The sequence below is a fragment of the Perca flavescens genome, chromosome 10 (genome assembly GCF_004354835.1).
Source record: "Perca flavescens isolate YP-PL-M2 chromosome 10, PFLA_1.0, whole genome shotgun sequence".
NCBI classification, from domain to species: Eukaryota; Metazoa; Chordata; class Actinopteri; order Perciformes; family Percidae; genus Perca; species Perca flavescens.
In genome coordinates this window covers 17,859,838-17,984,446 of record NC_041340.1, presented here as the reverse complement: position 1 = coordinate 17,984,446, position 124,609 = coordinate 17,859,838, and the positions used below count along the sequence as shown (strand labels likewise).

Here is a 124,609-nt window from a genome sequence, read left to right as displayed (position 1 = left end):
TTATATTCATAATAAGAATTTCACCTTTGTCTTGCGATGTTCAGTATTAAGCACAATCAACCCTAGTTTAATCACTGAATATGTTCAAATCTAAAGTTAAGATTTTGTGTGGATCTGTTTTTCTCTCAGACACACTCACACACAGGAGAAATGCACAAGAAAGGAATCCCATCCCTGAGTGAGTCAGATGTGTCATTTTTTCCAACCAGCGTGATTCGAGATAATTTTGGTGCAACCATCTTCCACCATAGTGTTGAATCAGGGAGGCCATTTTAGTTTGTTCTGTGGTCACATGGAAGTCAGAAAATGGAAATGTTCCCACAACAGTGAAGCGCCCAAGTCCTTGAACACATGACTCACCCATCCTGTGGATCGTGGTGGAAGAGGGCTGTAACTTGAGCAAATAACTTCAACTTGTGCACCCACATCATCGGCAGTTACAACACAGCTGATGGCTAACCCTTCGATTGCTGAAGGAGTGATGTTACAAAAGTCCTTTAATCATGCAATCAAATATGAAATTAATGTTAAGAGAGAACACACACAGTTTTAACCCTTTTGAGGCAAGTCTCCTATGCAACGGATACAATATTAAGTCCATACAATATTCTGGTCCTTATTTGTGTTTAGTAACTTCAGAGTTAAAAAGCTAAAGTTAAGCCAGCCACAAGAACAATACACTGTTTTATGCCAACAGCAACATTTCCTCTTCCAACCCTGCCAACCTTCCTCCCCCCCCTGGTCTTTATTTCTCTCTTGGCTACACACTCACTCTCTTTCTCTGTCCTTTGCTTTTTGGACATTTCTCTATATCCGTGCATGAGGTGGTGGTGGTGGTGGGGGGTTCTTAAAAGCAGTTGCAGCAGTGAGGAGTGCTGGCGAGGAAGGAACACAGAGACATGGTGTATTGTTTCATCACACAAGGACCCTGTGTGGCTGTCAGCTCCCTACAGGGGCTTTAGGCATGGTTTGCATGTGCAGAGCATCTGGTGGTGCAAGACACACATCTGGAAAAGAGTGAGGCGGCCGGTGAGGGGCTTGGAACTGTGAGATGAAGAGCTAACACTAAGGAATCCAACAAAGTTTTCTCTAAAGAAGCTCAATACATTGGAGATGCCATTGCCAAAGAAGTTCGTTTTCTATGGGTTTAGCATTTTGGGGACTCTAGAATGAGTGTTATAATTATAGTAGAATAAGCAGATGTTTTTTTTAAGTTGTAGCTGTGGCCTAAAAGTCCTTAAATATATATTTATTTCCCTTTGGACATGTCCACAGCTCTGCTACAGTGTTTGGCCTTAATGGCCGATACAAGCGTGTGTAAGTATTGTCAGACAGTCGTAGGGGCGTTTCTAGGCAGACAGAAACAACACTCAGCCACCACATATACACAGTCCCACCCTCAGAGTTTTATGGAGTTGTCCTTAGACTCTAGTCTGGGGTTGGGCTTGCAATCCCACTGACACACACACACACACACACTTAACTTGCGCAAAAGGAATTGGGACAGGAAAATGGATCCTTAGTCAGCACATAAGTGTTTCTTCACCTTAAGTGTCCCCTATTTGTCTTTGAGGTAAGAGCCGGGAACAGGTGAATGCTAGCATGGAATTCTAGCAAATTCTTTTGGGGCGTGCCGACCACAATCTCACGGACTAGATGGATCCATACCTCATAAAACCCCATAAAAATCCGAACTATCCCTTTAACCTCGGTTCTGGAGTGAGGGGCGTTTCTTCCCATTGGTGCACATAAAGGGGTGTGAGCTGCACATTTCTCTGTGGAACGTACTGTCTGCACTATGGCAGTAATTTTGTACTGGAATGGAATGAGTGAGGTCAAAGGTGAGTCTTCTGAGGGGAAATAGCTGAAGAAGGAAAGGAGTGACAAGATGATATGATACAGCAACCAAGTAGGCTTTGCTCACAATGCCTGCAAGTAACATCCTTAAACTGAAGTGGGACACCATTGTTTAGAACAGGGATTATTTATTAGTTATTTCTTAGTGGTTTTGCATTGCCCTGCAACAGAGGGTGCCAGTGTGAGAGTGGAGAGGAAAGTGCGTGACACGAAGGACGAGAGAGAGAGAGAGAGAGAGAGAGAGAGAGAGAGAGAGAGAGAGAGAGAGAGAGAGAGAGAGAGAGAGAGAGAGAGAGAGAGAGAGAGAGGTACTGCGAAGGGAAAACAGACAGCCCCTGTGCTTTTGGACATGAAACCCCAGAGTTGCCTGTGGCTCATATTACCAGAATCTGGAGGTGGGACACTGGGAGTGGTGTTGTCAAACTTAAGCAAAACTGTAATACGCACTACCATGACAACCAAGTGTAGAAATATTGATCAATGTCATTAAAGAAAATAAAATAAATAAATATAATAGTAATAATTGATTCCCTTTGTATCTTCCTTCCCCTTCAGCAGTGTGTGTTAACATAATACTGCATTTAAAAGTTAGTCATAATAGCTTTGCAAGCACATTGTGGTTTGGGTGTGTACTGAACCTTCAATTTTCACATCGGCCCCAGGCTATCCAACTGCAACTGTACCTTGTTTTAAAACGAGACTGCAGGTATAGGAACTGAAATCAGCACAGTTTAGAGTAACTTGCGTTGGTTCAAGACATTTAATAAGCTTCTTCTTGCAGTGTTTGGTTAAGAAAGAGGCAGGTTGGGCTTTGATGAGCTTACAGGAGAAATGGGTACCCCAACCGAGCTCGTGAAAGCATAGATTGCCGTTTCATGTATTGACTTGGTGGTTTATGGCTTACAAAGAAAGAGTCAGAGTGTTGGAACATTTGCAGCTATGACTGGAATGTGCAGCCCAGGAAGGTATCTGTTCACATCAGATGGGTGGTGGTGAGCCAAAGGCAGGAGGACCCCCCCTTTATCGCTTTCTTGGATTAATGATTCAAAACAGTTAACAGTGAGTGATTGTCAGACACTGTCTAGAAATTGATCACACAGTGGGCTAATCACACGCAATCTGTCTCCATGAATGTGTCAAATTTATGGAGTTACTTCACTTTACAGGGGCCGATATGTTGAAACAATTGGGCATCAGTAAGTACACCCAAAAGTAAGCTTTCAGTAACTTAATTACTCAGATTGCTCATTGTGACAGCGATGGCAAGACTGAACATGTGAAAGTGTTCCCTGCCTCAGTCTGTTCAGATGATTCAGGATGTGTTGGAAGAAATGGAAGGGGGGAGACCATCTCATCTAAAAAAAAACATTTACAAACAAAATACAGCAAAGTTCCTTACTACGTTACAAACTGCTTTATGGCATGTGATATGTATCCATACACACACACACACACACACACACACACACACACACAGGGCATTGCTATGGAAACAGCCCTGTAAGTACCTGCCCCCTTGCTTATTATGTTGCTATAGCAGCCATCCCAGAATAGTTTCTTTTTTTCTCTCTCCGTCCCTTCCTCGTGTTCGTGACTCACAACTTGCAGTGGAAACCACAATTCAATCTGTCTCTCATTCCCCTTTTTCCCTTTACATTCTTCTTTGTACCAAAGGACCAGCTCGCCTTTCTGAGTCATCAGTGTGTGTTTGTGCGTGTGAGAGCACGCGCTGTGGGGAATTCCAAAATGATTACCAATGATGAGTTACTATGGTGATGGCAAATATCAGGCGGGGTGACCTGTGTGTTGCAAGATAGTGTATCTTAAATACTGCACATTGTCATTGGATGACTGTGATTTCTTTGTACTTAATCTCTCTATGGATACACTTTGCTCTCAGTTGTTACTTAAGGTCAACTTTGTTTTTGTTTGTAGAAGTCTCAGCTTGCTGTCTGCTTACTCACAGGGCTCCAGACGCACAAAATCTCTCATGTACGGCAACATGTTGCATACGAAGCAACAAACGATGCATGTGGTAATTAAGTTTAAGGTGAACTTTTTGAACATAGTCTCTCTGGTTTTGTTTCAGTTCCATGGTTCCTGATTCATTTGCCAAAAAGATGAAGGAAATTCAATTATCTGTGCTAATTAAATTAAATTAAATTAAATTTGATTTAAAAAAACAGGACGAGGCTATTCCTTAAGTTTCACAGCAATTTTACAAGTCAGGAATTTTCCAGTTATATTTAAAGCTTCACTGGTTTCAGTTTGTGAGAGAAATAAAGGATGAAAGGGAAACATTTTTAATTTAGTTCAGACAGTTTGGAAATTGTTACCGGCAAAATAAAATGAAAGAAAGCAGGAGAATGGCCCCTTTAGGCATTATATTATATTATATTATATTACATGATTATAATTACTGATGCATAATCTATATGCAGCATTTTATTGTTGTAGCAGGTTGAGGTGGAGCAAATGTTAAGTACTTAATATGCTGTTAGGTAGTGTAATCATAAATCATCCAGTAGCATTCACTAAATGCTACTGAATTACATGATAACGTTCCACCACTCATAATAAAGAAAATATTTTCCTTCTCCAGGTAGTAATGACCATTATGCAAAAAACTACTTCCTTAGACTATGCAGCTTACTGAACACATTCTGTAAAAAAGTTCCCATTGAGGTTATTCATTTCCAAACAGTAATTCTATGCCTTTTCTTTTTCGTTACCCTATGTTATCGAATTGCATGTGATTATATGGTACTGCATAACATTACATTAAACTTCTGATTATGATAGCATGCACATTTGAGGGGATCAAGGGAAAACAACCTGTAGGGTCAATTATTTGATCTGATCAACATTTCTCAGCAATGCAGACAAGAAATGATAAGACACGACAAGATGATAGTTACAAAAATTCAACTGATGTGTGGAACCCAGTGGGTTTATGTTAAGTATTCACATACATGAAATGTAAGATAACATCAACACAGAAACTGTTTTTTTTTTAGTTAAGCACTCTGAGCTGAGAGAGCCGATGCTGCAGGGGATCATGCATAACTTGCATTCGTCACTATCTTTATACCGGAAATGATGGTTTATTTTTATTTTTATGTTTTCCTGTACATGTGAAAGAGAGATCCTAATCTCAATCAGTCTACCTCTTTAAATAAAGGACTGGAAGTAAAGTGCCATTAAAATAAACAGTCACAAGACCAAGAGTAAACAGCAGTAGAAAGATATGATCAGTGTCACTTTATGCTAATTTATTTTGCAGCCTTTTTGACTCATCTTCAGCAATAGTGCATTCATTCATTTATAAAGAACTAAAGATGAATCTGAAGTAGATTTCCTTTGACATTCTTCGACACTGACAATGCCTCTTTGACAGTGTTTGTGTGTCTGCAGTCGCAATATTCACAATGTTGCATTGTGTAAAAAATCAAGTTAGTATACAAAGAACTCTTCTATCTGCACACAATCCGGTTTGTGTAGTGAGTGCATGCTTTTAACAATAATCTTGACTAAAACCTTTTAAGTTAAATTATATTTTTAAGCAAACACAAATGCAGCAAACAAGATCAGTTTCAGTGAAAGCCGACACTTTGAATAGGTTTGCTGTTTATGTGAATCTTTACTCTGTTTGCTATTACTGCCAATGAAAGTAATACTCTTAATGCAGACACCAGCATTTTGAAAATGTGACACATGCAATTACAGAATTATTGAAATTATTGGTTACACCTCATAGTGCAAAATAAATGTTGTGGTCACCTGTAGTAAACTTTGAGTTACATTATCAAGTGTGTTTGCATTAAAACCCTTCTATTGTATCTCATGTTCTCACAAATTATCTTGATGACTCATACAAATGGGCCTTGAAAAAAGGACACTGTGTGTATTGTCTGAATTTAGGAAAGAATTTCAGTAGATAATTGTGACATTTTGCAAGTTTAATACAAGGATTTTCTCTCTTTTGAATCCATCCTAACCTTTATCAGCTATTTTAAACTATTGAAAATAAAAAAACTATTGAAATGTGTTCAGATCAGTCTCTTGTGTCTGATTAAACCTGCGTTACACAATCAAATGTGCAACTCCCACCCATATGGCTCTTATGCCGATAATGGGCAGTTGGTTGAGGAACTTTGATAGAATTTAAATAATCATTATATCCAGGTGTGGTGTCATTTTTCGTTAATTGTATCACAAGTTACAGTTTTGCTCAGGCCAGTGCTATGTGACTTCCCCTATCCTGCAGGAGACATTAATCATACACACACAGTCACACTTCTACAAACAAGCATATGCACACACACACACACACACACACACACACACACACACACACACACACACACACACACACACACACACACACACACACACACACACACACACACACACACACACACACACACACATACACACACACACATTCAACCGTCCATCCCCATCTAATCCTCTGGTTTTCCTCTCCTCTACAGTCTGAGCTGCCCTGTTTTCATTGTAGTCATGGGCCGTGAGTCATCGAGCCTCTGAGCCAAGCTATTTGCGCTGGTTCACACTGGCTGACACACTGGCTGACACACCTAGCACCAGGAAGCACACCCATTCCCACATATCCTTGTATTCAACTAGAGTGATCTGCGACAAAGCGGTGACAGTCAAAGCGGATTGAGTTTGTAAAAGTGTGTACTTCATGTGCAAAATATTTAGGAGATTGCCCCTTTAGGTTTTTAGTTTTATCTCCATTGCACAATCCACATTTTAGTTGTCTCAAAGCTCATTCTCCAACTCTTCTACTTATCGTTATTTGCTTATCTTGAACGTCAACTCCTGCTGTGGATTGATTTTGATTTAATACAGGTGAATACAGGCGATAAGTAATCAAGGCGTTTATCTGGAGTCACCTCATTAGTGTAAGAATGAGCTTTTAAGTAACAGTGAAAGCACGTAAACATGGTCATTGTGAGTAGTAAAGAACACACAGCAATGACAGTGTTCACTGTGGGGTTGTTATGTGACCTGAAAGACCAAAAAGACTGCAGAAAGGTTGTTGAGCAGCAGTTTGGACAGGCCTCCCGCTGTTTACATGTGCACACATTAGGAGTTGTCTGTCTGGAAGCACTATTTGTTCAAAGATGAAACTGTTCTTCAAAGGCAACAGCAGCCACACCTCAGTGGCAAAAAGCCATCATGCGTAGACCTGAGCAAACAGATGCAGTAGCAGAACACTTTGTGTGAAGAGGATTATGACCCATTAATAGCAAGTAGACATTACAGAACTTAAGCCCTGATTTTTAGACAGTTTTTGGAGCTATGTGAATTGTTCAAAAACGCGGGACGAGAGGCTCGCTGGTGCCTCACAGACACATTCCAGATATCTAGCAAGCAACACATACAATACAATTACAGGTGACCCCTTCCCTTGGTTTCCCTATGGCCTGTGTCTTCTGCTCTCCAAAAACGGACATGCAAAAATCCTGTCTTGCGTATGGTATTACGTCATGTCACTTCTTGCGCGTGCTTTCATAACAAAATATAACAAAACTAGACTAAACTCGGGAATACCTCCTGGTGAAAGATCTAGTATGTGTGCTCACACATACTAGATCTCTCACCAGTTGGTCAGTCAGGTATTGTTAAAACAAGACAGCAAGTTGTGTAGTGTGAACAGTACAGCGAGCTGGAGACTTTAAAAGTCTTATAGTGGGCACTTAGCTTAAGCAACACGGTTGAAAAGTGCTAGAGGTTTTCTTTAAAAAAGACATAATGTGGAGAATATAAATGATCCTTGCAGTCAATAAAATGAGAATAGAATAGAATGTCTTTTAATGTCATTGTATCATTAAAAGTGTACAACAAAATTCATTTTTTTAGAACTTTCTGAGCCCTACAGTAATGTGCTTTAAGTTGGGAGCATTTTACTGTCCTTTAGAATATTTTTTTTTTAAACACTGTTGCAATCCGAAGAGTAAAGCAATACCACACATACAGAGTTCTTTAGGATATCTGCTTATCTTGCACATAGTTGGGATTACTTTTATCTCAGCATGCACACAATTACAGACAAATACACACATGCACGCACACACAAACAGTGGGGCTTCTTTTTGTGGGAGAACTGCACCTTGTTTTTGAGAAAACTAAAGAGCTGTCCTATCTCATGGTGGTGTAAAGTGGTAATATTAAAGTAAGTGTGTGCACCAGCGTCTGTGTCTGTGTGCCACTCCCTGTTCGATCTCTGCAAAGCCACGCAGTAACTTCCTCTGTGTTTGCTCTACGCCTTGCATGTTTCATATTTCACCTCACGGGTGTGAGAGAGAGACGTCAACAAGCATGACATCCCATTTACAAAGCTGGTTGCAGTTGTGAGCGGGTATGTGAAAAGATTATAGAGTTATTAAACTAATTTAAAAAACGGTATTTATAGTTTGATTAAAGAATATATCCACAAATTGAGTCAGCTGTAACACCTAAGCACCACACATTGTGATTGAGAGTGTGTGAAAACTAGCAAGCGAAGTGAGCAGAGAGGTCAGTTAAGGTAATGAATACATGTTTAAAAAGATTGTTCACAGTAATGCATTAACATTACAACTAGTTAGGTGCATGTACCCTAATAGATGCAATATAGCTAGACGTTAGACATAAAGGATAAGTTGTTGAAATATAGCTAAATGGAACTGTAGGCTAATGGATACATGTTAGAAATAGCTAGCTAAAAGTAATGAATCAACTGTTGAACTTGCTACTTAAAAGTAGTGGATAAATGTTTGAAATATAAGTTTGACAGAAATAGTTGAAATAGCTAAATAATGCCTGAATGGTTGAAAAGCAAAAAAGTAATGGATAGATGGTTGAAATAGTTAGCTAAAAATAATTGATCAAATAGCTAGCTAAAAGTAATAGATAAATGCTTGAAATAGTTAGCTAAAAGTAATTGATAAAATAGCTAGCTAAAAGTAATGGATAAATGGTTGAAATAGTTAGCTAAAAGTAATTGATAAAATAGTTAGCTAAAGGTCATGGATAAATTGTCAACGTGTTTACATGTGAATATGTAATGTGTATGCATGTGTATGCATGTGTATATATATATATATATATATATATATATATATATATATATATATATATATATACCTCTCTCTCTCTCTCTCTCTCTCTCTCTATATATATATATATATATATACACACACACACACTTATATCTGTACATAGTATCAACATGTTTATGTTTACCTTGTTCAGCTTTGTTGTCCTTGTTATGTATATTTCTTTGAGAGCAACAAAAAGCTGGAGTCAAATTTCTTGTATGTCCTCATACAAGGAATTTAAAGCTGATTCTGATTCTCTGTGTAGACTGAAGCGTGTGCAGCCACAGTATTGTGAGAGAGGGATACTGAAACATCATTCAGTAGGCTCATGGCTTCGATGTATTCTTAAGATAATTGAAATAACAGTAGGCTGTAAGAGGAACAGTACCTATGATATGACTGTGATGTTTCACTCTCTTCACTTTCAGGTGACACTGGCTACTACAAAATTATGCAGGGGAGAGAGTGTGGTCTTCATAGTGACAATGACTGAGATTACCATTACAATTGCTGTTTTCTGCTTATGAAATGGCAACATAACAAACTATGCTTTTTAAAATGTTTTAAAATCCAAAAAAGAAATAAAGGCCATAAAACATTCCAGTAAGATTTGGTTCAGGGTGGGCACTGTTAAAACAAAAAAACTAGAAAATCCTGTGTTGTAAATACATACTTTGCCTTTTGTATGTAAGTAAAGGACTCTCTCCTTAGTCATTTTTGTTAATGATAACTTTGTGTCAGTTTGTGTGCGGTAGTTTAAATGCTGTAATAACACGTTTATGTCATTGTCTGTGCTATGATACCATGTGGTGTTACTCTGTACTTCATTCTTACTCTAAAATGTGAAACAAAAAAGGATGAATTTTTTAAAGCAGTTTTATTTGTGTTAAAAATACAAGAAGTTAAGAAAAAAAAGATACAGTTGGGTTTGACTGCTGTGCTGATCATTGTGTAAGAATTTACGCAAGGCAGTTAAAGGCTGCCTCTTGTGCATAGATGTCACTTGGGTATAGTGAGGTGCGTCACATGCCTTGAAGAAAATTAAAACAGTCAAAACTTTTTTTATCATTATTACTGGCAACAAAGATGAAGCACAAAATATCTAAAGCTATGCCTTGCTGGAATAATATATGATATGGCTCAAATAATATCTTCTCAGTCACTGCTAGTTGCTTACTTACTGAGAGTAGTTTTGATAAAACCAATTTCCAAAGCACTGACTGCTGCTAAAAGTTTGGTGATAAATGTGAGTTCTTATGGACATTTAATGTAGATATTTTATAATAAATGAACATGTCTTCCCATTTTTTTAAGCAGAAGTTACTTTTTCTGTTGCAAGTCATCGGAGCCCTCTATGTGAAGCAGTGGGTGGTCCCACGGCTGCTGAGAGCCACTCCCTTTCACCGGTCCCCTCCCATGCCTATTGCCCTTCTTCTGCAAACCAGGAGCCCTACCCAGCTCCCTGTCCAACCACTGTGCTCAGCCAAGAGCAGCAGCCACACAGAAAAAAAGTTTAAATCAACTCAGCGCAGAGGAGGGAGGGAGAGACGGGGGAAGAAAACGCCCTGGAAACTTGGTTGGTCGAGTAATAGGAAAAGAGTGACAGAATCCTAACAAACTGCGAAGTTGTGACTGGAAGAAGTGCTTTTCTTGGGCTGGGGAGAAGGGGACAGGACACGTTTTCAAGGATGCTCAAGCTGATCTGAGGCTTCTTGGGCGCTCAGACTGCGCACAGGTAAAGACGCACTTTTTTCTTTTCTCAGATTGAAGTAAATGCTTTTTAAATCTGTGTTTGTAAATTTTGTTGCCAGCTGTGCTTTGCTCCAAATTGAATTGTGCTGTAAAACTAGCAAATCACTTAATAATAACTTGGTTTAAAGTTCAACCAACTTCTTGCAAAATCCAACATATTCCAACAGACACTTAGTAGAAAGTGTGTTTAGACCTAAGTGGTAAGATTACAGTGACTTTGTCCTACTTTATCACATGTTTATCTTCTTTGGTATCCTATGGTTTTTCCTAAAGGGAGGTTTCGCTATAGGGAAGTTTTGTATGAAGAGAAAACATGTATTATTACTTGTGTTTTTAGTAAAGGTGCAACGTGAATACTGATTTAAAATAGTGTAAGACACAAGAAGTGGGTGTGTACCCACAGCCACCACATGAATGCAGAGGACTTGACTGGAGTTGCGCACTTCACTTTTCTTTTAACTGCACACAAAGCTTGCTATCCAAGGTGCATATGAGTGCTGAACCCACTGTTGTAGAAAGAATATAGGGTATCTCCATATGATTTTAGTAGAGAAATAAGAAATACCCAAAATATCTCTACTTTTATTGTGACTATTGTGCAATGTGGATGTCCTTTGAATACACATAATCTCTAGTCTTTTAGATAGCAATGTTTTTACAGCACTGGAATATTCCACACACTAAATGGAAGTTGAATAGAAGAAGCAGTGTAAAGATAAAAGTTTCTGGTTGTTGTGCTGATGTTACTGCTCAGGTGTTTCTCTTAATCTGTTCAATGGCCTTTGCTGAGACTGTGAAGTTTAAAAAGTAGCCTAAAGGTAATTCTCTATGAAAGCTTGCAGCAACAAGCTTGGGTGTGGATTCCTCTCTTTCACCTTCCTCCACCCCCACCTTTTTTTCCCCTCCCTCCCTTCTTGCTTCGCTGTCTCCTCATAGAGGCACACCCTTTATAGCCAAAAAAAAAAAAAAAAAAAAACCCATACATGCTGCAGACGCCCGTCGCAATGTGTCCCTCTTAACACATTCAAAAGGTCCTTCGTGGGGTTTCAGCAAAATTAAAAGTACTGATCATAACTTTTTCTCTGCTTACTCACTGCGTTGTAAGGTGCTGTACAATTATCAGTCATACGGAACAATGAAAATCTCATATTTGGCATTTTTTTTAATGCAGTCTGCTTTTGTGGAATGCGGCAAACACGTCAGAAGGTTCTTCATATGATATAAATCAATTTTTAAACAAGGCATACCTCATTTCCAGCTAGTGTTATGTAAAAGTAGTAGTAGAAAGTTGGCAACTATCACTGCTGCTTTGTACTGAGGCATGTTTGTTTCTTATGACTTTTTTTTTTTTTTTTTTTTTTTTTTTGGACAGAAAGAGATTTCTCTGTCTTTATTTTACCTCGGGTCTCTTAACCTGGGCGCCTGGCCAGGGTGTGCAGGGGGGAAAGCGGGGAGGGATAAGGAGGGAGTAAGACGGGGGAAGAGAGTCAGGGAGTGAGGGGGGATGGGCGGAGTGGGGGTGAGGAGGGGAGTAATGGAATGTAGTGGTTTGGAAAGACAAGCTAATTGAAACCAGGTTTGAGGCATAGAGGAAGGAGCTTAGACTTCACACTTTTAGAGAAAGAGCGAAACGCACTTTATCTGCCCAAAAAGTTGAGAGATACTTATTTTTCTACATGCGTACATATTCAAAGCATAAGCTCTCCAGTTGTGATTCAAACTAGAATCATCACATATAGTCTTGCCTGCATTTGTTATAATTTTTTTGTTTAAGTTGAGGTAAAGGTTGAGGAAAAAGCAGACCAGATGTGATCCTTTGTTGAAAGTCAAATTGCTTGGTGTGGAGTTGCCTGTCATCCACTGCTCCCTCTTGCCACACCCAAAAATCATTTCAGTGTAAGGGAGAGCTGCTGTTTGCTCCGCTCTGCACAGTCTTTTCTACAATGCGCACTTACTCATGTTGGGTGCCTCGCAGTTGTAAATGTCTGGCATTTCTCAAATTGCCCTTGTCAATGTGATTGATTGTGACACAGACTGCTTGAAGAGCCACACGGTGACACAGGGCTAAAAGGTCTTTGGGTAGTAGGTTGTCATTTAAGCAATAATATGTTTAAATAATTCTGTTTTACTTGGTGATAATATGGCACAAAGTACTGTATTATATATATAGGTACAGAATAAGGGTATGGACTGAAAAAAACTGGTTCAAAAACTGGTTCCTGACTGCCTGCAGCTAAAACGTTTGTCAGTTAACAGGGCCTCATCTTGGTCTGGGACTGTTTGTCTAAATACTTGCGCTGTCTACCAATGCAGCAGTACAGAGACTACATTATGTTATCACCTGGCAGACATTTGGAATTCCGAAAAACCTCATTGAAATTTTGAAGAAGCTTTATTGCTCATTTTAGCCGTCATTGGCAGTGCACAGTGCCAGTCATGCTGATTTTGTTTCACTTGCCACCCATGTGACAAACAGCATCTTTACTTGCCTTAAAAAAAGAACATGCGTCATGACTGTTTGGAGTCTCAATCATGTTGAGATATTTTTCACAGAAGCACTCTTGCCATGTTGACTGGCAGTACAGATGAGGTGTTACTCAGCTGTGCCAGTGTGAAACGGAAAGAAACTGGTCTCGAGCACACTTCCTCTTCCATTTCCTCATGGGTTTGTTGGGTGAATGGTTGGAAGGGGTGACAGCAAGGAGAGGCAAAAAGGGGAGGTGGATGTTATGAATAAGCTAAAAGAAGGGAGGGTGGTTGCAACCAAACCATAGCTTATTTTGTTCACACTTGGCATTCATTTTCCAGCAGACACTCTGAAGTCCCACCCTAGGAATTGGTTAAATAAAACAATAGCTAATGTGTAGATGCACAACTGAGGGAAGTTTAGTTTTCATACAGCTGCAAATGAGCAGCTAACTGTAGTGCAAGATTAAAAAAAAAAAAACTCTTTCTAGGCAATCCACCCAACAGCCACTCCCTTCTCATCCATCCACTGCTGGGTTGGAATGTTTCATCATGTTGTCAGTATACCCTGTGGCACACCTATCATTAGCATTGCCTGCCTTGTTGAGAAATAGTGATTTAAGAAATATGATGAGACAGTCATCACAGGTAACACATGGTACCTCTGTAAGTCACACCCATGCACATGCATGCAATTCAGACTTGTTTACTGTAGCTTCAAGCTTGGTGGGGCTTCTGCAATCATGGGATTTAGAAAGGGTGTGAATCATTTTTCTGAGAAGCCGATAACATTCACCACTGCTCTGCCAGACATCTGATATACGAATCCATCCAAAAACACTCAATCTTACATGATGGTTGCCTTACTGAACAGTCTACCTGCCCCCACTAATTGTCTGACCCCCACCCCAACCCCCACTAACACTGTTATGTGCAAGGAATGACATGGAGCACCTGTTACAAAAACTCTATTTGGAATGAGGCTGCCAAAATGTCAGGTCAAAGGGGCTTGGAATGTAAATTTAGAAATACATTCAGCTTTGTTTAGGTTTTCTTTATTTGTCACAAGACACTTAAGAATGGCAATCATCACCATCCAACACTCTATTGCTCTAAACAACTCTGTACTACTCTGGTGTGGTAAATGCTGGTATAAATACATATCCTAACACTGTGCCTATGCTTCAAGCTTTACAGCTAGGGACGTCTTATGACTACATTCTGCTGCTACGGTTGCTATCTAGCCCTCATTTTAACCTTCTTGTCTCCTGCTCCATGAATGGACTTGCATTTGTTCTTGTTCAAACAGCAGCTGTGGAAGACAAGTTGAAGTTGGGCAGTTATATGGCATGGCCTATATAAGGTTGCTATGGATGTCTATAAACCTCACTTGATATCTTCTTGATGTGGTAGAACTGTGTAAACCTTTCTCTCTCTCTGGTGTAGTTATGCCAATTCAAAAGTTGCATCTTCAACTCCGTTATTCTGCAGCTCTGGTTGTCATCATCCTATTTTTTTTACTTTGTCAGTTGCTGAATGTTCCTGGCTCTGAAACTGCATGTAGTCACCAGCCCAGGATCACTTCTCATTTCAGAACTTCAGCTATAGTCACCATGTTTTGTTTCATTTTTGCAAAACATGTTACAGTTGTTTTCTTTTGAATAGCCCAATATTACATACAATGTCTTAGTTGGATGTACAGACCTATAACAGCAACAGTTTGTTATGCAGCCTAAGAAAATAAGGAAAAACTCCCCTGAAAAACTTAGTGCTTAAGGAAAAAATGGAAGAAACCCCTCGAGAGGAATTTGTCTGAGATCCTCCCTCCTTTGAGGTCTGTAATAGAGAAAAATGAGTAGTAATAGGTGCCATCATTTATTCGGTACTTACCGCCTCATCTAGTATAGAAAGTTTAGTTTACTGTCCTTTTGTGAACATGAAGTGTAGAATATAATTTACATGAAAATTAAGACATAGCTGACTCTCAGCAAAAGCCCTGGGGTCTCATTTGTAAAACTGTGCGTAGGATCCTTACTATAAGTGTACGTGCGCCCAAAATTGGCGTACGCCGAAATAATGTCAGATTTATAAAACCGTGCGTAAGCACACCTGTAAGCAATGTTCCCTTTATAAATCACAGGTTGATTACAAGTGTGCGTACGTGGATCAGCCTCTTATCCCGCCCTGTACACGCCCATTTTTAACCATAAATAGTCAATGTAAAGCACCTTGTGAATGCTGATCAGTATGTTAATGACCCTGGCAGTTGTTCTTCGTTACACCGAATCATGCCAAATTATGACGACTGGTGGAAAAAAAAAAAAAAAAAAAACTCTCAGACATTCGGGAATTGCTGCCAATTGAATTATAATTTCGGCCTGTTGTCGCACAGCGTATGGAAACCGGATCTATAGACTACCTTTATTAATAAAATCTCCCAAATCAGCAGGCATTACGGTACTCGGGGACAGCTTTGATATACCAGACGTATATAATAAGATTTAACAGAACTATATATTATATCCAAACAAGCCTTAGTGATGAAGTTGAAGATTATATATAATATTTATTTAAAAAAACACTTAGCTGTCAGACATTTCCCTCTGGAAACAGCCGGTTTCACCCAGAATGGCGAGGACCTGTATTTGGACCGGGATGGCACGGTTCCGGCGCATTGCCCTCTCTACTGGACCCGATTCAGTACATAGATCCAAGACCGCAGCTATATTACTATTACAGCTATATTAGGGAATTTAAATCGGCATATGAGCCAGTCATCGTCATGGTCCCTGGAGTCTCTTTTTCTCCTAATTCTTCCATTCAAGTCCTACTGCACGGTCAGCAGTGCCATCATGCAGCATTACGCACGGGTTCACCGCAGTATTTATATGTTTAGTCTACAACAATTTGTGATTGTTAACACCTTGCTAAAATCACAGCAACAACTAGTGGTATCCCCCACCCCAAGATACAATTTGAAATCGAAAAGTAACAGGCAAACACACTTTTCTTCACGCAGGGTTTGTTATAAACAGTATTACATTTTAGACCGATAACAAGGACATAGAGCGTAACGATTGCGCAAGAGCTTAACGGCTGTATTTACAGACTTTGACATTTGATGATATATGCACAGTTTTAAAAACAGATATTTAGTTATTTACACTTTGTTGTGCAGTTATGTAATGGTAGGGTATTTGATGCTATCCTGTATTCCATGGAGTCGGGCCATCTCCTCCTCCTGCGCTCCGTAGCGGACAATGTGACGGCGAGACGGCGCTGATTAAATATTAAGAATGAGTTTTTATTTAATATTTGAGTATGAGGTGTTTATGGAACAATTAGCACTCAGTACAAGCGCAAATAACACGGCTGGATTTAATCGTCATATGGTGTGAAGACGTGCGTGAGGCATTATTTTGTAATACTTAAACATATTAAGAGTAGCCTAACCCTTATTCCCACATGTACTTTCGGCAGTCTGACTTCAGTTCACCACCTCACCATCTGCGTCGCCAATTCCTATTTTGTCTCCAAAATGTGAGTACGCATGGGTCAGAGTTTGCGTGGAGGACTGCACATTCTCCCGTCAAGTTTGTTTTTTATAAATCACAACCTTTGCGTGGGTTGTGGCGTACGCACGTTTTCAGCCCCGTTTTGTGCGTATGCCACATTAATAAATGAGACCCCTGGTCTTGTTTGTGATCTCGTAAAAGCAAGAAAAGATGAGTTTTCTTCAGTTTTTCCATTTTGTGGGCAACTCCTGCCAAAGTCACAATAGTTTAATCAGCAGCAGGCCAAGTTGGCGTCAGTGGGAAGGCTTTGGTCTTATGCAGGACTTGTGGTTTGGTTTAGGGCTATGTGGACTATGGCGTGCAGAAAATAACCATTTATTTTGACGCACATTCCTTTTATATGTGTCACACATGCATGTCCTATCTGCGTTTTTAAAGAAAGATTGAACCCACACTGGGGCCTGCTGTGTCTCTTTTTGTATTAGTTGGACTTGCTACGTCAAACTACAATGGAGAGAGAGGAACAGGGAGTCTATTCTGTTTTTACAACACGACTGATTTGATCACTGCTCGCCTCCTCTTTTTCCCCCTCTGCACTGAGGCCTTTTTAGTTGTTCATAATCAAATCTTATCACTAACCAGCACCACTGTGCCTGATTCACTTACGATTGAGCTTTAATCATTGTCACACTGCTCCTGTTTTCTGTTCACCAAATTTGGCAATCAAACTGATGGATTGACTACAGCTACTTTATCAGTTTCCAGTGTGCTGTGACCTACTTCAGCACAAACGATCAGTCAAACAGTGTCACCTCAGGGCATAGAAGACACAAGACTTAAGATGGGGTATAAATGCACAACAGTGAGGTGTAGAGTGCTAGGAGTTTGTTGCATCTACTTGGTGCACATGTAGATCCAACTAAATTGATAATGATGATGATGGTGACATGGGTGATGAAAATCAGATGTATTCAGCTGATACAGTGTTGCTTCTCAGCGTTTATTTGAGATAGTGTGTTTCAGAGTGCCTTTAAATGTGCATATATGACTGAATCTGGTGTTCTTGTTTATTTGAGCAGAACCTTGAGGTTGGGGAGTGACTGAAGGAAGGGGGGGCACGGTGCAGGGTGGGCGGCATAGAATGAGGCTGGAGTCAGAGAGAAACAGGACATTTCTTTGGAGTTAGTCACTGTGGGGAGAGGCTGGGCTCCCTTCCAGCTGGCCTGACGGCTCTATCAAGGAATGTATGTGACTGGGGGCCTGGGTGGGGCTATGCATGGAGCTGCTCCCTTTGCAAGCAGAGCACATTGGGAAAGCGACATGATCCGCCTCGTGGACTGTGGCGTGGTAGTCTACTCTTCACATGGCATGTGTTTTTATTTGCTTTCTCCACTGTTGGTGACCACACTTCACCTTACGGTGCATGCCTACGTGTGTGTTTGTGTGTGGGCCACCAAGGTATTGAGAACAGAGGGTGGGGCAACATATTTCTTATCTTTTGAGTCATGTATCTGACGTTATTGCAAATCACATTCCTCTACAAATCTCACAACAATAAGTCATAAGCATCTCTTTCACAGTCAGATATCTCACATACCCTTTATCTCATTTTGTTTTGGGCACAAGTAACCCTGACCCAGGATAATTCAATCTCATATTACCTTTAGACTGATACTTGACAAAAATCTACCTTTGTCATTCATTCAACTCTGTACCTGAATGACTCCCGACATGGCAGTCTGATTAATATGTCTCTGTAACAAGAGTATGGGTTAGAGAGTGTACACAGCTGCTGTTTCCCTACACAAACATAATGACAACCCCGTACTGGCTGGCATTTGTCTCAGCTATGTCCCATCTATTTCAGTATAGGTCCCGTTCAAAAAAGTAACCAAGAACAACACATTCTAAGGCAAAACTTTGACTTTTACAAGCTTTGCACCAATGTTGCTTGGTTTAAGGAGCATGTTTACTCACTTTCTCTATATTGCATTTAGCGTTTAGCATAGGTATTCAAAATCAGACTGTTTAGAAATAGTATCAGAGTCTCACAAACACAGTCATTTGGCATACTTTTCAAAAAGTAATGAGCAATTTAGTTATTGAACATGGGGGGCTGGGGTGGGGGAAGTTAATGATGGTGTTGGAAAGCCTGTCTCAGAAGAGAAAGAATTTTTCTGAGGGACATGTTCCCACTGGTAGATGCCTGTCTGTACACATCAAGTCTAGTTCTGTTTGTACTGGGACTGACAAAGAGAAGGCTTTGTTTCACAATATGCCGGTGGGTTGAAGCAATAATCCTCTCAAAGTCCGGTAAGATTTTGGGCTAGTCACAGCGGGAAAAAGTACGATTGACTTGGTATGCATGATGACAGTTGAAATTAAAATTATCAATACAGTTGCAACATTATTTTATCGATATATTGGTTTGATATGGCTGCACCATTTCTGCTGTTATACTACATTGGTTTTATACTTCACACCTTGGCAGTGCAGTCTTGTCTCACAATCATCACTCAAGCAATTAAACTAGAGCAGAGACATTTTTAAAAGAAACTTTTAAAATTCTTTTGAACTGGATTTGTTTCTTTTTAACTCTCAATTTCAAATTCCATCAAACTTAAAAAAGGATCTAGATAGATATTGTTTTAGTGTCTATCATCTCATCTGCAGAAGTCAGGTCCATACCAAACAAGTAGCTGGATTTATTTACTCAAAGGGAATGTCAGGGTCAATACTGCTACTATTGGTTAGTTAATTATTAAATCCTCTTAAGTCTCTGCTTGGTCATGGGAAGGTCTATTGAGGTACACTTAAATGTCATGAGTAAATCCTGAATGTAACCACAGTATATGTGGCTTTATGTGTCATGTTGGGACTTGCCTTTAAATGCAACAGTGACATGTATGTGAGGAATATGTTTTGTTTTCTGTCAAACATGCGTCTGAAATGTGGGATGTTGTTGCGTAAGAGAGCAGCATGATGAATTCGGGGTAGTCTTCTTTTCTATTACCCATGACTTAGTGTTCTTGTTATTTAAGTAATTTCAAACCATACTATTTAAATCACAATCCGGTTTTTGTTCTTCTGTCAACAGAAGCCAAGTATACAAGAACCACAGCATCAGACTGAAGGCCTTTGCCTTGCTTGAGCAATCCAAGGTAAGTGTCCTTAGACATAATGTAAGAGATTCACACAACACATATGTTACTGGTTAAGTAAAGGAAAAAAAACAAAACTACATTTCTTATCACCCATCACTCCACTCCAAGGCTATCTAGTCAGTGTCACCTTAGAACAGCGTTCTATTATGCGTCCAGACGCCAAACCTCTGTTGGAATTTTTGGTGCAAAGCCTCCTTTGAACCTGGAAGGTCATACAACCGCCATTCAGCTGTAAAAAGCCCACCTTGTGGAAACCTGACACTTTGCTGCTTCTGCTCCCTGTGCCTCCTCTTTGCAGCCCTCTTTCTTCCCCCAGACACCACTTGTTCCACTCAAACCCCTTTCCCCTTCTTATGAAGCAAACCCTGTCAAAAGTCTGTCAAGCTTATACTGTTTTAACTGTTTGTAGTTGGCAGTTGTGGATAATTTATTCCTTGTGGATTAGTGGAGTGGAGGAAAAGCTAGCAGAAGAAGCTTTACCAAACCTCAACTGTATGCAGGCCAATGACTATAAGAGAGGCGTATCTAGGAAAGCTCTGTGGTTGCACTCTAGGTAACAGAAACTTTTGTCTGGCTGGCTGTCCTCACATCCCCCTTGCTCAACACACATACCAGGCCATAATAAAACATGATAGTAAAATGAGCTCCTCTGTTTCCCTTTGCCCCCATGACTCCATGGTTTCCTTTAACTCTTGTTGCAAAAATTTAATATTGTTTGATCTTCAAATATGCTTTTGACGACATCATTAATCAAATTTAAGGACATGTGGCATCCACAATGTCATTCTCAGGCATGTCAGAGAAATGAAAGGGAAAGAATAAAGGACTGGTTGATTCTCATGTTGCCTGTTTGCTTTGAGACTGTCACATACTGCCTGCCAGTCTTATGATCCCAAGAACAGAGCCTTACTTATTTAGCTTCTGTTTACAACACAAGTTATATCTAATCATATGATCTTTGTCAATTTTTATGCTCCTCAATTCTCTATTTCCAAAATAGGTTATGCTATGTTAGATTATATTCTAAGCTTGTCTAAATAGGGGGTTTCTTGACACTGATAAAGAATGAAGACAGAGTGAAGTCTGTAAATATTCAGGATCCCCTCTGCACAGATGTTGTAAGCTGCTGAGGAGTCTCTTAAGTTATAGCCCTATAATTGAATTCCTACTTGGCTGTTTTCTCTCCCCTCTTAACTTATATGCTAACATTCCACTGAGAAGTTTCACAACCATTCCTCTCCCTTTCTCACTTACTATCTTGCTCACTTTCATTTTTTTACTATTTCCTCTTCTCTCCATCTCCCTCCCTCTCTCTAAGTTCCTTCCTTCCTTCCTATATTGCTGCAAGCCTCAGCTCCTCCCTGCCGCTTGCTGCCAAAAATATGTCAAAGTTGTGAGAACAAGGACAGCTCAAATAGTTCACTCTCGATCATGGAGAGCCTCAGAGGTAAAATGTGGTAAAGGAAAAGAAGTTTAAATATGAAAGGTAATTATGTATAAAAATAGATAGATGGAGGGAGAGAGAAAGTAAGAGAGATGTGTCCTAAGGTTATCCCTGTGAGTGAGGAAGAGGAATGAATGAAAAAGATATTTTCTCTCCCACGAAACATGGATTTGTTTTTCAAAAACTTAATCCAGCCAACAATAATGTGTCTTGTGTGAGTGAAAATGCTTCATATTCACTTCCCCCCTCTTATACCGAAGCTGAATAGCTCTATGTAATGTCAACAAGCCCTGAGAAGCATGTGGAAGAGAAAAAAAGTGCAGAAACAAAGATCATGTGAAAAGTTTGTCAGCTATTCTTGTCTGTTTTCATTGACCTAATAAAGAAAGGAGGTACACGTAGATGTGTAAAATGAACTGCATTGTGACCCATGTGGAAAACACAAATTCTTGTTGTGTAGTTCAAATACACACTGGCTGGGATCAGAAGGGCCTGGTTAAGATACTATAACTGGCAGTGTCAATTGTCCTAAGTGGAATTTGATCTACATGAGTAGAATCATGGATAGCTGGATCTTTGGCACTGCAAACTGCATTGTTTGTCCTCTTCATACTCACACATTTCAGCTGTTTGATGCATATAATGTTGCAGTTACTGTAAGGCTTGAGCTCTTGATAGACTAGCTTTAGTTAAATCACACTGACAGAGGCAAAGAGAGTAAGCGAAAGGAGGCAGAAGATCAGGTTGTAGATGCCTGCGAGTGGTTGCCATCACATTTGACATAAACACCATCCCAAACTCTGGTACTATCACAGTCTGTGGCCCTGGCTCTTGTTATTCAGCCCTGAGAGTGTTCAAAAGGCTATTTTAGAGAGTGGGCTTAATACTACCTCAAAGCATTTGTTGCATTTTTCAGTATTTCCAATCACGCAGGACCAGTCTATTTATTGACTTGTGTTAATTGGCGTATTGCTTATTGTGTGGCCTTGGACAGGGTCTAGGGAGAACAGTTTGCAATCCACTTGGCATTCCACAATGTCTGTTTATTAATGCTTTCTCACACACCCTAACATAAAAAAAGATACAATTATATCAGATGACAAACAGGTCTCTGTCTCCCAGAAACACACACACACACACACACACACACACACACACACACCACACCTAGATTTACAGCTTATTGTTTGACGTTACAGTGAACTAGCCAAAACATCAGTGTTGCCTTCTTTTAACCTTGTCATTTGTTTAAAATACTGTATACTTGCAGCCTGGTGTGGAGTGCCAGATGGCTGTTGACCAAGTGATGCTTATTACAGACCCTTTTGAAACAGTTGTTTCTTTATCTCTGCCTCAGGGTCCTCTTGTTCCCAGAAGCTTGTTATCTTGCAGAACAGTGTGGCAGCTTCAGTGAATAGGGAAGGGATGTGTGGCTTACTGGTATAATTATGTTACTTACAGTTGTGCAAAATAGTATGGGAAAAATGTGTTTTTCAGTAATATTAATAAAATTACGTTTTTTTTCAAGCTTCGGTAAATTTGTGTTTCTGATCACATGGAGATCCATCTCTTGAGGCAGTTTCTTATGAGTTTACATTTCTTATCTTGGTATACATATATATTTAAGTGTATGTGAATTAAATGATCACCCAGTTTGCCTTAAATAATGGTCTTGGAGGTTTACTTATCTCATGGTAAAGATAGAGCCAAGACAAGCCAAGTGAAATAGATCACACAAACAAAGGAAGACACATAATTGACACCCCCAAATATGAAGTGCATAGTTCACTATGCAGAAGTTGTATCTTGCCATCCTCTGCACAAGTATGTGATAAGACGCACCAGGAAGTAACATAATTATTCCCTTATTGAAATGACTGGTTGTACAGCTTTGTCAGTATATAATGGTGCAAAATCATTCAGCAAAGAAGTCTTTAATTACTGTCAAATATTGACTGGTTGCTGTTGGTATGATCAAGTCAAATGCTGTAGCATTTGATCAAAACACAGCACACAGAATGACCTTACCTTTTTAAATGAAAATATATACAACCACAATCTGTGATCAGTGTAAAAAATTTAAGTCATTTTGCACAACAGTGTTTGCCAAATGAATGTAATGTAAAAACATGCAAAGCATTGCTGGCTAGGTAGAGATGCATAGCTCAAACAGCTTAAACTAGTGTAATTGGAGGTGTGGTTTGAGATGAGTTTGGTAATAATAAAACAATGTGTTGTCTGTTTCATAGAGCAGAGTGGGTAGGACTAGTCAACATGTTTGAAGAGGCTGGTCTGAGAATTATGTTAACAAACCTTATTATCTTCGTGATGGTTGCAAATGTGTTTACTACAGCACACACAAAGATAGACAGTTATAGAAAAGGTAAGCAGGCCTGTAAACTGGCTTGATATGAGCTGATATAAATATGGTGAATTGTTACATAATCATTTCTTAGTTTACTTGTTTTATGGCCAGCAATATAATGTTGATTGACCACACCCAGTAAGTAACATATGTGCTTTTATGTTACTGAGTAGACCTCATTTGAGTATTTGACTGCTGTTAGTGAATTTGCTTGTGTGTTAAACAGACGGCATGAACCAACATGCTGGTGTATGCGTTACTGTGCACTTCTGCACCCCTGTGTGTGTTTTCATAAAGCAAGGCAGCTTTAACAATCATTGTTCTCTTTATTGACATTGGAGTTGTGGTGTAGGTGCAGGATTGGGCTGCTTTCCTCAGGGCAGGGTGTGGTCTGACTCCAACCAAATTTCCAAAACACAGAACGCCCAGGAGGGAGGAAGGGGGTCGAGGCTGTGTTTTCTGAAAGGGTTTTATCACCATCTAGTGTTCACCATTGGGTCCTACAAACCAGACATACTTACAGAGTGGGGTTGGTAAATGATAAATATAGGGTTTATCCTAAGGGTGAAAGAAGAGCATTTTGTCTGGAATAAAAGACTTTGTGAAAATAAAGTGATGCATTGTTTGTCATGATTTTGTCTTAATGATTATTATTGTCTTTTCTTTATGCAGGAAAACCAAGATAGAGTTTCCAAGACAGCAGGGCTTAAATAGAGTAAAGCAAAAATAAGGTATTTTATAAAGTTAAAGTCACAATAAATCCCTCGTACCTATATATGTCATCCTGTATACCTTGGTGAAATTGCAGACTTCCTTGTATTTTTCTCTCAAACACATTATTTGTATGGTAATGTTTACAGATGGCTAAAGAGGAGGAAACCAGAGAGGTTCTCTTTCCAGATTGGGAGGGTCCAGACAAAACTGGCTTGACCATTGAACAGAGTGGAGGAGAGATCTTTGTTAAGGAAGTAAAAGGAGAGTCACCTGCAGCACGATCTGGAAAAGTATATGAAGGTAGCAAATAATCTTTTTCTCAAATCATAAAGTATGAAGTAATATTGGTCTCACCCACATACTGACTATTATTCTAGTATACTTAACATACTTTGCTGCTGTCTCTTTAAAACTCATAGGTGACCAGATTGTGGGTGCCACTGTCTACTTTGATAACATGAGCTCAGAAGAAACAGCTGAGCTACTGAAGACATTGAACCGCCACAAGGTTGGACTGAAACTACAAAACAAAGGAGACAAATCCCCTTGCTGCTCGCCCTTTAGCACACCATGTCGTTCACCAATCGGCACCCTGACATGGGAAGGGAAGACCCGGTTTGGAGGTTCCAGTCCAGACATCGTCCTTGTAAGTTCTTTTTTTTAAAGCGGTGATAGAATGCAAAACCGATTTTACCTTGTCATAGTTGAATAACAACAGTTCGGTGGGTAAATAGGACATACTGTACATAGAAGCTCAAAATCCCATTGACACCCCTTTACTATGAAAATCTCATATTTTGAAACTGCCGCTGAAAATGGGCGAATCTCAACAAAGCTAGAAGCTGACGTAAGCATCCCAAGACCTGTACCTTTGTCACGCCCATGGATGTATTAAGAGAACGGCCACGCCCCAACATTTACATAGGCTACACAACTGACCTGAGATCAGGTAGTCTTCTGAATCTAGGTCGCGCAGATCTCTGCTATTCCATTACAAAATTCACTTCTGAAACGTTTTTATGCGAGAAATCAACTATGTAAAGCTCAAATATGGGCCGTTTTATGAAAATGTATGGCTAATTGCAAATTTTGTCCGACTGTGTGTCGGAGTTCAGCGGCCGGTGCTGCCTGTGTTGCTGCCTCGCCGCCTGGCCTGCCTTCCTTCACAGACCCCGGCCTGCTGTGAGCTCGATTGAGCTCCGTCACGGCAGGCAGCCCACGGCACTCCATACCCGTGCAAAGTCACTGTTTTTTGGGTGAATGGACTACCAAATGCCGCTGCCTGGACAGAGCTCCAGGGCCTGCAGCTCCCCTTTTCCTGCTAAATGCCCGGTGTGTGTGAGTCAGAGCGCGGTCAGTGAGCTTGTTACGCCAGCAATCTCTTACCACAAGTTCCAGTTAATCTTATAATGTGTGTAATTATAATGTGTTGAGTTATTTAAATAAACGATCAGTGAAATAAACGCCTCTTGTCCGCAAGTCTCATTGATAGAGCCTGCGGCTGGATGGAGCTAGCTCTATCAATGAGAGCTAGCTAGCCTCCTCTTAGAATTCCTCTGAAATTCACAAAAATTTATAAAACTGAAATCAGACACCATTGTTAGCTTTATACGACCTTGGGGTAGAGGTTATATAAGTGGCGTGACGAAATTCAAACTATAAATATACTCTAATTACGCTGAAAATGAAGCTAACTATCCATGATTTGTAGCTACACATAGCTAGGATTGAAGGGACAGTCGCAGCTAACGAAACCCCTAGTGTTCACAAAAAGTTCATTAAATTGAAATCTGACACCATTGTTAGCTTTGTAAGACCTTGGGATAGCTGTGATATAAGTGCCGTGACGAAATTCAAACTGTAAATATAGCTACTATAGTTATGCCGAAAGTGTAGCTAGCTAGCAGTGTTCTTTTCCCATTGTATTGAATGGAACATATAGCTAGCTAGCTGCTCCTCCTAACAAAATGCCTGACGTTCATAAAAATGCCTTACATTGAAAACGGACACAAAGTTAGCTTTGTAAGACTTGGGGTAGCTGTGATATAAGTGCATCCACAAAGGGTGACTTTGCCCTGGGTATGGAGCCCAGCAGGCTGCTGCTTTCTCGTCAGACTGTGTGGAGCTCCTAAAGTCCGACACGTCCTACCAAATTTGCAATTAGCCATCAATTTGTTGACTTCTCGCATAAAAAAGTCTCTGAAGTGAATTTGGTAACGAAACATTGCAGTTTCTGGAATATAAAATTCTGTCGCGTCTCTAATGTGTTTGTATGGGGATTCGCTCAACCAATCAGCGCGCGTCTCTAATGTGTGTGTATGGGGATTCGCTCAACCAATCAGCGCGCAGCTCATCTAAATATTCATGAGCATACCATATTTGGAAGAAAAACTCTTGTTACAAATATGGCCAAAACACAAGGATGCATAATGGCCAATAAAATATCAACCAGGCCATTTTCAGCCCAACCAATGTTACATACCCCATTAGGAGACCATAAGGAACAGTGTGAAATACCCTATATAATCATTCTATCACCCCTTTAAAGTTATTATTATTATTTGATCAGTGATTTGTTTATGGGGAAATTTTTGAAGAAAATACATGTTATAATAATATTTCAATATTGTATGTCTTCCTGTCTTTTTCTATCAACAGAGTGGGGAGGATGAGGACTATAAGAGAATATACAAAAAAAAGATTAAACCAAGGCTGAAGTCTGAAGACCTTGCAGAGGGAGTAGATGTTCGCACAGAGCGGCATAGCAGCACAAGCAGCGATGGCAGCACAATTACTACCATCACCCGCCGCATCACTACCTACACCGTGGATATGCCCGGTGGCATAAGTGAGCAACTTGAACTGTCAGGTCCAGAGTTCAGGGGCCTAAGGCACGAATCTGGAGATGGCTCTCCTCATATCAGAATCTCACATGGCAGCCCTTCAGGTAAAGTGGGAGCAGAAGGGAGTTTTGAGTCAAGCAATGTCTCTTACACTGGGCCCCAAGTTAGCTCCACAGAGACACGCTGGGGCAGTGGGGGAGTTCAGACCACAACAACTACAAGAGAGATAGAAGGTCTCAGATTGAAAGGGCCTAACTTTGGAGTAACAGGAGGTAAAGAACAGAGAGGCTTTGAGATCTCAAGAGGAAGTGGAGAGCAAGGTGATGGAATCATTCAGGTGTCAGGAACAAGCACGACACTAAGAGACAGCACAAACACTGGTAGTAGGCATGTTACAATAGGAGAGTTGGGAGGTGCAGAGATAACCTCAACTGATGAGAACAGAGGGTCAATTAGTCTGTCTTTACCAGGAGAAAGCATGCATATTTTGACTTCATCCATGAAAAAAACACAGGAGGGAAGTGTTGACACCAGTTTAGGGGAAAGGACAAAAGTGAAGGTATCTGAAACTACCATCAGTTCCTCGCAGGAAAAGGGATCAGGCAGTAATGATATTCCGAATGTCATACTTGGTGGATGTTCCATAGGTATTGATACTGAATCGAGAAGTGGCAGGATAGGAGGATCAGCAAAAACAGTAGGCAATGTTACCTCAGGATATACCTCGGGGCCAGGCAAGATTTCAGTGGCAGGTGTGGATGTCAACCTTACAGGTTCCACGTTGAAAGGTGAGGTTGATGTCAACCTGCCAAGCACAAAGGGAGGAATAAAAGCATCTGGAATAGACACTGACGTTCCAGGCTATGAAAATGAGGGCACTGTGAGTGGCATAAAAACAATCAAGATGCCTGTGTTTGGAATGAAAGGAAACAAGAAAGATGGAACTAGTGTTGAAGTTAAACTTGGTGATGCAGGTATGTCAGTACCTGTGACAGAACTAGACATCAAAGGGAAAGATAAGCAGATCAGAGGTCCTAACATTGAAGGACCACCTGTCAATGTAAAACTTCCAGAGGCTGACTTCAAAGCACCTGAAATCAATTCTAGCATTCAAACTAAAGTACCAAAGAGTGATAGCAAATACAAAATGAAAGTATCTGAGGTTAAAATTCCATCTTTATCTGGTCCAGATATAGATGTAAACTTGAAGGGTTCCAAGGTAGAGGGAAATATTGATGTAACAGTGTCAAAGACGGAGGGAGAAGTTAAGGCACCTAAAATAGACATTAAAGGTCCAGCTATAAATATTGAGGGGAAAGGAGATTTAAAAATGCCTCAGATAAAGATACCATCATTTGGGGCCAAGGGACCAAAAGTTGATGTAAACGCTTCTGGGGTTGACATTAAAACACCAAAGGTTGATGGTGGGGACTCTAATGCAAAAATGGAAGGAGTGACAATCAAGTTGCCATCCAAAACAGGTCCCACAATTCCAGAATGGGATATCAATCTGAAAGGAAGTCAGGTGAAGGGAGATGTGGATGTGTCAGTTCCAAAAATTGAAGGACACACAACAAAACCTGAAGTTGAGATCAAAGGACCAGAAGTAGATATTGAAAGGCCTAAAGGTGGCTATAAGATGCCTGGAATCAAAATTAAATCGTTTGGCTTAACAGATCCTAAGGTGGAAGCTCCAGATGTTGATATAAAAGTTACCAAACCTGAAATTGACATTAAGGCACCTGAGGTCGACATTAAAGCATCCAAAGTTAATGTTGAAACCCCAGATGTGGACATAAAATCTCCGAAATTGGATATTGACATTGAGGGACCAAAAGATGGATTCAACCGGTCTAAATTTACAAAGCCATCAATTAACCTGAAAGATCCGAAAGTTGAAGGGGATTTGGCTGTGTCAGTACCAAAGATTAAAGGAGATATGACAGTACCTGATGTTGAATTCAAAGGTCCAGAGGTCAATATTGAGGGGCCAAAGGGTGAATTTGAAATGCCTAAAATCAAAATCCCATCATTTGGCATCAAAGGTCCAAAGGCTGAAGGCCCATATGTTGATATTAACCTCTCAAAGGCTGACATTGATGTAAAAGCCCCTGATGTTGAAATTCCAGGGCCAGGAGTTGACATTGAAGGACTGAATACATCACTCAAAGGATCCAAATTCAACATGCCAACCATATCAGGACCGAAAATCTCCAGGCCAAATGTGGATGTGTCCGGTCCAAAGATAAAAGGAGACAAAAAAACACCTGAAGTTGACATCAAAGGTCCAAAGGTTGAAAAGCCAACGGGTGGATTTGACATCCCTAAAATCAAAATGCCATCAATTGGCATCAAAGGTCCAAACATAGAGGGTCCAGATGTAGATATAAATCTTCCCAAAACAAACACTGATGTGAAAGCACCTGGAGTTGACATCAAAGGTCCAGAGTTTGATATCAAAGGGCCTAAAGGTGGATTTGACATGCCTAAAATCAAAATGCCATCAATGTCAGGACCCAAAATGCCAGATCTGGATATGAGTCTGAGTGGGCCCAAAGTAAAGGGAGATGTTGATGTGTCAGTTCCAAAGATTGAGGGTGACATAAAAGCTCCAAAGATTGATATCGAAGGACCAGATGTTGACATTGATGGCCACAAAGGAGGATTCAAAATGCCTAAAATCAAAATGCCATCATTGGACATTAAAGGTCCAAAAATGGAGGGTCCAGATGTTAACATAAACCTACCCAAAGCTAACATTGATGTGAAAGCACCTGAAGTTGACATCAAAGGTCCAGAGTTGGATGTCAAAGGGTCTAAAGGTGGATTTGACATGCCCAAAATTAAAATGCCATCAGGACCCAAACTGCCAGATGTGGATTTACATCTGAAAGGGCCCAAAATAAAGGGAGATGTTGATGTGTCAGTTCCAAAGATTGAGGGTGACATAAAAGCTCCCAAGGTTGATATTAAAGGACCAGATACTGACATTGATGGCCACAAAGGAGGATTCAAAATGCCTAAAATCAAAATGCCATCATTGAACATTAAAGGTCCAAACATGGAGGGTGCAGATGTTGATATAAATCTTCCCAAAGCTAACATTGATGTGAAAGCCCCTGACTTGGACATCAAAGGTCCAGAGTTTGATATGAAAAGGCCAAAGGGTGGATTTGACATGCCAAAAATCAAAATGCCATCAATATCAGGACCCAAACAGCCAGATTTGGACATAAGTCTGAGTGGGCCCAAAATAAAGGGAGATGTTGATGTGTCAGTTCCAAAGATTGAGGGTGAGATAAAAGCTCCCAAAGTCGAAATCGAAGGACCAGATATTGACATCGAAGGCAACAAAGGAGGATTCAAAATGCCTAAATTTAAAATGCCATCCTTCGGACTGAGAGGTCCAAATGTAGAAGGGCCAGAAGTTGATGTCAGCCTACCAAAAGCTGATATTGATATTAAAGAACCTGAGTTGGATATCAAAGGACCAGAGATTGAAACTAAGGGTCCAAGTGGTAAAATCAAAGGACCCAAATTCAGCCTGCCAAGCATTTCAGGACCGAACCTTTCCATGCCAGATGTGGATTTACATCTTAAAGGGCCCAAAATAAAGGGAGATGTTGATGTGTCAGTTCCAAAGATTGAGGCTGAAATAAAAGCTCCCAAGGTTGATATCGAAGGACCAGCTGTTGACATTGATGGCCACAAAGGAGGATTCAAAATGCCTAAAGTCAAAATGCCATCAATGAACATTAAAGGTCCAAAAATGGAAGGTCCAGATGTTGATATAAACCTTCCCAAAGCTAACGTTGATGTGAAAGCCCCTGAAGTGGACATCAAAGGTCCAGAGTTTGATATCAAGGGGCCAAAGGGTGGATTTGACATGCCTAAAATCAAAATGCCATCATTTGGCATCAAAGGTCCAAACATGGAGGGTCCAGATGTTGATATAAACCTGCCCAAAGCTAACATTGATGTGAAAGCACCTGATGTTGACATCAAAGGTCCAGAGTTGGATATCAAAGGGCCAAAAGGTGGATTTGACATGCCTAAAATCAAAATGCCATCAATATCAGGACCCAAACTGCCAGATGTGGATTTACATCTTAAAGGGCCCAAAATAAAGGGAGATGTTGATGTGTCAGTTCCAAAGATTGAGGGTGACATAAAAGCTCCCAAGGTTGATATTGAAGGACCAGATATTGACATTGAGGGCAACAAAGGAGGATTCAAAATGCCTAAATTTAAAATGCCATCCTTCGGACTGAGAGGTCCAAATGTAGAAGGACCAGAAGTTGATGTCAGCCTCCCAAAAGCTGATATTGATATTAAAGAACCTGATTTGGATATCAAAGGACCAGAGATTGAAACTAAGGGTCCAAGTGGTAAAATCAAAGGACCCAAATTCAGCCTGCCAAGCATTTCAGGACCGAACCTTTCCATGCCAGATGTGGATTTACATCTTAAAGGGCCCAAAATAAAGGGAGATGTTGATGTGTCAGTTCCAAAGATTGAGGCTGAAATAAAAGCTCCCAAGGTTGATATCGAAGGACCAGCTGTTGACATTGATGGCCACAAAGGAGGATTCAAAATGCCTAAAGTCAAAATGCCATCAATGAACATTAAAGGTCCAAAAATGGAAGGTCCAGATGTTGATATAAACCTTCCCAAAGCTAACGTTGATGTGAAAGCCCCTGAAGTGGACATCAAAGGTCCAGAGTTTGATATCAAGGGGCCAAAGGGTGGATTTGACATGCCTAAAATCAAAATGCCATCATTTGGCATCAAAGGTCCAAACATGGAGGGTCCAGATGTTGATATAAACCTGCCCAAAGCTAACATTGATGTGAAAGCACCTGATGTTGACATCAAAGGTCCAGAGTTGGATATCAAAGGGCCAAAAGGTGGATTTGACATGCCTAAAATCAAAATGCCATCAATATCAGGACCCAAACTGCCAGATGTGGATTTACATCTTAAAGGGCCCAAAATAAAGGGAGATGTTGATGTGTCAGTTCCAAAGATTGAGGGTGACATAAAAGCTCCCAAGGTTGATATTGAAGGACCAGATATTGACATTGAGGGCAACAAAGGAGGATTCAAAATGCCTAAATTTAAAATGCCATCCTTCGGACTGAGAGGTCCAAATGTAGAAGGACCAGAAGTTGATGTCAGCCTCCCAAAAGCTGATATTGATATTAAAGAACCTGAGTTGGATATCAAAGGACCAGAGATTGAAACTAAGGGTCCAAGTGGTAAAATCAAAGGACCCAAATTCAGCCTGCCAAGCATTTCAGGACCGAACCTTTCCATGCCAGATGTGGATTTACATCTTAAAGGGCCCAAAATAAAGGGAGATGTTGATGTGTCAGTTCCAAAGATTGAGGGTGAAATAAAAGCTCCCAAGGTTGATATCGAAGGACCAGCTGTTGACGTTGATGGCCACAAAGGAGGATTCAAAATGCCTAAAGTCAAAATGCCATCAATGAACATCAAAGGTCCAAAAATGGAAGGTCCAGATGTTGATATAAACCTTCCCAAAGCTAACATTGATGTGAAAGTACCTGACGTTGACATCAAAAGTCCAGATTTGGATATCAAAGGGCCAAAAGGTGGATTTGACATGCCTAAAATCAAAATGCCATCAATATCAGGACCCAAACTGCCAGATTTGGATATGAGTCTGAGTGGGCCCAAAATAAAGGCAGATGTTGATGTGTCAGTTCCAAAGATTGAGGGTGACATAAAAGCTCCCAAGGTTGATATTGAAGGACCCGATGTCGACATTGAGGGCCACAAAGGAGGATTCAAAATGCCTAAATTTAAAATGCCATCCTTTGGGCTGAAAGGTACAAACGTTGAAGGGTCAGAAGTTGATGTCAGCATCCCAAAAGCTGATATTGATATTAAAGCCCCTGAGTTGGATGTCAAAGGACCAGAGTTTGACACTAAGAGTCCAAGTGGTAAAATCAAAGGACCCAAATTCAGCCTGCCAAGCATTTCAGGACCGAACCTTTCCATGCCAGGTGTGGATTTAAATCTTAAAGGGCCCAAAATAAAGGGAGATGTTGATGTCTCAGTTCCAAAGATTGAGGGTGACATAAAAGCTCCCAAGGTTGAAATCGAAGGACCCAATATTGAAATCGAGGGCCACAAAGGAGGATTCAAAATGCCTAAAATGACATTGCCATCATGGAACATTAAAGGTCCTAAAATGGATGGTCCAGATGTTGATATAAACCTTCCAAAACCTAACATTGATGTGAAAGCACCTGAAGTTGACATCAAAGGTCCAGAGTTTGATATCAAAGGGCCAAAGGGTGGATTTGACATGCCTAAAATCAAAATGCCATCATTTGGCATGAAAGGTCCAAACATGGAGGGTCCAGATGTTGATATAAACCTTCCCAAAGCTAACATTGATGTGAAAGCCCCTGATGTTGACATTAAAGGACCAGATTTGAACATTGAGAGTCCAAGTGGTAAAATCAAAGGAGCCAAATTCAGCATGCCAAGCATTTCAGGACCCAAACTTAGTATGCCAGATGTTGATTTCGGCCTGAAAGGGCCCAAAATAAAGGGAGATGTTGATGTGTCAGTTCCAAAGATTGAGGGTGACATAAAAGCTCCCAAGGTTGATATCAAAGGACCAGGTGTTGACATCGAGGGACAAAAAGGAGGATTCAAAATGCCTAAAATGACAATGCCATCATTGAACATTAAAGGTCCAAACATGGAGGGTGCAGATGTTGATATAAATGTTCCAAAAGCTAACATTGATGTGAAAGCCCCTGAAGTGGACATCAAAGGTCCAAAGATGGATATCAAAGGGCCTAAAGGTGGATTTGATATGCCTAAAATCAAAATGCCATCAATATCAGGACCCAAACTGCCAGATTTGGATATGAGTCTGAGTGGGCCCAAAATAAAGAGAGATGTTGATGTGTCAGTTCCAAAGATTGAGGGTGAGATAAAAGCTCCCAAGGTCGAAATTGAAGGACCAGATATTGACATGGAGGGCCACAAAGGAGGATTCAAAATGCCTAAATTTAAAATGCCATCCTTTGGGCTCAAAGGTCCAAATGTTGAAGGGCCAGAAGTTGATGTCAGCATCCCAAAAGCTGATATTGATATTAAAGCCCCTGAGTTGGATATCAAAGGACCAGATTTGAACATTGAGAGTCCAAGTGGTAAAATCAAAGGACCCAAATTCAGCATGCCAAGCATTTCAGGACCAAAACTTAGTATGCCAGATGTGGATTTCGGCATGAAAGGACCCAAAATAAAGGGAGATGTTGATGTGTCAGTTCCAAAGATTGAGGGTGACATAAAAGCTCCCAAGGTTGATATTGAAGGACCAGATGTTGACATCGAGGGCCACAAAGGAGGATTCAAAATGCCTAAAATGACAATGCCATCGTGGAACATTAAAGGTCCTAAAATGGAGGGTCCAGATGTTGATATAAATCTTCCCAAAGCTAACATTGATGTGAAAGCACCTGAAGTTGACATCAAAGGTCCAGAGTTTGATGTCAAAGGGCCAAAAGGTGGATTTGACATGCCTAAAATCAAAATGCCATCATTTGGCATCAAAGGTCCAAATGTGGAGGGTCCAGATGTTGATATAAACCTGCCCAAAGCTAACATTGATGTGAAAGCCCCTGATGTTGACATTAAAGGACCAGATTTGAACATTGAGAGTCCAAGTGGTAAAATCAAAGGACCCAAATTCAGCATGCCAAGCATTTCAGGACCAAAACTTAGTATGCCAGATGTGGATTTCGGCATGAAAGGACCCAAAATAAAGGGAGATGTCGATGTGTCAGTTCCAAAGATTGAGGGTGAAATAAAAGCTCCCAAGGTTGATATCGAAGGACCAGATGTTGACATTGAGGGCCACAAAGGAGGATTCAAAATGCCTAAAATGACAATGCCATCATGGAACATTAAAGGTCCTAAAATGGAGGGTCCAGATGTTGATATAAACCTTCCCAAAGCTAACATCGATGTGAAAGCACCTGATGTTGACGTCAAAGGTCCAGAGCTTGATATCAAAGGGCCAAAGGGTGGATTTGACATGCCTAAAATCAAAATGCCATCATTTGGCATCAAAGGTCCAAATGTGGAGGGTCCAGATGTTGATATAAACCTGCCCAAAGCTAACATTGATGTGAAAGCTCCCAACGTTGACATCAAAGGACCAGATTTTAACATTGAGAGTCCAAGTGGTAAAATCAAAGGACCCAAATTCAGCATGCCAAGCATTTCAGGACCAAAACTTAGTATGCCAGATGTGGATTTCGGCATGAAAGGACCCAAAATAAAGGGAGATGTCAATGTGTCAGTTCCAAAGATTGAGGGTGAAATAAAAGCTCCCAAGGTTGATATCGAAGGACCAGATGTTGACATTGAGGGCCACAAAGGAGGATTCAAAATGCCTAAAATGACAATGCCATCATGGAACATTAAAGGTCCTAAAATGGAGGGTCCAGATGTTGATATAAACCTTCCCAAAGCTAACATCGATGTGAAAGCACCTGACGTTGACATCAAAGGTCCAGAGCTTGATATCAAAGGGCCAAAGGGTGGATTTGACATGCCTAAAATCAAAATGCCATCATTTGGCATCAAAGGTCCAAATGTGGAGGGTCCAGATGTAGATATAAACCTGCCCAAAGCTAACATTGATGTGAAAGCTCCCGACCTTGACATCAAAGGACCAGATTTTAACATTGAGAGTCCAAGTGGTAAAATCAAAGGACCCAAATTCAGCATGCCAAGCATTTCAGGACCAAAACTTAGTATGCCAGATGTGGATTTCGGCATGAAAGGACCCAAAACAAAGGGAGATGTCGATGTGTCAGTTCCAAAGATTGAGGGTGAAATAAAAGCTCCCCCAAGGTTGATATCGAAGGACCAGATTTTGACATTGAGGGCCACAAAGGAGGATTCAAAATGCCTAAAATGACAATGCCATCATGGAACATTAAAGGTCCTAAAATGGAGGGTCCAGATGTTGATATAAACCTTCCCAAAGCTAACATCGATGTGAAAGCACCTGACGTTGACATCAAAGGTCCAGAGCTTGATATCAAAGGGCCAAAGGGTGGATTTGACATGCCTAAAATCAAAATGCCATCATTTGGCATCAAAGGTCCAAATGTGGAGGGTCCAGATGTAGATATAAACCTGCCCAAAGCTAACATTGATGTGAAAGCTCCCGACCTTGACATCAAAGGACCAGATTTTAACATTGAGAGTCCAAGTGGTAAAATCAAAGGACCCAAATTCAGCATGCCAAGCATTTCAGGACCAAAACTTAGTATGCCAGATGTGGATTTCGGCATGAAAGGACCCAAAACAAAGGGAGATGTCGATGTGTCAGTTCCAAAGATTGAGGGTGAAATAAAAGCTCCCAAGGTTGATATCGAAGGACCAGATTTTGACATTGAGGGCCACAAAGGAGGATTCAAAATGCCTAAAATGACAATGCCATCATGGAACATTAAAGGTCCTAAAATGGAGGGTCCAGATGTTGATATAAACCTTCCCAAAGCTAACATCGATGTGAAAGCACCTGACGTTGACATCAAAGGTCCAGAGCTTGATATCAAAGGGCCAAAGGGTGGATTTGACATGCCTAAAATCAAAATGCCATCATTTGGCATCAAAGGTCCAAATGTGGAGGGTCCAGATGTTGATATAAACCTGCCCAAAGCTAACATTGATGTGAAAGCTCCCGACGTTGACATCAAAGGACCAGATTTTAACATTGAGAGTCCAAGTGGTAAAATCAAAGGACCCAAATTCAGCATGCCAAGCATTTCAGGACCAAAACTTAGTATGCCAGATGTGGATTTCGGCATGAAAGGACCCAAAATAAAGGGAGATGTTGATGTGTCAGTTCCAAAGATTGAGGGTGACATAAAAGCTCCCAAGGTGGATATCGAAGGACCCAATGTTGACATCGAGGGCCACAAAGGAGGATTCAAAATGCCTAAAATGACAATGCCATCATGGAACATTAAAGGTCCTAAAATGGAGGGTCCAGATGTTGATATAAACGTTCCCAAAGCTAACATTGATGTGAAAGCACCTGACGTTGACATCAAAGGTCCAGATTTTGATATCAAAGGGCCAAAAGGTGGATTTGACATGCCTAAAATCAAAATGCCATCATTTGGCATCAAAGGTCCAAACATCGAGGGTCCAGATGTTGATATAAACCTGCCCAAACCTAACATTGATGTGAAAGCACCTGAAGTTGACATCAAAGGTCCAGAGTTGGATATCAAAGGGCCTAAAGGTGGGTTTGATATGCCTGAAATCAAAATGCCATCAATATCAGGACCCAAGCTGCCAGATTGGGATATGAGTCTGAAAGGACCCAAAATAAAGGGTGATGTCTCAGCTCCAAATATTGAGGGAGATTTAAAAACCCCTGAAGTCGAGATCAAAGGTCCTAACATTGACTTTGAAACTCCAGATGTCCAGCTTAGTGGGCAAAAGATGAAGTTACCAAAGATATCTGGACCGAAAATATCATTGCCGGATGTTGACATCAATCTGAAGGGGCCAAAGTTGAAGGGTGACTTGAAAGGGGATGTTCAACTGCCAAAAGCTGAACTTGAGGGACCAGATGTTACAATTGATGTTCCGGATATTGGCACAAAGAAAACTAAATTTAAAATGCCAAAATTTGGATTTAAGGGCTCAAAAATAAAAGCCCCAGAAGCTGATGTGAAAATGGTTAAAGGAGATATCAGCATCAAAGGGAAGACTGGTAGCTCTGAAGGTCTTGATCTTGACCTGGGATTGACTGGTCCAAAAACTAAAGGATCGAAATTCAAGATGCCAAAATTTGGTTTCAAAGGCCCAAAGGTTGAAATGCCAGAAGTTGATTTTAATCTTCCTAAAGCTGACACTGAAATAAAATCCCCAGATGTTGACATTGAAGGACCACATGTTAAAATTGAGAATCCAGATGGCAAAGTAAAAGGAGCAAAACTCAAAATGCCAACTATCTCAGGACCAAACATTTCCATGCCAAATGTGGATTTCAATCTGAAAGGTCCAAAACTCAAAGGTGAAATGGATGTGTCATCTCCAAAGATTGAAGGAGACATATCAATACCTGAAGTCAACATCAAAAGTCCAGAGTTTGATATCAAAGGGCCTAAGGGTGGATTTGACATGCCTAAAATCAAAATACCGTCATTTGGCATCAAAGCTCCAAACATGGAGGGTCCAGATGTTGATATAAACCTTCCCAAAGCTAACATTGATGTGAAAGCACCTGACGTTGACATCAAAGGTCCAGAGTTTGATATGAAAGGGCCAAAAGGTGGATTTGAAATGCCTAAAATCAAAATGCCATCAATATCAGGACCCAAACTGCCAGACTGGGATATGAGTCTGAGTGGGCCCAAAATGAAGGGAGATGTTGATGTGTCAGTTCCAAAGATTGAGGGTAAGATAAAAGCTCCCAAGGTTGATATCGAAGGACCAGATATTGAAATTGAGGGTCACAAAGGAGGCTTTAAAATGCCTAAAATGTCAATGCCATCATGGAACATTAAAGGTCCAAAAATGGAGGGTCCAGACGTTGATATAAACCTTCCCAAAGCCAACATTGATGTGAAAGCACCTGAAGTGGACATCAAAGGTCCGGAGTTTGATATCAAAGGGCCAAAAGGTGGATTTGACATGCCTAAAATCAAAATGCCGTCATTTGGCATCAAAGCTCCAAACGTGGAGGGGCCAGATGTTGATATAAACCTTCCCAAAGCTAACATTGATGTGAAAGCACCTGATGTTGACATCAAAGGTCCAGAGTTTGATATCAAGGGACCAAAGGGTGGATTTGACATGCCTAAAATCAAAATGCCATCTATATCAGGACCCAAATTGCCAGATTTGGATATGAGTCTGAGTGGGCCCAAAATAAAGGGAGATGTTGATGTATCAGTTCCAAAGATTGAGGGTGACATTAAAGCTCCCAGGGTCGATATCGAAGGACCAGATATTGACATCGATGGCCACAAAGGAGGATTTAAAATGCCAAAATTTAAAATGCCATCCCTTGGACTAAAAGGTCCAACTGTTGAAGGGCCAGAAATTGATGTCAGCCTCCCAAAAGCTGATATCGATATTAAAGCCCCTGAGTTGGATATCAAAGGACCAGATTTTGACATTGAGAGTCCAAGTGGTAAAATCAAAGGACCCAAATTCAGCATGCCAAGCATTTCAGGCCCGAAACTGCACATGCCAGATGTGGATTTCGGTCGTAAAGGGCCCAAAATAAAGGGAGATGTTGATGTCTCAGTTCCAAAAATTGAGGGTGACATAAAAGATCCCAAGGTTGAAATCGAAGGACCCAATATTGACATCGAGGGCCACAAAGGAGGATTCAAAATGCCTAAAATGACAATGCCATCATGGAACATTAAAGGTCCAAAAATGGAGGGTCCCGATGTTGATATAAACCTTCCCAAAGCTAACATTGATGTGAAAGCACCTGACGTTGACATCAAAGGTCCAGAGTTTGATATCAAGGGACCAAAGGGTGGATTTGACATGCCTAAAATCAAAATGCCATCTATATCAGGACCCAAACTGCCAGATTTGGATATGAGTCTGAGTGGGCCCAAAATAAAGGGAGATGTTGATGTATCAGTTCCAAAGTTTGAGGGTGAGATAAAAGCTCCCAAGGTTGATATTGAAGGACCAGATGTTGACATTGAGGGCCACAAAGGAGGATTTAAAATGCCTAAATTTAAAATGCCATCCTTTGGGCTGAGAGGTCCGAATGTTGACGGGCCAGAAGTTGATGTCACCCTCCCGAAAGCTGATATTGATATTAAAGCCCCTGAGTTGGATATCAAAGGACCAGATTTTGACATTGGGAGTCCAAGTGGTAAAATCAAAGGTCCCAAATTCAACATGCCAAGTATTTCAGGCCCGAAACTTCATATGCCAGATGTGGATTTCGGTCTTAAAGGTCACAAAGTTAAGGGAGATGTCGAGGTGTCAGTTCCAAAGATAGAGGGTGACATAAAAGCTCCCAAAGTTGATATTGAAGGACCAGATATTGACATCGAGGGCCACAAAGGAGGATTCAAAATGCCTAAAATGACAATGCCATCATGGAACGTGAAAGGTCCAAAAATGGAAGGTCCAGATGTTGATATAAACCTTCCCAAAGCTAACATTGATGTGAAAGCACCTGATGTTGACATCAAAGGTCCAGAGTTTGATATCAAGGGGCCAAAGGGTGGATTTGACATGCCAAAAATCAAAATGCCATCAGTATCAGGACCCAAACTGCCAGATTGGGATATGAGTCTAAGTGGCCCAAAAATGAAGGGAGATGTTGATGTATCAGTTCCAAAGATTGAGGGTGAGATAAAAGCACCCAAGGTCAATATTGAAGGACCAGATGTTGACATTGAGGGCCAAAAAGGAGGATTTAAAATGCCCAAATTTAAAATGCCATCCTTTGGACTGAGAGGTCCGAATGTTGACGGGCCAGAAGTTGATGTCACCCTCCCGAAAGCTGATATTGATAGTAAAGCCCCTGAGTTGGATATCAAAGGACCAGATTTTGACATTGGGAGTCCAAGTGGTAAAATCAAAGGACCCAAATTCAGCATGCCAAGCATTTCAGGACCAAAACTTAGTATGCCAGATGTGGATTTCGGCATGAAAGGGCCCAAAATAAAGGGAGATGTTGATGTGTCAGTTCCAAAGATTGAGGGTGACATAAAAGGTCCCAAGATTGATATCGAACGACCAGATATTGACATTGAGGGAAACAAAGGAGGATTCAAAATGCCTAAAATGACAATGCCATCATGGAACATTAAAGGTCCAAAATTGGAGGGTCCAGATGTTGATATAAATATTCCCAAAGTTAACATTGATATGAAAGCACCTGACGTTGACATCAAAGGTCCAGAGTTTGATATCAAGGGGCCAAAGGGTGGATTTGACATGCCTAAAATCAAAATGCCATCATTTGGCATCAAAGGTCCAAACATGGAGGGTCCAGATGTTGATATAAACCTGCCCAAAGCTAACATTGATGTGAAAGCACCTGAAGTTGACATCAAAGGTCCAGAGTTTGATATCAAAGGGCCAAAAGGTGGATTTGACATGCCTAAAATCAAAATGCCATCAATATCAGGACCCAAACTGCCAGACTGGGATATGAGTCTGAGTGGGCCCAAAATGAAGGGAGATGTTGATGCGTCAGTTCCAAAGATTGAGGGTCAGATAAAAACTCCCAAGGTTGATATCGAAGGACCAGATATTGACATTGATGGTCACAAAGGAGGCTTTAAAATGCCTAAAATGTCAATGCCATCATGGAACATTAAAGGTCCAAAAATGGAGGATCCAGACATTGATATAAACCTTCCCAAAGCCAACATTGATGTGAAAGCACCTGACGTGGACATCAAAGGTCCGGAGTTTGATATCAAAGGGCCAAAAGGTGGATTTGACATGCCTAAAATCAAAATGCCATCAATATCAGGACCCAAACTGCCAGACTGGGATGTGAGTCTGAGTGGGCCCAAAATGAAGGGAGATGTGTCAGTTCCAAAGATTGAGGGTCAGATAAAAGCTCCCAAGGTTGATATTGAAGGACCAGATATTGACATTGAGGGTCACAAAGGAGGATTTAAAATGCCTAAATTTAAAATGCCATCTATTGGGCTAAAAGGTCCAAATGTTGAAGGGCCAGAAGTGGATGTTACCCTCCCAAAAGCTGATATTGATACTAAAGCCCCTGATTTGGATGTCAAAGGACCAGACTTTAACATTGAGAGTCCAGGTGGTAAAATCAAAGGACCCAAATTCAGCATGCCAAGCATTTCAGGACCAAAACTACATATGCCAGATGTTGATTTCCATCTCAAAGGGCCCAAAATAAAGGGAGATGTTGATGTGTCAGTTCCAAAGATTGAGAGTGACATAAAAGCTCCCAAAGTTGATATCGAAGCACCAAATGTTGACATTGGGGGGCACAAAGGAGGATTTAAAATGCCTAAAATGTCAATGCCATCATGGAACATAAAAGGTCCAAAAATGGAGGGTCCAGACGTTGATATAAACCTTCCCAAAGCCAACATTGATGTGAAAGCACCTGAAGTTGACATCAAAGGTCCAGAGTTTGATATCAAAGGGCCAAAGGGTGGATTTGACATGCCAAAAATCAAAATGCCATCAATATCAGGACCCAAACTGCCAGATTGGGATATGAATCTCAGTGGGCCCAAAATAAAGGGAGATGCTGATGTGTCAGTTCCAAAGATTGAGGGTGAAATAAAAGCTCCTGAAGTCGATATCGAAGGACCAGATGTTCACATTGAGGGCCATAAAGGAGGATTCAAAATGCCTAAATTTAAAATGCCATCCATTGGGCTGAAAGGACCAAATGTTGAAGGGCCAGAAATTGATGTCAGCCTGCCGAAAGCTGATATTGATGTCCATGCCCCTGAGGTGGATATCGAAGGACCAGATATTCACATTGAGAGTCCAAGTGGTAAAATCAAAGGACCCAAATTCAGCATGCCAAGCATTTCAGGACCCAAACTTTCAATGCCAGATGTGGATTTCCATCTGAAAGGTCCAAAAATAAAGGGAGATGTGAATATGTCAGTTCCAAAGACTGAGGGTGAAATAAAAGCTCCCAAGGTTGATATCGAAGGACCAGATGTTGACATTGATGGCCACAAAGGAGGATTCAAAATGCCTAAAATGACAATGCCATCATGGAACATTAAAGGTCCAAAAATGGAGGGTCCATATGTTGATATAGACCTTCCCAAAGCTAACATTGATGTGAAAGGACCTGAAGTTGACATCAAAGGGCCAAAGGGTGGATTTGACATGCCTAAAATCAAAATGCCATCATTGAACATTAAAGGTCCACAAATGGAGGGTCCAGATGTTGATATAAATCTTCCCAAAGCTAACATTGATGTCAAAGCACCTGCAGTTGACATCAAAAGTCCAGAGTTTGATATCAAAGGGCCAAAAGGTGGATTTGACATGCCTAAAATCAAAATGCCATCAATATCTGGACCCAAACTGCCAGACTGGGACATGAGTCTCAGTGGGCCCAAAATAAAGGGAGATGTTGATGTATCAGTTCCAAAGGTTGAGGGTGAGATAAAAGCTCCCAAGGTCGATATTGAAGGACCAGATTTTGACATCGAGGGCCACAAAGGAGGATTTAAAATGCCTAAATTTAAAATGCCATCCTTTGGGCTGAGAGGTCCAAATGTTGAAGGGCCAGAAGTTGATGTCAGCCTCCCGAAAGCCAATGTTGATATTAAAGCCCCTGAGTTGGATATCAAAGGACCAGATTTTGACATTGAGAGTCCAAGTGGTAAAATCAAAGGAGCCAAATTCAGCATGCCAAGTATTTCGGGACCCAAACTCTCCATGCCAGATGTGGATTTACATCTGAAAGGGCCCAAAATAAAGGGAGATGTTGATGTGTCAGTTCCAAAGATTGAAGGTGAAATAAAAGCTCCCAAGGTTGATATCGAAGGACCAGAAGTTGATATCGAGGGCCACAAAGGAGGATTCAAAATGCCTAAAATGACAATGCCATCATGGAACAGTAAAGGTCCAAAAATGGAGGGGCCAGATGTTGATATAAACCTTCCCAAAGCTAACATTGATGTGAAATCACCAGAAGTTGACATGAAAGGTCCAGAGTTTGATATCACGGGGCCAAAGGGTGGATTTGACATGCCTAAAATCAAAATGCCATCATTTGGCATTAAAGGTCCAAAAGTGGATGGTCCAGATGTAGATATAAACCTTCCCAAAGCAAATATTGATGTAAATGCACCCGACATTGCTCTTAAAGGGCCAGACATTGATATTGAAGGCCCTAACGCAAAACTTAGAGGACCCAACATCAAAGGTCCTACAATAAAGGGGGATGTGGATGTGTCAGTTCCAAAGATTAAGGGTGACATAAAAGCTCCAAAGGTCAATATTGAAGGACCAGATATTGACATTGAGGGTCACAAAGGAGGATTTAAAATGCCTAAATTTAAATTTCCGTCCTTTGGGGGTAAAGGTCCACATGTTCAAGGGCCAGAAGTTGATGCCAGCTTCCCAAAAGCTGATATCCATATGAAAGCCCCTGAATTAGATATCAAAGGACCAGATTTTGACATTGAGAGTCCAAGTGGTAAAATCAAAGGACCCAAATTCAGCATGCCAAGCATTTCGGGACCCAAACTTTCCATGCCAGATGTGGATTTACATCTGAAAGGGCCCAAAATAAAGGGAGATGTTGATGTGTCAGTTCCAAAGATCGAGGGTGATATAAAAGCTCCCAAGGTTGATATCGAAGGACCACATGTTGACATCGAGGGCCACAAAGGAGGATTCAAAATGCCTAAAATGACAATGCCATCATGGAACAGTAAAGGTCCAAAAATGGAGGGTCCAGATGTTGATATAAACCTTCCCAAAGCTAACATTGACATAAATGCACCTGACATTGATCTGAAAGGGCTAGATATTGATATTGGAGGTTCAGAAGCAAAAATCAAAGGATCAAAATTCAAGCTGCCATCAATATCAGGGCCCAAGCTGCCAGATTGGGATATGAGTCTGAAAGGGCCCAACATGAAGGGAGATGTTGATGTGTCAATTCCAAAGATTGAAGGAGACATAAAAGCTCCCAAGGTGGATATTGAAGGACCAGAAGTTGATTTAAGCCTTCCCAAAACAAATATTGATGTGAAAGTACCTGAATTTGACATTAAAGGACCAGAGATTGACATTGAAGGAGCTAATGCAAAACTGAAAGGGCCTAAATTCAACAGGCCAGATATGGATTTCAATCTGAGAGGTCCCACGCTCAAAGGTGATGTGGATGTATCAGTGCCAAAGATAGGGGGAGACATACAAACACCCAACGTTGACATTAAAGGTCCAGAGGTCAATTTTAAAGGGCCTAAGGGTGGATTTGAAATGCCTAAAATTACAATGCCATCATTTAACATTAAAGGTCCAGAAGTGGAGGGTTCAGATGTTGATATAAAACTTCCCAAAGGAAACATTGATGTTAAAGCACCTGATGTTGATATCAAGCTAAAAGGGCCTAAAGTCAAAGGAAAGATGGATGCAACAGTGCCCAAATTGGAATCAGATATTAAAGGTCACAATGCTAACATTGCAGGACCCACCATCACTACGGAAGGTGTGTCTATTGATCCTGAAAAGACAGGTGTTACATTTCCCAAGTTCAAAGGTCCTAAGTTTGGAATGAAATCCCCAGAAGTAGAGGGGAAGACACCCATGTTCAATGTGGGAGCAAAAGGTTCTAAAACAGAAATTAATCTTCCAGATACAGAAGCAAGTCTTGATGCCCCTGACATTGACATCAATGTAAAAGGGAAAACAGGGAAATTCAAACTTCCTAAAGTCAAAGGAAAGGCAAAGAAGACTGATGTTCACATAGAAACACCAGCAGTAGACCTGGATGTAGACACTCCTGATATTCATGTCAAAGGAAAAAAGGTAAAGAAGCCGCTTTTTGGTAAGCTTCATTTTCCTGATGTGGAATTTGATATCAAATCACCAAAATTGAAAGGTGATGGATCTATATCAGAGGGATTCAAATCACCTGACATAGATTTACCATCTGCTAGCTTGAACACTGCTATTGAAGGATCTGGTATTGACAGTCCAAATTTGGGAGGGAAAGATCTGAAATTAAAGACTCCCAATATTAAAATGCCAAATGTGAGTGTGTCCACTCCTGATATTGAAACAAATCTAAACAGACAAGGAGAGGCAAACATGTCTGCAGGTTTTAAAGGCCCAAAAATAAATGTGAAAGGTGGTGCAGAGATTGATGCAAGTGCTTCAGGGGGCAGTGAAAGTGGTGACCTTCATTACCCAGAAGGTACTGTAACATTTCCCAAAATCAAGGTACCAAAATTTGGTATTGCTCTGCCTCAGTTGGAAGGCCAGGGAGGTGGAGGGAATGTTGAATCAGCTAGTGGAGGCATGAGCATACAGTCTCCAGCTGTTAGTTGCCAAGTCAGTGCACAAAATATTGAGGTTCCCAGTCCAGAACTGAAGCATAGAGAAGGTAAAATAAAGGGAAAGATGCCAAAACTGTTTGGCAACTCAAAAGCAAAAGGCAGTAGTGCAGGTGATCTTCGGGGACCAAAGGTAGAATTGAGTAAGGTACATACTGCAGAACTGAAGGGTGGAAAATTAGAATTAGAGGGTGATCCTGGGCTCAGTGTGTCAACTAAAGGCAAGTCAGCCTCACTGGATCTATTTCAGAAAACAAGGCATCTGTCTTCTTCTCTGCATGATGAGGGGGGGCTTGCAGTTAGTTCTCCATCTCACTTAGAAGTTGAGGGTGGCGACATTTCATTAGACCTAGGAGGAAGCAAGGTCAAAGGAAAGAAAGGCAAGTTGAAGTTTGGCACCTTTGGAGGTTTTGGTTCAAAGTCAAAGGGCTCATATGAGGTGTCACTTGGTGAGGAGGGTGAAGCAGGTGCAGGTGTTTCTCTTCCCTCTAAAAAATCGAGATTGTCTTCATCTTCTAGCAGTGACAGTGGTTCAAGAGCTGGTTTCAGGTTCCCAAGACTTGAACTATCTGTTTCACCAAAAAAATGATTAATTATGAGGTAAATTAAACTTTCTCATGTACCCCCAAATACACTCTCCTAATATGCCATCTATAGATCTTTAAAACCTAAGGGAACGTACATAGTCATTTCAATATCGTTAACTATGAGTAATTCTTTTTTCAGTAATTATACAGGAGTGCATGAGATTGTTTAAAATCCCTTCAAACTGTAAATAAGATTAATTTGTATTGTAATAATAAATGATTTTTGTACATAGTCCAGATTTATTGAACATATGCCATCTTAACAAATTTTCATAAATAGTTTATTACAGGGTTTGTCATTTTTTCCTATTTCATTCTATTAAATGAATTTTATAAATGAACGGGTGTGGTATATTTGTATTCAGGGGTCTATTGCACAGGATCGTTAAAATTGTTATTTTGAAGGACAATGTTTATACAAGACACAAATATAAACAGTTATCAGTTTTTTATGAATGAAATTATTTTATTTTCAAGCTTTATCGTTATATAATCAGTGTAGGAGCATATTTAGGCAACATAGAGATGGCCCCATGTAACACATGCTAAAGATTAATGGTGTTGTATACAACATAATTGCAAAGACAACCACTGTTTGGAAACCATCAACTCTCTAAAGTGCTGTCAGTATGTTTCTGTTCATATTTTAAGAAACCTTATTCTGTGACATTTACCAAAATATGCATTGTTTCATTAGTTTTTAACATGTTTTGCTTCCTAATCCTGTCATTTACATTTTTACCTGTTTTATGATCCTCTGTATTTTATTTTTCTGTCACTCTCTCTTTTTACACACACATGATAATGTTAACAAAATCACAAATAATCTGTCACTTTTTGATTTCAAGAATCTGAGTTGATAGAGAGTTGCATAGTTTTGATCAGATATGATGGAGATAAAGCATGATTCTTCTTTTGTGTGCATTTTGCCAAATAAACTAAACAAAATGATTTATGGAATTCATTGATTCACCAATCAATCCAACTTGAATTATCATTTGTATTTATGAGTCTTGATAGTGGTTATGTCACCACTGATTACACTGGATACAAGGATACATTAAATCTAGTGTTCAACAGTTCATTACACAAAATGGGCAGAAGATGGATTAAGATCTTTTAAGCAAAAGTACTAACAAAAATACTCCACTACAAGTTAAAGTCCTGAATTCAAAATCCTAGTTAAGTAAAACATAAAGTATCGAAAGTAAAGTACTCATTCCACAGAAAAATGGTCTCTGTGACAGATATATTATTATACATTTCATCATTACGTTAATACTAATGCATCATGCATTTTATAAGCTTATCATGTGTTTTATTAACTGAAAAGTAATATCAACTAAAGCTGTTAAATATATGTAGTGGATTAAAAAGAGAAACATTTGGCTCTGAGATATAGTGGAGTAAATAAATGAAGTAGCATGAAATGGAAAAAGTAACCCAAAATTGTTCTTTACTATTTTCCCTCTCTTTTTCACCTTTATGGAGCCATAAGTTTCATAATTGGGTAAAGCAGGAAACTGTGTGGTACTTGGTATAGACATAAACATACCAGTGGTGAAGGAAGTATTCAGATCTTTTACTTACTCTGTACAAGTAAAAGTCCTGCATCAATCTCTTAATGTATTTAAGTAAAAGTACAAAAGTATTAGCATCAAAATGCACTTAAAGTACTCATTATGTTGAATGTCCCATTTCAGAATCATATATATTACTATTGATGAATTAACGTGTACATTACTTTAACGATGAAGCTTGTAAAGGCGTGACTAATTTTAATTATTTTATACTGTACACTGCTTGGTAACTTATTCACATTATGCTGCCCTGTCCATTTTTTTTTACCAGTTCTAACACAATTGTATATCCCTTTATCTTTCAGTCCTTACTCCCAATATTATTATTATTGTACTTTACAGCTCTGAAAATGTCAGTGTAAAGACACATATTTATAGGCATTATTTGTATAAACTAATCACATACTGGGAGTCTACATGGTTCTCGCCTGATAAAATATTAAAATGTAAAAAAACTGCTTTTTTTAAGCTTTTATTTAATTAGATTTATTTTTATTTTTGTATTGACAAAATGCAGTATATAAAGAATCAGGTTAGCATCAATTGCACATATAGCTCAAGTGTACATTCTTATGAAGATATGAATAAAAAACAAAATAATACAAACAATAAAATAACAGATTATGGCAATTAAAGGATAATGAAGTTGGCAACGCTAAATGACGTAATCGCACTTCCACTCTAAAACGTAAGCAGGTTTACAAAACGACAAAATGCGAAAGTTCCCTAGTTCAGGCAAAGAATATGGGGAATAATCATATATAATATGTATTAGTTGATTTATAGTTTGCATTAATAATCAAAATCTGCAAAGTAACTAGTAACTAAAGCTGTTAAATAAATGTAGTGAAGTAAAAAATAATTTGCCTACAAAATGTACTGGATTAGCCTAGTCTAAGTAGACAGTAGCATTAAATGGAAATTAAAAAGTAGTTTGCTCAAAATTGTACTGATGTACAGTACTTGATGAATATACTTTGTTACTGGAAAATACCAACAAAACAAAATGAAGATAGCCTTCCTACCTAGCCTACTTAATATGTCTCACTTGCCTTTTAGTATGACAATATTAGGCCACCAAATGCTCTCAAGCTACATTGTGTAAGAATTTCTCCATTCTAGCGGTGAAATTGTAAATGACAACCAACTGAATATTACTTTCTAGCCCCCGCCCCCCATTCTGAGCGCGTTCTAACTCCTACGGTGGCCGTATTATTCCAAGAAGTACGACTTTGTCTGTGAGTGTTCCTTCCATTGTAATAATAAAATTAAATGGTACTTGGTACCATTTAATTGCTAACATCAGCTATCAGGTTCCCAAACATGTTAGCAAAGTATCAGGGCTATTGTTATTCTGTATATTGTACGAGATTAATAGTGTAAGGCAATGTTTACAGCATAGGAGAGAAGCAACGGAGGTTTGCGTTTTTAATATATTTCTCTGAGCAGTATGAACGGTGTCAATGAAACCGAAATTAGCTCTTAGTATCTCCATCGTTTACACGCAGCTGTTCTAGCTGTAGCTAGTATGTGTTACAACTCCACATGACGTGAGCTGCCAGGGAAATCACGACACATATGATTACGTTTATGTTACAAGGTAGACAATCCTTTTTCATCAGTGACGCGAGGAAAAGTATCCTAGATGTTGTTCTAGCGTTATGCACAACCATGCTATAGTTAGCCAAGCAAGTAGCAACTATAAAACTTTGAATTTACACAAATAGGCAAAATTACCTGTCAAGAAGAAAACAGGCAACTTCGGTGTCCCTTTTAAAAACTTGCTCCTTATGAGCTCTTTCCATCTTGGAAAAGCCACTCCAATATTAACTTTGGTCTTGTTGCGTTGCCTGTCACCTTCTTTCTCTTTTTAACTTCCTTGGCGACTCCGTTACATGTCTTCGAGAATAGGTGCAATCCTCAGGCTTTCAAATCTGCCGGCAGTCGCAAGTAATCTTCTCCTCCTCCCTCCCTGGCATTCGTCACAGTCAGTGCCACTGAGTGAAAAGCGCAAAAGGCAGAGGTATGTCCCCCTTTGGCTAATGTATTTTAAATATGGAGGTGCAACATGGCGGCCGTCATTCGAGCGACTCGCTCGTATGTATTCTGAATGATTCTAAATGGCAGATTCTACGTGTACGAGAATACTTTGATTAGTTGGTGGAAGTAATTACACATGAACAAGCACATATTTGTGAAAGAACAAAGGTTTTTTGCTAAGAATAAAAAACAAAAAAAACAAATTGAGCTTTAAGCAATAAATTGTATTCCAAATATTTAGGTTTACGTATACGTTTGCTTTATTATTCTTACTGTCAGGGACATGCACAGACATTTGGAGGAGCTATTGCTCTAATCTGGAAAAAAGGCAAAAGTCTCCAAAAGAAGCATTAGATTTCTGAATAAGTTCTATAATGTACCTCCAAATTAAGAATACTATTGGCCGCATCATCTATCTTTTTCCTTATCGCGCTTTTTCTGACATGGCCCTTTTATGGGAACAACTCACCAATCTCATTATTAGGTTTGGGTACCGAACCCTGTACTTTTACCGGTAGCCTACCGACCGAATCACATCGGTATTACCGAGTATTGGTTAATGTAAAATCAAACGGTGCCAAATTTCGGTACCTGAGAGCGCTTAAGCGCAAGCTTATACGTCCTCTCTGCATGTTGACAGAGAGTGGACACCATTCACTGTGATATAATATTAATGGCGAGCCGAAAGCTGTCGCGGTGCTGTTGACGTTTCCTGTGAGACAAGCAGGCACAACAGTGGTTTCTATGCCCTGGGGACTGACTGACAGGCTGAGGTGGTAAGGCAAGGCGACTTTATTTCTACAGCACCTTTCAGCAACAAGGCAATTCAAAGTGCTTTACATGAAACATTAAAGAGAAATTTTAAACGGTCATGATGAAAATAAAACAGGCTAAAAAAGAATAATATACAAATACAAGAATAAAAGTTGAATAATTATTCAATTTCGTAGGTTGTAGGGATGGTTTGCAGTTGTACATCCTGCGACTTGACAAGATCGGATCTCCAAGCTATTTTACTTTACTTCTCACCCCCACTTTAGTACCTGCTCCGAAGAGCACTCTACTTATTACATCCCTTTTTTTGCTTTCTTTATTTGATAATTATTTTTTATTAATGTTATTATTACGGTTATTGTTTGAAAAACCTCCCAGAGAGAAGGTTTGCTTGTCACTGCTTATTTAACTTATCAGAACATATTTATTGCTGATCCGTTGGGTACCAGGAACCGAATTTCATATACTGATATCAGTACTGATATTGGTTCAGATGCGAAAGGTACCCAACCCTACTCATTATGTAGCCTTCTGATTTGTTGAGTGATGCTCCACATGCTCTCCCTCACTCTCTGGTCTGGAGCCTTGTGGTAGGCCTCATCTTGAATAGAATTATTAGAAGCTGAATAAAGTATCCTCATCATCATACTTTTCACTGCTAAAAAACTGAACACTGACACTAGTACTGCCAGTTGACCTTTAGACTGTGGCTGCTCTCAATGATTCTGGTTGAGATAATAATGTTATGATTTGGCACCATAAATAATATTTATGTTTATATAGTATTAACAATTACAACATCACCTAGTAAAAGTATTTTACTCGATCCCCAGGTTCTCAAATGCTCTGTGAACTGGAGCTTTTGATATAAAATAATAACTAATTCACAATGCTATACACGGCAGAGACACAATTTACTATGTATTTATTATTAATGAAACATTTGTTTTTGATGAGTTATTAGCATACTCCAACTTAAAAAAAAATGCTTCTAATAAAATAGGCCTACATCACATTAAATGAATAGGATGGTTGCTTGCCATTATCAAATGCTTCTCTCACAGCTGGCCTGCTAGCAGTTTTAATCCAGCTCTGCAAAATTGCTGATCTTTTAGCTGCTTCTTTGAGCTCTTTCTCTCTCTTCTTCAGTCGTCTTTGTTGTGAAGGCACACAAAACTAACATTAGGCTATACATTTTTTTTAATGCAAAGTTTATTACATTAACAAATTGGGAGATTAATTTATCATCTCATAACGAAATAAGGCCACTTTCACTTTCACTAACATGTGATGTTAGTGAAAGTGAAAGTGGCAAGTTTTCATATTGTAGTAACATATTGACTGTAAACAACGTATAACCTAGCATAATTCAAGAGCCCAAACCCCTGAGCCTCTCTCTTCTCTACAGAACGCACACTAATGTAACAGACGTAACGTTGCTACGTTAGCCTGCTGCTGCACCATCTTTTATATATGTCAATGTGCACCATAGGCTGTCATTAGCTTTGGTTGATAACGTGGCATTTTACATTAATTTACCGGAATGCTGAAGCTGCAAGCTGAAGCTGCAGCTGGAGCTGGATTTTTTGATTACTATTTACAAGGCATTTGTCATAATCTCCATAATTTTAAAAACTCACGTGAAGGCAAAAGGGCTTGGCTTTCCATCCTTCATATGCGGTGCTCCGTGTGTGAGAATATAAACAACGTCATGTGACTGGGGACAGAGGGCATCGTTGAGGGCAAGATTGGATGATATCGCGATTTAATTTCATTGAACTTTAGTAATGATGGGCGTATTATCGTATTGATGCAGCCACAACAGCAAAAAGAAAGAAAGAAAGAAAAAAAAGTTTATTTAGGCTCTTTCACCAGAGGGGCAGCTAAGCCAATCAGGGCAAACGGGCTGTTGCCCAGGCAACAATAGCCCGTACCTGTGCACGTCCCTGCTTACTGTTCTTTATCTTATTTACATCTATAAGCTCCTGAGGTCATGTTCTTCAGTTTATGATACTGTTATACGTGTGTTCATTGCCTGTGTATGCTCATATAGGCATATGCATAAATGTAATAAGATAACATTGTATGTTTCAAGTCATTTGTCATATATATATATATATATATATATATATATATATATATATATATATATACACACATATATATATATATATGTATATACAGTACAGGCCAAAAGTTTGGACACACCTTCTCATTCAATGCGTTTTCTTTATTTTCATGACTATTTACATTGTAGATTCTCACTGAAGGCATCAAAACTATGAATGAACACATATGGAATTATGTTCTTAACAAAAAAGTGTGAAATAACTGAAAACATGTCTTATATTCTAGTTTCTTCAAAGTAGCCACCCTTTGCTCTGATTACTGCTTTGCACACTCTTGGCATTCTCTTGATGAGCTTCAAGAGGTAGTCACCTGAAATGGTTTTCCAACAGTCTTGAAGGAGTTCCCTGAGATGCTTAGCACTTGTTGGCCCTTTTGCCTTCACTCTGCGGTCCAGCTCACCCCAAACCAGGTTGGGTTCAGGTCATCTGGCGCAGCACTCCATCACTCTCCTTCTTGGTCAAATAGCCCTTACACAGCCTGGAGGTGTGTTTGGGGTCATTGTCCTGTTGAAAAATAAATGATGGTCCAACTAAACGCAAACCGGATGGGATGGCATGTCGCTGCAGGATGCTGTGGTAGCCATGCTGGTTCAGTATGCCTTCAATTTTGAATAAATCCCCAACAGTGTCACCAGCAAATTACCCCCACACCATCCCACCTCCTCCTCCATGCTTCACGGTGGGAACCAGGCATGTAGAATCCATCCGTTCACCTTTTCTGCGTCGCACAAAGACACGGCGGTTGGAACCAAAGATCTCAAATTTGGACTCATCAGACCAAAGCACAGATTTCCACTGGTCTAATGTCCATTCCTTGTGTTTCTTGGCCCAAACAAATCTCTTCTGCTTGTTGCCTCTCCTTAGCAGTGGTTTCCTAGCAGCTATTTGACCATGAAGGCCTGATTCGTGCAGTCTCCTCTTAACAGTTGTTCTAGAGATGTGTCTGCTGCTAGAACTCTGTGTGGCATTCATCTGGTCTCTAATCTGAGCTGCTGTTAACTTACGATTTCTGAGGCTGGTGACTCGGATGAACTTATCCTCAGCAGCAGAGGTGATTCTTGGTCTTCCTTTCCTGGGGCGGTCCTCATGTGAGCCAGTTTCATTGTAGCGCTTGATGGTTTCTGTGACTGCACTTGGGGACACATTCAAAGTTTTTGCAATTTTCCGGACTGACTGACCTTCATTTGTTAAAGTAATGATGGCCACTTGTTTCTCTTTACTTAGCTGATTGGTTCTTGCCATAATATGAATTCTAACAGTTGTCCAATAGGGCTGTCAGCTGTGTATCAACCTGACTTCTGCACAACACAACTGATGGTCCCAACCCCATTAATAAGGGAAAAAATTCCACTAATTAACCCTGACAAGGCACACCTGTGAAGTGAAAACCATTTCAGTTGACTAACTCATAAAGCTCATTGAGAGAACACCAAGAGTTTGCAGCGCTATCGAAAAAAGCAAAGGGTGGCTACTTTGAGGAATCTAAAATATAAGACATGTTTTCAGTTATTTCACACTTTTTTGTTAAGTACATAATTCCATATGAGTTCATTCATAGTTTTGATGCCTTCCATGAGAATCTACAATGTAAATAGTCATGAAAATAAAGAAAACGCATTAAATGAGATGGTGTGTCCAAACTTTTGGCCTGTACTGTATATATATATATATATATGCATAAATAAATTGTTATCTGCTGCACAGCTAAAATATCAGGTAGATTAAATCTAAACCCTAAATATATCTAAACTTCGTCATAGGTCAAAGTCTAGATGCCAAAATATAATCTCATATTCCTCATTTATAAAAAAAATAAAAAATAAAAATCATGACTGAGCTATGCTTAGGCTATATATAGCAGGTTAAACTATTTGGGTATGGTTAAACTTGCATTTTTTGGGGACAGGAGAAAACAAGTTGTGAACACAACAAAAACATACCATCACCTTTTAAATTGATTTGGCAAACTTGTTAGAAAACAGTTACTTCATATATTCACATATTCACTCTCCTTTTAACCATGTTTTGGTCTCTACCAACTTAAAAACATCTGGCCCTTTAGCTGCTAGATGCTCTACTATGTTCACCCACTGGTCTCCAAAGGTGTCTGTCTGTCTGGTGCTGAGCAGGTAATGTACAGTGGAGGTTTTTCACTGAAAACAACTGCCTGCCGCAGATAACTACGACAGTATAATGAGAGTGAAACAAAACAATAAAGTTGTGAACCAGACAGCTAAACAATGAGCTGAAACTCACAGTAAATATCTGTAAAGCCGAGGGAAGCTGCGGATTCAGGTGATTCTCTGTAGGTTCATCACTATGAGCCACCCCTTTCATTGTTATATTGTTTTTAAATTGTCTTTTGATAACATTGTTGATTATAGCCACTTAAAGTAAAGGTGAGGAGCATGGATTAAATTAACATATGGTTACAAGTAACCAACATTGAGTGTAGGATGTAGACTAGATGTTGAGGTGACACTTTTTTAAACCCCACCATGCCCTCCGTTTTATGATGGTTTAACAATGACATGTTACCTCCATCTTTGTGATATAATTATTTTCACAAATGAAGCTCAGCGTAAATTCTTTCAGGAAAACGTCATTAACCCAATCACTACTCTTTCTTCTTAAATCAAATCAGCTGCTTAGAAGCGATACTTTCAGTTAAACCAATCAGACTTGGCCACGAAATTCAAGGGCCAATCACAGCATTAGAACTCTGCTTTGAATCTGTTCTCTCCCTGTGCTGTCAGCTGTCGTTTCAGGCAAAGCGCTCAACCCTCCACCTCCCCTTTGGCCTCCGGTCATCCTGTTTCTCCCGGCTGACCACTCCGTTGTCTCTTTGGTCTGGTCTCGGGTCTCCTTCTCCGCCACCACTAGTGTCTAGACTCCATCGGGGGTGATGTTCCTGTTCTCTACCCCTTCAAAAATATTATTAATTCGATGGAATCTAATCTCCAAAAGACTTTTGTACATTTTATCATGCAGTTGTACAATAAATATTTTTGCATATCTGCAAACAAAGTCTCTCCTGATTGAATTGCAACAGGTTGCTTATGAGGAAAATGTGTTGTTATGTGTTGTGATTAGACAATTACAGTTTGTTGTACAGTTGTGTTGTTCAACTAGGAAATTATAATACTACACAGAAGAAAAAAACATGAAATCACTGCATCATTGATGTTTAAATTCACAGATCTTTACTAGCACAAAACATTATCACACTGTTCACATTGCCTACAATGCAGTTTGAATTTGGAAATTTGGTTGTGCAGCAGTACAACTGAAATAACAGAAATAAATACAGAATCATAGGCTATAGAAAGTAAGAGAAATAAATAATAAGAGGTGCATACACAATAGAATAGAATAAACTATATATAAACTATACAAGAGTATTTGAAGACAAATGACATGGTAAAGTGAGTAACTGTGGGAATGTAGATAAATAATACGATTATTTTGGCAAAGTATTAATCGTTTTTGGCCCTTTGGAAAGCCTGACATTTGAAACAAAACTATTGATATGGGTCTTCTTAAGAGAAAATGTTAAATATGCCACCTAGTGGTTGAAATATAATACACCATTAGTGTTATAAGGATTTGATACAGTCTTCAAAAGCCTTTTGACTGACTTTTTTTAACCTGTATTTATTCTATTTAGAGAGGAAGCCTCTATTTTGCAGGAACGCCCTGATCACATTCACACAGGTACACATTAATACCTGGAAGCTGCCCAATACAACCACACACCGATCTGCAGAAGTGGTTGGGGTTAGAAGTCATAGACCAGCACTTGTCTCCTTGCACTTCAGGGGTGGTACTAAGGAGACAAGTGTTGCTCTTTCCTTTTCCTTACCCAGATTTATCCTGTCGGTCTGGAGGATTGAACCGACGTCCCGGTCACAAGTTGCTTTAGGCCACCCCTGCCCCAATATTGATTATTGATTACTCTTTACATGACATTATGATTACTTAAACTGTATTTGCAACACAATAGGGCTAGTTTCAGTAATGTTTTTTCAGGTAGCAGTTTAAGAGATTGCTCACATTAAATCGTATTAAGTGTTACAGAAACATGGCTTGTAGGGTAAGGCTTTGTGAAAGCGGTGTTTTGCCTCAAACACAGGATGTGACCCCACTGTTCCTGGTTGCTGGAATGCAATTGTTGTTGTATTGCAGAGGAAGGAACTTATCAGGAGTTTCCTTTAAAAGAGGAAAGTGCCCCCTTCCTTTCTGGAGAGGCAAACATTTTTGTGCTGAAAGAGTGACACGGGAGAAGAAAATGTTGGAGCGGACCAGCACAGTTGGGATGTGTAAATTATTGGATTACATGCGGTTCCCCTCCATTGGCCATCCATTTTAGAAGATAATTCCAATGTTTGAATTCTGAGGACTAACAGTTAGAATCGGTTTCTCAGGTAAGAAGAGAAATTACTGATTATTATGTAAATTGACACGGTTGAGGGTATTGCCAGAAAGAGATTTTACTTTAACCAGTAGCATAACTCTGGTCAGTATTCTGGTTATGGTATGTCCTTGGTTACGTTCAGATGCGTCTAAACATTCATGCTATAGATTCAGGAGGTACAGTATCCTTGTCTGCCGGTTCAGCCATAAATGGAACACTAAACGTAATTTCTCATACATTTTCAATTTGTCCCCCTGACCTCCAAAGTGAGCAAAAGGCTGCATTTTGTGGGTCATTTCTGCACCTTGGTCATGGACATATCAGGTCAGGGATGTTACAGCGAGGAATTAGACAGTCTTACATTTGATAGTACTAGTCTATTTTATATTGCTCTGAAATTTCAAAACGCCATTTGTGTGTGTACAGTATTTAGTTGTACATGCTGTGCAAGTGCCGGCGAGCATCTGTTTGTGTGTGTGGTCGATTTTGTCGTTGCATTTTATTTGCTGAGCTATATACTTTTGTTAGTCAGATGAATATGGACAATGTTCAATTATATTTGAAATATCACTACCCCCCATCCTAACCCAGCATTAAATTTGACATGCAATGGCTTTCCTTCATCTTTCCAAGAAGCATTTAGTTGATATTTATGCTAGGATATTTTATTCGTAGCTGAGGGTTGGAGGGTGTTCCCCTCAATGCTTGTATCCCACATACTCCACAGAATAACCTTGTCAATACAATGTAATATAAGTTTTCTTGGCTTTTTATTGATTACATATACAGTATATAAGGCTAGCAATCCATATAGTTTATAACAATACAACAGACATTTAACTTATAGCTTGATTGCTAGTCCAAGCAAAAAAATATCTACCTGTCTTGCACACTCAAAGAATGGCCATCTAGGCACGTAGGTATGTTCACTGGGGAGGCAGATGTTGGATGATAATGTGTTTTACCGCACCAATCTGACATCTGACATCTCATGTGTCATGCGGAGTGCAGCCAGATGGTGTCCTTGACTCCTGCAAGAATAAGAGGTTACCCAGTGTAATGGCTTGTTACTATACATTAGATCATATCTCACTCTAATAGGCCTTTATTATTATGATACACCTAGACCTCCTAGACATAAAGATAGTGTCCTTAAAATACATTATTTATTCTATTTATAATAGGAGTTTCATTTAGAATCCATTTTCATGTATTAGTAGATAATGCATTGAAGCTATTTAAGATTTGTATAACATTGTTTAGTTTCTGGGTTTTCACTGATGATATAAATTTAAGGGAAATCACCCTTTTTGCTTCCTTTCATTTTTCATAATGAATGTGTTTGGGGTATAATGCAGCAAAGATGATTTTTTTTGTAAAACTGGTTTCAGATAATATTCGATTTAAAAGGCCTACTGGATTAAAATAAATGCATTTGGGAGGCATAAGATTTTCTCTTCAATGACAAAAACAGGAAATATTAAAGTCTCTGTTTTTATCAGTTTACGCATACAGCTAATGCTACCTGCTGTGATATTGACTTTTAGTGATTAATGACTGTGTTAAAATATTAGTAGTGGTTACTAAGGGATACATCCGAAACCAAGAAACTACATAATTTGATTGTTTAGTCACAAAATTAACACCAGCCTCGGCAATAATATGGACAATAATATTCCGTATCATGATTCTGTTCAGTTCAATAACAATACATCTTTATGCCTGTAGTAAAATGTGTCCCATTCTGGTTGTAGAACAGCAGAGGGTTATTAGTAACACCACAATTGTATGTAAATTTAAAGATAATGTATTTCATGTTATTATGGCACTTGGAGGTTATAGCATCACATGGTGCACCACCATAAACATGTGTGCGACATACTCAAACTTGTGATCAATAAATACTGTACATCCAAAGGCCTTGCTGCTTTTAAATAATAGAAAGCATTTATTGATGACATTATGATCACTATGTCTGTTGTGAAACAGGAAATGTCAAAAGGTAAAGGTCTGAGGCACGGCAAATCAAGATGGCTTCCCTTACAGACAAAGGAAACCCTAGATCCACTAAACTGTTGATGTGGTAGACACACAAAGTCAAAATATGTGTAGAAACTCCTTTAATTATCAGAATCCCCAGCAGGGACCAGTTGCTTTCCGCTGGTCCTTTTGTGCTAGCTAATAACATAATGCAATGTAAAGTATTTTTATATGCAGAGAAAGCTCTTATTAATAATTCAGTGTTTTGCCTCTTGACTGTGAAATACTATGTGAAGTTCATCCACTCTCATTCTATCATTAGCATAAAGATGGATATAAACAAAGGATGATCCACACACTTCATGCAATCTTTCAACCTCCTGTAGTTTTTACCAGTTGATTTGAATAATGCATTGACTTTTTATAATGCATATTTCTTAAACTTACAGGAGTTGTGGGAAAATCCTTGTCTCTGTAGTAATCATAATCTTAGTCTTTACTGTGTTGTTTGGCATGTGTGAAGAACACAAAGACTTAAAGTAAAAGTCAGGTTAAAGGCTAGTTAGCTGTAAGACTCTTACAATGTATGACTTTGTCAATGAGGCATAAGCATTTGTGAGTGGAAATAAAAAGTGCATTACATCCTTGGCCTTAAATATGTTATTTATAATCAGAGAATGGAGGCAATGTGCGGTCTGTGAGTGGAAGATATTTAAATATCTTTTAAAGGTCAGATTAATGCCTGTCTCCATCAAATAGCATGGACAGTTATGGTTAGCTAGTAATGGACACAATAGCTGGTTGCTTCCACTCATCCAAACCTGCAGTGGGAGGTTTGTGGAGGTGGATGAGAGATTGTACAATATTGAATTTCAGCAGTTTGAGTGCAAGGTCCTCCTCTCACCTTGCCATGGAAATGGAAATTAGGAGCGAGTAGCCTACAGAAAGACCGTTCTGCATTTTATTTTCATCTTTTCACAGGAATAAAAGTTCATTGCAATTTACAGATTTAGAATCATGTAAACATAGTGTCTATAGGGAGCCCCGGTGCTGGACATTAACAGTGATTGAGTTAATCCAATTTAGAAATCCATAAATCCTGACCAGATGCTATGCAACATCAAGCAGGTAGGATAAGCCTTGTTGTGTTTCACAATTTTTCATGGTTAACAATAATTTCTAAATCCAATTACCACCTGCCCCATGGGCATATAGACCTTCCTTTGACAACTGGATCAAAGTAAAGTACTTAAAACACCTAGATCCAATAGTGTAGACATAATACCATACAGCAGGGGTTTTCAACCTTTTTGGATATGGGGACCAGCAAGCTGGCAAAGAGTGTTGGGTGGGTGGCGTTCTTCAAAAAAATTAATATGCAAATGTGTCAGACACTTTAAAGTCCATTCTCAGTGTTTGTGCAGGCATCATATTTCAACCTAATCCATTGTTACTGTCTTTTTATACTTGTGTAGTGTATATGTGCAATTAATAAACTAATCTGAACATCACTTGCAGAAGTGAGCACAGAGAAAATGTTGCCCTTCATATAGCCTACATCATTCTGCACAGTGAATGATGGCTCTTCTAAGAAAACATCTTTGCAGCCCGGTAACCTACACTATGCGGTCGCGGCCCGGCAGTTGACAAACACTGACCAACAGCATACCACCATACTCTTTTCATATGCTGGTGATGCCATCAGCATTGATCAAATGTCCCCAAATTACCTGGTGTGCTGTTCCACTGTCCCTTTGCCTTCGAAGTATTAGTTAAGGTGTAGTATCTGAATTTCCTGCATGGAGCAGAATAAACCTTATGCAGAAGCAAGATCTATTTTTGAAATGCAAAAGATAGTTTTCTAAAGCCCTGACTGGGGAAGAGGCAGCTTACTGACCTTGAAGGTTCATCAGTATGTAGTTTTTCACTTGTAATTGCACGGGGCTTTCAAGACAGTGACTGAAGGAGAATATTTTTTTCTGCATGGCTACATACACTGAGACATTCCCCCATGGGATTCTGGTTGATGTGAGAATAGCAAACTGCACAGATGTGTGTTAGTGTGGGATAGATTTCACTTGCCTTGAAGAGTGTGTTTTGGTTATTTATGAGAGTTATTAAGGTATACTGCTTTTTTTTTTAAAGATGAGCATGCATGTGTATCTACATACATTAATGGATTACATCTTCCTATACAGTAATAGTCCTGATAGTACAGTGTAGTTTGTAGTCTTCCTCTTTCCCTACTTGAGCAAGCAGTGATTTACTTTGCTAAGGTGTGACCTCATCATCCTGGCTTCATAATACCCCACCTCCCCCTCGCAGCAAGAGCAGGCAGCCCTGTTATCATACGCACAAACATACACAAGGATACAGAACAGCAGCAGAGGGGACTGGGCAGGGCTTGGGAGATTTTCTCATTTTTATTTCTTGAGTATATATGTTTATCTCACAGAGTGTGTGTGTGCAGAGGAGAGACAAGCAGATAGGGAGAGAGAGAGAGAGAGAGAAAGCGAAACAGGGTAGACGAAAGGGGAGGGAGTGTGGATCATGCATGTGCATTAACTCAGCTCCAGCGGCACAGCAGCAGCAGCAGCAGCAAACAGAAACAGCAGCAGCACAGGAGGGAAAGAGAGAGAGAGAAAGACAGAGAGGGAGAGTTGGAGGGAGGGTAGTAGTCTCAGACACAGTAACAAAAGCTGCAGAGGACTGCTTTCCATCTCCACTAAAAGAACAACGGAGGAGTAATAGAAGGAGGAGGGGGTGGTCATGATAGTAGTGAGACAATAACGGAAGAGAAGAGGCACATTGTAGTCAGTGAGGACTGAAATCAAGGCTCTTCTCTTCTCTCCATGTTTTTGGGGACTCAACGTACCATTACCTTCGTCTCCAAACCCAGAGGAGGATGTCTGTGTCAGGGAAGAAGGAATTTGACGTAAAGCAGATCCTCAGGCTCCGCTGGCGCTGGTTCAGCCATTCATCCCAAGGTTCGGCTGGCAGTGGAGGCGGCGGCGGGGTGGGAGGCTACATCCAGCAGGATGGCCTGGAACACAGAGGGACGCCTGTCCAGGGCCGGCTGAAGAGTCACTCAAGGGAAAGAGGCGTTGGAGGACTACGGAAGACTAACAGCCCGGTCCGCAGCATCTTGGCACCGACGCCAGGGCCCACACCTGTCTATGTCAGAGCGGGTCAACAATCATGGCACCACCAGCAGAACACCATCCAGGGTCTCCAGGTCAACGAGGAATTCCCAAAGAGCAGCTCATCACCCGACACCACAAGGAAAGAGGACGCCATCACTGGCCAGGAAGACGTAAAGAAGAACAGCACAGAGGAACCTGCAGACATTGAGGCCAGAGAGAGGTATGACTGTTTGGAGACATTAGATTCTTAAGAGACACAGATTTATTATGTGGCGCCAAATCAGTCACCTTGCATAGCATATGCTCAGTTAGCGGAAACCAGATTATGGGATGCTATTTTGGGAAGGCATGGCACCCTCACGTTTCATAGTGAAAGTATAGCTGCTAGATAAAATCTGCATCTAATTGAGAAAGTCTGATGCCTGAGGCAGCACCCTAGGATTAAAAAGTAAGAATGTTTTGTTGTGATCAGGAAAAATGAGCACAACCCTGCTTTAAACAGTGTTGCTTACTTAGCACCTAACACCCATACTACAAATCAGTTTTCAACATTTCTGAGACTAAATACATACATATATAAAGAGTATATCCATAGCTGTTTCACTTCATTCAATATTTGTACTTACACCCTGCATGTACATCTTTTTAATTAAGCTAAGATTAAATTATCTGCACAGCTATCATTTTCCAATTTACCTGACACCATTGCTCACCTGGGGACAGCTCACTCTCATTGTCCACAGCATGTTAGGCAGGATAAGCCAATAAAGCATCCTTTTAATTATTCAGTGGGCCGAAAGTGGAAGGCTTTTTTAGCTCCCTTGTCTGTGTTGTGGTCCATATTACATGCACTGTATGACTTTGCCTGATTCCTCCAGAGTATTTAGTTTTTACATATTACACTAATGCATTCTTCCATAGAGTTAAAAGTGAATGGCGGGAAAGAGCCATAACATCACGTAACACGTACCGGACCTATAAAAAGAGGTAGCAGAGCAATCACATGAATTATCTAGACTGCCACTACAACCACTTTATAAGCCAAAAGCTATCATAGGTAGTGGCTGGCACAGGTTATTTAATTTATTTTCTACTAATATCTTTTCACAAACTCTGATGCAAAACTCCCACCCCCTGCTATTCCAGGTTGTTTTTTTCCCCTTTCTTCCCTGTGATGATACGTCTTCCTTCAGGAAAGTGTGTGTGTGTGTGTGTGTGTGTGTGTGTGTGTGTGTGTGTGTGTGTGTGTGTGTGTGTGTGTGTGTGTGTGTGTGTGTGTGCGTGCGTGCGTGTGTGCGTGCATGCATGCGTGTGTGTGTACTGTCTGGCAGAACACTAAAAGCACCTCACATCAAGGATGAAAAGACCAAGTCTCTCTTTTATCTTGTCTATGACATTCTAAGATGATTGGTCCTTAAGCTTTCCTGCGTGCTTTTGTTCCATATACCTGGTGATGAAATGAACAATGAAAGTGAACCTGTCCCTTTGTTTTGAGAAAGAGCTACTGTGATTAAACAGGTAATTCTAAATACACAATCTCTGTTTACAGCCAAAAATGTGTCAATATTGATTAAATGAATGCCATGTGCATTGGACAGTCAAGTTCCAGAACATGAATTATTCTTAAGAGTTAAGATACAGATTTGGAATCTGCTCGACGTTCTGCTCTTCGTGTTGGTATAATTGGCAGATGTTCATGTTTTGGGGTCCCAGAATGTGAAAAGTGTATGCATAAAAGATGTGCCTCTCCAGGTCTTAAGGGGGACCTTGAGTTCATGCTGGCCATGTAAAATACAGCACAGCCATCATATTTTGACAATGATACTGAAATATTAAAATGGTTCTGCTCTGGTGGATCATAAATTTGGCTCAGCTGTACTTGGCTGTAGTGATCCATTTATCAAATTGATAATCAGCGATGGAATCTGACATAGAACATTTTAATGATTTGATTATTTTTCCCACCCAAACTGCTGACAATGTTCAATGACAAGAACAGTTCCATCACTTCCTCCATTTATATAAATAAATTAATCCCTGTCAGCACCTGTTGTACATAATTATTAAATCAAGGAATTGTGTTTTCTGATCCTGCAGTGGCTCAAATAGCAAAAAAGGCTGGAAAAATGAGTTTGACCTAAGCAGTTATCAGATAAATACACTTGTGTGTGGCATGGGGCCACTTTTCAATCAAGTTTGTACATAATGGAAACGCAGTCACTCAATAACTGTAAAGGACTAGTTGCTGGAATGTTTGGACAAGCACTGCATCTGTAGATGTACCAAGTTGAACAGTGAATTAGGCCAGTGACTGTGTGACACTTTATGACTTGCATGTTCTTCAGCGGCTAAACAGATGTGTGGATGTCACTGAGATATGCACATTCATTTACTCCACCAGCTGGTTGGCCTTATTACGTCTCACATCATAAATCCTTGACACATAATTTGTCACAATCCCTCAGGCTGAATGAAGAACTGAGTTCTGCTCGCTGTGAAAAATACAAAAGTTTTAGCCGTTCCTCTATAGCTGGAAAATATATGTCAGTCATGTTATGGTACAAGCCCCTCAGTGATTAGTTTCATTCACACGATGTCTACAATAAATCCTTCCCATCACTTTATTCTATTCTTTCATTGATTTGGTTTCTCACTTTTGTTATTAATATTCAAGATTGCTGTCAAACTAAACTAACTGACAAAGTTGATTTTAAGAATTGATGTTTAGTATTAATATTAATAATACTAATATTAATATTAAAATCATGAATGTATATGTTCACATTATTTCTCGGGTATGCATGTGTTAAGAAGATTCTTGGAAACATTAACATTGAACTGATGAAACAGATCTTTGTCTTTATATTTTATGTAGTTAATTAAGTTTTGTAACACATTCTAGAAACCTGCCTGGGTGCCATGAGTACCAAAGATAACTCAAAAAGTCAGTGACTAATTTTTTCTCTCCATTTTATTTGATCTTTCTTTTTTAATCAGGAGCAAAAGACTCTTTGAGATTAAAAGTCCTTTTTTCAAGCGTGTCCTGGCCACGAGCAGCACAAATAACAGACATAATATTGCAGGCATATAGCAATTTAAAATTGAGACACAACAAAGTACAGAATTATAAGATATTTAAAGACATTCTTCAATAATCAAAACATCTATAGCCAGATGTGCAGGCTTCCAAGTCTTTTACCATCACTTTAAATGTGTTCAATAAAACCAGCTCCTGAAGTTTCAGGTGATTTTGTAACTGATTCCAAATGCTCTTCTTCCCAGTTCAGTATGGACAGTTGGAAGAAAAAAGTCCTGGGAGCAAAGGCAATAGCTGATCTATGCTGGTATGATTATTCTCTTTCTGTTAGCTTTTATTTTGGATTAAGTTAACCTTCTCTTCTGATTGACTGACCAGTACGAATCTACAGAGTTGTTAAATCAAATGTAGTGAAATAAGTAGCAGATAATACCATGTTGTTTTCAACCCTTGCTCCTAATGCTCTATAATTTTATATATATATATATATATATATATATATATATATATATATATATATATATATATATATATATACTGCATATTTGTTGTGTCCTCATGACTCTCATCCAAATTACCTCTCCCCATCATTGGCAGAGAATATATGACAGAAGTTAACCTGAATAGAATGGAAACCCTGACCTCTCCCACGTAAACACTAACAGAGGCTTGAGTCAGCGGGCTGTAAGTTTGAATGATATCTCAATTCCCTCTCCGCCTTGGAAAAGAAATACCACCACCTCTCCCCCTGTCAACAGCAGTAATTCAGATATTTGTTGGATGCCTTATAACACCACAAAGCTTATAGGTTCTCGGTCTGCGTGTGACATCCAGCGGAGGCGTCCTTAGGAAGCTGTAAATTGCAAAATACAGTATATCTGTTGTAATCTCAAAATGACATCCTCAGGGGTGTAAGAGATTTTGTGATTGCATATAAATGATTCTGAGTGTTCTTTAACTTTGCCAAATCAGCATTCTGTACACAACAAGGCCATCTCAGATGAAAGCCAGAGTTTTTGGTACCTCCTCCTTATCCTTTCACAGAAGTATAAAGAGATACAGCAGCATTACATGCTGGACACATTCCTCATTTCTGTTCAAATTCCGATCAGTCATTCTCCCCCAAATGGACCTAATTCAAAGAAAAATAATCCCTGACACAGATTTCTATGAATTTTACACGGGCACTATAAGTAGGGGCCATGATTTAGTTCAGCAGTGTCTTGAGGCACTCACGTCCATTAATTTGCTTTAAAAAAGAACATGTGATCTTGTGGAGAAAAAAATAAACTAAATCCTATCCAACAGCAGGAAGGTGTTCAGTAGGTTTTACTGTAATATGCATGATTAGAATATATAATAATTTCTAAAAACATTGGGGAAAATAAAAACAACTCTGTTTTAGGGTCCCCCCAATTAACATTAAAATATTGCATAATACTTTTAAGCCTTAAAGTTTTAAGCCCACCAATCTAGATAGGTTGCAAAAGCATATGATATCTAAAGATCTATATCTATAAATATCTAATATATACAGCAGACCAAATGCAAACCACTGCTTTAATAATCTGGATTAATCTGTTTACCCACTAACATGGTATGTAAATAAATTACAGACAACCCAACAGTCATACACTAGCGACTTAACCGGCCATCAGCAAAGCAGTGAGGAGCTTTCTGCTAAGATCTGCACATTTTTCACTTACAGGACGCCCCCAACACACACATACACACACAGTTTAAACCAAATTTCTCAGAATTACAATATGGAGCTCAGCATTGTAATCACAGTTAATATATGAACAGTTGTGCTGTGCTTAACAACAGGAAACATTTAATCTCTATTTTGAAATATATTCATCTCCTGGCACATTATTCCTCAGTGGCTCCAAGCAGATATGTGCGCGAGTCAATTATGGAGATTTTCATTATTACACAAACAGATATTTCAACTGATGATTTTCCATTTTCACTGTGCTAGATTTAACTCCTCTTGGTGCAGTTTCTTAATATTCAAAACAGGAATTGGTATGCCACCTGAGATGTTCATTAGCTTTTTGCAGACATTCTGCTGATGTGACTTCTCCACCATCACTTTTTTACAACGTGTGCGGTTTTGGAGAAAGCTGAGTGGAAAAGCTATAAGAAGGCAATATTTCATTTCTGTTAATAGTGGTGGCAATTTTCCACTCCACTCTCTAACATAAAGGGCCCATATTCGGAGCAGATTTCAAAAGACATGGTTCCTGGATGCAGCTCCATTTCCTTCATCATTATCAATATTAAGTATGTCCGGTTTAACAATGGTATCAGAAGAAGAATGTCTGTTGCAAGGCCTCGGTGAGATAGTTAAATGCAGAGAGGAAAATCTATTTCTTATCATCTCAGCCTCACTGCCGGGATCAAGTTATTACAGTCAGTGTATATATTTCTCTCTACACAAAGCCGAACGACAGTAATACCGTCAAAGTAGAGGCATAAAGATTTCATGGAATATATAGACTTGGCACGTGCTGCATGAGGCTTTGTCACAGTTGTTGGATTCTCAACCCAACCCAAGCTTCTCAGAAGCCTTCTGGGGCAAATGGCTTTTATAATTCATTTTGAAAGAGACATTTCCCATTTGGCCCAGGCAGGCACGACTTTCCCTCTTGTAGAGGGATGGAGTTGACAGTTGGAATAAGACTGAGATTTTCAGTAACGTGTCTGACTCATAACCTTTACAGCTAGGGGATGATCCTGGCTGACATCTTGAATTGTCCGACCATTCATTTAAGAGGGCAGTTTCGGCATAGTGAGAAGTCAGACTGATTACAGCAGACGGAACAATTGACTCCTCTTTATTATTGTTAAAGAGTGTCTTTTCTTTATATCAGCACTGTATCTGGTGCTCAAAAGTCACATATGGACTTTTTGTAGCACAGAGTTTTTTGAATATGGTCCATCAGTCACATTGTGGTGTGATATCTTTGGGACGGTGTGAGGGGGAAAAGACGAGACTTCAGATGATATGTGCTCACTAAAGGACAATGTCATGTGTACTGTAGTATAAGGTGGGATGGGAAAAAGAAGCCCTATATTTTATTCTGTTATATTCTATATTTATTACTATAGGCTAATTTACATTCTCACTGTTCTAGAAATTCAAGGTGGCACATTGAAATAGTTTGTAGGTCACAAAAGAAATCTATAGACCCTGTTAGGGTCTGTGACTCTCTATGAATTGCTTAGTAATATGTGATGTACAGCAATGTCCCTACAGCAGTTTCTCTGGAGTAAGGTGTTCTGGGGCTTTAGTGCCTCAATAAAATTGGGCTTTACCTCTGATGATCCAACTCTCTACTGAAAGCGAAATATACCTCACAGAGAAATTTACTGCTCCCTGGAATGTGATAGCAAAGCAATTAGTGTCGGAGAGATTGGTAGGCATGAAAAATCCTTACAGCATGCCTTGGAGCCAATACAAAGCCAATGCATCTCAGTTTTACGGCCCCATTGCTTATTCAGTCTTGTTTGGTGTTCCTCTCCAAGACTCCAGAGTCAGTGGGGAATTATTGTGACAGGGCAATAAATTACTCTCGCATTTAGCATAAAGTCTCCCAATAAAGATTAGACTATAGGATACTGCAGTGACCGGAGGGCAGTATAAACACTTCCCAGAGGGTAAATGTTGTTGCTTTTGGTAATCAAAGAGGAGAAAGTCACACACTCGGCTAAAAAACTTTATAATAGTGTGTTAATCAGGACATCAATAAGAGCCATCACCCCCTCCATCCTTCCTGTGTTATCAATCTTAGTATGTGCCAATACATTGTGCTGTCAAGCATTACAGGGTTTTCTGTTTATTTGTATTGACAAACCTGAAACTGTACCAGTTTATGCAGCTCTCATATCAGCATATGAGTGGTAATGAGTGGGGATGTAAAGTGTTGATTTAAATAGCGCTGACATTTTTTCTTAAGCACAATCAGTCTTCACACAGCCGCAGGACCGTGAGATGACAGTAAATTCCCTCGGAGAGGCGGCTTGGGTCTGTTTATGTAGCGTAACAAACAACCCTAAATGTCAATGAGTGGACTTGCTCTGTGAAGGACACCAAAGTGTCTGGGATGCATTATTTGCCACAAGTCTGAGGGATTACTTGGGTGCCTGTAGAACAGCATGTAATCTAGCAGCCCATGGGGACAGGGACTCAGCCTCGCCACAATGCTGTGAGGAACAGGCTTGTTCACTTGATAAGTCCCTGTCTTTAGAAAACCAACATGCTCACACAGATATGCAGATGCACACAGGAACAAAGGCATGCACACATACAGACACAGGGAAATTCTGTCTGGAAAGCTGTTGCATAGATTGTGGTGCTCACTTGGCCCAATTGGACTGCAGCATTGAGTTATCGACTTATGTACGGAGTTTAGTCCATAACCGTTTTAATTTCAGCTTAGAGTGACAAGAAAGATGCAGATACACCGCAGGGAATAGAGGATTCAGGAGTCTCATGTGTCCAAATAAGCTCTTTTGTGTCCTCAATAATTTGTTGCTTATCTTGCTGTGTGCAGCTTTTTGATTATTTGTATTTGAAACTTATGATAGTGGACAGGGAGAGGCAACAGTGGGTGAAATTACTAAATTAGTTTAATGAGGGTTGCAGTAGTTTAGGAAATAGAGGGTTTCTGGTTCAAGTCCACATACGGACCAAAGTACGGTGGTGGGCTGGAAGCTGGACAGCTGCTAAATTAAAATGTCCTTGTTTATTTCACCTGAAGTGTCTAGTTCTATGAAGTCCCCATCAAGTGAATGTTTTGCTTACGGTTCACAATTTCTTACACATGTCTATTTCCAAAATAAATAATAGGGGGAAAGCTTAATGCAACAAAACATGGAGTGCTCTTTTGGTTATTTAGAACTAGACTAAATGCAATGTTCTGAAGAGCAAATGGCTCCTGGTGCAATGCCCAAATGTTCAGAAAGTGGAAAAGTGCAACAAAGGAATGCTAAGATGCTATAGACATGCAGACATGGTCCTTTGCTTTGGTCCTATTTTTAGTCATAGAACATCTATCCTCTCCTTCACAGGTTGGCTCTGAGCACCTTCTCCAGAATGAACACCAACTCCTCCGATGAGTTCTTCCAGGCCACAAATCATGCAGAACAAACTTTCCGTAAGATGGAGACCTACCTCCAGCACAAGCAGCTGTGTGATGTCCTCTTGATAGCAGGGGATGATAAGATACCTGCTCACAGGTTGGTGTTTGTACTTCTGTCCTCTTTGATATCATTAATTACCTCTGCATCGGTTTTAGTTAAGACATACAGAAGCTCTCCCAATACAGCTGAGGAATAATCGAATAATTAGATTCTTCTGATTTTTACGTGTCAGGAAAGATATGCAAACTCCATGTTCACTGATTTGCATCTAAATAATGCACACTGCTGTGATCTAATTACTTCCTCATTTCCACATTACATTTGTGCCGTGGAAGAACACTGTGACCCAGTACACGGAGGTGTCAATATTTGGGCATGCAGCCCTCGGTTAAATGGTTGAATTGAACAGAGAGGCATGGCATTCACTTTGTTAGTTCATCCAGACAGACTCATGAAACAGAAACCAGAATGCTCCACAGAGAGAGATATAAGTTTCAGTGACTGACCTAGATGAAATAATCAGCTCTCTGACTGCCTGTTTCAATTTGGCTTTATATTTGGTTTTAGGACACCAGCAAGGAAATCAGGGATGATGCCTAGACAAAATAAATGACACATAATATAATAAGTATATGTACTGTATATAAATTAGGCCTGTCAATGGATTAAAATATTTAATCGCGATTAATTGCAAGATTGTCCATAGTTAACTCACGATTAATTAACATTTTTTATCTGTTCTAAATGTACTACTACAAACTACCCAGCGTGGCCTGCCTTTGGCGAGGGGGAGGAGGGTTCTCTGCATCAGCCATATGCCAGCAAGTGGTATTTGAGACTCAACGTACTCCAAAGCTGAACTTGCCATTCAAAAGTTTTATTTATCCATTTCTGCTCAAAGAGGTTTGTTTCTGCTAGCCATCCACAACGTTGCTGCTGCATCACTTCCTGATTTTCAAAACTACGGACTGGCCCGAGGCCCAAATCACAGAACGTCTGTGAGTTAATCTTGCATCAAAAAAATGTGTGGCAATAAAAGGAATTTGCTTTCAGTCGTTATTATTGCGTTAATTTTGACAGCCCTAATATAAATATTAGAAACCACAACATTATGAAAATATGGGTGTAGACTGTTGGACTGTGTCACTTGATCTCAATTCGTTGTTTCACCATATCTCTCATTTCCTTTATGAATCAACCATTGTGTTATGTGAGCTAGACAAATGAGCTAACATAATTAGAAGTCTGACCAGTGTATCTATTAGCAACATGACATATGTGGGTTGATTACATTTATCATACACCGACAAAGTGGAGTTATACAGAATGTCGAGGGAACACACAAGCAGTATAAATCCGTGTTAGAAACAGTACTACACAAAATGATTACACCGATACACTAGCAGTACAATGAAGATATGCCCTTTTCTTATGAAGTACAGCTACATTTAAGGAAACACATCTCACGATTGATTCACTAACCACTCAAAATAATCATATAGATTTCCCATAGACATGCAAACTAATGTACAGTACAAGAGCATTAATTCACTGCGTTTTCTTTACGGCAGACTGGTCCTGAGTGCTGTGTCGGACTACTTTGCTGCTATGTTCACCAGCGACGTGAGAGAGGCAAAGCAGGAGGAGATCAAGATGGAAGGAGTCGATCCAGAGGCCCTCAGATCCCTGGTTCATTTCGCATACACTGGTGAGTGCTCGTAAAGACGTTCACTAGCTCTTGTAAGTAGTTATGAGACTTCTGAAATGCAGCATGATTAAAATGGATCAATAAGGCAATTCATCACCGGGCTGACTGACCGGAGAGCACTTCAACATAATGTTGCTTTATTTTACAGGACAAATCCTCTTTGATAAGTGCTGTTGTTGGAAATATCCACAGTTTTAAGTTAACATAATGATGATTGATCCACTTAGTTCGATTGCAATACTTCTCCAACCACTGTGTTTGCCATTATGGCTACCTCCAGTCATGACGTGAAAATATATTTTGCTTGTCCTCCTGACGTTACAGGCGTCCTTGAGCTGAAAGAGGAGACCATTGAGAGTTTATTGGCGGCAGCTTGCCTTCTCCAGCTTTCACAAGTCATCCAGGTTTGCTGTAACTTCCTGATGAAACAGCTTCATCCCTCCAATTGCCTGGGAATACGCTCCTTTGCAGATGCCCAGGGCTGTGTGGACCTGCTCAATGTGGCGCATAACTACACCATGGTAGGAGGGCGAATGTAGACCACATTTACATGGCTGTGTGGGCTAAATTATTTATTTTGTAAGAAGAGACCGCACACTCAAATTGACTCTTCATTGCATGAATACACAAGGGGATCTTCGGTAATGAAAGCTATAACAGTAACACAAGTATTGAAATATTTAGTTTAATTAACACTATATGTACTTTCACTTGAAACGCAGCCCACACTGTAGTAAATCAAATGAACCTTGCTCCACATAATCTAAAGTGCTGACAGGATTTAATATGAGCCTTTTTCCTTATATCAACTCTTATTATTGTGAATGCAATATATATATTTCTCTCTCCCTATATATAGGGAGTCATGGCTTGGTATACTGTACATAACACATTGAATATTTGTGACCGTCCTCTGTTTTGATGCTAGTTAATTTAAATAACCTGTCATAACCTGTAAGGAATGACACTGTTAGTGTCTTGGTTTTTTATATCATCTAATTTAAGCAGAGAAATGGGTGACGTCCACATTTGAATAGAAATTGAACAGTTTCATGCTTTCACTTTATCTAATTTGGTTATATGGCTGTCAGTATAAGATACTACGATGCTTCACATTGATTAGTGCACTGCCAGACTTGTGAAAATGCAATTTCTATATATTTCTGCGAGGGATATTTGCATTGGATTAAGATTCATGCACATGTTTGTCAGATAACGTCTTGCTGGCCATGCAGAAGTGACCGCATGAGGCAGGCGTTATCTCCTAGAGGACATCTGCTCAGCTTGTTTACATAGGCCCCTTCCAGGACCAGGAGGTTAATCTAATCATCAAACTGCACAAGAGGGCCAACTTCCCGTTCAATCACTTCAGTAATGAGCAGCGAGAGCTGTGGGCTTCCTGGAAGTCCGTCCTCTGGGTTGTGAGTGGAGCGAGTTGTGTTTTGATAAGCTTGTTTTTCCTGGTTGAGCATGGCAGCTGAGATCCGCCTCTGACATCCGTTTCCTATTATGAGAGAGTGGCCCTTTTTATGTTGCAGTAGATAAAAATGTATTGTGTTATTGTTTGGGATGACAGTTTTTCTTTCCAGCAATAAAACTTTATTTTAGTTACATACATAAATACTACAGATATTTGATTTTGTGAATGAATCCCAATTCAGAAACATAACAAAATATAGCAATCTTTCTTTGCCAGTCTTTGCAAATTGGATGGTAATCAAAATGTTCTTGAGAAGTAATTCTCCCAGCCTGACTCCCATTAAACATCAGCGTTCCTCCTCAGAAAACACTGTTATTACACAATTACTCTTTTGCAGTAGTTAAATCAATTAGTATCCTCTCCCGCTGATCTTGTTTTCCAAGCAGTTTATCCAACAATGAGTTTGCCAGCATTTGAAAACATCCTTTTAAATGTTAATGAAACAAACTTGGTTGAGCTTTCAATTTTGTTGTCAGCTGTGCGGGACTGGTAATTACAAATAATTGGTCTAAAGCAACGTCAGAGAGTTGGATGGCATTTCTCCCTCAGTGTTACCACAACAGATCGATAGATGTCCCTCATTTCATTAAGGCTGTCTGTGTTAAGCTCTTAAAACCTGCTCTCATAATAGATCGGAGCAAGATGCTGTAATTTGTTGCAAGTTGATGATCAATAGCGTGCTTGTTTTTCGTAATTGTTGAGCATCCAGTCTAAGTTATTCAGGCAGCTTAATAATTAATGTTCAGCATTCTCGTTCAAAAAGGAATCACGGTGTGATTATGGCCAAGGATTTCTCTGTATGTCTTTCATGTGTTTAAATGTTGGATATAACACACTGTAGAGGCGTAGAGGGGGCAGGGTGTTTTATATAGCATCATCTCTAATGGAACTGCCCAGAGAAAATGTCCTTGAAGAGGTAGGTAGCCATGCAGCGCTGTAATATCGCCTAGGCTTCTGGCCAGTTAACGGAAGATCAATCTTAAGAAAGGCAATAGAGAACAGTTTTCACAAAACTTAGAGCTGGACAATGCATTGGTGTGATGGTAATGTTAGTGTGCAGTGCCTTTCTTATTCTCATTAAAAGGCTTATAATGGTTTAATGGTGCAATGTACGATCAGCAGCAAAAATGTCGTATAAGCTTATGAAGAGGCTTTTTTTTTAGATGCTTTATGCCAGATTGATTTGTATCCTGCTGTTGTGTGGATCAACTTATTTAGTGAGCTAAGTAAAACAGATGACAGTTTCATCTGTTCATTCATGTGAGAAATGGAAAGTATTTCACAGTCAGTTATGTAAGAATTGTAGATAGATACCTCTAAATTGGCATCCTCTATCTATTTGCCATGATTTTTCTTTACCTCTCTGTCCTTGTGCCATTTGGTCCTCATAGATATAGAAACACAACCACATACACACACAGCGCTGCACTGAGCGTACTCCTCGGCTAATGACTGATGATTATCTGCCTCCTACATGTCTGCTCTGTGTTCCAGGAACACTTCCTGGAGGTCATTCAAAACCAGGAGTTCCTGCTGCTCCCCACGGCTGAGATTGTTAAGCTGCTCTCCAGCGATGAGATCAACGTCCCCGATGAGGAGACCATCTTCCAGGCTTTGATGATGTGGGTGCGGTACGATGTCCAGCATCGACAACAGGACCTCGGGGTCCTTCTTGCCTTCATCCGCCTGCCTCTTCTTCCTCCACAGGTGAGATAGCGGGTAAAGGGGTGTAGGTGGTGGATGAGGAAAAGGTATGATAAGGATCATATGCTGTGCTCTGGCTTGACTTTGTAGCTGAGGCTTAGGTTGTAATAGTGCCTCCCGTGTCCTCACTGTCAAAAGAAGGTGTAATTTTTTTACTTTGCTACTCCAAACCTGTCCAGGGTGGAATTTCCTCAATTTATAGTGCACTTGTTCACAAATGTTTTCTTAATATTTATACAGGTTTTCAGTCATTTTTGTCTATAAAATGGCAGGGAATGAGGTGAAAAATGCTGGCTTGACTGAAAATGTGAAAAATTCAAATGTCTTGTTTTGTCTAAGCAACAGTCTAAAATACAAAGACATTCAGTGTACTTTCATATAAGACAACGCAAAGCAGCAAATCATAGTTGAGATCCTGGAACCAGGGAATATTTAGCACTTTAGCTTGAAAGTCAATCTACTAATTGATAAATCGATTACTTGTTTCAGATTTAAGTACCATACATTTACTGCAAGAGAACCACTCAGTTCACCCTCGGTCTTCCAGTTGACCACTGAAAGGCAATGAACTACTGCATTGTCAATAATCACTTTGTTTATGTTGGGGGTTGAAGAAAAAAACTCTCCCCTCTCAGTGATACATCCAACTGACAATATGACAACTACACATGAGTTTCTATATGCATTTTTAGGCTATAAATAGCTTGCTTATGTTTGAATTATTATTGTTTTAAACACTGCAACTCATGTTTTATGAATGCTGTATTTCAGAGAAAAAAAGCCTTGTTTTACAACTTTGTCATGTCAAATTTACATAACATCAAACCCAGCTAAGCAACTCTTGGCAGATCTGAATTATGAAACTATCTAAATTCATTTAAATATATTCATATTTTTTAAATCACGTGTATTTTATTTTTCACTGTATACTGGGTGAACAGAAAACAATCCACAACATTCTTGTCTGCAAGCAAAAAGTTTTCATGAATAAAAGAATATGTGGAAAATCTGGATCTAACAGATAACATTTCTCATCCATTGACTGGGGAGATATTGTTGGCTGTGAGGCAAATAAACAACAGAAATGAATCATTGTATTCGTCAAAACCGGTACTGTATTGAGTAGAAACTGAAAAGATGAGCAGAGTAGTGCCACTGACATTACTTGCAGGCATAACATAATCAATAGTTATGTACAAAACCTTATTTCATGAAAATGAAATGTGTGGTGAAATATTCAATAAAACCAGGTAAAAAATGTTCTCTTTTAAAAGCAACTGCTTCAATCTGCAGTGTGGGCTCAATATTATATTGAGGTTAGATATTTAAGACATTCAAGAAGTATTTTTCAAAAGATTTGGTGAGACATTTTCCAAACAGATACCTACAAATGGTTTTATGAAAATGTTCATTTCCTGCATTTAACATAAACCCTATGAAGTATTAATCATGTATTAATTTAAGGACTTGCTGTTACCACATCTAAAGATCTATTTATGTGCAAGGGTCTTTGTGTTACATGAGATTATCTGTTATTTAAGACTTCACTCTTTATTCTACATGAGATTAAGGTTTTGGATTAACAGGATTTTCATTACATGTCCTCAAAGGTGATTTGTATAGATACAATTTGGCACTTTTTCTACACATTACATTTCATGATGTAGTCTATTAATGAGATTCCTTGAAATGTAGCTCCTTGCAGATCTTGAAAACAACAAAATGTTCTCTGATGACCTGGAATGCCAAAAGCTGCTGATGGAGGCCATGAAGTACCATCTCCTGCCTGAGAGACGTCCCATGTTTCAGAGCCCAAGAACCAAACCTAGAAAGTCCACTGTGGGCGCACTTTATGCTGTAGGAGGGATGGATGCTACCAAAGGTTTGGCCCATACGCAGTAGTTATAAATGAACAGTAACGCAGTTTATTTAAATTGTTAATATTTGCTGTGGTTTTAGGCTCCACCACCATTGAGAAGTATGACCTGCGGACTAACACTTGGGTCCAGGTTGGAGTCATGAACGGGCGCCGGCTCCAGTTTGGTGTCGCAGTTATAGACAACAAGCTGTATGTGGTTGGAGGGAGAGATGGACTCAAGACGTCCAATATGGTGGAGTGCTACAATCCGATCAATAAAGTGTGGTCCACCATGCCCCCCATGTCAACACACAGACATGGACTTGGTGAGTGTGTTTCATTAAAAAGAAAGTAACACACTGATAGATAATCTCATAATTTGGGTATAAAAACATTGCTTTGCTTTTGCCAGTGAATCACATAAGAACCACCCTGCCATTCCTAAATATATAGTCACATTTAAAAAAGTTTTTTTTTTAAAACTTACAAACGGAATGTGGACACACTCTCGAGCAGCTAATATGTCAGTAGGGCTGCAACTAACGAGCGCATAGTCTTCCAATTATTTTCTCAATTCACCAATTAATAGTTTTGTCTATTAGTTCAATGTCATGTATAACATAGGAAATCATCAAATCCTCCCATTTCAGAAACTAGGATTAGTGTATATTTGGTATTTTTGCTTGATAAATGATTAACTGATCACTAATTCATTGATTAATTGACTCTACTCTTTTCAGCTCTATATGTCATCAAGAAAATGAATGGAAAGTTCTCAATCTTTCTCTGTCCACATTTGATATGTGATATTTTAGTTCCTTCTTATTTTATTATTATGCTTTCAGAAGATGTTGACCATAAAAACAGAATTCTTTCAACTGTTTCAAGGTTTGAGGTGTTAGCTCGGTCAGGCTACCTGATGTTATGAAACACTAAAAACTGCAGGATGCATGCTCAGGAGGGTCACAGCTGGTGTGCTGTAAAAAAAATAAATAATTATACATTTCTTTTTAAGATAGATCTTTGATAATTTCCCATTTCCTTATCAAAGCTTGGCAGGCTGTTTTGGCCCTGCGCTTCCTTACCCTTCCCTGCCCAATAAATCTCATATCAGAAGCATTTTGATTCACAGTTGAAACAGGTCTGGGTAACAGAACAGGGAGATCTTGTCAAAGCATTCAGCTTGCTCACCCAGTGTGGTCGGAGGTATCAGTCAGCCCAGGAGATCACACTGTACAGATTTCTTGTGTTGACTTTGATCTTTCCCATAGCAAATATCTCTTGCTGCTTTGCTTGTGGCGTGCATATTTTGAGTCTGAATATATTTGAGCTTAGTGTCTACCAACATCCCTGCCCAACCATTTCCTGCTGTGTGCATTATGGGTAAGGACAAGAAAAAGTATTTCTTTTTTATTCCAAAGCCACCAGTTGGTAATAAAAGGAAGTCTCACTGCGAGAATAGTTTCTGTCTGACAGTGTTTATGTCATTCAAGGTTCTGTGAATGTGGTTTTGCCCTCATGTTCCCTCCAAATAATTGAACTCTCACCAAAGGAAATAAGAATGGTAATATAAAAATCCATTGTGTTAAAACATCTTTTTGCAATGCTGCGGGGGAAACTGTTTTCCTCTGTGTCTTGGGAATGAGGAATAACAATGCATTTTTATAGTCTTCCTGCTTTCTGCATAGATTTGGTCAGCCGTATCACTCACTCTGCCCAGTTCTGAAATAATAATTGTACCCCTGCCTCAGCTCTCTCTAAGAACTGTTGAAAGAAAACAAGAGGTTGATTTGGAAATGTCATTTTGTTTCAATGATTATCCACGATCACCATATACAAATACACATATTAATACACAAGTAGGAAGCACACATTCTTCTAGGTATCATTAATCATCTAATGGGACAATTTTTATTTTCTTCTTCTTTTACAAAACAGCAAGCCTATTTTGAGTAACATGCATCTCTTGTTTCCATCTGTGTAGGTATTGCTGTGCTGGAGGGCCCCATGTATGCTGTGGGAGGCCACGACGGCTGGAGCTACCTCAACACAGTGGAGCGCTGGGACCCGCAGGCCAGACAGTGGAACTACGTGGCCAGTATGTCGACTCCACGGAGCACCATGGGAGTCACAGCGCTTAATGGAAAGTAAGTTGCTATATCGAACCTACTGACATTTTAATGCTAAAAATTTGCAACCTTGCACTTTTAGGCAAAGTATATTGTTATCTTTCTGCTACTTTGAAATATCTTGAGGTCAAGGTCACTGGCATCTGTAAAGCCACAACAGACACTAAGAGACAGAAGAGTATGAGCAGTTAATAGTAAAAAATAAAAGGAATGCCAGTGTTGGTGCATGATTTTGAAAGGGCCCCCTCTGCATCAAATATTAGTTTGCTTTTTAAAAGCTATAAAGCATGCATTTTTGTGCATGTCTATTACAAAATCACCTTGTTTATAGAGTTGAAATCTAAGTATGGACATCATGCCCATGTCTTCTTTTAATAAGATATACTATTTGTTGTTTTCGTGCAAAAATAATAATAATAATAAGAAAAATAGAGTAAAGTAGAGATTATGTTTATGTCCGCCATTAAATAGTCTGAAAGTTGAAATTTGCAGACTGTACTGAAATGAATACAAAATAAATTCAAAAATGTGCTTTGGAAAATGGTCAGCAGTAATGTAACACATGACATGGAATAGAGCATGCAATAACAGATATGGTTATGTAACTCAAAGTGCAGTGGTCCAGGTAAAGCTGAAGTGCAGTAATAGTTTGACATTAAACATTATACTTTTTGAATGCAGAATCGACCTTTGTAGCTGCAGTAGTCAACAGCTCACAGCAAAGGCTGTTGGTAATTTATACAGTGTAATCTAGACTCTATAAAGCAAAACACTTTGTGTATTTGTATGTATTAAATGCCTAACAACACTATTTGAAAGTAAATTAAGCAAAGAACAGACCGACTCTCAGCCTAATTTAAATATGTTTGTGTGCCAGAGGAGGAAAGAGACTGCTGCTCGGCTACATCCAGTATTCAGTGTTAAAGTCGATGCTGAGTTATTATTGCATCTAGGTCAAAAATAGACAACAAGGAAACTGTTTCCCTAGCCTCTACTTTCTTGCTGTTGGGCCTGTGAGCTACAATCACTTAAAACACTGCTATGATCTTTCTGGGAGAGAACACTCTCAAGGAAAGGGCATTTGAACAAATGCTATCCATTGCTCACTGCTGCATCTTACAAAATGTGTCACATTTTCACTGTTCTGTCATTATTTTTTGTATGTACATGTCAGATGTTTGAGATTTTGAACCCTTTTTGTTTAATTTCTCAGATTGTTTGCAGTAGGTGGTCGAGACGGCAGCTCATGTCTGAGGTCGATGGAGTGCTTCGATCCGCACACCAACAAGTGGAGCATGTGTGCTCCCATGGCCAAGAGGCGAGGAGGAGTGGGTGTGGCGACGTACAACAACTTCCTGTATGCTGTAGGCGGACACGATGCCCCCGCCTCCAACCACTGTTCTAGACTCTCCGATTGTGTTGAAAGGTCGGTAAACACTTCTTCTCTGGAGAAAATACACAAACACAAAAATGTTTCGTAAGCGGTTTTGGATTGCAGTCATGGGTTGGGACGAGGCTGTAAGAACAAAAGGGAGACAAACTCCTCTTGTTCCCCACCCTGTTCCTGCATTTGGAGACATGTCTGTTTTATACCTCTATGATACTCAATTGAAGAGATCATACTTTCCACACATGGTTTTATTTTTACAGATCATAGTTTCCACCCATGGTTTTATTTTAAAGTATCTGGCTCCATCTGGTGGCTGTAATATCACCCTGAATATGAACCTGATGTGACTCACAGTACAGCACCTCCAATTCACTGCAAAGAATACATTCTCCAATTTTTTATTGCAAAGTACGCCATTTTTATGTGCTTCCTATTATTTTGTATGTAAAGAAAGCCTTTTTTGTCAAAGCTTCAAATAATCCATTATTATTTTGTAAGTGGTGGTAATAGAAATAAAACAAGGATTCCCCTACAGATTAGTTTGAATATATGTAACTATTTTTTGTAGGATGGAAACAATTATATTTTTCAGCTTTATATTTTCCACCATTTTTCATTTCAACATCCATTTACTTTCCCAAAGGTTTTCTTAAATAACAGACCGTTAATGTAAACAAATACTCCTTTAGCTCTGTCTGAAATCTTTTGTTCTGGGTTCAGTCAGCATGTGACAGCAGTTCAGTGATCTTTAAAACAATGATTTTACCCACTGGAAAGCATTTTGAATCATTTGTATTGAGCTTGTTGTAGTTGATTAGCTTCTTGTATTGTTAATGTATTAGTCTCCAAGATCAAACAGTGTCATGGCTTTCCGTCATGTAGTTAAGCTTAATGGAAGCCCATAGGGACAGACTTGATTGCTGATCTAGTTTGATGCATACGTCGTATGGATTCAAAGTATTCAAAATAACTTAAATGTCAAACACTAAAGCAAAAACTAACTTTTTTTTGTGTATAACTTGGCTGAAATACAACATGTCACACCTGTGTTTGTTTCTATTGATGGACGTGCGGTGATTGCGTTTAAAACTCAAACTGCGACACCTTGTGGTTCTTTTACAAAACAAATAAAAATGGTTCTGACGGACAGTTACAAATGTTTTACTCACTTTAAGAGTATGTAATACATGTAATATATAATTAACATCATTTAAAGTATATCTGTTCCTACTAAATCACATATTTGTGAGATTATGGCTGTTTCACATACTATTATATGGTGTTATTGGTACTGTAGTTGCATCTAGTTTATATACATAATACTTCACAATTCCCTGATTGCAGATCAGATTCTGTCACATCATTATTTGACTTATTTAGCATAAAACTGAAGCGAAAACTGCATGAGGCCGCTTTAAACTAGTAGTACCAAGTCTCAGCAAGACATAACTGAATTTCTGAACATGTCCATTACTTCTTTACCTAGAAATCATTGAAAGTAAATCAAATAATGTGTCATAATCTTCCTCATTTTAGCAGCAATTTATGCCTTCACTGATGAGTCCAGCTCTCTGCGGACCCAGCAGCGGACAGCTGCTGTCCAGGGGACAATTTTTGCTTTTAAGTTTGAATCTGTCTCTCTGTGTGTGGTGAAAGGAGACATCTGTGATTAAAGAGGGGGAACATAAGGATGTCTTGGTTAGTGGGGATGGGACACTGTTTTCCTCTTGAGATTTATGCTAATTGAATGAATTATTTTTGTACAAAAAAACTTTTTTTTTTCACCATACCGACCATAATGCAAAAACAATTGAAATATTGCAATTACAGGTATGACCCAAAGACGGATACGTGGACCACTGTGTCCTCCCTTAGCGTTCCGCGGGATGCTGTGGGTGTCTGCTTGCTGGGTGACAGGCTTTATGCTGTGGGTGGATACGATGGTCAGTCATATCTGAACACTGTCGAGTCCTACGATGCACAGAACAATGAGTGGACTGAGGTAATCACATCAACCAATCCTTTATCACAGTTTGAATAATATATTAATATTGTTTTAGATATAAATAAAAATAGGGAACTTCTGACCTTTTAAAATGGTGAAACTTTTAATGAAATTGTAACTTGTTTTTTGCCAGAACTGGTTACATCTAACATCAGGGTTCCAGTTAACACCCTCTGGGAGCATAAATCTGCTGAAGTCACTCAATCCTATCAATATTTTATAGCTTGCTTTGTCTTTTCTCTGTAACCCTCTTATCTGCATGAAGTAAAAATGGGATTCTTTTTGAAGACAGCCTCAGATGAAAAGCTGCATGTTAACCTCTCTGTCGTCCTGTAGGAGGTGCCTCTCAACATTGGCAGGGCAGGCGCCTGCGTGGTGGTGGTGAAATTGCCTTGAGCATTTTTTTTTCTCACGACAGCATGCGAAACAAATGAGAGAGCAGCGGAGAAGAGTGGACAAACAAAACAACGGATCAAGGACACATCCTTTGAGAGTCATGTTTTTTTTCTTCTTCTTTAACTCAGCTTTCCATATTTTTCAGAGGGAAACAGACAGAACCTTGCCCATTGTTTCTGTCATTAGTGGACATGCCTACCCACTGGGGAGGACTTATTCAGAAACTGGACTGCATTGCACATTCTCCACATTCTCAACCGATCAAGAATTTTCACAGACTTGGATAAGCTGTAGCAAGTGCCAAGCCTTTGTTGTACTACTTTGTTTTATGAAACGTTCTGTGGATGTCCGTAAAATTACATGTAAAAGTTAAATTTTTAGTATATAGGTTAGTTTACATCTATATAGAGCCTTTTCTTATCAGTGCCATCACATACAGTATATTTTGGGGATTATATTTCACTTTATAGCAACTCAAATGAAAGTTGTAATGATACATAAATGTTACCACGTACCTGGGTCTTTCCTTAGTGGGTGGTCTGAACAGATTCTTGCTCTTTAGCGACAAAGACCGCTGTGAACACTGAGCGTGAAGAATTTGTCCAGGCTGCTTTGAAGAACAGGAATTAAATCAATTTTTTTGCTGAGTATTATATTTGAACATTTTCTTTTGTATTGAGCCTGTAGCTACAGAACACCAAAGTCATTTGCTTGTCTTAGAAGTCTTGTTACACATTAAATACAAGTTTACAAAATTGTGAATTACAGAAAATATATCATATTGATATTTCACAGTGCTGTACAGATTTTTTTGTGAACTTTCTAAAACTACATTTGTGTTGATAGAATCATGCCTAAACCAGTGCACTCTGGTGACTACAATTATTATTATTCTTTTGTCTTTATTTCTGGGCATGCTGGCTGAGTGAATGTTTTATTTGATTTATACAATATTATATATTAAGATCAATGTCTGTTCTGTATTTTTAAGGATGTGAAGCCTTTTGGGTCATGTAAATGATCTTATTATTCACAACACAACCATTGGATTAACCCAGAAAGATTAGCAAACTGGCTGAGTGGCACCAGATGCACCCAAACCAGCTATCTGAATCTTTCGGCAGCACTCAGAAACCTGATTTCCACAGCATTTCACTAATGTGACTTTGATTGGAATTTTTAGGTTTGTAGTTGGTTGTTTTGCTCATAAAAGTAAAAATGTTACTAACTTTATCAAAATGACAACCATTTGTAACTGTAATTATGCCAAGTTTTTGGGGCCAAATGTTAGTTTTTATCATAATTTTGTACAGCATGCAAACCGATAAATAAAATGACTTCAGTCTTCTCTGCACGTTCAAATCCACGTTTAGAGCTGAATGTGGCCCCTCAGCGGGCATATTTAGATTTTTCTTGTTCTGCTTTAAGTAAACTAAACTGATTCTTTGACTAAACAGACTTGGACGCTACTTTGATGTTGGCAATAACCTCAACGTTCTTCTAATTGCAGCACCCACTTTTTAAATCCAGCAAGCATGTTTGTTGACAGCGCTCAGCAGACTGAAGACCAACTGCTATTGCTTGTCTTTGTTTTTTTCATTGTTTACCCTCCAAATAGTTTCAAGGTCCCACCCCACCCCACTTTCCTCTTGCTTGTTTGGGTAGATCTTGAAGTTTTTTTCATACAAAATATTGGCTTAGGTGTCTATATATACAGGTTTAGTCCTTTTCAGAATACATATATCTTTTTCACTTTGAGGTGTAGCCCTTTTTTGCACAATCCACAAATCTCCTATAACTTTCTATTTCTGTTTATCTGCATCTCCTCCTGTCATATCTTATAATGGAGATCAATAAAGGATAATAGCTTTCACCTTAGTTGACCTCTTCAGAGTATGATATTACTGAAAGCCCCAGAATGTAAAATATCTATCTCAATATATCTATGTCCAATTAATTCAAAAGCACAGTGCAATGACTGTAGAAACATGAGCCCATAGTGATGAAAATAACTTTCTATTCTATTTGTCCCTGCAATGGATATGATTGTTTCAAATGTGCAGCATTATATTCTTCTCCTGAGGGTTAGCTCTAAACTGCTTTGTGTTGCCACCCATAGTTTATCAGCTGAAAAACTATATTTAAAATAGAATGATCTAAACACAGAGCAAGTCAGCATCACATGATGAGAATATGACACTACCTTAAAGTCATCAGGTTTTCCAAGCCTGATTCTGGCTGAAAGGGCCATAACAAAAATGTGTTATATATGTTACAGTACAACATTATTGCAATCACACTTTCACTGGAGTAATTTGACTATTGCTAAAGGTTTTGCTTGAACATTTAGAAGTAAGGTGGTGCAACAGTAACTCAAAGCTAGCTGAAGTTGGACAACTCTCAAATACAAATCCTTATTATCCTTAGGGTTCTATTATTTAACCCTTTCAGGTAGACTATTTAAAGGGACTGTACTCCAAATACTGACAAAAAACAGCATGCTGGATTTGCCTCCACATGGTTTTTACAGACTGTTCCCAAATATGTGAAATACCTAAGTTTTTTTTCGCGGCCACATACACGCACGGCTGGACCGGCTATCAAAACAAAGAACAGAGAAACTCGGATTACAACACACACAGAGGGAGTGTGACTTCATTCTCTGCTCAGGGCGGCATTACTCCACTATATCTTTACAGAGCAAATATTTGTTTGCTGCTATATTATAGTTCTGAATATTGAGTACAGCACCTTTAACATAAAAAAGCATATGACTTCATATCCTCAGTTCCTCTTTAAATGTGATTCAAAGAATGTAATGTGCTGGCTAAATAATGCCTCCCTATATTGTACATTTGAGTCACCTTCAATGATGTATTGAGATTATCACGGCACTAATTAAAATCAAAGTATGCCATCACAATACAACACAAAATAATTTATTCTCCCAGAGAACAGGCCTAATTCTAAAATAATGAGTAAGTGAATAATTAAAACCCATGTAAAGCCAGAAACATTACAAAGGAGGAGATAGAGACAAAGAGAAACAGATGATTTAGGATGATGGATTTTAAGCTTTGAGACAAACAAGATGAGGATTTTGTGCCTTCATTGTAGAACAAACAATCTAACAAGATACAATATCAACTCTTAATTCAGGTACTTTTCAATAAGGGTATGCAGACAAAGTATTGAAATATGCATCTATCCATTTTGGTTGTAAGAGTGTTCAGCTTAGTTCAACCTGAGTTCTAGTCGGCCTATATTTTCACCAGTATTACACACTCACATACTGTATGCTCTTTCGTGGTGATGTAATCATATCATAAATTATCAAGAGAGGGTGCTGTTGCACTGCAGAGAACACACCAAACCACACTTACCCCCACAAACGGCAAATCAAAGATCTCCAATACCATTACTGTTCATAATAAATGTCAACTGGCATTAAGAATGCCAAGGACAAATACTTGAGCTAATAACCCTGCATAATTATTGAGACACGATGATGAAATGTTGGGAAATTGGATGTTAAGGCGTCTGCTTCTCTTACTTTCAAATGAGCATCTTGCTGAAATTTAAGGAAAGCACTAAGCCTACGAGGATGATGAGTCCTGACTTGAGAGATGATTTGTCAGGTTTTAAAGGGATTTTTGCATCACAAAAGTTGAAACAGTCTCCCATAATTGTGTGACAAATGTAGACAGATTGTTCTATTTTTGAGCTCTGCTCCTCGCATTTTCTGATATTTTTTTCAGGAGTGAGGGAGCAGCTTTCCCTCGTATTTTATTCTTTTTTGTGCGTGACAGTGAACAGAGATGGAAAGTGATGAGAGAAAGATGCAACAGCACAGCGTGAGTTGCAAACATTGTTCCGTTGTTGGTTGTGACAACGTACCAGGTTGCTTTCTTAAATAGCATATAATATATATGGATTGAACATTTGCATAGATTACAAACCATTGCATTGAAAAGATTACATGTGACAGGCACACATTTTTGGATTTTACCAAACACATTTTCTTCTGCCAGATAAATGATAACGCTGCATAATTGTTTGCTGTCAAAACACAAGACGTCAGTACAGACGTACAGTCTCAGAACTTCAGTGTGGATCAGTTGGCCTAATGCACACTAAAGAAAGATTGAAAAAAAAAGGATTTGGATGGTTTATTTGACAAAACACAGTGTTCTAAGAAAGACAGAATAAAAAAACAACGAGGGATCATCTTCACCACAGGGACAAAAGACAAGATGGATCCCTCGGCAAGTGCCACAACAAACTGTCAACTTAGAATAAGATTGTCTCGTCAAGCCTGTTTAAATAAGCCTGTTAACATGGCACTTTTGACATCTTGCAATGGAGTGCCATGTCAGGCAAAATGTTGTGTCTTCTCTTCCCAGGTGACGGCAAATTGATGTTACACTGCGACAGTTGTTTTTTTTCAAGCAACTGAATTTAGAGAGACAAAGATTTACACCCCAGCAACAGGCCAGTAACCACAAAGATGTGTGTTCCTGTTCGGCTAACAATCCAGGTGAGCTTGAGAAATCACCTGCTTGAGGAGCTACAGTACAAACTATAGCCTTTCAGTGGCACTGGTGGTGATAAAGTAAATTGCGCTTTCATGAGTCCAGCACTGATGCAAAGAATGACAGTTGCTTTTCTCATCTGATCAAAGGCTACAGACAAGTGCTGTAGAATGTTTCTGCCTCCACCCCTCCCACCCCCCAAACCCTGTTTCTATCTAATGATAGTTGAATACATTGTCATCTCATTATCTTTGAAGATGGGAAAGATCCCTCCCGTATGAGTGGGCGCTGTGTCTCTTGCCATCAGACGGGCCGTAAGATTGGTGAAGCGCATTCTCGTCTCATTATGTTGAGTGAGAGATATCAGACACATCCCATCTGCCTAACGCCATTCAGCACACATGCCGCCATGCTTGAGCCATGCAAGCTGGTACAGAAATACTGCAAGGGGTTTATCTGTAATTCTATAACTCAGCTATGGAGCTTGTATTCTAAGCAGGTTCGGACACTGATATTAACTAAATCACTGCACGGTTATATATCACTATCAGTATTAACAGAATACAGTGGTAACCATCAAAGAGCCCCTGACTCTTTAGAAATGCATCTCATACCATCATTAATATTGAGGGTCATGTAGTTAATTTCTTAAAGGTCCCATGGCATGAAAATTTCACTTTATGAGGTTTTTTAAAATTACTCTAAGTTCCCCCAGCCTGCCTATGGTCCCCCAGTGGCTTGAAATGGCGATAGATGTAAACCAAGCTCTGGGTACCTTGCTATCCCTTTGAGAAAATGAAAGCTCAGATGGGCCGATGTGGAATCTGCTCCTTATGAGGTCATAAGGAGCAAGGTTACCTCCCCTTTCTCTGCTTTGCCTGCCCATAGAATTTGGCCCACCCATGAGAAAGAGAGAGACATCATGGCTTGCAAACAAGCAAAATGGCAGTTGGTCAAGGCCACACCCCCACCCTCCACCTTGCCCCCCATCTCTCCATTCCTCAATAGTATTTAAAGCTACGGACACAGAAATGAAAGCTCATTGTGGGACTGGCTGTAGTGGCTGTGATTCTGCACCAAGGCTGAATTTCGATACAGTATTAGGGGACGACTAAGGCCTATATAAAAGTATCCAAAAAGCAGCATGTCATGGGATCTTTAATGGTTTGTACACAAAACTAATTTACCCCCCAGCAACTGGCTGCAAGGGTTTTTCTGGTTCCTTCAGACAAATAAAAGGAGAACAAAATCAGCAGTCCCTCCCAGTTTTCCAATTTGCAAATCCTCTCCGGGGTAAAGAAACAGCAGAGATAGGGGGGCGGGGTGAGTGGGAATCCAAAACACATTACAGAATCACACATCTGATGCAACCGCACCTTAAATTGCAACCCCAAATGATCATGAATTATTATGATAAGCTTCATATATAGTGGCAAATGCTTTTCAATTAACTTACAGTGCAATTTCATTGAGGAATAGTTTTGGTACTTGTGTGACCATTCTAATAAGAACGGATGGTGCTCAAAGCCAAAAGCCAACAATAACTTGTGACAGAAATGCCAAATTGGTCCCAGTTTCTCTTGACTGGCTCTAACAGATGTCATGGGCCGATTGCCAAAACATCTTATCTTGGACACAGTACAGTGAAACCACAACACTGATCTACATGATGGATGTCAGATCAAAATGAATCCATCCATGGTTTTACCAGCTTTGAATTCATGCATGGGGAAACCTGTCAGGGGCGAGAGATGATGTGGACACTGGGTCTCACTGTTTGTCAAGATTTTACATCCCTCCCCCTCGCTACTTGTTTGAAGCTAGTCATCTGCTGTCTAGCAGCTTGCTGCCAATACGCCTGAGAATCTAGATTCAACATTTGTGGACTTCTTACAGGAATGAATGCAATTAGACTGTTTTGTGTGGGTGTAAAGCATCTCTTTGCATGCACCATGCAATCTATCATTTTAATGGGCCTCAACTTTCCCAGGAAACACGCTTTAATTTGGTAAAAACACTTGTCTATTCCTTATTTTACGTGTCTAATACTGACAGTAAACTAGTGACCCATCAATGGCACATTTTTTTCCACAGCAGTTTTGCCTCTTCAGAAGGCTGGGTGGAATAAAAAATACATAACTAAAAGCAGACTTTTGAAAGTTGAGCTTCAAATGATGTTTTGACATCTAATGGGATAATGAGTGGGCATCAAAACCCGAAGAAGATCACCTATGCAAAGAGACAGATTCTTAAAATGAAATGTGTTGTTTGTTCTCTGACTAATACAACCATGACGATAAAGTTGCTCTTGTCCAACTCACTTTCTAAGCCTTTGCAGCATCCATAATTCAGAGAGCATCATGTCTACTTCAATAACACACGCTCTCGCTTCTCTGAAGGACACACATTATATACATTTTACTGCCTCTTTTTTTCAGATAAATCTTTGCAATGGTAGTGGGGGAAAAATCTAGCATTGCTCGTGTGCCACTATGTTTCTGTTATGCATCTTACCCCATGTGATCTTTTTCTCGGCACATTACCGCTGCCCTGCAACGCCCGCTTACGAATTGCCGCCAGAACTAAATCACTTCCTTTGTCAGACACGACTGCCTTTCTTTTCCAGACCTATTGCTTACTGCTATTGTTAGTGAAGATGAACAGCCCACGACAATTAAAGGTGTGGACCATTACTTTTGCTGCAAGGAAGGTTAGGCCTCATGCTTTACAGCCTGAGGGAGAACACCACCGTATCTACATCTGTCATCCAGAGCCATAATGGAGAGCCTTGGAATGGATGAAAAGCCAACAAATGTCCACCGCCCTGGAAGGCATTGGGTCAGGTTTATGCAGCCATGTCGGAGGTCTGAAGGATGCAGGGTGAGAATATAATGCAAACATAGTAAAACTAAGTTAGAGAAAGAAGCATATTGCAAATACAGACAACACAAGCATACAGAAATGAACTAATGGATCACAGAGTAAATGTTTTTAACCCTCAAGTCTAAGCCATTTTTTCTAAGCTTTGGTACGCCTGGTCTCCTCGTGTAATAATGCTTGTATAACCTCAACTCTGTTATGCCCAATCAAGTGATGGAAATCATTTATTTCAAGACAACCTGGGCTATCATGTATGCTGCAGGGATGTCACATAAATCTATAAATTGTTATATGACTATAAAGACAAAAGAAAACAGAAATGAAGTTACACAGAAATCACACAGAGAACAATATAACTTTTGGCTTTTGAATATTGTTATCCAACGTCTTGGCAATCAGGGGAATCAAAAATAAAATCTATAACTCACAAAAACATGAAACTATTTTGATTTTTTCCCATAAGAGTCCATACGCTTTCATCCAAAAAGTTAGTTGTGATTTTATGTATTTTCTGTCTACGATTTGACATCAGTAGGTCAAATCACACTCATTTCAACCTCCCGGCTTCATTCTGGCGTCTCTTTATCTATTTGCCAGGACTCTGCCAGAACCTTCCAATACACACACTCAGAAACAGTAAATCAGGCCCTCCTGTCTGGGCTCTTTATTCGCTGCGCAAACTGATTCTGAAATTACTTCATGTGATTGGTCGACACAGCTGTCAGTCAAGGTGTAACAATCCAAGATGGCACCCAGCTAAAGCCTACAAAGTCAACTTAGGGCTTGATGTAAAGCTCCAGCTGTTAGCTGCAAAGCTAAAAACACGGTGAGAGCCAGGGTTCAAAGGTCAAAGAGCAAATTGAAGATGACATGAGTTGATTTTTGTATTCATAATTATTTATTTATTTTGTAAAGACACTGTCATTCCATGATGGATTAAAAAGTTTCTAGATGGCCTACAATTTTTAGAGGACCTCGTTGAAACAGCGCATTTCTCTGCTTCTAAACAACAACAAAAAGAAAGTCTCTATGCTGCACTGATCTGGAGATGTTAAATATAACATAAAATACTTAGTTTCAAGGCAGTTTTTGTAATGTAGTTACAAAAACTTAGTTAGTTAAAATGTTGTTACTGATGTGTGTGAAAGTAGGAAGAGTGGAGCCATTGATCCAGAGGGATAATTCGTGGCAGGATTTGTTGCTGATGATCAGGATTTCAGATTTGTTGCTGTTGAGTTTGATAAGTTTAGCTGGCATCCAGGATTTAATATCCATGAGGCAATTTATGAGGATGGAGTAAGTAGCATCAGTAATGGAGTTGGTGGAGATGTAGAGCTGTGTGTCGTCGGCATAACAATGGAAATGGAGGCTATGGTGGAGTAGGATGTGACCAAGGGGAAGCATCTAGAGCATGAGGAGGAGGGCATAATAGACCAAAATGCATTTGTGATGAACATTACAGTATTGCATGAAGACTGACTTAGAAAACACTAAATGCATTCCCCCAATTCCTGCATCAAAATGTATGTACTGTAGTCAGTGTGCCTGTGATAGCACCAGTTTATGTGTATGTGCTAGTATGGAGAATGGCCAGCAGAGGGCAGGCTGACTTTAACTATGTCAGCGGCATCACTTAAAATGATAATAGCCATATTCACTGTTTAGAGCGACAGCGGAGCGGAATGCACGTTGAGTGAACACTGCGGCAATTATATAAACGGTGTTGCTGACTGCCATATGGTCTTAAATATGTTTTGCACAGGGATCTCCTGTAATTGAATCTGTCATTTCACCAGTCTGGACCAGGGGTTGATGCATAGACTGTATAAGTGAAGCCAAAACATATTGATTGCCCCCTGGTGGCTGGCTCCAGTATAGGTCTTTTCGGCCGGATGTCGGAAGATGTTTGAACCATGCAGCTTCGTCGTGATGATGGGATTGTGTAAATGGGCTGTAGCTACCTCCTAACTGTAGGCTGGCTGCTTGTTGAACCATATGTCTTGTTTTGTATTTCTACAAGTGTTAAATACAGAAGTTGTGATGTGTGGGTGTAGAGCCTTTGGAGTTGTTTAAAGGCAGATTTGACAGAGCTGAGCTCAGTATCAAAAGTAAAGTAACAAGTAATGAAAGTAAATGCTTAGATAAAAGCATCAAAACCTTAACTTTTTGTAACCATGCCTTTAAAAGGCACCAACAAACACATTTTCTGCTTTGCACTTTGCAATTCTGCAACACACTACTTGCAAAACACTACACACTCTTTCTTACATTAGACACTTTGTTTAAGAATGAAAACTGCCATCATTGGGAAAACACGTCTCTTCAAAAAATGCAAAACATCTGAAATTGGTGAAATATCACCTTGTGTGCCTCATTAGTCTGTACTTATATTGCTTTCTATTTGTTTATTCTGTCCGCGTTCAGGTACAATTTCCTGTGTAATGTGCCAGACAGCCTTAAGGCCCCCCAGATAGATCCTCAACCAAAACAGAAAAAAGAAGAGAAAATATTAAAGTAATCAGTTTTTGCTATTGCATAAAATCAACAGAAGCCTTACAAACCCAAGAATAAATCAAATCAATAAATAATAATGGTAAAATGGTAATGCTAAATCTAGTTTTAATTAAACAAAAAAAATGCAATATAATTCATTGATTGGTTACTGGAGTTTTGAAACAAATATAATCAGATAAGTAATTCTGCTCATTACAGGAAAGAACATTTTGTAAACCTAATGTTATCTGCTTTGCTGCTGATATAGTTTCAGGAAAATGTCATAACTATAAAACCAAGTGAAATTTATGAAATGTATGTAATATTGGTGAGAGCTGTTTGACTCATTGAAACACTGAATGGCCTGTTGATTGGCTTCTAAAAACATATATTGTGCCAAGTTATCTTTGTCATAAAATGTACTGCAGTTTAGTAGATTTATTTTCTGGCATCATCTTTGGTACCAGTGTTGTGTTTTTTTGTACATCACTTCCAAGAAATGCTACTTTTGATGATGAGTTTTGTCATAGATGTAAAAGCTTGTGCTGTTTTCTTTGTCTTTCAGCCATAGTGGCCAAAAAAACTGCTTTTGTGCCACCCAATTCTCTTTCCCCTCAGTTTAAGTAAAATATATTACTTTCTGTACAGCAAGGGATTTCCCCCAGAAAAGTCCTGCCAGACATAAGTAATTAGAGTAACAAAAAGGAAATTAATTTATGTAAAAACACAACACAACAGATTACTTTAATCTTTATATCACTTTTAAATCCTTCATATATATCTTACTGTTTTATGTTCTTAATTCAAAACCACATAGAGATAGACAGGTTAAGTCAAACCTACTTTAACCCTTGTGTGGTGTTCATATTTTTGTTACACAGCCAAGGTTCCTGGGTCTGGTGGACCCACCACATTATTAGGCTTTTAAATCATAAGCCATAACTATTTATGTAAAATACCTAATTTATGTTTACTTTAGCTCAATTACCAATGATATATACATCATTTATGGTTCATATTTGCCATTTACCCCTGTGAGATCACATTTATGATCATATGATCATTTTAGTTTTTTGTGAGAAAATAAGGAAATTCAATTTTAAAAAAGGTAAAAAAAAATAGAAACAAGATGTTTGATCATTATTGGTGCTTATTTCTTAGAACTTAATCAGAACAGGTGAAAGTGCTTGAAATGTAACAATTTTGTAAATTTTTGTTGGAATAGCAGGTGCAGAAAAACAACATAGTTTCATAGCACCTTCATTTAAACACACTTGGGTCCAGTAGACCCAAACACCTCATATGTAATAGTTATGTGTAGGGGGACTATACCATGTGCAGTTATTGAAAATAAGTTATTTTTTGTGTTCTTCAGAGAAAATGAGCCAAGGCCAATGAATTTGAGTTAGAATAAATAATAAATAGCATAATCTTTCTTTTAGCAAACACTGAAAATGGGTCCTACAGACCCAAACACCACACAAGGGTTAAAAGACAATACAGACGTAACCCACAGGGATGAAATGACAGTTATGTGAATGCAACAAGGAAATTAAAGTTTTAAAGTAATAATAATGTGCAAGTACTATGGCGTGATATTGCAAAACTGAACACTTCCGCTACAGTGTTTCAGCTGTAGACAATAGTCTGTGACTACCTACAGATGGGATCTGAACAGAGGCACACCACGGTTGATTTAGTCAATTTAGAACATTTTGTTTCCTGCTTAACCTCAGGCAATCAGCATCGCACAGGCAAAACCCACACGGCATATTGCCAGGAGGATTGCCCATGGTGGACAAAAGCTGAACCTTTCTTATCCTCCTATAGCCTGGTATCTGAATCTCATAGCATTTGCATGCAGATAACAACTTCAAAAGATTAATTCTCATCTTACTACACAATTTTTTTGCAGGAAAATCTCTTGTACTCAGAGTAGCCTCAGTGTTTTGTTACATAGCCTTTAGCTTGGTAAAGAACTTTCCCTTCAAATTCATCCTGAGGCTCCTGTTTGACGTGCAGTGGTGTTAAATTATTTAGGATGAATCTGTATCCTGTTATTGAATGGAGTTGGATGGAATACTCAAACACATCAAGTTACCACCTATGAAGGCTGCTTTGCGTGAATTAAACACAAGATATTGACCTTGTAAATAGTGGGCCTGTACACCTGATCATTACATAACTTAATGTTTCCCCTCACTGCCTCTAAGCATATCACATTTTAGCAATTCAAAGTGTTCTCAAGAAAAAGTTCTCGAGGGAATTCTGCATGTGAGCTGTCTTTTAATCACTATAATCTCAATAGACAATGCATATGCAACATTTTCATTAAAATGAATTAGAATGAATGAATTGGTCTAAGTTAAGTAAATTATTACGTCAGTATGAAATGTAACACCGCATACAGGCTTTGCAAAAATAATACAATAAAGGCACTAGATAAATAATAATAAAATAAATAAATGAAATAAAGTTAATATTACATTTTTTAAATATATATTTAATCTGCCCATTTTTTTCTCTTGAGCTGTACTGTAAACCGTATGTCCTTCACAGCATAGAAAACCATGCATAAAGACCAGACTTCCCAGCATGCCTCAGGCTTTCAAACACAGTTGCCAGCAGGATGCATCACCATGAAAGGTGCTGCCTCTTTAAGTTTCCTGTGTGGCATGTTAAGCAATGGTAATCTGCCGCAGTGCAGACAATAAATTCCACTGCATAACTAAGCGTCGCCTGACATCGTACCTGGATGGAATATCATTTGGGCAGATGGAGGGATAGATGGATGGAGGCCATGCCCCTTGCAGAATAAATATCTGTCCCCAATGTTGACACAAAAGGGACAAAATCTGACAACTAGTCACAGTGTCACCACTTGTCCATGCGCTGTATTAGAAAAAAAAAAAAGAGGACTGACATTCATTATTTCCCAGAGCTTAGTGCTGGTTTGGTCAGCATGCGATTCATCTGTTCAGTGCAACAATGGAGCTCAATGCTATGACAAATCTGAAGGCTTTGCTTGTCTTCCCAGCTCCCGAAAGCTTAATAGTGTGCCATGTGGAATGATGTAATGCTAAAACACTGCAAAACTTGAGTTCTCACCAGCTTTAGTGAGGGCAGGGGAAAGAGGGAGAGACAGACTGGAGAGAGAGTGAGAAAGGGTGAGAGACAGAAGAAGACTCAAAGGGCCTGATTACTGCATATCATCTAGAATACAACTTGTACCACACAAATCTCCAGTGAGATCCCCATACTGTTGGAGTATGATAACAGAAATGAAAAGCTAGTTTGTGTTGGGGCTCTCTTAATGCAGCCGCCTCGCAGTGTTGAGGAAAGTGATCTTCGAATGTTCACTGCATGACTTAGACAGCAACTCTGCGGTATTTGACAAACTGAAAGCCATTTCAGACTGTCACAAGCAAAGTTATTTGGAACACCCTATAGCAAGGAACTATAATCCCCGACAAAGAAATGTTATTATTCACAACAGTGTGAAAAGAGACACACCAAAGCTGCCCTGCACTAAGTGTGGGTTTTGCTACGGGGTTTTGATAATTTTTTTTCTCAATTTTTTCATGAAAGATATTAGACTGGCTTTTTATTCTTTTCACTTCTTTAAACTACAGAAGATTAAATGGTGGTACTCTATAGCAAGCACAGTAACACTTGATAACACAGCTCTTTGCATAGATATTGCTTCTTACATAAAGGAAAGCAGTCAATGCAGTTTTGTGTGCGACAGCATGCTGTCAAATGTAATGAGAAATGCTAAATCGGAGGTAATGAAATATAGAGATTATTGCTAAATTTTTCTAATCCATTTGTATGATCTCTTCCATAAATGTGAATATCAAACCTCAGCATGTAGTACTACTTATCCAGATTGTTTCAAGGCTGGACTACATGTATATAACATTGCTTAAAAGTCAACTTTTTGGGGAAAACATTAAACTTGAGATATTATACCATAATGTATACCATATAATTTTACTCTGTTAAAATTGAGACCAAACATTTACATCAGGCAAATTAATTCCTATCAACAATGCTGAGATACTACAATAATAAAATTATTAATACTGGAGAGTCGTTTCCCCCGCCCCCTCCTGCCCAGACTTGAAGTTCACGGAGGTTGCCAGGCTGAGACCGCAGCATTCACAACAATGTAGCTGGACGCTTTTCTCACATAGCCAGACATTACTCCACAGCACAGCGGAGTAGCTAACGATAGATGCTAGTCTCACATAGCCAGACATTACTCCACAGCACAGCAGAGTAGCTAACGATAGATGCTGGCTATATTGACAGTCATAAAAGCCCGTGCTCACGCGGAGCTCTGTAACCAACTGACAGACACACTTTTTCGGCTTAAAATTACAGTATGAACCGCTAAAAACACAACAACCTCACTGTCCTCTCCACACGCCAGTCAGGCACACTTCCTCGGCTTAGAATTACAATACGAAACGCTAAAAATACCACTACCTTGCCGACGGAACACACTTCATTGGCTTGGAATTACGGCAACAATCGCTAAACACACTGCAAACTCATAGTCCTCTCTTTCCGATTTACAGCCCCCCTCTCGTCGCTTAAAATAACTCACCGTTGTCGGCTCCAGCCGCTGACATGGCTACACGTTGTAAACAGCCATGGGCTGCTTGCCTGGTCCTCCCGGTAACGTTAACAGTTAGCAGGGTTAGCAGGGTTAGCATGGCAACGTTAGCCAGGACCAGTCGGGATCACTTTACTGGCTATGTCTCAATTGTTTTTGCGAGTAACCAACTCGGGTACTCTAGCTATATAATTCAATGTGAGTACACAAATGTTGAAATGACAAAAAATGCCCATCCCTAGTAGCTGTGATAAATTAGCCTGAAGCTAATGCTTACCTGTTCAGGAGAAAATAAGACTCTCTCTGCGTCCTTTTGGGATCTAAACTATCTCCATCTTTCAAATACATCTCCAATATTTACCAGGGGGTTGTTACGTCTCTGGTCACGCAACTGTTAGAAACATGCTGTTTTCTTTTTTTATGTCATGTAGAATCTATCTCCGTTGATCCTGTTTGTTTGTTTGCTGCTTTCATGGCTGTACTACCGTTACAGCGGTAGCGTTCTGGGTTTATGTTTTTACAGGTATATCTGGCAACCCGGCCTGGCTGTCAAACGCGGCCTTTGATAACAACACACAGATCAAAACATAAACATAAATTCCGTCACGCAATGTAAATTTCAAAAAGAAAAAATACTGACATTAGCATTGTTGCCAGAAAAGATAGTATTTCAGTTTAACATGTTTCCTTAATATCTGATGAGGCATTGGTGTCATTTTTGGATTTATTACAGTACAAATATTACATATTGGACCTTTAATGAAATACACATCACTGTGGAATTGAAATCACTTGAAATTAAAATCTGATATTATTATTTGTATCTACCACTGCAGTCTGTGGGCATGTTTCAGTCTCATCTCACACTGAGCTAAATATGCACAAGGAATACATATCAGATCTCAATCAGACAATTCCAGAGATTAATCATCATAAGCAGTGTTTTTTTATTACATTACCAACCAAATAACATTATATCATTAGGCAACATAATTGCAGTTTGTATTTTAAATCATGATTTAGAGAAAAACATTTGATCAGAGGTGTAATGAGGTCTTGTTCTTAAAAGGTCTCATAAGAGTAGTTTCATCATGGTAAGTCTTTATTATTGCATGGTACAGAAATCAATTACAGTTTTATAGAGAATCTTGATCCCTTTACAGGAAACTCAGCAAGGAACACTTTGCATTTTTACAGGTCTTCAGGATTTAAACAGCAGAGAAACTGATGACATATTTAAGGTGTTTCAAAGCCTAATGCATGCTGGGACATGTATAATAATAATAATAATAACAATAATAATGAAAACCAACTCCAGTATAATTCCTTCATCCAATCAAACTCCGTCCAATAGTACATATTGACATTCATTTTGTGGCTTTTTGGTGACTGTATGACAAACTTGGTATCCTAGCATTCATGGTCGATTTTCTATTTCATTTCAGATCCCAGACCAATTTGTTGCAGCCCGTAGAAACACGCTTTTTACTATGCATGGCGTGCTAATACCCTTAGCCATTTTTGGACAAAAGGCAGAGCAGAGAGCCAGGGGCATTTCATTTCATGCTCTGCCTCCTCAACCCCAGATGTTCACCTCGAAAACATCTCCACTGATACAGGTAGAAGCTTAATGGCCTGCAAATTGCCCCGAGCTCGGGTAATGAAATGCAACCTCTGTATAATTTTAATTGAGAACTCTGGATGGAAATCAAATGATAATGTGCTCCATGCATGGGAAGTTTTCAAGTAACAATAAAATGTGTGTCTGGTATGTAAGTGCAGCTTGGGCTTAGGTAAATGGCTTTTTCCTTATGAGCCTCTTTCCGTTTTAATTGTGGATTGCACGCTGTAATAAACGGGTTGGTCATGACTTAGAATCTAGTAAATGAAGCAGAGGATGTACACACCTCTGAATGCACAATGGTGCTACATATTTACAATTCAATCCGACAGGGTGCCTATTAGAAGCCATAAAGCTGCTCAACTGTTAGATAAGATATACTCAATAACCCCCACCCCTCCCACTCCTCCATCTCTACACAGACACACAGACACTCAATTCCTGCACTTTACAGTGTTCAGTCAATGTGTCGTCATTGTATTACATGTTTTCTCTAGGTTGGATATTTCAGGTGTCTGTTGTAATTGATTAAGACCAGCACAAAGCAGTGCCCTTATATGTAATCACCTGTTCTTGTTTCAACAGGGCCGCAGTGCAGCAACCCAAACAGCTGACAGTTGCAAAGAAAGAGGAAGGCAGAGGCTTGAGTGAGTGGCGGCCTCCGAGCTTCATGAAAGTGAGTGACTAAGATTTATTTTAGCAAGCTCAAATCAGCTACTGCTAGTTAGCCAGTGAAATTGTCTTGATTTGATTCTGTTTTATCCTAAAACTACAATGCAGTTTTCACTATGGGTGATTAAGACATCTTGCATAATAATATAATGGAAGATGTTTTGGAACAAGGAGGAAGCTTTGAGAGACAAGACATCCCTGACAACATATAATAAAACCAAAGATTCCCAGAGTGTCCTTGTCTGAGGGCTTATCACTATGTTGAAAGAAGTTCTCATAAACATTAACTGTTACTTAAACCTGCATTAAAAATGTGTTTGGCCACTTGGGGGCAGCACAACAATCTGTAAACTCAACACTAAAATATTACTTATTAAGTTGATATGGCAAACGGTTGCATAATTACACATGCAGCAGAAATGTAGAGCAACATAAGCATTCAACAAGGAGTCGTGTTTCAGATTACCTGACAAATATAAGTCCAATATTCACTCTCCTTTTGTCTCTGTTTTTATCTCCACCAACGCCTTAGGGAAATATTTGGATTTTTAGCTGCTAAACGCTCCGCTATGTTCACCAGCTAGTCGCTTACTTTGTCTGTCTGCTGTTTGCTACTGGGGAGGTAGCGTACTGTGCAAGGGCGTAACTTTGGGTTCAACATTGGAGGGGTTGAGATCTCCACTTTGCACTGGCCAGTTTTGATTAATTTGTAATTAGGGGTGCATGATATATCGACTCAATATCGTTATCGCAATATCACTTTGCGCAATATTATATCGAAAGGGGTTGCAATATTTGCAATACTTTGTTTATATTGTGGAGCGCTGCTTCCCGTCCGTTGGCTGTATGGCTTAGTTGTGTTTGATTTAGAGCCCACTTGAAATGCTATAATGATCATCATTTCATCGGCCAGTTACCGTGCCACTTGCACATGTTAGTACACGTCAGCGCACGGGTCCACTATGTGACAAACCCTATGGAGCGTACCACGTGTGTGCATATTTCGACAGAGTGACAGTGTAAGTGAAGAAATTGATAGAGACAACTAAACGGAACGAATCAGAAAAGCGAAAGAAAAGTCCTGTTCTCTTTATTTATTTATTTCATACTATGGTACTGTGTGTTTATCAGAGCTTTTTCTCTGAAAACCTACTGCTTGAAACAGGGGTGATTGGAGTGTTAAGACTCAACCAAAACAGTTAAGTGGCAGGCACAGGACTTCATCCTCCTCAAAGCTGTAATAAATTAGATTTACACTTAAAGTTTGTTGATTGAAAGCAGGTCACAGTCAACAGGGGTCAGCGATGCAGAGATGATGTGAGCTGCACTGCACTGTGGGACGGGCTGGGAGGACTCAGGGCAAACCAGATGTTGTCAAACTGTCAAATGAACCCCCCACCATTGCGACAAATATAGTATTTGAACCAAAACTTCAGTGACAAAGACATGATTAAAAATAGGCGCGACTGTTGAGATACTGCTCAAGTGTTTTAAATAGCACGGAGAGCTAGGATTGTGAACAGTTCACCAAAAGACAATTTATATACGCAAATTATATGTCTTCTTGGCTGTGTCATTTGACATAAGGTGCCGAAGTGCAAACTAACTGAAGTGCTGGTTCACCTCCAGACACTACTGCTTATTTGTCACCTGTCTCACCTCTTCAAGATGTTCTTCTTCAGGACAAGGATAAAAAAATGTGTGCTCTGCCTGAAGTTGACTCTCAAGTATGTTGCACATACAAACACACATACGCAGACATAGATACATACACTGAGGGCATGGATGGACCATATTCGAAAGCCTTCTGACAGGCAGCAGGTGATGGCGCCAAGGCCAGCTGCTTCTGCCCCACCTCTGCTCAGCTGTCCGAGCCCAGAGCAGCCTTTGAACAGCCTATTACCCCGACACAGCACCGGGGGAAAGCAATCAGCTCCAGAGGTACACCGCTCTCACACCAGATGGTGTGGGAGATGAATCGAGCCATTATATTAGTGCTGGATAATTCCTCAGATGAAGCTAATTAAAAAGAAAAATAAGTGCTATCCTCCCTCTTCTTACCTCCTTTGCAATCTGAATGGAAACTCCACTGACACTCTTTCTCTTCATGTAAAAAAGAGCGAAATAGCTTTTTCCTTCCCATTCTTTCCTCCAAACATCAAGAAATACAAAGTTATGCAGTCACATAGCCAGTACAGAAATAATTGACAGCACAATATGATGCTTTTTTTTTAGACAATAAACAACGCTGTTGACAAAGTAGACACGCTTTACAGACTGGAACCTGTGCATTTTAATTAAACTGAGTAAGATCATAATCTGATGAGATCAACAGCTCATGATAGTTTTTATCCCAATATGTTAAAAATGCTTTGGGATTTAACACTTCGACTGCCTGAGCATTTACATTATATTAAGATGTTTTTATAAAGATATTAAGCACATTAGGAAAATGGAAGCTTTCTACAGTCTCTTAACAGTACCGATTTTACAATAATCTTGTTTCCATTCACACTCAATATCAAAAGCACTCAGTCAAGTACAAATACAGTACAGAGGAACAGCTTCTTTGTATATGCATCTTTCTTATTCCTTAAGTTTACAAGGCCAGCTGTGAAATTAACAGTGTCCCTGCTATTGTTTGGAGTCGCACCTTGAAAAATGCAGCTGAACAAGTATGTCAAAGAGCTCTGTAAATATGGTTCCTGCATTGGCTTAAGCCCAAGCAGGTAGAGACAGGCGACACCAGAATGTGAATCTCAGTTAGCTTTAAAGGATTTAGGTAAACTCTGAAACAGTGCTTATTGCTCTCTTATCCACTTTTGTGTTAATGAAAAGCATGTCCTGAATCTGTCAAGGGAGATTAGGTGAATATCATTACTATTGTCCTTTTGCCAATGTAGATTCACTGTATCCACAGGGATTATAGTCCAAACCATCCCAGTGTGTATTACCTCTCTCTGCCAAGGAAACTTCAGAAAGGTTGAGCTGATGATAAGGACTAGAAATCATGTGTTACAGGAAATTCCAACTCCATCAAATTCAGAAAGATGGATCCTATTTTTGACTACACCAGTAAACCCCAAATAAAGTACTGAACTTCAGATGGAAGACAGGACTTATTGACCTTGATGGTTGTGCATTGGTTGTCAAACACAGCCATCAGATTCTGCTAAACTGAATTTGTGTAATGAAAGTCAGATTTCAATTGAATTTGGACAACTTATTTTTTTCTTTCACAGGGCCGTATGTCTTTAAATTAAATCACATGATCAACAACAGAAACAACACACATTTTTTATGTTTAAAAAAAACAACAGATCAGTGATTCAAAGATGATAGAGCATGAGCACAGACATATGTAGTACGTATTAAATACATTTACTGATATCAGTATGTTATCTAACCCTTTTTATGCATATTGTCTTGTAAGGTCAAAGTCAAATCAGGTCTGTAATCAACAGACAATAAAGCATATTTCAAAAAGAAATGTCCTATTTGAATCTTTATTAATGGACAACACTTTGTCATGCTTTAATCCATAAATTACACTTTATGTATATTGTTTCCTTTAGGCAAACAATATCAGAAGTCAATTTCATTTTAGAAAGACAATACCATACACTTTCAGATTGATTTCCCACCCAGGTATCAGACATCAGTTTTAGAATACTCAGAGTGTACTGAACCTGCTTTTCAGTCGTTGGTGTAAAAAACTTTTCAATGGCAGCTCCCAAAAATAAGGCTTTTCCAAACTCAGTCTTTCAGCTGCTCAGGAAATTCTTCTCTTGCTCTCAGTGGCCCAACACCACAAAACAGACTTCCTGTGTTGATGTTTTAAATGCCACCAAAATCCATATCAAGGCAAAATTAATTATTCATATTCAGAACCGAGCTGTGCTGGAGCTACTCTCAACTTGGGCACAGCATCAGAAATATTTAAATCACTTATCTCTCACTCTTGCACCATAGCTTTTGAAATCAGGGGCAAAAAGCTCTTGGCCTTAATTCCAAGAAAATGGACAGGTTCACCTGCCAATGCCCGAAGGTTGCTTGAGGGCTTTTCCATAGCTGAATTAGTTCCACAACTGAATTATATTTTCACACTAATTCCTTCCAATTAACTTTATCTTTATATTTTACATTTACACAGAACATCATGAGATGAAGCCATACACATTTAACACATTTGTAGTTTAATAATTTGAAATTTTCCATGGATGAAAAATGCTGTAACAAATTCATATCCTTTTGAAATCTTTTTAGAATAAAGTCAATCTTAATCATTCTGATTATACCCACACAAAAGATTTATAGAAGGATTCAAGAAATCTGAAGTCTCATCTCTCGGTGCGTTTTTCAGAACTGAATTAAACTGAACTTCATTCACAGCAGCAGTAAGTAATGGCACATGTCAGTTCAGAGAAGTGAATCCTAGTTATCAAAGGTCATATGGCTTAGTTGATCACTTCCACTGCCGCCAGTGCAATGTTTAGAGTTGAGAACGATGTTCTCCGCACATGTTCAGCATTTTAAAAAAACTCAACAAAGAGTCAGCTGAAGATGTCAGCTTGAAATAGAAAAAAGTCGAACACATCCAGAAAATGCAAAGCAGCCAATTATGTAGTCTGTGTAAGTTGGTGTTAGTCGAAAACACATCACAGGCATGCCAGTAGCTGTCTGTGAACTGTTACACCACATAAGCTCTATTTTAAGGCACATGTGCATTGGTCAGCTTTGAAAAGGATTCAACAGAAGAGCTAACCTCAAGTCCGTTATTGAAATCCTACCCTATTCTGCAAAGCTTGAACCTGAAATGGATTAAAATGAAACAATGTAAAAATGAATCAAGGCCTCATTTTTCTCTCACTGACATAGGAGCTACAACTTCTTCACAGATCTATCACCGGCACTGAAGTATTAGTCTAAACACAGCCCAGAGCTGAGGGAAGTTAGTGTGCAGTAGATGTTCCCATCTACAGAATGCAATTTTGTTTTAAACCAGCAATGAAGTGAGAAAAATGGTTTATTTAAAATGAAATAATTTGTCTCAAATGTCTAAGAATTCATGAATTCAAACACTGTTTCCAATATAATTTTGATATTATTACTGGGCAGACCAAGTATCACCTGCCTGTGTCTCATCAAGATAAGTTTGGTACTTCAAACTTAGCTCACAGCTTTGAGGAGGACTGAAGGCACAAATGAGATTGTCAGTACCACGGGTTACAAACTGTCCTCGAAGCTATGATGTGCTTAAAAAATTCATAGAGTATTGATCCTTACACTGGAGCAAAGTAAAATACCACATATAAAAGCAATATTGATGTGTATAGTACTTGAAGTATAATGTTTAAGATACAATTTCAGGAGACTACATATTGTACGTACAAGAGGTCTGCTCAGGTCCTAGCTATTACTCATGTGATGGGTATTGTAGCAAACCAGGGGAAACAGGCCAGTTAATCTGGCACAGGGGGCGGGTCCATAGGCTCAGATTGGGGGAGGTGATAGAGGGAGTCTATCTGCCTATGCAAGTGCTGCAGCCACTTGGCACATGCACTGGTCACACCTGCAGCCCATCAGGTAATCGGGGGAAGGCATTAAGAGAGTCAGCCTAAGGCCGCATGGGGGAGAGTGAGGAACAAAGGACCAGAGAAGCATCACTGCAGGAGTTTGTTCTTCAGCTGGAAAAAGGACTGACCTCTCACTCTGCTTTAAACCTCCACAGGACAACACTTCCTGAAGACTGACAGACCCCGGATGGGAAGAATCCTTAGTTAAAGTTTGTCCCGCTACCCTTTTCCTGACTGTTATTAAAGAACACTTTATGTTAAAGCTAACTGTCTCTGAGACTCGTATTTGTATTATCTGGCTCTCAAGTCCACTGGGTTGCTATGGTATGTCCTTTTACCTTTGTGCAGCATGGCTTTTTTTAGTTGACAAAGGAAAAACAGAGGAAAGTTGAGGTCAAAATAGAACAAAGATTGAGAAATATTGAAGTGGCTCTAGATAACAAAACAACTAAGCTTATTCTAAATGGGGACAGATTAGCTGTTTACAGAAATACAAGTCGTGTTACTCAGATTTGTTTTCTTTGGTGTTCAAAAAATCCATCAAGCTGGTCATTTCCTTCTGTAATTTCAGGCCAGTGCTCAGCCCTGTTTAGTAATAACAACTAATCATGCAAATGGCATCAAGAGTGCCACTTCTGGTGACATTCTGTGCCCACACATCACAGGCATTTACACAAGTACACACACGCTACACAAAACCAGCACAAGCTTACACTTAAAATACACACTGCGGACAAACATCATGAAATTTCCATACAGTTGTCGTTAACAGCAATTCCATCATGCAGAACCTGTCGTACTACATGAGTGGTATACAATCAGTGGCAAAAGTAATCCATAAAATAGCCATGCACTTGTCCAAGGTGTAATTTCCATTTCAAGATGTGATTGCATGCAGTTGCTGAATGAAGTGATTTAGAATACTGTTTAAATTTCTTTTCTCAATTGATTTTCTTATCACCAGCTGGATGCTGCATAATTTGGAATGTTTTACTTGCATCTTAACACATAAGATGCCAAGTTATGGACCGTTTCTATCTAGTATTTAAGGCCGTGTTTGTTTCTCAGTCTCAAAACTGACGTTATTGCTTTTTAATGGCCGAGTAATTGCATGCCTAAAATCTCAATGCTTTAGCTTTGGTCAGAGACATAAGCAACCTTAAATTAAAAACAAACAAAAATAGTATATGCAAAATAGATATGAACATAGTGTAAATGCAACCTTGAAATGCTAATATTTTGCAAGTCTCAAGAGTTTCCCTGACAGATACTCAAAAGAATAGTTTGATGTTTATGTAAATCATATCTTGCTGACAGATGTAATGCTGTCTTTGGAAGTGCAAACAAAGAAAAACGGGGAAGGGGAAAGTAAGTACTGAAGAGCACATCTATTGTTTCGACAGCTTGTGTCCCCAGCATCTGGCATCAAGCAGGAACAGCATGTCAAGATTAATGAAATGTTACTTTTATTGATCTACAGCATGCAGTATATAAATATATACTCCTTTAGAAACTGCAGGCAGTCATGTAGTACCCAGCAGCGAGTGCAAGCTCAGTTTGCAAAGTTTCTGAAGTTTTAGGGCTAAAAACTCAAAAGACAAGGTTTCAGCCATACTGTACCGCAATTTAAAAACAAATGTTCGGTGCAAGGTTTAGGGGATAGATAATCTTAATGTCTTCCTTGCTATATTCTGGGGCTTTAAATTCCAATCAATGAAGTGAAATTAAAGACCATGTGAATGACTTTCAGCGTGAGTCGACTGAGCGGACTTGTTAGTGGGAGCAGGGCACGGTGACAAGAGCGTGGCAGAGACTGCTCTCTCACTCTCCTCTCCCCATTTAATTTTCCAATCCACTTCCTCCACATAGTTAGGAGAAGTGAGTTTTGTTCTGGTTTGATACACCATCTAATGAGAGCTACTAAGAGCCTGTTGAAATCATTCCCTAATAACACATTCTGAAGGCTGCGAATAAGGAATATTTTCCCTCCATCTCTCCATTCAGAGCTTAATATATTCTTTCACTCACCTCTGTTCCTTTTCCCTTCCTCCACTGTGTTTCTCCACTTTCATTAACTGTATTTCAGGGCGAAAAAAGATTTGGAACAATCATTTCACTTTGATATGATTTTAACAAGCGCTGCATTTTGGTTTTACAGTATGCGGTCACTGGATACACTCCAATAAAACCTAGAAAGAAGTATCTGAAACACCACAGGACCACAGAATGAGCAGCACAGGGTTTTGAGATTTTCTACGCAGAGATTCACAGACACAAGTGTTGATGTAAGCATTACTTCTTATCTCACTACGGCCACAGGCTTTACCATGCAACCTTGATTTGATCTGAAATTGGTCACACATCTACCATGAAAATGTGTTAAAATCTTGTTTATCAGGTATATACTGTTGACGCATGTGATGCTTTTTACAAATAATTAATTGTTGAACATTATACATAAACAGATGCCCTATTGAATTGTGCGGTACATGACAGCCTAACTTGTCCACTGTTAATCCATTCTACTTGCTTGACACACTGCAGCTGTAACAAGAACAAGTGACCTGACCTGTGCTGCTATATGCTGTCTGCTTAAAACTCCTCTGTGGTTTAAATGTTATCTGTTCCAAAGATAAGGCGCCCTCCCCTCCACTTCCTTGGGCTGTGGGTATTAGTTACAGCTGAAACACTGGTTGGTATTCCGCCTTTGAATCCTGGAATTGTGTCGGCACCTTGACGTTTGATTGGATTTGCGCAAAATGCATGTATATGCAAATGTACCAGATATCGGTTCTTGCTCGGGGTGAAATGGGAAACAGTGGTTGCATTCTGACGAGCCTCCTGCATGGACCTTCCCTCTCTTTCTCCTTAGAGAGAAGCATTTGGTGATCTATAAATTCCCAGTAAATCTCAGAGCCTGGGTGCCTTCCCTGACATTTCCCCGCTCCCACATAGCATATTTTTTAGAAGGTAAAATCCATAATCTGTGTCAATGGTATCACACGGTGTATTTGCAGGGGCCCTGTATGCACTAAACTGGCCAAGGACGCAGTGCAGAGGCTCATAGGAGATAGAAATGTTTGTTCTTACCTCCTCTTACACTCAGGGCCTACACCATACCTCTGCAGAGACAATCCAATAATCTGCAAAAACTAAATTTTATTTATAAAAATTATGCAATTACTGTATTGGTCTGCTGAATAGAAATAGTGCAATTATTAATGCCACAGAATAATAACAAAGGTAAAAATATGATTTAAATATAGTCAATTATACATGAATATTTTAAACATGGAGTAATACACTGTAATATTAAGTACATTCCTTCCTTGTCGAGTTGAAGGCACCTTTGCCCAATCCACATCCAGGTTTCAAAATCATTGCATTTCTTTATCTTCTTCTACTCCTTTTCAAAGAATAGAACATCACTAAGGGATAATGGTTTTAATCATGATATAAATCAGTGTACAAATGTATCTGTATAACATGTCCCTATGCAATGTAACAACTATTTAGCACATTCTTGTGGTTTTTACCTACTTATATTATGCTCATGTATATTTTTTTACAGTATCTTTGCTGAAATGTATTGTATCTATATGTACCAAATGATGATGCATTACATCCCTCACTACATGTACTGTATGCTCCAAAAGGAAAGTATGGTAGTGTAGATAATTTTATGAGTAATTCAGTTGATTATAAATAGAGAGCTGAAATACTTCACCACCAGTGTCCCATTATTCTGTAATGACAGCGCAAAGTCTAAACGTTCTAATCATTTGTGGTATTTGGATTTGGATGCGTTGCTACTTTGACATTCATTCTTGCAGAGAAGAACAGATAATTGTATATGATATCCACTAAAAAGCGTGTCTGCGCATCTATGCATTCTGACAGTGGTAATGATAAGTCTTTCAGTGATCTTTGCAATGAATCGATCTTGACATGATAATTTGCATCAGTTCTATTTGAGGTGTTTTTGTGAACCTTTGCTCGGCAGGGTGGCTCGGCGGTGTGCTTCTGTAGAAGAAACAAGAGGCAGATGCATTCAGTGTTCCAGTCTGCCAACACGACATCAGAACAGAACAGGCCTTCCAGGTTTTGTTCATTGTGTCACCAAATTGCACCTGGCAAGTGGAGGGAAAATTGCTTGATTGATGAACAAAGTCATTCTCTACATGTAATTAATACACTACTAATGGCTATCCATTTGTCTTCCATACTGCTCAGTAAAACCCGAAGGAAGGCAGGGAAACATATGAGATGAAAGCTCCAAACTGACCGCCCTGCGATGTGAAAGACTGGGTTTCCTTCGCAAGATTTTGTTACCTAATGGCTTGTCGGGAAACCGTAGGGACAATGTAATGGAGCATGTAATGGATAAAGGACTGTGTTGATGGGCATGTGTTGACTTAACAATATTGATCTGGAGAATTTATATTGATAAATGCAAAAACCTTTTCCAGTGGAACTCTAATGCAGTTTTTGTGATTTACACAATAAAATAGTTCAAAGCTTTGGCATCAACATAAAGTAATAATCTGTGACACGTTCACAAAAAATATGTCTTTTGATACCCGTTATCAGTACATAATATTAGATAACGATGTGAAAGCTTTTACATGTTTTTCTCTAAAGACAAAGGTCTATAGAAGGTGATGCTTTGCATTTCCATCAACAGAAACAACATTTGTTTGGAAGAAACGACAAGAACTAAAAAATACTGAAGAACAAAGTTACTATAATGAGCAGATATGCCGACTTAAGGTTGAGCAGACCAAAAAAAAAAGAACACCAGATACATATACTCTTATAAATGGGAAATCAAAGTAAAAAGATGCAAAAGCGCCTAACACTGTTTGATTGAAAGGATATCCCCAGGGTGCTTAGTTCAGCAACACCACAACAATAAGCACTTGGCAAGTAAAACAACAAAAAACACTTTTTGGCAAAATCTTTAATTTAAACATTAAAATGCGTGGGATTACTCCGTCAATTAAAAGTAGAAAGATTAAATGGTCAGACAGATAGATAACAGAGCACCTAATCAAACAACGTGAGCACGGTATGATGGTATAGAGGGAGAGGAAGATAGAGAGGGAGAGGGAGAGGGAGAAAGAAAAGAAAAAGAGGGGAGAGATTGTGATGGATGACACAACATCCAGCATAGTATCATATCTCTGTGGATTAAATGCTCTGGGAAGCTGGCCCCGGAGTGTGCTTGTGCATATCATTAAGCCCCATGAAGAGAAGGAGGGCATGTTGGAGCTGCTGCCAGGCCAAGTGCATGGATAGGCCGCATCTCACAGCTGGTGCTTGCTAGACTCCAAAGGCAACCGTTTTTAAGAAGGATTGGGTTTTATAACTTCTATATTTTTTTACACATTATTTGAGATGATAAACATTTCATCTGGACGGAGGGAGGAAAATCAAAGCGGCCCTGCAGGACCCAGTGGTTGTGCGTGCCTGACTGAGTGTGTGCGAGGTTTTGCACATGTATGCACATCCTTGTATACCGTTCAGCTTGTGTGCACTCCAAAGTGTATTTACCTGGGTGCGTTGGTGTGTGTGCACTGTGTGCATCATTCTTCCGGAAGGCAGTTTTAAAAACACACTATGTCAGATATTGGAAGGCTACTGTATAATTTGACGGGTCTGTGCACAGAGGCCGGCTGTGGTATGAGTCATTGATTACACATCAGCTTAGTATGCTGCAGTGCAGACCCCTACATTGGTGGAGAGGCAACCTGAAGCCCCCAATCAATAGCTGCAGGCCTGTGAAGCTTCCTTCAGGTCCGGAGTGAAGGACTCCCCACCTCTCCTCTGGGCCCAGGCCTAACCTTTTCCAAAGAGAGGTGATGAAGAAGCTCATCATTTCTGATGAGGAATTAGTGATCGGTCCAGAAGAAGTGACTGTCAGCACCGCATTGAGGAGTCAGAAAGGTCTCAGAGACTGGGAAGTGCCAAACAGTATTCATTAGGGACCTGGAGATTTTCTTGATTTGCTTTGAGCGGCAGACAGCAGGGTTTAACGGCCGGGCTGTGAACCCCAATGATTAAATATATGTGATTCTGCCATTACATTTTTTATGTTGTGAATTGGGAAAGACCGAATATTGCTTTAAGATAATCCAATTGTCTCCTCTTGCAGAGAGGAGAACAAAGCAATATCAAGAATTATTGAAGATGTTTTTTCAGAGAAACCTATATTCTAATGACAGAACTTTTAACCCAGAAGACGAACACTTGTTCTAAAATCAGAAGCAGTACACCCTTTCTGAATTCATGTGATACATTTCATGTTTAAGAGATGAATCACTCCAATTGACAGAAACATATTCACAGCTAATTAAAAACGTAATTGCGTGCACTTTAGCCATTTAGAGGAAGATGAATGTGAAATCATTAGGCATCCTCAGAAAACCAGATGTTCATTAAATTATGTCTATACAAATGCCATTGTTCAATAGATTGCCAGAATATATGCTTACAGTGAAATGCTGTGTAATTCATCCCTTAAAGTACATTAATTGATTTAAGCCTGCAAAAATGCCCCACCACTGCAGCACAGCATTAAAAACCAGAACCGGCATGACAGTTAAATGTTATTTTCTCCCTTTCTTTCTGTTGTTCTACAGCTCATCTATTATTAAGGTCCATTTTAGAATTTGAAATGAATTGTGAATGAAAAGGAAGTCTGATTAATCTTAAGAGAGTAATCCAGTTGCAAGCAATGTTGCTTTTTAATAAATAATGTCTGTAACCTAGTAATACTTATGAGTGTAATCTGCTTTTGACGCATGGTAATCACAGCAGAGATAAGGCGACATTCCCCTTTGCCTGGCCTCAGACAGAACCATCTCTGGAGAATGCAACAATCATGCCTCAGTCTCTCTCTCTCAATTAGCCCCCGCTGTGCAATTCATTGGGTTTGCTGTAACAGTCCCTTAACAATACTTAACCAGGCTATTCATTTCTCAGTTCTACGAGATGGGGACTGCTTTCTGCATATTTGGGAGACATAATGTACAGTCTAATAAAAGTGATCTAAATCTGATGGCTCCTGTTTATGAATAAGAGATACAAATGTATCCAAATTCATCAAAACTAACTAAAAACGATTTCATTTCTTGTTAAGCCACCTACATATTATTTATCCCTCTTAGTTCTTGTCAAGTTAAGCTCAAATGTTGGCCACAAGAAACAAAATCTCTGTCTGGACTGCCAAATGGCAGTGACAGGCTGGAAACAAAAATCCTCACAATGTTTCACTCGTATTTCTATTGCTTTTTGATTTTCTGGCTTTTTTCGGATATAAAAAAAAGTTGGAATAACATAGTTTGCATAAACTGTGTATTTTTTTCTGTTGTTTTACTAGTAGACAAAAAGTCTCTGACCTTTCTGATATCATTCTTCTATCCCACTCATGTACATTTCCTTCTTTTATATATCCAGTGAATCCCTCCTTTTTGTGTTTTGACAATTATTATGAGTCTCTGTCAGGCGCACAACTCACTGGTTTATGTATATAATAAAAGCTATGCTGAGTAATTTCAATTTCTCTAAAGCCACTGCCTCTGCTTTTAACATTAGATAACTCTTCCACTGCCTGTGGATTGGACTAATGGAAAGTGTACTTTTACTTTTCCTTGGAAGGATGGAGGGAGGAAGTGAAAAGTGAAAAAGGGAGGAAGAGAGAGGAAGGAAGAGAGAGTTAGCTATTGAGGATGACAGATGGGTAGACTGCAGTTGTAATTGCTGTTGAAACAGCATCTTGTTTATTAAACACAGATTTCTGCAGCTTTAGCTTACAGTATGATTATTCTCAAATGGCAGACAACATATTCCACTTTATAATAGAACAGTTTACATTACTTTTTTTGTTTTAATAATATGTAAAATGTTTCACAAAGCAGCCAAGTGAAAACTGATTCCTTAGTGATTTTTTACAAACCTGCAATTAATTTTTCTGCGTTGCCACTAGCAACAGCCTAAATGTGTCGCTATCAAAAGGGTCTGCTTTGACACCTTGCTCAAAGCAGCTGCATCTATCTATCAGTAGCTTCTCATGTGGAAACCAGAGGGGGACCTTTTAATAGCATTCACTAGGTGGCAGTCTAGTAACATAAAACCTATTGGCTGATATAAGCCTGCATGCATACATCAAGATACAGAGAGATGAGCCGATAATATGGATTAACAAGATTTGGCTGCTTTTACAGCTTTATCTGAATATATAATTTGATGTTTGGTTCTTTAAAAATAAGTTGTATGCATCAGGAGACCAACTGGCTATGGTAATCAGTTTTTAGATCACAGGGTTTGTCAATGCAATAGTGAGGGATGGAGTCTGGGATGCGTTTGGTGGATGAAGGGGGGGATTGGGTGAGGTGGTCTTTTTACTTTAAGGATCTGTAAATTGTCCAAGCTGTGTTCTTTCCTGTGATACCTACCCGCCTGAAACTGCTGTTCCTACACATCACTGAAGCAATTATAGAGAAGGACTTTGGCAGATCAATGAAATCCCCTTTAGATGATAGAACCGTATGGGAGTTTTGATCAATTCCAGATCAATTCCACTGTTTTGCCCAAACCTTGGCCAAATAAAAGTGGGAGTTTTGGTTGAGGAGTAGCACTCGCCGATAATGATAACAACTTCTCTGTCGATGGCTGCCTGTATCTGTTTTCTGACTTGTGTGTGGCTACAGTAAATTGTCTACACTGCTAGGCTTAGCACACACCTGCTGGTCTCCCTCTGTATGTCTCTCCATCTCCCCTCTTTTGAATGTGGAAAAGTGACAGGTGCTTGAATGCAATCTGAGTTGGCAACTCACATCAAAGCTCTCCGTAAATTCTAAAGATGATCTGAAAGTTGTCATTAAAGAGAGTCTGCATGGCTAAATCTGACAAGACTAAGTACTGAGTGTAATTGAGATTGGCGATTGAGTGATAGAATAGCTGTAAATTCTTCTGAAATGCACTCATTGCAATGCATGTCATTGTACAGTATGTTCATTGTCAAAAAATACTTTCATATTTCTTTATGGATTGTAACGATTCATCCCACTGGTCCAACATTTATGTTGTAAGAGTAAAAGCTATACTCTATAACAGTGTTTCTAGGTGGCTCCTAATTGCAGCTGTTTGAAGATGAAAACTTTATCTATCATAACTTCATCACAAAATCTGTAAGATAATATCAGTAAACTACAAACAAGATGTTTATTATTTCACTAGCTGAACTAAAAAGACACAAGAAGGGATAAAAACATCTGGTTAGTCTGTCTTTTTCTGCACAGAGGTGTGGTTTCTAAGAAATATTCATAACAGCATCAGAATTTCATCTGGCCAAATATAGGCCAAATCAATGTATTTTCAATTAGCGAGGGATGGAACTCTTCTCTAATGCAGCCTCACTTTGTGACGAGCCTGATAAAATGGGTGTCTTTTTACATTAGAAAATGCCTCCTGCAGCTTGAAAAATATCGACACCCACTGCAGGACATATTTTGCCATCTGAAAACTGCTTTGTTAGCTGAGTCTATTTGTTGTATCCTTATTTTTCTATTCCCATTAGATGTATGTTTTTTCAGCCTTATATTTTAACCCTCTAGTCATGTGAAGCTCTGTACTCTTAACAGAGTTAACATAACAAGTGTGAATGATGATTTCATATACTTGAAGTATAAACTCTGCTCTGATCAACGCAGCCACACTAGCTTCGTCTCTTCTCCTGTATACACGGGGAGCACAGGCAATATTTGTAGAGTCAAGCATACTCATCCTGTACTTTGCACCAGAGCAAGTCAGGAGCTGTTAATACATTTCTGTGCTGCTCCAGCTCTCCACAGCTTCATGATAATATATTTCCATCAGTTGAAAACAAGAAAAACACATCTGAGGCCTTTAATAATGTAGACAAGAGAGCCACTTTGCCACACTCGCACAATGCATCCAAAAATTAGTGTCAAATGCATGCATCTTCTGAAATAGCTTGGCAGCCAAAGCAGACTGAAAAATAAATATGTCAAATGTATTGGCGTTCTGTGTGAATAATGGATATTCTAATATATCAGCGTGTAGTATTGTATTGCAAAAGAGCCATATGAAATAAACATCATCTAATTAGACGATGTTCTCGGACGTGGTGCAGCCTGTTTTTGATCAATATGTAATAAGATCTAGTATCAATTAGTGATGGTTGAGGCTAGATTTAGCAGCAGAAAAATAGCAACTCTAAAAGTAAGTAAAATAACAGTAAAAAATGTCTGCAGCAGCAGGAATTAACAAATCACTCAATAATAAAACTACCATTTTGAAAGCAGAATATTGAAATCTTTAGATTTACTGCATCATTATGCAGTGGCTCAGCTATAACATTCTATTGATCAAAAGAATTATGTCTGCCTGGTTTTATACAATGCATTTAGACTTTTCCATCTGTAAGAATACATTTCTGAAAAGGTGACAAAATGATTGCTGGCATAGCAATACATCCAGTAATTAAAACAATTGGGTTTGTTCACAATTACAGGGCTTTTGCATGCACAATTGTTATTCTTTATTCTATTAAACACCAATTTCAACATTTTTTAAAAAGTAAAACACAACACAGTGTCCCTGGATGACACTTGTCATGTGGAATTGGAACGACACGGAAGGAACAGTGTTATTGTACGGGTTATATACACAATCCATTTATTGAAGTCAATACTCTACCTTGTTACTCAAACCGGGAGATTAATCCTGAGTTATATGCACATCTATCAATCCACTCATAACTGCAAGTCAGCTCAGCACAAGGATTTCAAATAGGGAGGGATAGTAAAGGAAGATTGTGATCTGACCTGTTCTGCCGCTGGTGGTGTGGCAGGCAGCCTATCTGTAACACAGGGGCAGTGTGTGTGCCTTTGTGCCTGTGTGTGTGTGTTGAGGGAAGCCACTGAAGCAAAGACAGAGCATGCACTTGAATGATTGAGGTTACCCGGGTGACCTCATAAACCAAAACCCATGGCAGTCTCCCAAGGTGAACGCTGAATTATGCCGTCATTAAAGGACAGGCCCAGTTGCCAAGGTTAGTATGTAAAGTATAATCATCTTCCTTCCCTTCTTCCAGTCACTCATTAGTCCCCCTCATGGGCCAACAGAGATTATACCTTGAACTTGCTTGACTATAGCTATCTGCCCGCTGGGAATGGTTCCGCTATGGGCCATTTATATCCCCTCCCACTATCGCCAGCTAGCTCTGCCTACAATTCTGCAGGTGTAGTGTCTGTATGTGCCTGAGAGAGTCTGAGTGTACTTGTGTGTGCGTCTTCTAGCCCACACTCGGCACACAGATCATTGAGTTTGTCCCATAAAAAATGAGGGGTGATTTGACTTACTGCCGCATTATGTCCCAATTTATAAAAGAACCGCTGGGAAGAAGCCCACTGGCGTTGCAACAATTTGTTAGAATTAGGACCATTTGTTTTGCTTCCCTGGGCACTTGGTGCTGATTCTAATTATTTGCTTCGAAAGTGATCTCAGTACCATTTTAAGTGCAAGAGTACAAACAAACATTCCATAAATATGTGTCAAACGACACCTTACAATTGTAAAGGATTATCTGTTGAAGGTAATGGCAATCAAAATACATATTGCAATCAAGTGTGGACACTTTGGGGCGCTTCATCACATTAGTATTCATACAGGTCGGCCAAGTTTAATCACATCCTGGAGTGCAACCAAAGGTTTCGTTTTTAGAGGAAATCGTGCTGCTAAAATCAACCTGACCATTCATCACATTAATTTCCTTTTGTTTACCTGACATTGACGCTCAGAAACAAGTGCCATTCAAAGTCACAGCAATAGCTATGAAAGAACACTTTGATTTAAATTATTAAGTGTTGTTTTGTCTGGCGGTGACTTTTTTGAATATTCAAAGGTGTAACTATGATACAAGCTGTAATCCTGTTAAATGTTTTAGCAGTAATGTGAACAGACTGTTTATGTTTGCATAAAGTGATAGATAATGTTTATCCACTTTCCCATTTACTCTAGCCAATTGCCTGCTAATGTTGGTATCGGACGCTAAGAGAGGGTATTCATTTCAAAATTGGCAGCGACACTAAGCACACTTCAAGCTACGAGTGCTTCTGGTTGGATGTAGAGCTGCTAAAAAGTAACACATTCTGACTCAATTGATATGTCTCCTTTGAGTTAGTCGTACGTTGCCATTCCATTTAGTGATTATCATTTCCGCCGCTTTGTGTGAATGGTTTTTATAACAATAGAGCTTGTGCATCAGGTAACCATTATATTGGAGGTTTATAGCATCAGAGTCTCTGACAGCACATCTCAATCCCCTTAAGAGAATAAAGAACTGCTTTGTTCCTGTAAAGTTGGGGGTGGAAAGAGCATGATCAAGATAACAGAGGTTTTTGCTGGACAATGATAGGGGACTAAAGGGAAGAGGGGGAAGTGTGTGCCACACACTCTAAGAATACAAAGCTTCATTATAATAAAGTAGACTTTGTATTGACAACTAAAGCTTTTTTAGTGTCTTTTTGAAAATACTGTCTTGTGATGTACAGTTCTTTCAAATGGATTAAAGCCAACTGACATGCCCTGTAAGGCAAAGACTAGCCTTTTTATGGTTCCAACATGCTTTGATATACCAGTGTTTGAATGTATTGCACAGTAATAGACAGTATGTGGTATTGAAGAGTGATCCTCAAAATGCAACAGATAATGTGTTCTTTTATCAGCTTTTCTACTTTTATATAATGATAGAAGTAAAACACGATTGTACTAAAATGATCACTGGCAGGCAGTGGTGGAGGAAGTATTTAGATCTTTTACTTAAATAAAAGTACTAATACCACACTGTACAAATATTATGTTAAGAGCAAACGTCCTGCATTGAAAATGTCACTTAAGTAAAAGTATGAAAGTACAATCAGGAAAATATTTCCCTCTGTAATGTGGTGATGTAAAAGTAGAAAGTGGCATGATAACAAAAAACTCAAGTAAATTTTTTAACCCTACCCATGATCTTTCCCTAACCCTAACTAAGGGGTTTTACCCTGCACGTTAAAAAATGACGCCAAATCAGTCCCGACCCAGAGCGTCAAAAAGTGACACCAAGAATGCAGACTAAGCGCGTCGAAAAGCTGCTTTTTGACGTGATGATGGGCAGCAGTAACTCAGTCCAAGTTGGCTTGGGAACCATAGTGACACCAGTTCATGTCCCTGTACGGACAAAGTATGTAATTTGGACTGGAGAGGTGCCCTTGAGCAAGGCACTGAACTCCCCAAATGTTCCGGGGGCGCTAACCTACTATGGCCGACCCTGCGGGATGACCCCTCTGAGTATCTAGTATCTAGCAGGGCTATGTGCAGAGGAATGAACCACAACTCTCCACACAGGCTGCACTGAACAAGGCTTGATGCATGAACACTTGTTGAGGAATGCACACAAACAGCTGTAGGAAGATCCCATTTTGGTATGCCATCTTCCCGGGACAAGTTATGCAACCTCTCTCTGTCACTGTCCCTGTCATCCTTACGGGTGGGAGGATGAGTGCATTGTGCTGATGCGTTAGAGATAAATGTTCTCAGGCAAGAGGGATGGATTCTGTTGAGGCACCACTCTGATCTGCTTTTTTAAATATGCAGTTCAGGTTTACTGAAATGTACACAAATCACTCAATCTCTTTGTTAAGGGCTAAGCAAACAGTTACACCATCTCATTGCCAGTAACTTGAGAAATGTGCCAAATGTGCTTGAAGGGTTCTTTTAAAAGGGTGAAATGCTTCATGACAGACTGAGTTTTTTTCTCCAACTCCTTATGCCAAAAGAGGATCACTAATGCATACAATTTGACCTGGAATTCAAGAATTTGATTAAAATTCAAATGTATCCTCCCATAATCCTCCCACCAGAAGATAAATAAGTTGCACTGGTTCTCTGTCATAAGACAGCATACAATCAGTGTAGCAACACAGTGGACTGACACCAGTTCCTGCAAACTACTTGCAGGGGTTCAACCATTTGATGGACTATATACAGTAATACTAATAAAGAAACTAAAGCATATTAATGTATACCTTTGTATCCACCCAAAGACACCAACCTGTTATCATCATTGTCAACAACTGTTGACCTTATTGATAATTAATGTGTGGCATTTACCTTTAATCAGAGACTGCAAATTAAATGCACATAACAATGCTGCTGGCTGTTTGTGGAGAGTCAGTCAACTAAAAAGCAGGGCCTTCATACCGAATTTAAAATGAAAGGCACTTAACTGTTCATGTTTGGACATAAGAAACAGAGGAAGAAGTGCTACATTTTTGCAGGGGTGAGTGGATAGGTCTACCACAGCCTTGTTAGAAGGTAAGAGCATGATCCCATTTTACATTAATTAGGCAACTATTACAGTTTACCATGAGGCCCCCAACAAGGTCCTAAATATAAAAAAGGTGGTGATATACCTTTCAACAATACTTTTGATACATGCAAAGCTGACGTCGACAGAGAGAGGTAATATTTACTTTCTCTGCATTTGATCTCTCTAAAACTGCTTTCAAAGAACAGCCTCCTGCTTGCATATTTTTTTTCATTATATTTTATTTGCACATATGTTTTAATTTATTTAGTTAATACAACATATTGGTTTCAAACATGTGTTACATTTTCTTGGCATTTATTTACAGTATGTTGAATCCGCACACACTGAATCTGAGTTTTGTGACTGCTCTAGCATTTTTTGTTTGAAAACATATGCTATTCAGTCCATTTAAGCAGGATTTTAGTACTGTACTAGCTTTTTGTCTAGTACAATACATGCATTAGTCAATGTGCTGTACTGTCAGGTTGAGAGGTACAGAGGAGTCTTTCACAGACACTGACTCATCCAAACATCTAATGACAATTTTTGTATTGACTTGCATATGTTTTTAAACAATAACATTTGATTAATGACCTCATGAGCTGTTTTAATTGTTAGTATTGTAATTTTTAGTTGGGAGGTATTTTTGTTTTTGATTATTAAAGTACAGGACATAACAGATAAAAAATAAGTCAATTTGCAAATTGTTGTGTATTTATAAATCTTCTTTTTATTTGTGTATCATGATACACACATTTGTCAGCCAAACTGACACTCTCTCCATACTGCTGTGTCTCAGAGTTCAAGTATTGACCACAAAACTTATTAGAATTAAACATTTTTGCGTTGACTGTTAGCTGACTGATGGCATTATTTTATTAATGATTTAGCAGTGAACTTTGCATTGTGCTGACACCAGAGATGGGATAGCTAAGCTGTGAATTAAGCCTCAAATCCCTTCGATTCCCCCTGGCTGGCAGTCTGCTCATCACCATTACTTATTCACCAGAAATAAAAAAGGGACTTCCAGTGTGGTAGCAGCCTTCTACATACACTATATCCTCCAAGTCCTACCTACCTGTTATAATCCTGCATAATGGAAAAGTGGAATGTCACCTTGTGTGAGAGGCAGCTGATATCTCTCAGAGAGCAGGAAAAAAAAGTCATTTAGCACAAGTGCAGATCACATTTAATTAGATGAGAGGATTTAAATTGCCATGCATCAAACACTGCGGATGACCAAAACGGAAAGAACTTGGGCCATGGGCCAGATTCCATGAGCTCTTCCATAACCCATCAAAATCCTTTGAGCTACAGGGGTCAATAAGTCAGAACACAGCCGCCTTAATTAATGATGACCATAGCTGGGAGGTGCCCAGAATTTCAATGCCTGCCACCTGCATTCCGCAGAAATATGGAGGAACTTTACAAATGAGCAACTTTAGTTACAAAACTGCCATTATTGTTGTATTCAGTGTAAGGCTTAATTTCGAATGTCTGTCCAGGAATGTGCCATTAAAAATCCTCCTGCATGGGCAAGATCATCCACAGGATTATACAGCAGTTACTCATTGTGCAAGATATATATCTCCATAAGGCATCTCAGATAAAATGAGTTTGATGTTTCTAGTTCACTAATGACTCCAGACTAGGTATGGTGGGGTAATTTTTTGATACATGTTAATCTGTCACAGTGGGCGAATATTTTCACCATTTAGCTGGCACCTATTGTTGAGGAGTGATTTCACTTTCATTATGCTTCGCAGGGACATCAATAATAGCCACACAGCTGTCAGAGTCCATTAAGACACATCTACATAAGGATGGGAGCAAATATTCATAGGCATATCAGTTTTCTGGGAAGCGCTTGGTGAGATGGATTGGAATGACACAAAGATGAACCCCCTTTTGAATCCATTGTGAAATGGGAACTGCCACATTGGCTCAAGGTAAAATATCACCCACACGTGTACACACATATTGAATGGCACACACACACTTCACCACACACAGAAACGTATTTATATACCTCAGTCATGCGGCTGCGGCAGCTTTGCTTCTAGAGAGGTGTTATTGTCTCAGGGCTTATCTTTCAAATGCGCAATTGCAGACAAATTTTACAGGCTGGACATATGAAGTCACTGATTCTCTGGATATTTGTTTGTGATTTTAACTTAACACATTTTGGCAATATTCAAATGAAAGTATGTGAACATAAATGTTTTGCTGGTGAACTTTCTCAAATGGAACTCCAAACTGACCAATATATGATTATGAAATAAATAGCATGACTAAATATAGCATAATATATAACTGAACAGTTAGTGTAAAAAGCATAAAAACTCAACTGTTATTGGTTTTAACTTAGCAGGATTAGCAACCACCAGCTAGGAAACATCTCTGGAATCATAACACCAAGGTTACTCTGAATGAACTGGCTAGTTGCGGCTGCTAGCTACACTGATATAAAAAGTATTGACAAAATAACTAAATTCACAAGCTTAGCTAGTTAGCTCTCACGATAGGTAGCATCTCCAGCCTTGGTGGGCTAAATAAAACAAGATCTTACCTATTATGTCTGTGTACCATCATATTATGTCAGCAGCGGCTAGTTATTAATTTACAGCTCATTATCTACAACAAGAAGTAGGCCTAGCTGGCTAATTCTGATTTTCTTTGGCCTTGCTGCTTTGATTTTCTAGGGAAGTTTGGGGTCCCCTGTGGAGCTGCTTTAAGCGGACGAAGATGGATGGATGGATGGATGGTGGTTGCTAGTTCTTGTTAGTGGAATACTGTCATCAACATTCTTATAAAAGTGACTGTGACAGGAAAAAAATACTAATAGGTCTATGTTTCTGAAAAGAAAAAAAAACTCATGCAAATGCAACTCAAGAACAAATCAATGCTTTTTCATTAGGAGCATAATGCTTTGTACAATTAACAACAACTTGACTCATTGTTATTGATTTACATCTGTAACATACAGAGCAAAACGGTCATACTGAGTTAGCATGACAGTGTTGCTTTGATACCTCCATAGCCCACAGCAGTCTCTGCATAACGAGAACAATGTGCTCAATCGTCTCATGATTACTGCATATTGCTTTGCATACAGAAGTCCTCAATTGCACTGTAAGCCTTTTGTCTGAGCTCAGCTAAAAAAAAGGAAAAACTAAAAATGAATGCCCCACTCCAGTATTGCACTGGATCAAATCCCAGATGGAGCAGTATCGTTACAATGACCGAATATCCCAGCCCACATCCAGGTGTCCCTGGAAGCACCAGTATTGACCATCACAACAGTGCCGGAGCAAGAACAAGCTTCCCTGTGGGGCCCAGATGAGTAAGGAGCTGTCAAGCTTGGCTACCCTAAGCGTTAATAGACCCCCTGCCTGCACCTATCTCCAGGTCTGCATCTAGCCTCCAGCTGAGTTCTCCAAAGCTATGGCTGTGGAAACCTAGTTCTATATTCACCTCCATTTCATTCTATCTTTTAAAGGAGGAAATAGCAACATTTAAGCAGCTGAAACAGAGTCATTTTATTGTTATTAGAATAGGAAGTTACACATTTTAAAATATTATGGGTAATGTATTTATTGCAGCATATGGTTGTATTGGTAACACATGTAACACCAATTATTTGGCTCATATATGTTTATCAAATAATCTTATACTTTTATAGTATGTCCACTTGTGTAGCTCTCTACTGACTAATATACTGCATGAGTTATTTTACATGGTGTTATACAGTCACTTGGTCTTAACTGTGTTTAGTTATTTCAAAAAATATAATGGAGGTAAAATATGTTTGGCCTTCAGCACTGCAATAACACCGTGAAAAGTTTGAAGTTGCAATAGCTGAAAACAAAGTGCCTTTCATTTTCAACAGACCCATAATAACACAAACACAAACTTAGCTTTAAACATAAAATGATGCCTAGAAATAAAACTTGGCAAGGTCAGACAGTTCTCAAAATGTTTGTTGAATTACATACAACAATTCAAGTATTGAATTTTATTT

The 124,609-nt window shown here is 39.3% G+C and overlaps 2 protein-coding genes across 4 annotated transcripts; both read left to right on the top strand.

The window, feature by feature from the left end:
• Positions 1 to 10,439: 10,439 nt before the first annotated feature.
• ahnak (AHNAK nucleoprotein) lies at positions 10,440 to 47,852 on the top strand. The gene is given in 10 exon segments (XM_028589001.1): positions 10,440 to 10,701; positions 19,797 to 19,860; positions 24,345 to 24,403; positions 24,533 to 24,686; positions 24,806 to 25,032; positions 27,045 to 32,660; positions 32,991 to 33,381; positions 33,502 to 33,885; positions 34,003 to 36,120; positions 36,123 to 47,852. Coding segments are annotated over 7 exon segments (19,671 nt in total). The 5' UTR covers positions 10,440 to 10,701; positions 19,797 to 19,860; positions 24,345 to 24,403; the 3' UTR covers positions 46,904 to 47,852.
• A 9,855-nt stretch (positions 47,853 to 57,707) lies between these two features.
• On the top strand, positions 57,708 to 85,265 carry klhl4 (kelch-like family member 4). 3 transcript variants are annotated; one of them, XM_028589972.1, is made up of 12 exons: positions 57,708 to 57,848; positions 62,718 to 63,181; positions 71,075 to 71,242; positions 72,718 to 72,854; positions 73,179 to 73,375; positions 75,829 to 76,041; positions 77,734 to 77,920; positions 77,998 to 78,222; positions 79,881 to 80,043; positions 81,239 to 81,451; positions 83,246 to 83,417; positions 83,962 to 85,265. In XM_028589972.1, the coding sequence occupies exons 2-12, from the start codon at positions 62,724 to 62,726 to the stop codon at positions 84,187 to 84,189; spliced, it is 2,361 nt and encodes a 786-aa protein (XP_028445773.1). In that variant the 5' UTR covers positions 57,708 to 57,848; positions 62,718 to 62,723; the 3' UTR covers positions 84,190 to 85,265. The 3 variants fall into 3 exon arrangements, with proteins under 3 accessions (XP_028445773.1, XP_028445775.1, XP_028445774.1); XM_028589974.1 differs by lacking the exon at positions 62,718 to 63,181; XM_028589973.1 differs by lacking the exon at positions 57,708 to 57,848 and having other exon boundaries at positions 62,247 to 63,181; positions 83,757 to 84,050.
• The last annotated feature ends 39,344 nt before the right edge of the window (positions 85,266 to 124,609 follow it).

What these genes read in the sequence shown, in the direction of transcription:
- klhl4 (XM_028589972.1), top strand. Translation starts at nt 62,724, where the DNA reads ATGTCTGTGTCAGGGAAGAAGGAATTTGACGTAAAGCAGATCCTCAGG. An exon ending in AACACACAGACATGGACTTG is followed by an intron (nt 78,223 to 79,880) that starts GTGAGTGTGTTT and finishes CCATCTGTGTAG; the next exon opens with GTATTGCTGTGCTGGAGGGC. An exon ending in GTCACAGCGCTTAATGGAAA is followed by an intron (nt 80,044 to 81,238) that starts GTAAGTTGCTAT and finishes TTAATTTCTCAG; the next exon opens with ATTGTTTGCAGTAGGTGGTC.